This window comes from Peromyscus californicus, unplaced genomic scaffold (assembly GCF_007827085.1).
Source record: "Peromyscus californicus insignis strain IS unplaced genomic scaffold, ASM782708v3 Scaffold_4__1_contigs__length_199733344, whole genome shotgun sequence".
NCBI lineage: Eukaryota > Metazoa > Chordata > Mammalia > Rodentia > Cricetidae > Peromyscus > Peromyscus californicus.
This window is the reverse complement of record NW_026294562.1, coordinates 62,498,938-62,632,752: the sequence shown is the minus strand read 5'-3', so window position 1 is coordinate 62,632,752 and position 133,815 is coordinate 62,498,938. Positions and strand designations below refer to the sequence as shown.

At 46.2% G+C, this 133,815-nt stretch overlaps 9 protein-coding genes and 2 pseudogenes across 13 annotated transcripts; 6 read left to right on the top strand and 5 right to left on the bottom strand.

Moving 5' to 3' along the window:
- Positions 1-20,156: 20,156 nt before the first annotated feature.
- On the bottom strand, positions 20,157-32,381 carry LOC128125495 (zinc finger protein 665-like). Its single transcript, XM_052762948.1, has 4 exons — positions 32,218-32,381; positions 29,480-29,606; positions 24,599-24,726; positions 20,157-23,601 (listed from the first exon to the last, which is right to left on the bottom strand). The coding sequence occupies exons 1-4, from the start codon at positions 32,218-32,220 to the stop codon at positions 22,480-22,482; spliced, it is 1,380 nt and encodes a 459-aa protein (XP_052618908.1). The 5' UTR covers positions 32,221-32,381; the 3' UTR covers positions 20,157-22,479.
- Positions 32,382-35,718: 3,337 nt separating this feature from the next.
- On the top strand, positions 35,719-38,554 carry LOC128095388 (5-hydroxyisourate hydrolase). Its single transcript, XM_052714269.1, has 4 exons — positions 35,719-35,839; positions 36,223-36,362; positions 37,330-37,465; positions 38,278-38,554. The coding sequence occupies exons 1-4, from the start codon at positions 35,780-35,782 to the stop codon at positions 38,365-38,367; spliced, it is 426 nt and encodes a 141-aa protein (XP_052570229.1). The 5' UTR covers positions 35,719-35,779; the 3' UTR covers positions 38,368-38,554.
- A 12,807-nt stretch (positions 38,555-51,361) lies between these two features.
- On the bottom strand, positions 51,362-53,197 carry LOC128094210 (alcohol dehydrogenase class-3-like; annotated as a pseudogene).
- An 82-nt stretch (positions 53,198-53,279) lies between these two features.
- On the top strand, positions 53,280-54,877 carry Scgb1c1 (secretoglobin family 1C member 1). Its single transcript, XM_052713481.1, has 2 exons — positions 53,280-54,394; positions 54,768-54,877. The coding sequence occupies exons 1-2, from the start codon at positions 54,089-54,091 to the stop codon at positions 54,798-54,800; spliced, it is 339 nt and encodes a 112-aa protein (XP_052569441.1). The 5' UTR covers positions 53,280-54,088; the 3' UTR covers positions 54,801-54,877.
- A 1,685-nt stretch (positions 54,878-56,562) lies between these two features.
- Positions 56,563-59,033, top strand: Odf3 (outer dense fiber of sperm tails 3). The gene is made up of 6 exons (XM_052713487.1): positions 56,563-56,671; positions 56,820-57,020; positions 57,382-57,483; positions 57,638-57,765; positions 58,466-58,606; positions 58,944-59,033. Exons 1-6 carry the CDS (start codon positions 56,563-56,565, stop codon positions 59,031-59,033), a joined length of 771 nt encoding a protein of 256 aa, XP_052569447.1.
- A 2,436-nt stretch (positions 59,034-61,469) lies between these two features.
- Bet1l (Bet1 golgi vesicular membrane trafficking protein like) lies at positions 61,470-66,008 on the bottom strand. Of its 3 annotated transcripts, XM_052713483.1 has the most exons (6): positions 65,913-66,008; positions 64,582-64,655; positions 64,317-64,449; positions 63,187-63,278; positions 62,877-62,933; positions 61,470-62,733 (listed from the first exon to the last, which is right to left on the bottom strand). In XM_052713483.1, the coding sequence occupies exons 3-6, from the start codon at positions 64,333-64,335 to the stop codon at positions 62,566-62,568; spliced, it is 336 nt and encodes a 111-aa protein (XP_052569443.1). In that variant the 5' UTR covers positions 64,336-64,449; positions 64,582-64,655; positions 65,913-66,008; the 3' UTR covers positions 61,470-62,565. The 3 variants fall into 3 exon arrangements, with proteins under 3 accessions (XP_052569443.1, XP_052569444.1, XP_052569442.1); XM_052713484.1 differs by lacking the exons at positions 64,582-64,655; positions 65,913-66,008 and adding an exon at positions 65,512-65,616; XM_052713482.1 differs by lacking the exon at positions 65,913-66,008 and having other exon boundaries at positions 64,582-65,302.
- Ric8a (RIC8 guanine nucleotide exchange factor A) lies at positions 65,619-71,443 on the top strand. The gene is made up of 10 exons (XM_052713475.1): positions 65,619-65,727; positions 66,006-66,053; positions 66,142-66,732; positions 67,042-67,133; positions 67,610-67,760; positions 69,143-69,238; positions 69,339-69,483; positions 69,562-69,706; positions 70,112-70,231; positions 70,595-71,443. Exons 1-10 carry the CDS (start codon positions 65,644-65,646, stop codon positions 70,713-70,715), a joined length of 1,593 nt encoding a protein of 530 aa, XP_052569435.1. The 5' UTR covers positions 65,619-65,643; the 3' UTR covers positions 70,716-71,443.
- Positions 71,394-98,036, bottom strand: Sirt3 (sirtuin 3). Of its 3 annotated transcripts, none has more exons than XM_052713480.1 (7): positions 97,914-98,036; positions 87,413-87,604; positions 87,101-87,333; positions 85,835-85,935; positions 76,357-76,518; positions 73,308-73,517; positions 71,394-72,390 (listed from the first exon to the last, which is right to left on the bottom strand). In XM_052713480.1, exons 2-7 carry the CDS (start codon positions 87,457-87,459, stop codon positions 72,370-72,372), a joined length of 774 nt encoding a protein of 257 aa, XP_052569440.1. In that variant the 5' UTR covers positions 87,460-87,604; positions 97,914-98,036; the 3' UTR covers positions 71,394-72,369. The 3 variants fall into 3 exon arrangements, with proteins under 3 accessions (XP_052569440.1, XP_052569438.1, XP_052569439.1); XM_052713478.1 differs by lacking the exon at positions 97,914-98,036 and adding an exon at positions 96,705-96,835; XM_052713479.1 differs by lacking the exons at positions 85,835-85,935; positions 87,413-87,604; positions 97,914-98,036 and having other exon boundaries at positions 87,101-87,208.
- Positions 98,037-98,131: 95 nt separating this feature from the next.
- On the top strand, positions 98,132-113,669 carry Psmd13 (proteasome 26S subunit, non-ATPase 13). Its single transcript, XM_052713477.1, has 13 exons — positions 98,132-98,748; positions 99,884-99,962; positions 102,703-102,737; positions 102,823-102,878; positions 103,119-103,162; positions 103,336-103,422; positions 106,185-106,356; positions 107,455-107,534; positions 107,619-107,744; positions 110,296-110,358; positions 112,407-112,487; positions 112,597-112,713; positions 113,234-113,669. The coding sequence occupies exons 1-13, from the start codon at positions 98,654-98,656 to the stop codon at positions 113,327-113,329; spliced, it is 1,131 nt and encodes a 376-aa protein (XP_052569437.1). The 5' UTR covers positions 98,132-98,653; the 3' UTR covers positions 113,330-113,669.
- Positions 113,670-113,936: 267 nt separating this feature from the next.
- Positions 113,937-120,556, bottom strand: LOC128094888 (cytochrome c oxidase subunit 8B, mitochondrial). The gene is made up of 2 exons (XM_052713486.1): positions 115,183-120,556; positions 113,937-114,079 (listed from the first exon to the last, which is right to left on the bottom strand). The coding sequence occupies exons 1-2, from the start codon at positions 115,291-115,293 to the stop codon at positions 113,978-113,980; spliced, it is 213 nt and encodes a 70-aa protein (XP_052569446.1). The 5' UTR covers positions 115,294-120,556; the 3' UTR covers positions 113,937-113,977.
- Positions 120,557-131,849: 11,293 nt separating this feature from the next.
- LOC128123816 (60S acidic ribosomal protein P1-like) lies at positions 131,850-133,123 on the top strand (annotated as a pseudogene).
- Positions 133,124-133,815: the final 692 nt, after the last annotated feature.

The following is a 133,815-nucleotide window of genomic DNA, read 5'->3' as shown; positions in this document are numbered from 1 at the left end:
AAATGTTACCTTCAAAGAGCCTTCTTTTATTTTACATATAAAGAAATGTTGCTTCCCCCCTATATGGTCTATTAAATATATCATCACAAAGCCTTCAAAGTCAGACATTCAAACATATGCATGACATTTAATCACCATTTAAAACATGTATCTTGTCTAAGTTGTGGATCCTATTCTCTGAGGAGGTCATGGCAGAGGATGAAAAAGCCTACTGAAATGAGACACCCACATGAGAAATGTTTCTCACTGATGAGTTGTGAAGCTATTTCTCATATGGGAAAGATGGTGCACCAGAGACTTTAGTTTCTGTTTAGGTGTGAGTTAGCTTTTTATTCTGATAAGAGAAATTTTAAAACATCAACACCTGAGAAGAATTGAACTGAGTCTCTAATTTAGTTTATTTTCCATTCTCTGTGATAAAATACTATGATATAAGCATTTAATTTGATATTTGCTATCAGGTTGCTGTAAATTGCCTTTATTGTGTTTAGGTATGTCCCTTGTATCCCTAATCTCTCCAGGATTTTTATCATGAAGCGATGTTGGATTTTGTCAAAGACCTTTTCTGCATCTAATGAAATGATCATGTGGGGTTTTTTTCTTTCTGTTTGTTTATATGGTGGGTTACATTTACTGATTTTCATAAGTTGAACCATCCCTGCATCTATGGGATGAAGCCTACTTGATCACGGGGATGATCCTTTTGATGTGTTCTTGGATTCAGTTTGAAAGTATTTTATTGAGTATTTTTTCCAGTATGTTCATGAGGGAAATTGGTCTGTAATTCTTTCTTTGTTGAATCTTTATGTGGTTTGGGTATCAGGGTGACTGTGGTCTCATAAAATGAATTGCAATGTTCCTTTTGTTTCTATTTTTTATAATAATTTGAGGAGTATTGGTATTAACTCTCCTCTGAAAGTCTGGTAGAATCATGTGCTAAAACCGTCTGGCACTGGATAGTTTTTTGTTTGTTTGTTTGTTTGTTTGTTTGTTTGTTTATTCTGTTTTTTAGGGGGGAGAGACTTAACTTTCTATTTCACTAGGTGTTATCAGTCTATTTAAATTGTTTATCCGATCTGGACTTAACTTTGGTAAGTGGTACCAATTGAGAAAACTATCCATTTCTTTTAGATTTTTCCAAATTTGTGAAGTATAGGTTTTTAAAGTATGTCCTTATGATTCTTCGGATTTCCTCAGTGTCTGTTGTTATGTCCCCCTTTTTGTTTCTGGTTTTGTTAATTTGGATATTCTCTCTGTGTCTTTTAGTTCGGATAAGGGTTTGTGTATCTTATTGATTTTTTTTAAAGAACCAACTCTTTGTTTAATCGATTCTTTGTATCGTTCTCTTTGTTTCTATTTTATTGATTCAGCCCTGTTTGATTATTTCCTACAGTCTGCTCCTCTTGGGTGTGTTTGCTTCTTTCTGTTCTAGAGCTTTTAGGTGCACTATTTAGTTGCTAGTATGAGATCTCTCCAATTTCTTTATGTAGACACTTCATGCTATGAACTTTCCTCTTAGCACCACTTTCATTGTGTCCCATAAGTTTGGGTATGCTATGTATTCATTGTCACTGAATTCTAGAAAGTCTTTAACTCCTCTCTTTATTTCTGTCTTGACCCAGTTTTCATTGAATAGAGATTTGTTCAGTTTCCATGACTTTGTAAGCTTTCTAGTGTTTCTGATGTTGTTGATATCCAACTTTAACCCATGGTGGGCTGATGCAGAGAGTTATTTCAGTTTTCTCATATCTATTGAGACTTGCTTTGTGTCCAGGTGTGGGGTCATTTCAGAGAAAGTTCCAGGAGCTGCTGAAAAGAAGGTATATTCTTTTGTGTTTGGGTTAAGTGTTCTGTAGACATCTGTTACGTCATATTTGTTTTATAACATGTTAGCGCCAATATTTCTGTTTAATTTTTGTTCTGGATGACCTGTCCATTGGTGAAAGTAGGGATAGAAGTCTCCCACTGCCGGGCGGTGGTGGTGCATGCCTTTAATCCCAGCACTCGGGAGGCACAGGCAGGTGGATCTCTGTGAGTTCGAGGCCAGCCTGGGCTACAGAGCAAGTTCCAGGACAGGCTCCAAAGCTACACAGAGAAACCCTGTCTCGAAAAACAAAAAACAAACAAAAAAAAGTCTCCCACTATCAGTGTGTGATGTTTGATGTGTGGTTCAAGCTGTAGTGAGTTTCTTTTTACAAACTTGTGTGTCCTTGTGTTTGGGGCATAGATTTTAAGAATTGAAACGTCATCTTGGTGGATCTTTCCTTTGATGAGTATGTAGTGTTCTTCCCTACCTCTTTCAATTAATTTTGGTTTAAACTCTATTTTGTTAGATATTAAAATGGCTATACCAACTTGCTTCTTAGGTCCATTTGCTTGGAATATCTTTTTCCAACCTTTCACCCTGAGGTAATGTGCTATCCTTATTGTTGAGGTGTGTTTCTTAGATGCAACAGAAGGATGGGTCCTATTTTCACATCCATTCTGTTAGTCTATGCCTTTTTGATGCAGACTTGATAGATATCAATGACCAGTGATTGTTGATTCCTGTTATTTCGTTGTTTGTGTGTGTGTGTGTGTGTGTGTGTGTGTGTGTGTGTGTGTGTTTCCCTTCTATTTATTATGTACACAGTGTTCTGTGGGTGCTGGGAATTGAACTTAGGACCTCTGGAAGAACAGCCAGTGTTCTTAACCTCTGAGCCATATCTCCAGCCCTGTATTATGATTTCTTATATTTGGGTTTTGATTGGGTGGGCTGACTCTGCATGTGTATGTGTTTCTGTGATTTTTTTCTTTGTTTTTTGTTTTATTTTATTCTGGTTTTTTATTTGCCTGTTTGTTTTCTAAAGAGAGAGAGAAAGAAAGCACAGAGTTGAAAGGGTGGGGGAGTAGAAAGGATCTGGGAAGAGATGTTGGAGGAGAAACTATGAACTGAATATTACATGAAAAACCATTTATTTTCAATAAAAAAAAAGAACTTGGATTGGTTTTACTATTACACCAAATCATCCATGTTGCCTCTTAGACACAGCTGGTAAATTTGTTCTAGGGCCCAGATCTTTGTACGGTTTGGCTAATATTTATTCTAGTTGTTTATTCTGTTTGTTTGGCTAGCCTCCTATTTTGTTTGCAGGCCATTGGCATGGATGTTTCTTTTGGCCTGCTTTCAGAGCGTTGGTCAGGTCCCGCATGTACTTGTTAGCACTCAGCCTTATTCTCCAGGCGCTTTTTCCACTTTTCCACTGCCTCTCCTGCCAATTGTAGTGTCATTCTTTTTTTAGTTTAGAAGTTCTGTGAGTTCTGATCATAAAGATCCCAAAGTTCAGGGTCATTGTTACCTACAGCCAAATATGGGAGGTAATTGTCAACTTTGAAGAATCACCTGGAAGAAGGGCCTTCGGGCATTCCCATGGGAGATTCTCTTGATTATGTCAAATTTAATGAGAAGACCCATTTTACCTGTAGGCATGACTACTTCCTGGGCAAAGGATCACGGGCTGTTTAAAATGGAGAACATGAGGCAGCACCAGCACACATGCAATCATTACCCTCTCCTTTTGACTCCAGACATAATGTGACCAGCTGCTTCCAGCTCCTGCTGCCTTGGCATCAGAGACGTGATGGATTGTACCCTGCTGTGATGGCTGCTCTTGGCTGTCAACTTGACTATATCTGGTATAAACTACAATCCAGAAATGGAGGACACACTTGTGATCCAGATCTTGAGGCAAGAAGACAACATGCCTTTGATCTGAATCTTGAGGCTGGAAGACACACCTCTAATCTGGACCACACCTTCTGCTGGGAAGCCTATATAAGGACAATGGAAGAAGGAAGGGTTCCTTCTTCACCTGCTTACCCTCGCCTTGTCAGCACATCCATTCTTTCACTGGCATTGGAGCCTACTTCTTTGGAATTCAGCATGTACAGAAGACTAGCTGAGACACACAGTCTCGTGGGACTGAGCAGCAACTAGATTCTTGGACTTTCCATTCACAATTAGCCATTGTTGGACTGCAGCCTGTAAGTCATTCCAATAAATTTATATACACATGTACATATGACAGAGAATCATTCCATAAGTTCTATGACTCTAGAGAACCCTAACTAATACACCTGCATTGCAGACTACAATATACCTTTCCCTCCTTAAGTGTCTTTCATCAGAGTAGTTTGTCACAGCAACAGGAATAGAAAAATAAGACAGCATGCAACATTCTCAGAGGGAAGGCCAAGGGCTTGAAGGAATCTTAATGAATCAGCTGGGGAGACACACACATCGGAGTGATCCTGAGCTTTGTCATGTTCCTGAAAACATGCAGAATACATTTAAGACACACAACAAGCCAGGCGGTGGTGGTGCACGCCTTTAATCCCAGCACTCGGGAGGCAGAGGCAGGCAGATCTCTGTGAGTTCGAGGCCAGCCTGGTCTACAGAGCAAGATCCAAAGGCGCAAAGCTACACAGAGAAATCCTGTCTCGAAAAACCAAAAAAAAAAAAAAAAAAGACACACAGCAGTAAGAACTGACCTTAGAGTAGTAATCTGAGGATTTATTTTGGAGGGCAGGTATTCAAATCTATTTGTAAAAATTGGCTTACTATACAGAATTTTCATAATGGTAATGATCTTCACACTTCTAAATTGGTGATCCAAGTTAAAAAGGACATTTTTTATAAAAGAAAATGTCTTCCTGACTTCTTTATCAAAAATCAGGTGTCCATAGGTGTGTGGATTTACATCTGGGTCTTCAATTCAATTCCACTGATCAGCATGTCTGTTTTTCTGTCAATACCATGTTTTTATTACTCTAGCTCCATAGTACAGCTTGAAATCAGGGATGGTAATAGCTCCAGATGTTTTTTTACTGTACAGGATTGTCTTCGCTGTCCTGGGCTTTTTGTTTTTCCATATGAAATTCAGCATTGTCCTTTCAAGGTCTATAAAGAATTGTGTTGGAATTTTTATGGGGATTGTACTGAATCTGTATCTAGATTGCTTTTGGTAGGATGGCCATTTTTGCTATGTTAATCCTACTGATCCATGAGCATGGGAGATCTTTCCATCTTCCAATATCTCCTTCAACTACTTTCTTCAAAGACTTGAAGATTTGATCATACAAGTCTTTTATTTGCTTGGTTAGAGTTACTCCCAAGATATTTTATATTTGTGACTACTGTGAAAGGTGTTGTTTTCCTGTTGTGTGATATTTTGATTGTGTTCTGACAGATAAAGCTTGCTTAGAGTAAGAGGGCAGAGCTAGCCACTAGCTGACCTAAATTAACCATAGAGATTGGAGGATTGTAGACAGAGAGGAGACAGGAAGTAGTAAGGTGGGGCAGAGAGAGGATCTCGGCCTTTTGGGATGGAGGAATGGTAGAGGTAGGAGGTGACTGGTGGCTGCTTCCTGCTTCTCTGATCTTTCAGGTTCTTACCTCAATATCTGGCTCTTGGTTTTTTACTGATAAAGATTAATTAGATTAATGCTTCATTTCCCTGATTTCTTTCTCAGTCCATTTGTCATTTGTATATACAAGGGCTACTGATTTTTCTGAGTTAATCTTGTATCCAGCCACTTTGCAGAAAGTGTTTATCAGCTGTAGGAGTTTCCAGGTAAAATTCTCACAGTTCCCAGGCAGTCTATACTATTGCCCACACTGGGAATAGGCAACTTTACAGGCTCCTGTATCTTCTACCCACAAATGACTGTCATCGCTGCTTGCACCAGCAGCCAAACTCCCCAGTGGGAGTCAGCAGGGTATGCCTCAACAGTATGTACAACCCCAGGATGTTCCCGGAAGTGGAGAAACGGTACCCTTTGGTGGGATAATTGCCCAACCCTAGGGTAAGCTTAGTCTCTTTTTTTTCCTGTACTGTTTTGCACACATGTCTATCTACTCTTGCCTATTGCCCCTGGCGCTTTGGGGGTTGACAAGAATTAAGGTGCTCCCTGTCCCAGTATTCACAAAAGCCCAAATATGTAGTCCATTAATGACACACTACCCAGTGCATCTGTAATTCAACAGGATGCCTCTGGCCATGAATGGCCTTCATTTGCAAGCAATGTTGTCACCCAGTCAGAGGAGCAGCTTGAATAGTTACACACACACACACACACACACACACACACACACACACACACACACACCTGAACATCTTACTCTCACTCCATATCAGAGAACTTGAGCAGAGGACTGTGCACTTGAATCTCCCCATCTTTTGTTTACCTCACTCATTTGGTGAACTGCTGTTTGGAAACCTTTGAAACCTTCTCAAGACACACAAGCACAGCATTTGGTTCTCCCACCACCCCACCCAGGAATTCCACCTCAGCACAAATATCCACAACTCCAAAATGAAATCTGAAAATTTTCTAACTTCTAATTTTCCAAAGTGAGAGTAGAAAATATATATATAGAGAGAGGGGGGTTCTCTCTGTAGCCTCTTGGCTGTCCTGGAACTCACTCTGTAGACCAGGCTGACCAGGCTGGCCTCAAACTCAGAGATTTACCTCTGTCTTCCCCCAATTGCTGGGATTAAAGGCATGCACCACCACCACCCAGCTGCATATGTATAATTTGTAATAACCAATTTATGGTCTAACTTTCTCATCTGAAGGATGATAAAAACATGTGGCTCATAACTTTTTCAAATACTTTAATTATAAAGTCTCCTTAGATCAGTGACTGGTTCACCACACATACCATTAAAGAGTTAGATACTGACATTTTGAGATATCACTATGAAAATAAGACACAATAACTAAGCATTGATTGAGAGATGCCCTGCATCTTCCTCCCACAGACACATACTAGGCAGGCCCATGTAGGGATGTGGAACAGTGTCTCCATTTCTGTGGTGGTTTGAATGAGAATAGCCCCCATAGGCTCATATATTTGAATGCTTGGTCCCCGGTTGGTGGAACAGTTTGGGAAGGATTAGAAAGCATGGCCTTATTGGAAGAGGTATGGCACTGGCTTTTGGGCTATGGGGGTTTCAAAAGCCCACACCATTCCTGGTTAGCTCTCCTTTGCCTCCAATATACAGATCAGGGTGCAAGCTCTTAGCTATTGCTCCAGTGCCATGCCTGCCCATCTGCTTCCATGCTCCCCACCACTATGATCATGGATTCTAACCCTCTGGAACCATGAGTCCAAAATTAAATGATTTCTAAGCTGTCTTAGTCATGGTCTATCTATCTTCACAGCAACAGAAAAGTTTCTACCCCAGCCAGCACATACTTGGAAAAATTCACCTTCAGCAACAAATACTGCTTAAAAGTGGGAATACCACCTGGCGGCGGTGGCACACGCCTTTAATCCCAGCACTCGGGAGGCAGAGCCAGGCGGATCTCTGTGAGTTCGAGGCCAGCCTGGTCTACAGAATGAGATCCAGGACAGGCACCAAAACTACACAGAGAAACCCTGTCTTGAAAAAAAAAAGTGGGAAGACCTTCCCACCACCCACTCAGTGCAGTGAGCCTTGCAGCCCCTGACATCTTGCCTCCCATTCCTCCCTGGAGCTCATACACCAAGAAATATCTACCAATCCCAAAATGTACTTCTTGCCTCTTTCTGTGCTTGTTCAAATTAGAGGCTGCCTGGGCAGCAAGAGTTCTCAGGACCTGAAGGACTAAGGAGAGAAATCTCAGCTCTTAGAAGTGAGAGGATTGCCGGGCGGTGGTGGCACACGCCTTTAATCCCAGCACTCGGGAGGCAGAGCCAGGCGGATCTCTGTGAGTTCGAGGCCAGCCTGGTCTACCAAGTGAGTTCCAGGAAAGGCACCAAAACTACACAGAGAAAACCTGTCTCGAAAAATTTAAAAAAAAGAAGAAGTGAGAGGATTGTGCTGCAAAGGAAACGGGTTGTGCTGCCAGTTTTATGTCAACTTGACACATGCTGGAGTCATTTGAACAAGAAAAACCTCAATTGTGGAAATGGCCCCAATCAAACTGGCCTGTGGTATTCTCTAGATTGATGATTGATGGACTGGGGCCCAGCTCATTGTGGGTGGTATCACCCCCAAGGTGACGGTCCTTGTGCCACAAGAAGCAGGCCGAGCAAACCATGAGAAGCAAGCCAGTAATCAGCATTCCTCCATGGCCTCCATCAGTTCCTGCCTCCAAGTTCCTTCCCTTCTTGAGTTCCTGCCCTGACTTTCCTCATTGATGGACTGCTGCCTGGAAGTATACGTGAAATAAACCCTGTCCTTTCCGACTTGCTTTTGGTCATGATGTTTTATCACGGCAATAGACACCCTAAAGTAGACAAGGGCCTTCATTTCCTCCTACCCGAGGCCTACCTACACTTGGGGTGTGGACTGTCACAAGCCATTTTGTAGCAGCAGCCTTCTGCCCCAGCAACCTCCACACTCATCAGACTCTGCAGCCTCAACTCACATAGAGCACTCAGGGAAGATGTTTGGATGGGACCAGGTAGGATTAGAGTTAGTTTTTACATCTAGTATTAGAGATTGAATTAAAGTCAGAGGAATCTGTATAACATGACTTTCTTTCCCTGGACATATCTTGGATTAGAAATGGGTCTGGGATCCCAAGAAAATGACCACACAATCTACAGTATTTCTTCAAGGCAAAAAGTTTTGCTTCTGCAGAGGAGTGTATGGGCAAACCCTATCCAGCCTACAAGCACACCAAGCAGGAATCATGCTGGGTTTTTATTTCTATTGAAAAAGGTATCCTATACCTTGCCACACACTCTTACTCAATTGACAGAGATGTGTCAGTGGGAGAGGGCTTTGAGGTTTCAAAAGATTTGTGTCATGTCCAGTCCCCCGCTCCATGGTTGGAGATCAAGATGTGTGCACTCAGATGTTACGTCATTCCACCATCATGGACTCTAACCCTCTGAAACTGCAGGTCAAATTTAACACTTTCTTTGGTAAGTTGCCGTGTTTGTGGTATTTTATCACAGCAATAGAAAAGTAACTTAGTTGAATGTGTGCATGGGAGTACAGGTTCACACAGAGGCCAGGAGACGGTCTCACCCCATGGAAGCTACCACGTGAGCTGCATGATATAAACACTGGTAACTGAATTAGGTCCTGTGAAAGAGCATTGCATGTTTCTAACCAGTGAGCCATCTCTAGCCCTTAAATGAATGTTGTCTTATTTAACACTTTGAGACAGATCATTTCTTTTCCATGCCCTGCTTTTATGTGAATACATCTCCCATCCTCCTTCATTTAAGCTTCCGTTTTTAGATGCTTTTCTAAATCTGTGAAACGCTCAGAGGTTATCATTATGTCACCTATGTAATGTCCCACAGAATGCAGGCAGTACCACAACACAGCAAGTCTGCCGCAGCACAGAAAGACACCATAGCTTGTATCAGTTCTTCAGTCAAAAGAGCAATGTTAAGCACAGTGGTGTGGCTGTGGAAACCACTTTATCTAGCTCTCTATAATCCATGACCATTCTTCAGGAGTTATCTGGCTTCTTCACAGATCATACTGGGCTTTTGAAAACATGTTGATCTGGGCAAAAAGAAACATTACCTTTTCTGACTCCTTTCCTGTAATTCTATCATAGCCCCCAGGCAGTCTATACTGTGTGATATTAACCACCATACTTGCGGCAGACAACTTTACAAATTTTCACTCTGACCACCCTCACAGTTTGTATCTTTAGGACAAGCTCTCCAGTGGTGGCATGTCAGGTGTGCCCCAGCAATACAATCACCCCCAGAACATTCTCTTGCAGTAGAGAAGTGAGGTGGTTGGCCACTCCTAAATAAGCCTGGTCCTTTTTACCTGTCCTGTTTTCTTTCCATACCCACCTGCTGTGTCCCTTTTGCCTGGGGGGTCGCTGTGTGTTTATTTATACTTGGCCCCTGTATGCACCAGAACCAGGTATTTTGCACAGTAATCATTGCATAGCAATGATTCTGTCATTTGACATGAGGGCTCAGGTTGCAACTCATAGGTTGTCTTGGCCATCCTGCCAGGGGAGCAGTTTGGTTAGTCCTACCCAAGACCATCTCTTCGCTTCACAGGACACACGGGGAGTCACTCGACTTTCCCTATCCCTTTTCTTTCCATCACTCATTTGCTGAACTACTGGTCAGTTTTTCAATCTTTGAAGACCCACAAGTATAGCATTTGGTTCTTTATTTTCTCCCTGAAAAGTCCAGCTCAACACAGATCTTTTCACATTTCTTTTCCAGTGACTCCAATAGGGCCTATCGTCTGTTTTTCTCAGGTATTACCTTGGATTAGTCAGGCTCTAAAGCAACGGAACTGATAAAAATGAACATACATTAGAGTGGCTTGCAGGCCGTGGTCTAGCTAGACTTACAGTGGCTATCTCCTCATGGAAAGGCCAAGAATAGGGTAGTTGTTCAATCCACAAGACTGGATTCCTCAGCAATTTGCATCTGGTGCTGGAATCCTAGCAAATTCCTAGAGAGCTGCTGGTGTTCTGTCTACATTGGAATCCCAAATAAGTAGGTTCTAATACCAGCAAAGATGTTTCAGCAACAGGACAGATGAACCTTCCAGTGAGAGTGAGGGCAAGTAGGCAAAAAGCAAATACCTCCCTCTTCCATATCCTTTTCTATGGGCTGCTACCATAAGGGGTGATCCAGAATTAGGGTGGGCCTTCCCACCTCAAGTAATCCAATCAAGAAAAATCCCTCACAGGTATGCCCAGCTGATTGTGTTTTAGTTGATTCCAGATACAATCAAGTCAGTAAACAAGTTTAGCCATTACACACCTTAAGGGTTTGATTTATATGCCAGTTAGGCCACTTGGGTCCCACCATAGGACTCAGTTAAGCCAGTGAAGCTCCAATACTAATTTTTAGGTCACTGCTGAGTAAGTTGCTCTTTTAACTGCCCTGCAACCACAGTTATATTTGACCCAGTAAACAGGACATAAACAACACTTCTCTCATTTCCAGGTCTCTCCCAGATGCCTCTCCTTCCTCTGTTGTCCTCTGTCCCCTGGTATTCATGGGGATGTCAGTCCGTCATAGCCAAGAACTGCTAATGTCTTATATAGGCTAGTCCATCAGTGACTGATTTCCCCCATGTTCCCTTAGGATAATCAGCTTTTGACTGAAGAAGGGATGTGTAATTATAGTACTATTTTTCTATTTTTCTGCCTCCACAAAATCCAGACTGATCCAATCTGCCCCTGTGTCACAGCCTCAAGACCCAGTTCTGACAGGCTTTCTTACTGCTTGTTCCAAAGCTTTTGCCGGTTACAACAGATCAGATGATGAATATTCCTGTATTATTATCATAGTTCCTTCTACTTGACCATTATTAGTATCCCCATCTTCAGATTGAATCATGGATTTTCCATTTTGCTCTATTAAAGATCAGATCTGAGGAGTATCATTTTTATGATGTTCTTTTTCTCACTTTTGGATTCTTCCTCTGAATTCCAAGATTTTTTTGATCCTAGAAATACTCCTAGCACAGATATAAGTTGTACTCTCTTTGTATCTGCATCCATAACCATAATAAATATCAAGTCAGCACCTCCATCTCCACCTCTCTTTTATCTGATTTAGCCACTAAATGAGGCAAATGCAGCTCATGCCAAAAGCATGCCCTATTCCCACTGTAAGACCACCTTTATATAGAAAAGTTTGCTTTGAAATATCATCTGTTCTCACATGCATTTCTTACTATAGCACAGACCAGATAATCTCCATGGTCTTTTGCGAAAACCCATGATATTTGTTAGGTAAGGCCTAGGGTTGGGCTAGGGTTTAGAGTTTAAGGTTAGTGCTAGAGTTATAGAGATAGAGGGTTAGAGTTAAAAACCTAGGGATAGTTTATAGTTTAGGGTTACAGATAAGAGGTGGGGTTAGAATTTAGTGCTTACAGTTCAGCGTTATAGGGTTCAATTTTTCTAGGGTTAGGGTTGCAAATAGATTTGGGATAGGGTTCACAGTTAAGTTTAGTGATGTAGTTAGAATTACAGAATTAGGCATAGGGGATAAGGTTAAAGGATTGTGGTTCTAACTAATAGTAGAGTTAAGGGTGAGGAGGTGGGGTTATCTGTTAAGTTAAGGTTAGAAAACTCAGGGTTAAAGCCGGGCGGTGGTGGCGCACGCCTTTAATCCCAGCACTCGGGAGGCAGAGCCAGGCGGATCTCTGTGGGTTCGAGGCCAGCCTGGGCTACCAAATGAGTTCCAGGAAAGGCGCAAAGCTACACAGAGAAACCCTGTCTCGAAAAACCAAAAAAAAAAAAAAAAAAAAAAAAAAAAAAAAAAAAACTCAGGGTTAAAGTTATAGTCAGATGACTAGGAATGGGGTTTTGGATAGACAACTTAGGGTTAGAGGATTAAGGGTTAGGGTGAGAGGATTATAGAGTTTGGGGCTAGAGTTGTAGTTAGAGAAGTCCAGTTCAGGGTTAGAGGATTGGAAGATTAGAGATAGAAATAGTGGTTAGGATTAGAAGTTCAGTGTTAGGATTAGAGTTGAGTTTATTTTAGGTTTGTATTGAGGTTAGGAGTTAGGATTTAAAGTTGAAGGGTCATTATGATTTAGAATTAAGGTTTGTTTAGTGGTATAAGTCTTAGGGTGGTCTTGGATTTAGGAGATTTGAGATTTAGTATTAGAAATAGGGCTAGTCAAAGGATAGGTTAAAGGGTCAAAGTTGTTGTTAAGGTTAAGATAATTATTAGGCATTAGGATAAGGGTTAGACACTCAGTGATTTGGGTAGAGTTACACAAAACTAAACCTAATTCCTAACTGACCCATAGAAATAACCTTCTAACCCTAATCCTAAATCTAATCCTTAACTCTAACTTTATCCCTAATACTTTGTCTAACTCTTAACCTAACACTAACCCCAATCTCAACCCTAAACAGTGATTAACTCTAACCCCACCCCAACCCCAACTCCAACCCCAACTGACTCTAGTCTTTAACTATACCAACTAAACCTAGTGCTGTGTTGCATAAACCTAGTCTTGACCACCAAACCTAACTAAATCTAACCCTGAGTCTAACCCTAATAACAAATCTTTTTTTCTTTTTGTTGTTTATTAATTTTTTTTTGGTTTTTTTATTTCTAATTCCAAATCTTACCCTAACCCAGAGTCTGAGTTTGCTGAAGCTAACCTTAATCCTGAGTATACTAACCCTAACCCTGTAACCCTAGCCCTGTAACCTTAAGCATGTAACTCTAACCCTAACCCCTAACTGCAAACCTAATCCTAACCCTAACTCCAGTACCCTATCCTCAGCCCTAGTCCCACCACTGCAGGTGCCTCTGGAACAAGGCACTGCGTCCTCGTGCATGTATATGAGATCCAAGTAGCAGCAGTTGTGTGGTACCAGTTGCACCTGGTGCATGTGGTGACTGGCTGCATACCTGCAGCTGGAAGTGTGCCAACTGTCTGCCAATAATTCCAGCCTTAATGATCCCACTAAGCCAATCCTGCCAAGATTTTTAAATACGCGGCAGCACATTTTCACTGAATTTTACTTAACTCCTCACATTTCTTTATGTGACCTTTTCAAAGCACTCATTTTATCATTTTGCCAGCTTGGCAAATTAGGTTTGCTTATTTATGCTTAGTTCATGAACTAACCATGAACTAAGAATAGTTGGCTGTTCAACTTTAACATGTAAGATACAAACAAACACAGACTATTAGCTTTCAGGGTGAATAAGTTACTCATAGGGCTAAGCTTAAAATACTTACTGTGGTATATGGCCCTTTGCAAAAAAGGGTTTATCAACCCAGTGATCGTATGTTCCCTAGGCTATTTCCTATGCTCTAGTCTCCTGTGCACTGCTAGATGGACTGTACTTTCATAATATTTTGGTATCAGTAGCTAACTCTTAAGGAATGTGGACAATGAACCAATCACTGACCTAGAGAGACATTATAAACTATGGGACTGACCTAGGCCTTCTGCGTGTGTGTGACAGTTATGTAGTTTGGTCTGTTTGTAGAGCTCCTAGCAGTGAGATCAGGACCTGTCCCTGGCACTTAGCTGGCTTTTGGGAACCTGTTCCCCATGCTAGATTACCTGACCCAGCCTTTATATAGGGGGAGGAGTTCAGTCCTGCCTCAACTTGATGCGCCATGCTTTGTTCAAGCCCATGGGAGGCCTGCCCCTTTCTGAATGGAGATGGAGGAGTGGATGGGGAGTGGGGTAGATGGGAATGGGGAGGATTGGAGGGAGGGGAAACTGAAGTCAGTATGTAAAATAAATGAAAGAATGTTAATTAAATAAAATAAATTTTTAAAAAATTAAATTATATAAATTAACTTATTTATAAAAATATAGCGGTCAAAACTCACAAAAAAATAAAATTTTGAGTCATGTGCTTTTATCCTTCAGATGAGAAAACAGAACCATAAATTGGTTATTAAAAGATGGTAACTATTCCTATGACTACTAAACTATATATTATTTACCATCTTTAAAAATATTATAAGTTAGACATTTTTCAGATTTCATTGTGTAATAATATATAAAAGATATAATTCCTCCTAAGCACACCTGTGATTTTTCCACCCCATTCAACATCATCTATGTAGTGCCCCCTTTGTGCACAGTGTTTTACATATCCTAGCACTGTGTAGTATACAAAGAAGACTATGATATCTTCACTCTGCAAGAGTGTTCTCTTGAACTGGTGGGACAGATATGTGTCAGCTAATACCAAAGGATAAGGAATATTGATTCTCATCCTAGTTAACATCCAATGTCTCAATGGAACTATTAGTAGTAGGGTTACAGTTCTCCTGAGAGTGGTGATCTGCAGTAACCTTGGGGAAATTAGTCCTAACGGTGTGTGTGTGTGTGTGTGTGTGTGTGTGTGTGTGTGTGTGTGTGTGTGTGTGGTGTGTGTGTATATGTGTGTGTGTATATGTGTGTATGTGTGTATGTGTGTGTGTGCATGTGTGTGTGTATGTGTGTGTGTATGTGTATGTGTGTGAATGTGTGTATGTATGTGTGTGTGTATGTGTGTGTATGTGTGTGTATGTGTGTGTGTGTAAACACACATTGTGTATATAAACATCTTACTGAGGTTAAAGTTGATGTGCTGCTTGTGTTTATGCTTGGGTGAGTTAGAGGCCACTAAGTAATATCCTACCCAAAAAATAATTAATTAACTAATTAATTAATAATTAATGATAACCATAAAATAATCGTGTTACTTTCCTCCTGACAACACTTAGGAAGATGTCTGAGAGGACCATCACCTCTCCTTTTTCTTCATGACAACTATTAACTTGAATTCAATTTTTAGTTTCTGACTAAAAGTGAAACATTATGGCCTAAAAGAAAACTCTTGGAACGCTCGGGTTCCTTTTTCCTTGGCTTGGTTATCTGGAGAGCTGCCCGTGTTCCACTGGCTGCTCCATGGCTCTCAGCACACGGAGGGACAGCAGCATGGTGCAGGTTACAGTACGTGCTTGTCTCTTTGTAACAGAACTTCTGTGCAGGAGCTCCACACTCCTAACCTAAACCCCACCCCTCACTGTGATGGCTGGAAGGAGAAAGGGCCCCAGAGGCTCCGTGGACTGCCCGATTCCCAGCTGGTGGAACTGTTGGGAAGGATTAGAAGGAGTGGCCTTGTTGGAGGAGAGGTGTCATATGGGTGGTCTTTGAGGTTTCAAAAGCCCTTGCCATTCCCAATTAGCTCTCCCTTTTCCCCACCTCTCTCTGTCTCCCTGTGTCCCTCTCTCCCTTCCCCTCTGACTTTTGAATGTGGAAGGAGCTTTCAGCTACTGCTCAAGCACCATGATGGCCCGCAGCCATGCTTCCGGCCATGAGGGTCATAGACTCACCCTCTAAAACTGTAAACTACTGTACACTTCCTTCTATGAGCTGCCTTGGTCATGGTGTTTTGTTACAGCAACAGAAAACTAATTCTACCACTAGGCCTAACCCCATATAACCCTAATCCCTTCCTTGTCCCTAACACTTAGCCCTAACCATCATTAAATCTAATCCCCATAACCTTCAAACCTAAGCCTAAATAACTTCTAATCCTCCAAATCTAACTCCAACTCTAATCTTAAAAGCCAAGGTCTAGGAGTTAGAACCCTAACAGACTCGTTCTTCAGACACCATCCCCCCACTTAAATGTTTTCGTTTATAAGAGTTGCCATGGTCATGGTGTCTCTTTACAGCAATAAAACCCTAAGACAACATTTAATAACACTTTTTAACCTGTTGCTCCTGCCTGATGTTTCTGAAATTTTCACTGCTTCTACCTGCTATGCTCAAGATTTTTCCTGCCTTAATTCTTTAATTGGCAGAGAAAAAGAACCTGATCTAAAGCCCTAGGCAGTAACATTGTGGGAGACTCATAGTCAAAGATTTCTTCTAAGAACCACTGGCTCAGTATAAGCCAAGCTAAACCATGAAAGTGTTATGCCCAGATTGGGACCCCAAAGAATCCACCACAGACCTTAGGTACAGAATGCAATAGCATGGTTTATTTCTGTTTACAAGCCACGGGCAGGGAAGCTCAATCCAAAGCACTCACTCGTAGTAACCGTGAGGCCAGGAGGAACTTGCTTTTTCTTTGTGTGGCTAGCTTTTTAAAGGCAAAATCCACAAGCCCTTCAGGGGGGTTGGGGGAGTTTTGCACGGGTGCAACTCGGATTGGTTTATTTTTATCTCTGTTCTCTTTTAATTGGGTGAGGGTATGTAACCTTTGAATTTACTGGTTGGTGGTTACAATTTATTACTTTGGGGGCAGTCCAGCACAAGTCCCAGGCTTTGTCCTTGAGCCACCATGGGGGCTGGCTGGCCAAGCACGTACTGCACATAACTCTAAGTTGGTGAGGGGCCCCAGACAGTAAACATCTGGCTGAACTTCATGGCCCTCCCAGAAACTGCTTGCTCAAGTCTCAGGAAACTGAAATTGAGGCCTGATCTCTGAGAGAAGACTGAGCAGCCTGTTATGGCATCTGCTTGGTCCTTTCAAAAGGATGGGCGCAATCACTGAGCTTCCAGAATTCTTCCTCCTTCCTGGAATGGCGGAGAGGGTGTCTAGGGATGGTTGGTGGAAGCCCCAAGTTGATTTATTTCTCCCCTCTTTCAGGAAGGGATCCCCCTCAGACTTTAGCTTCAAGGTGTTTCAGAGAGTAAGAGAATGTTTTTCAGATAGTTCTGACCTCTGAAACTACCCCCTGGAGTGGGGCAAAGAGATCTTAGAGTTAATCAATGACAGTGACTTTTACCCCAAAGGAGATAAAGTTTTCACCTTTATTCTGTAACATCTTTTTCCTCATTAGTGGCAGGATTGCGACAATATATTTTCTTTGTGCTTATCTCATCTCTAAATCAAAATGAAAGGAGCTGTTAGCAAGGCCACTAAGACTATACTTTCTTTAAATCAAGCCATTGGCTAACCTAGGTGCCATTCACCACGCCTACCAGGGACAGAGGTTAGCTAGCTCCCCCTACTGGCCTAAATTCAGAATAGCTGGGAAAGAAAGAAAGAAGGGTAAATTAAAACTTGAGATACCCTCACTGGACTGACTGGGGCTGATCTTGAGATCACCTTCATACAGCATAAGGTGATCCTCAGTAACGCCACTGTGGGGCTTACACAGACTCACTGGTAGCCAAAAAAAGGTCCCTGTGATACTGTTTCACAACAAATCCTCCTGGGAGAGATGAGTGGCTGTCTCTTTGGTCACTGGTAGGGCAACTTCCTCTAAGGATATTTGGGCAGCCATTATCATTAAAAACAAACTGCACACTTTGGTTTCTTCTTAAGCCTTTAATTTATCCACCTTCTCCTTTTCCCTTCTGCAATCTCAAAAAGGTGAACAAACGAACAGGGAGATCCAGAGCGAGAAAAATTTCTCCTTTCTGCTCCACCTCACTTGCTCTACCTCCACTGGCTGACCAGAAGCTCCCAGAATACATGTTTAGCCAATTGGCCAGCACCTTCTTGCTGGCTAATCGTTTTTTCAGGCCATTGTTTGAGATGCACTGGGGTCCTACTCCACTCTGCATGAGATGAGAAGTGACTTTGGTTTACATCACTTCAGACAGTACCGAAATCATTATACTGCTTCCAAAGGAAGAGTGCTGCCTGAGGCTAAGGGCGCTTCTCGCCTTGATCTCTCCGTCTACAGATAAGGTTAGAAGGAATTGCCGTACATCCTGGAATGGAGAAAAACCAGAGGTAACTGAGAAAGAAGAGAAACTGGTGGGGACCAGAACAGCGGGTGTGGGTAAGCAGAACCAGTCCCTCACTGGGAAAGGATCATAGGGGTGCACTTTGGGGTCACACCAACTTTCCCCTTCACTGAGTTGACTCAAGATTAGATGACCTCCACTGGTCTCCCAGCCCTGGTGTCACTGTACAGAAGGGGACAGATGATTCCTTAGGAGTCCCTATTGGCCTGCAGGTTACACCTCCAAAGGTTTTAGTAGAAAATCTTTTTCCACACATGCAGGGCCTGAATAGCATTGGGGTGGGGAAGGGGTGGGGGTGGATAATGAAAAAGCGGCCCTAGAGTTTTTTGTTGTTGCTGTTATTGTTTGAGACAGGGTCTCTCCACATAGCCCTGACTGTCCTGGAACTCACTATGTAGACTAAACTGGCCTCATACTCACTGAGATTCATCTACCTCTGCCTCTCAAGTGCTGGGATTAAAGGCATGCACCACCATACTCAATCTAGGGGAAACTGAATTATACCATCCTTCAATTAGTTATTCTGTAAATAAGGGAAGTTACCTGAAATGCCCTACTCCCAACTCTTCTTTTTCTGTAAGATCACCATGAACTCGCTAGAAAATACAGGATGGACTCAAAAGACTGGATGCAGTGTGCTCTAGCCCAGGAAGAAATGATGTGCCGGGGGGGGGGGGGGGGGGGGGGGGGGGGGGGGCAATTAGGGGGTAAAAAGTCTCTCTCGAGAATCCTTCCACTAAAAAGTAAAAAGTCTCCGAAGCGCCGTCCTGATCTCTGGAACAAGGCTCCCAATGTCCTGCCTATCTGTGCCCACTCCCTCATCCAAGGAGAAACTAGAGTGCTCTTCTGCTGCCCCTCCCACACACTCCCAGACATCTTAAGTGTCAGGAGACAGTCAAAACCCATGTCCTTGCCTTCTACACCTTCACAGAACTGAGAGCTGGGAAATTAAACTGAGGACTAAGGCAAGTATGTTCAATCCTGTGAGCAATTAAATCAGATATATGGATTATCCTATTACTAAACTAACCCCTTTAGAAAGAAGGGGAGTAATTAGACTGGGCTGTTACAAGTGGAAAGTGATTTCTTCACTGCCCATGGGACTAAGATAAGAACTTCCCCACAGAAATCAAAATGACAATTATGAAGAATGGGCAGGCTATTTTCTTTATTGGAGAATATAGGGTTTAGGAAATCTAAAGTTAAGCCTCCTTGTTACACCCAGTTACCCTACACATACCTAAGGAAGACATGGAGGTCTCCAGTCTTCAGATTACAAGAAGCTCTGAGGAAAATCCACTAATACAGGACTGGAATCACAGTAGGAAGTAATCTGAACTGTCTTTCACACCAGTAATTACTATATCAAGATAGGAAAACACAAACACATCCACTCAGACACACACATGCTATTATTAGTTCCATGGATCTCTTAGTCTTAAAATTAATCATTATATTGTAATAATTATGTATTCCAATGTAACTCAAACCCTAAATTTGTGTGTTTCATAGACTAAAGTGTAACATATAAAAACATTATAGGTTAAAATTTTGTAATCACTGAAGGCTCAAAAATTGAGTTTATATACTTCTATACTATCTTTCCCATAATTGGCTTTCCAGCAATAAAAATGAAGTGAATAAAAATGTAATTTATGCGAATGTTCTCCAAATAATTTTAAACTTTAATGAAAATGAGAAAATGGTTACTAGAGATATTCTGCTAACCCAGTAGTCTAGTAGCTAAACACCTGGGCCAGAGCAATTAATTCCCACAATGCACAATTTTAGCATACCAGGAAAGTACTCATTAAGTACAACATACACACACACACACACACACACACACACACACACACACACACACAATGTAAATAAGCTATTATTTATATATTATGTATTATGTAATACATGTGTGTATATATATAATATACAATATTAAATTTTTATTATATATAACAAATAAGGTATTACAAAGTCTGGGAAACAAACAGGCTAAAAGCTCTGCAGAATTAGTCAAACAAGATACATTATTTTATGCACAAGTTATGAGTTCTTGTTTCCATGAAGTTTGAATTTATAAGAAATGTTATCTTTTCAAACAGGAGTTATCTTCACTATTCATAGCTCTGAGTACACTAATGATGTACAACTTAAGCAAATAAAAGGCTGCCATGCATCCTCTCTATATTGGATTTCTTCCCAACATGATTCTTTCACATTCACTAAAACCTGAAGTTTGAAAAGGTGTTACTATACTATACATTGGTGCACTGGAGTGAGAAGGCTATCTGGTAAGGCACCTGCCACCAAGCCTGATGACTTGAGTTTGATCCCTAGAACCCACATGGAGGAAGAAAAACTGACTCCCCCAAGCTGACCTCTAATACATACATATATACATACAATCACATATACATACACACAGAAGTAATTATATTTATTTAAAAATTGTTTTCTCCAATGTAAATATTTTGACTATTCTCTGAGATACATATTTTGGACCAAGGCCTTCCCACATTCATTACATCTATAATATTTGCATATAGCATGAATTATCTATTAAATATGTTTGACATTTCAATAAAAACTTTGCCACGGGGCAGGAGAGATGGCTAAACAGATGGTGGCCAGCAACCAAATGGCAGGTGATAAATGTCTGTAATTCAGTCCCAGGAGGTCTGACACCCTCTTCTGGCCTTCACAGTGTGTCTATCAGGCAAGCCTGTGATGTACAGACATGCATTCAGACAAAACACCCATACACATAAATAAATTGTGTTTAAAAAGAAAAAAAAACTGCCAGCAGGCTGAGGGGATGGCTCAATGGGGCAAGTGGATGCTCTTCAAGCATGAGGACCCAAATTCAGACCCCCATCATTCATATCAAAAACTGGGCATAAGCCAGGCATGGTGGGATATGCCTTTAATCCCAGAACTAGGGAAGCAGAGGCAAGTAGATCTCTGTGAGTTCAAAGCCAACCTGATCTACACAGTGAGTTCTAGAATAGCCAGAATTACAGACAGTCTGTCTCAAAAAAAAAAAAAAAACAAAATTTTTAATTAAATAAAAACAAGCAAAGGCTGGAGAGATGGCTCTGCAGCTAAGAGCACTTACTGCTCTTCCAGAGGACCCATGTTCAATTCCCAGCACCCACATGGCAGCTAATAACTGTCTGTAACTCCAAAACCTGATACCCTCACACAGAAACATGCAGGCAAAACCACCAATGCACATAAAATAAATTAAAAAAAAAAAAAAACTAGCTGGGTATGGCAGGACAACTTGAGTAACTCTAGCACTAGGAGACTTAGAAAATTAAAATTCTGAGGGCTTGCTGGTCCCAATCAATGAACTCCAGGCTCAGTAAGAAAGTCTGTCTCGGGACTTGGGAGATAACTCAGAATAAGGATACTTTCCACCATGCCTAACAACCTTTAAGTCCAATCCCTGGGACCCACTGGTAGAAAGAACTGACTCCTGCAAGTTGCCCTCTAACCTCTGAACATACATGTATGTGCACACACATATAAGCATATAAATAAATAAATTTAAAATTTTTAAAGACAGGGCTGGAGAGTTGGCTCACTGGTTAAGAGCACTTATTATTGCTCTTGTAGAAGACTGAGATTTGGTTCCCAGCACCCACATGACACTATGAATTGTCTGTAACTTCAATTCCAGGGGATCTGATGACCTCTTATGGCCTCTGTGGGCAGTGCATGTAATGTACAGACACTCATACAGGCAGAACACTTACATAGATAAAAATCCTTTAAAATCTTTTTAAAAATAAAAATTTAGTCAGGTGGTGGTGGCACACACCTTTAATTCCAGCACTTGGCAGGTGGATTTCTGTGAATTTGAGGCTAGCCTGGTCTACAGAGTGAGTTCCAGGACAGCCAGGGCTACACAGAGAAAACCTGTCTCGGTGGGGAGTGGGGAGAATCTTAAACCTTGTATCAAAAACTAAAGTGAGGTCAGCAAGATGGCTCAGCAGCTAAGGCATCTGCAACCAAGCCTGACCTCCTGAGTTAGCTCCCCAGGATCCACATGTTGGAAGGAGATAACCAACCCCCAAATTATCCTCTAACCTCCACACACAAACCATGTCACATGCACACCCACACATACACATTAACACACAAAACAAAATGTTTAATGTAATTTAAAAAAATAAAATGGCAGAGAGCAATAGAGACAACCAATATTGACCTCTGAATTCCACACATGCCATCATGCATGTGCACACATGTGCATATGCATACACATGTGAATGCATGCACACACGCACACAGCTTGCCATAATCTTTACATCAGGAACGCTTCCCTCTAGTATGAATTCTGTTATGATGCCTAAGGATTGAAGATCTGGAAAAGGCTTTGCCACATGCTTTACACGTGTAGGGCTTCTCTCCAGTATGAATTCTCTGATGTACAATGAGGTGTGAACAACGTCTAAAGGCTTTGTTGCACTGTCCACATTTGTAGGGCTTCTCTCCAGTATGAATTCTATGATGCTTTCTAAGACTTGAGCTTGTGGTAAAAGCTTTGCCACACTCTTTACATGTGTAGGGTTTCTCTCCACTATGAACTCTGTGATGTCTTCTGAGATCCGAGCCTTTGGTAAAAGCTTTACCACACTCTTTACATTCATAGGGTTTCTCTCCTGTATGAGTTCGATGGTGGTACATAAATGATGGCCATTTGTGAAAGGCTTTGCCACATTCTTCACATTTATAGGGCTTCTCACCAGTATGAACTCTCTGATGCTCACAAAGTTTTGAAATCTGAGTAAAGGCTTTCTCACACTCTTTACACTTGTAGGGCTTCTCTCCAGTATGAATTACATGATGTCGTTTCAGGCTTAAACCATTGCTGAAGGCTTTGCCACACTCTTTACATATGAATGGCTTCTCACCAGTGTGAATGTTTTGGTGTTCATTAAGATTTGAAATATGAACAAAGGTCTTACCACACTCCTTACACTTGTGGGGCTTTGCTCCGGTATGAATGGCATGATGTCGTCTAAGAGTGGAACACTTGATAAAGGACTTGCCACATTCTCCAACATAAACTCTCCGGTGTTGACTAAGATGCCAGCTTTGGTTAAAAACTCGGCCACAATCTTGACATTTGTAAGGTTTCTCTCCAGTATGAATTCTCTGATGTTGTCTGAGGTTTGAACGTTTGTTAAAGGTTTTGCCACACTCTTTACATTCGTAAGGTTTCTCCCCTGTATGAATTCTCTGGTGGTAAGTAAAGGCTGAACAATCAATAAAGGCTTTGTCGCATTCTTTGCATTCAAAGAGTTTCTCTCCAGTATGAATTCTCTGGTGCACATTAAGATATGAACAACTATCAAAGGCCTTACCACATTCTTTACATTTGTAAGCCTTGTCTTGAAGGTGGGAACTCAGATGAAGATCTTTTGAGTCCTGATGAAAGACACATCTGTTACCTTTGTAAACATTCTCTGGAAAAGGAATATGTTTACTATGATTTGAACCATGATTAATGTCTTTATGGGTTTCAATGCATTTATAAGTTTTCTCTCCAATATAAATATCGTGGTAATTATTATTATTTTTTTTTTTTTTTTTTTTTGGTTTTTCGAGACAGGGTTTCTCTGTGTAGCTTTGCGCCTTTCCTGGAACTCACTTGGTAGTCCAGGCTGGCCTCGAACTCACAGAGATCCGCCTGGCTCTGCCTCCCGAGTGCTGGGATTAAAGGCGTGCGCCACCACCGCCCGGCCTGCGCCACCACCGCCCGGCCTGCGCCACCACCGCCCGGCCGGTAATTATTTTTGATACAGCTCCGACTAACAGTCTGTATAGTTTCATTAAACATGCCCTCCCTTTCCCAAATAGTTGTATCTGTGTTTTGACTTAACAATGATGGGTAAGAATCTCTGTGAGTTTGAGGCCAGCCTGGGCTACAGAGTGAGTTCCAGGACAGGCTCCAAAGCTATGCAGAGAAACCTGTCTCAAAAAACCAAAAAACAATGATGGGTAAGAAAATTCTTTCCTACATTCACTAAAATTGTATATTTTGGCACAAGGCGTTGTTTGTTTACTGCAAAATAATGAATTTTTTGTAAAAAAAAAAAAAAACTCTCAAACTGATCACATTCAGAAATATGTTCATTTTCTAATCTATCTCCAGAAATGTTTGAATAAAAGTATAATCCAGTGCTACATTTTAAACTGTTCAGCTTACTAGTTATACCTTGACCTAGGCCCCTTTCAGATGTCCCCAGTTTCCTTGCAAAGGAAAAGTACATTTCAAATGTCGCTGGGAACATTTGCTTATTGAAAGGTAGGGCTCTTCATGAGTACCTGCCATAACCTGAGTCTTTTTGGCAGAGATGTTTGTACTATTGTTAGTCACACACTGTCCACTGTAACACACTTTCTGACCTTCATTCTCACTTACACTTTCCCACGTTTTCCTTAAATGTGAACTGTCAATGCCACACTGTTCATGTCTTCTTAGTACTTCTTGGAATGAACGCTTTATGTTCTCCTTCGATGAAAAGTATTGGGTATAATGAGAAGAGACCACTGAAAGAAATAAAAACAAATGACCAGACTCAGTGAGAATACTGTGCACACACAACATAAGAAATCAGAGCAAAGAGAGGACATTAGCAGAGAAGCGGATAGCAAAACCAAGGCACTCATTACCCACAGGTACCAGCATGCTGACCAAATCCATCTGTAGATGCTGCAAGCCAAAGATACATGAAGTAGGATTTCAGCCGATTATGGCAAGCTAACACCTGGAAGAAGCCAAGGGCCTTCCAGAGGTCAAGCTGAGGCTCAAGGAGTCTTGGGAATACTGGCTTTTGACTATTAGCCGTTTCCTACTATGAATTTCTCATGTGCTATTGTAACTTTTCCATCATTCATTGGGCACAATCTCCCCTCTACTAATGGAATATTTAGATAACCTTCTGTGCAGTAACAAAGCCGGGATCCCTAATTTCAGGCCTTTCTGTCATTACTGTCATTAGCAGCATCCGGCCAGGACCATCCCCAAAAGTATCTTATCAGAGGTACCTCTGTACTCTCTAAGAATAATTAAGCATCCAGACTATAGGTTTGAGAAGGCCTGGAAGATATGCTAATTAAGTTTAACTTTCCCCTTTCCAAAGTCTTATCTCTAGTTTTAGCTCCATCTTTAACTATTAACTCAGAACCTAAGGGTTTCTACTTACAGATATATCAAGCCGACTCAGGCTGGCCAGCCACCAAGAGCACTCCCCTGCCCTGCCAGAAAACCGCAGTAGCCAAAATAATTTTGACAGATAAGGGGCCAAAGGAAAATAAGGAAGTTTTATTTCCACTCGTCACTGACAGACTCCTAACACTTTAACTAACCACTTCTAAGAACAAAGTTGAGCACATAAAATCCCCCTTGCTCAGATATTGACCGAATTTAGAGCTCAGTTGATTCTATTCCCCATTAGTCACTTCCCTTTTGGGTTGCAGATGGTGGCTGGCAATTACTGCTCTTTTGTGTGGATCTTATTGCCCCTCCTTTTGACCCTGAGGAAATTCAAGCCTGGTGACCCTGCTTTAGCCAGAGCATTGCTATTGCATGGGTATATAACTGTAAACCTCAGAGACTTGGGAGGACTAGACTGAGAAAAGAGAATGGAAGAACTAGATGGGTAAGAACCAGAAAGGAATGAACTGAAATGGGGAAGAACTAGATTGAAGGGCTAGAAGAGAGTATTAGAGGAATGAGATGGAAGATGAGGAAGAGCCAGATGGGGAAGAACAAGATGAGGAAGAAGGAGATGGGAGAGAAGCCAAGATGGGAAAGAACTAGATGGATGAGAACCTAGATGAGGCAGAACTAGATGAAGGAATTAAGATAGAACTTAGAGGGAACAGTAGATAAATGTAGAGAGAAATTGGGCAAGAAAGGAGCTAAATAAGAGAGCAGAACAGAAACTGTGTAGAAAGAGAACCGACTCAGAAGAATAAAGCGAATGGAATAAAGAGTTTCATGTATGTAGATTCAATAGAGTACCCCTCAGATTACCCCACACCATCCTTAGCCTCCTCCCCCAGGACTCTGGAAGAAATTTCCTCAGGGCAGGTCCCCGAGGAAATTTCGATATTTAAACCTTCCAGATGAACATAGCACTTAGGGAGGTCATGCAGCCGGGATTGTTATTTAATAACCACAGCTTTCCAATGCCCACACAACACTGGGAAGTTAGGGAAACACTCTCCATCTCCCTTCCTCTTCCTAAGGAGAACACAGAAAGGGTAAAACACATGTACAAACTCCTGGCTTTCTTGGGGACTATCTAAAAACTGGTTTCTATCGACCATGACACAAAAGTCCTACCAATAAATTATATTTTAGACAGCAGTATGGGCCAAAAAAGACCAAAGGTATAATACCAAAGAAATGATAGTGTACATATATTCAACAGGGGCAGGAGAACGAGAAATACAAGTCAACTTTTTCAAAAAAAAAAAAAATGCAAGCACATATACAGAGAAGAAACCGTGAAGTATATTTGAGAGGCTTCAATAATTTGGTTATAACTGATTGTCGTATTACCTGGTAGAGTGCACATTACCTTGGAAAACTGTCACACATTGTTTAAGCACACTGAGAAGCAAGCTCTAGAAACATGGTTCCTCCCTGCCCCACTTCAGACCCAAGCATGCTGGTTGTCGCCAAGTGTCCTCCAAAGTCTGGGGATGGGTTGCACCACCCCCAACTCTATCATAGGGACAAAAAGAGCTGCAAAACAACCCACAAATAAAAACACAGGGCTTTGGTTTTTCTTTTTAAGACAAGGTCTCTCTGTGTAGCCCTCACTGTCCTAGAAATATATAGATCAGGCTGGCCTCAAACTCAGAGATCAGCCGTGTGTGTGTGTGTGTGTGTGTGTGTGTGTGTGTGTGTATGTGTGTGTGTGTGTGTTATGTGTGTATACATATATACATACACAATACACACACACACACACACACACACACACACATATATATATATGACTATTGTAGATCATTTCCAGACCATATATAACACATGGATGGAGACAACGCATAAATGTCAGACAGATGACTTTTTTAATTTCTTAAAATGTACTACTTCTTAGTTTATTTAATTAACAAGTTTAAAAATCTATGTATCTATCATATACACTGTGATATTTTACCATAAATACACACGGTGGACCTAACACATAAATTATTTCACACAACTATCATTTTGTGATTAGAAAAATTTCTATCCATTCTATTAACACTTATCAAGAAGACAAAATAATTACTCATCAAGCTGCACAGCAGCACTCCTGACGGTCTTAAATCTATTAAACGATGTCCTGTAGCCTTTAATACAATCTAGACCTCCCAATGGGCAAAGCCACTGAGGCTAACTTTTCCAGACTCCACATGAGCGAGTCTCTCTTTGGTTTATTTCATTTAATGTAAAACCCTGGGTGTTACTCATGTTGCCTTAGATTACTTTTCTATGGTTGAACAGTAATCTATTGTAATCTAACGTGCCTTTACTCATTTGTCCATGGAAAGCCACCTGGGTTGATTATTTATGCTGCTCTGGACATGGCAGTAAAGCTCCCTATTATGTGGAATGATTTATGTTCCTTACCTAACATCCAGCCACGGAACCGCTAGGTCATGAGGTCGTTCTAAGTTTTTCTTTTCTTTTCTTTTTTTTTTTTTTTTTTTTGGTTGTTGTTGTAACTTCTCTACTATTTTCCACAACAGCTTCACTAATCTACTGTTCACTGGTTTAAAAATGGACAAATCTCAGTGAAAATTAACAGTATACAAAGAGACAGGGAGATCTGGCTCAACTGAGAACCTAGAATTCTAGAAATTGACCCTAAAAAAACTCAGGTTTATGAATTAGCCAAAGAAATCCACCATTTAAAGGATGTTAAATGACCTAAATGAGAACAAAGAAAACTTGGTACCAACACACCGTGCTGAAAGAAAAAAATTTGTATTAAAAAATAAAAAAAATAAAAAAAGAACAAAGAAAACAACGGAAAGATGGAAATGAGAAGATGAGCAAAGAGGTAACACATACATGCAAGCAAAACCCCAGTGCACCTGAAGTAAAAATAAATAAAAAAAATACCGTCGTGCTTCTTAATAAACTCGCTTGGCATAAGACAGCCTGTGCAAGACCTCCCAACCCCGGCTTTCTATCTTCCCTAGCCTCTTCTTCCCTGGTCCATTCTCTCTCAGGAACCGGTCCCTGAAGAACGACCTGCTGGTCCAGGTCACCTGGGCATACAGTCACCGTCTCTTGTTTCTTCACACTCCAAGGCTCTTCCCTTCGCTCTAGAAAGGTGACCATGAAAGACTTACGATTCTTGAGACTCTCAAAAGGAACTAATGACATCTATTCCAGTTGTGTGATTAATACAAAAGAAGATTGAACAGGGCTGGAGAGATGGCTCAGCAGTTAAGAGTACTTACTGCTCTTGAAGCATACCTGGGTTCAGTTTCCAGTACCCACATGGAAGCTCACATATATGAAACTCCATTTCCAGGAGATCTACTGCCCTTTCTAACCTTCATGGGCTCCTGCACACATGGGTGCACAGATATTTACTCGGGCACACATACATACACATAAAATAAACAAATATTTATTTTTTTAAAAAGATATAACAAGATTCTAGAAGTCTGTTTCTCCAAACATTGGTTCTTGAGACTTACAGAAGAATTCTAACTTGTAAATCCTGGGATCTACTTCCAACTACCACCAAATCAAAGGCAAGGGGTAGAAACTATTTTATGATGTAGCAAGTTTTTATGCCAATGAGTTCCTAATAACTACCACAAATGAAGAATGTGTATTACCTCAAGAAATGGAGTGGGCAGTTGGGCAGTGGTGATGCACGCCTTTAATCCCAACACTTGGGAGGCAGAGGCAGGCAGATCTTAGTGAGTTTGAGTTCCAGGACAGCCAGGACTGTTACAAAGAGAAACCCTTCTCGGAAAAATAAAGGAAGGAAGGAAGGAAAGAAAGAAAGAAAGAAAGGAAGGAAGGAAGGAAGGAAGGAAGGAAGAAGGAAGGAAAGAAGGAAAGAAAGAAAGAAGGAAAGAAAAAAGGAAAGAAAGAAGGAAGGAAAGAAAGAAAGAGAGAGAGAGAAAAGAAATGGAGTGGGTTACAAGCATATCACAAAAATATTACCTATACAAATACCTCATTTTTACCTGAAAAGCAAGAATCTGGAATACACTCATGCAGTATAAAGGTATGCAGGAGATATTCCCCAGAGGAAGGAAATGAATGTTGGCAGACCCACAGAGAGCAGGTTTCTGTAATTCTCCACCATCACATCCCTGTATAAGTCCTGCTGAACACAGTCCAGACATTCCCATTCTTCTGGAGAGAAATGAATGGCCACATCACCAAATGTCATCAGGTCCTAAAAGAAATAGAAATAACATATTAACTATTATTAACATTGACAGAGTTCCTAATTTGGCCAAAGATGAAAAGAGCTAGAACTGATTCTGACAGTAGTCTTAATTAATCATTAAAATGTTTGATGCAATTATATTTGCTTCTATATTATCTAACTCTGCAAAAAAGATGATAAAAGAGCCACAAAACCAATGTAGGTAATATTCTTATGAAATAATCAACGTTTTTTTTGGGGGGGGACAGGGTTTCATTGTATAGCCCCAGCTTGCCTAGAACTCACTGCATGGACCAGGCTGGCTTCAAACTCACATAGATCCACTTGCCTCTGCCTCTCAGGAGCTGGCATTAAAGGGTGCACCATAACATCTGGTGAAATAATGAAATTTTAAAGACAGGCATCAAGAAAGGAATAAATATATTAAATACTATATTTATATTTTAAAAAATAATAAACTAATTGTATTCCTCAAATGAGAAATTCACAATGAGTTACAAGAGTATTTCCAAATTTTAATGTATACAAGCATAAATTAGAATATTAAGCCGGGCGGTGGTGGCGCACGCCTTTAATCCCAGCACTCGGGAGGCAGAGCCAGGCGGATCTCTGTGAGTTCGAGGCCAGCCTGGGCTACCAAGTGAGTCCCAGGAAAGGCGCAAAGCTACACAGAGAAACCCTGTCTCGGAAAAAAAAAAAAAAAAATGAAAAAAAATCAGAATATTAAAATGAAGATTCTGACTCGGTAGTTTTGAGTTGGAAACACCAATGATAATGGTGACAGATAATCTTGAACAACAGACCCTGGGTTAGAACACTAAGACTTGATTTGGGAATTTACACTGAAAAAGTTTTTTAAGGTATTCACATTTTATTATAAACAACAAAGATTACAAATGTTTCTTGATCTTTTAAAATATACTAGGTGTCACTAACATTTTTTTCAAATCTTTTAAAAGATTGTGTCTGTGTCTGTGTCTGTGTGTTGGGGCACGTACACACACACACACACACACACACACACACACACACACACACACAAAGGGTGCAGGCCAGAAGAGCACATCAGATTCCTTGGAGGTGGCAGTTGCAGGATGCCAGGCTTGTAATGTGGCTACTAGATGCAAACTCCAGTCTTCATTATTGGATAGCAAGCACTCTTAACTACTGAGCCATCTCTCCAGAGCCCAGGTGTTCAAATTTGAATGTCTAAATTGAGAGCAGTAACCAGTAAATGGTAAGGACCAGGTTTTACCCAAGGTTATCTGACCTTGAATTCATACAAAAGAAGCATAAAGGCCAAAATAAAGTCTAAGTGTTAAAAGAACGTTCAGAGCAATTTTCATAATGGAATAATGGAAATAAGAAAGCAGCAAGACCCAAAGTGGCAGAAGAAAGGCATTCAGTTAAGGACTACTTCGAGAAAATACTTGAGTCTTTAAAGGGGTGGGGGTAGCTAAAGAGATAGCTTAGGGCTGAAAAGCATTGCTGATGCAGGGAGAAAGACTAGACATTTTCACTTTGATAAAAGTAAGCAACATGCTGTCATACAAAACTCACTAATCTGTTTGAAATTATGCTTTGCTTCCTTTTCAGACACTATTAATATGCACACACTTAACAACAGAAAATAAGAGCAACATCTTGAGTCTTACATTTTCTTCCATTTTTTTCCTATTCTTCATTTACTATCTGTTTTACACTATATTTTAGATTTTTAAGACACTTGGAAATATATGGTTTTTTTTTTCTCAAAATACAAGGCAAAAAATATATCCATGACATGAAGATGTACTACAATGAAAACCTACACACTAAGATCAGCTTCAGGACCTCCGCAGTTCATTCCCCAAAGCAAAACACACAGAGAACTTTAAAAGTTTCTGTATCAACTATGACGGTTTATGCAAGACATTTAAGAAGTTCCCAAGCTAGAGAGATGGCTCCGTGGGATCACTTGCTGCTCTTGCAGAGGACCGGAGTTTGGTTCCCAGCACCCACGTCAGGTCGCTCACAACTGGCTATCACTTCTGTTCAGGGGATCCAATGCCCTCATCTGGCCTCCACGGGCATTCTATATGCACGTGCATATGTATACACACAAAAATAACAACAACAACAAAAATTTTAATTCCACAAGATAAAGATAAAAGCAACTAACTTTATAATGAAAAATCCGACAGGCAGCACATTAACCTGGTGAATGAAGTTTTAATCCGCTATGTAGAACAAACTGGCAGGGAGCAGCAACTATCTGGCTCCAGGACCTAGCCTGCCCCACAACCGCTAGCCTATATTATAGGGATCCTCTCCTGAGATCCCGGTGATGAACACACATCTGAAGTGATGCTAGGCTGCAGGCACACAGCTGCCCAGAAAAGTCTGGCTCAGCAGGATCTGAGATCACAACGCAGGCTGGACAACTAGCAGCTTTGCCAGAGATCCCACTGCCTGCCCTGCACCATCCCGGAACGGAACACGATGGGACCCAGAGTCCCCACTGTCTACACAGCCCCCACCCCGTATCGGAGGAGACCCGGACCCCATGACCCTAACAGCAGACTCCAGCGCCAACTGCGGAGCCCGTGTCCTATCAGGACTCCAGGCGGATACTCACCATCTCCTGGCTTCCGAGGTATCCGTGACTATCTGGGACCGCCACGCGGGGAACAGGTCACAGGGCGACAAGGAACCCAAAAACTTCTGCGCCTCTGCAGCACAGGACCAGAAGCTCCCAAAGGCGTTCAAGATGGCAGGCTCCAGAGAAAGCCCGCGAGGTTTTAAAACCCAGCCCTCCGCCCTGGCTACATTCCTGATTGGACACTCGTGAAACAATGTTGGGACCTGGCCTCCACCGACCCACTCCCACACCCTCCTTGTCCTCCTATACTGATTCCCTGCACGTTTCCTTCCTCCTGAACGCTCACTGCACCACTGCACCGGAGGTTCTTTGTTTCTGTATCCTGCATCTGGTGTAAACAGCTAGTATGCAAGAATGTAAAACTTCGGTGGCGAACTTCTGCCCTCTGCCCTTCCGGGTTCTCCCATTGTGCTGTAAGCCTGTATTTAAGGCCTCCTTCCTCCTTCAATAATGGCATTTGGCCCTCTGCTGAGACGAATGACTCGCTGTTCTTGTCTCTGTTTTTTGATCCACAGCCCCTCGCTTGGACATGGTGAACGGGTGGTGGTAGTGCGGGCGTTACCGCTACAAGACAACACCACTGATCTAATTTTTCTGGCTTTGGAAGGTCTCATATATATATACCACAATAAGTTATGGGAGAGGAATCGTCAACTCCAAGCATCTCTTTCTGTTTATAAGACCTATATCTGACAAAATTCTGTAACTAGATATATTACATCTATGCTGCAGCTATCTTTATAATTTTGAAATGTTTTCACATTTTATTATGCTTTGTTTGAATCTAAAGATAGGTCAAGTGTTTATTATGACAAATTTTTGGGAGCTAATTCCCTTCACAGTGAGACCTCGGAGTGGGAAGTGAAGCTCAGTGGTTGAGCCTTCGCTTTGCATGTACAAGACTGTGGGTTCAATACCCAGAATCACAAAAAAAGTAAATACATAATATGGACCCTTTTTCAAATTTGCCTAAAGGCACCATAGGGCCCTGACATGCAGAGCCTTCTTTGGGGAAGTATTGGAAGGTTTCGGTGTAATGAACCTGGTTCTTGAAAAGGGCAAGGTGCCTGAAGCGTTTAACTAATTATTCTTTATCAATAAAAAATCGGAAGTCAGATATGAGGTAAGAACCTGAAAGATCAGAGAAGCAGGGCAGCAGCCACCAGTGACTTCCTACCTCTTCTGCTCCTTCCTCCAAAAGGCCTGAGATCCTCTCTCAGCCCTGCCTTATTACTTCCTGCCTCCTATCTGTCCACAGTCCTCCATACCTGACCTTAATTTTGGTCAGCTAGCGGCTAGCTCCACCCTCTGACTCCAAGCAAGCTTTATCTTCAGAATGAAATCAAAATATCACACGACAGGTACCAGGAGGCCCGCACAACTGCAGCATCCTGACAACTCGTTCACACCCCCACCCTACGCCACCTAGTCCTCCCTCCAAGCAGACGGCACCCGGCCTCTTCTGGGGAGGGTTTAAAGAGAATTTTCAAAAAGGGTTGACTTCTGTTTGTCAGTTTATTTACACCTGAGACTTTCAAAGAAGTGATCTGAGTCCATGTTGCAAAAGTGCCCAGAGGGACTGGAGAAATGGCGCGGGTTAAAAGCACTGGCTGCTCTTCCAGAGAGAGCACCCATATGGCAGCTAACAGTAGTCTGTAACCCCAGATCCAGAGGCTCAGTCACCTGCTCTGGCCTCTGCTGGCACTGCAAACATGTGGTATTAAATCATTCCACTTGCCGTTTGGGTTAACAGTTATAAACCTGGTCTAGAAGTCACCATCATCTCTGAATGGTAGATAATAACACACAGGGTTATAGACCAAAACTTTCTTTTTAATGGAATAGTTTGCTAAATTGAGTCTTTTTTAACTCAACTCTGTGAAAGGGACATAACAGTGCAGGCAAAATACCTATATACATAAAATAAAAGTAATCTAAGAGAAAAGAAAAAAGTGCCTAGGCACCAAAATAAGAGTCCTCATCCACAAATTCTCATCTTGGGCAGTGGCCACCACTTCCAACTTTCTATGCATTCTTCTAGGGACTATTCTGAGGATGGTCTCTCTGCTTCTTCCTCTGGACAGCAAGGATGACCGGGACACAGGAGGACAACTCTGAGGAGTCCCTTCTTTCCTGTAGCCTTGGAGGATCCTGATCAAATCCTGTCATCAGGCCTGCCAGCGAAGGCCTCTACCTGCTAAGTGATGGCACCAGCCCACCTTTGTTTTTTATAGATCACATGATACCTTCAGGCTATGTTCTCTATATATACTATATAATCCTAACATATTGTGGACTATGGGGGTCCAGCCCCTCGATAGTCCCCTCCCAGGGTCTGGGAAGAATCTACAACCAGCTGATAATTAATCTTTGATGAGAAGAAATGAATCTATGTACACGAAATTCCTTAGTCCAATACATTTTATTATTCTGTCAGTTTTCTCTCTACAAGCTTATACTCTGCTGCCAATGATGATAACTACAGGGAGGCTTGAACTGGGGTTCTGGCTGAGCAGAGCTGTCAGCGCAGAAGGTTATCTAAATATTCCTTTAGTAGAGGGGAAATGGTGTCCAATAAATGATGGAAAAGCTACAATAGCACACAAGAAACTCAGCAGGAAACGGCTGATAATCAAAGCCAATATCACCAAGGCTCCTTGAGCCTCAGCTTGACCTCTGGAAGGCCCTTGGCTTCTTCCAGGTCTAGCTTTGTCAGAATCAGCTGAGATTCTGCTTTGTGTATTTTTGCGGTTGGCAGCACTAACACTGAGGAGTTAAGGTGAAGTCCCAGGGTACACACAGCTTCTCCCTACAGAGCCTTGCCCTCCCACTGGTAAGCACCAAAGGTGGAATGGTCGGAGGGCCTTGAGGAGTGGGGGTGCTTTGCTTGACGTCTCAACCATAGCTTACTGCTCCACTGTACCCAAGAGGAAACTGAAGCAAGGTCACATGACCTATCAGTAGTCAGGACCGCAATCTGTCCTGCCCTCTTCAGTGTGGCTTTATCAAAATGTTAGCGGGGAGGCTGGAGACCTGAGCCAACTAATGCCTCGATCTTTTCAAAAAATTAGTTTATTATTGTATGTGTGGTGGGGGCGAGGGTGCAACAGCACTCATGTGGAAGTCAAGGACAACTTTGTGGAATCATTTCTCAACTTTCACCCCTACATGGGTCCCAGGAATTGAACTCTTCGCATTAGGCCCCACTGGTCCCGCCTCTCTCAGGACCGGTCCTTCCCCAGCCACCCTTATTCCCCAATCGCCTACCGGCCCTCCCACCTCCTCCCCAAGGGACGCTATCCACGACATCTACTCTTTTCCCTTAAGTCACCGCCCCTTAGGCCCCAACCCCGTGGGTGGCCGCCAGGGCTCGTCTAGCGGGAGGCGGCTTCCCTAGACGTGTTGGAATAGGTGGCCCCAGGAGTGGGGGCGGGGCCTCGGGTCGAGCGTGCACGGGCTGACCGGAGGAGCTTGTTGCGGCTGGCTGGCAGGGTGACTGCCTGTGGGTGTTGCACAGCCCGGAGCTCCAGGGCAGGACATGAGCTCCAGGACCGCCCCGCGGCTGATGACGCTCCAGAGACACCTGGGCTGGCCACAGGTAAGGAGTTGGCCTGTACCCTCAGAATTCCTGTCTGGGGTGTAAGGAGACAGGGAGGGAGCCAGGTGTGGGAGGTTGGGGGTGGGGTTCCTCCTAGGAAACCCAATGAGCCAGGGCGCAGGAGAGCTGGGTTCTGGGAAGCTAAGGCCACTGAGCAGCAGAAACTAAAGGGCTCATGCAAAGGAGAGAGGGTAGTGCCCAGGTAGGGGCAATGGAGGGCACAGGTCAGCTTTGTTTAGCACTTGGCACCTCATCCTGCAACTCAGCAATCCAGCCTGCCCCCGGGCAATAGGGCTGTTTGTTCTCCTCACAAGTGAATCGAAGACCCAGTTGGGCCTGTCCATACAGGCTCCACGGTGATCACGCTGACTCTCTCCGCTCAGGCTGGTGCCATGGCTACGGAGAGCAGTCCCCTGACTACTCATGTACTAGACACTGCCTCGGGGCTCCCTGCCCAAGGCCTCTGCCTCCGATTGTCACGCCTGGAGGCCCCTGGCCAGCAGTGGATGGAGCTGAGGACAAGGTAGGAGGCAGTTTCTGGTCTGGGATCTGTGAGTACCAGCTCCAGCAGCAGGGTCCTTCCTGGGTCCCACTTGGGGAAGATCTTAGGCAGCGGTATTGAGGTGGAATGGTGTGACCAGGGGAACACCGAGTGGGACTGAGTCTGGTGTGGACACTGGGGCAGGAAGGCAGAACTGACCACTGCCCGATTGACCCCTGAGCTTCCTTTTCCTCATCTGAGATAACAGGATAAGGAGATAAGGATAGTGACAATAACTTTTTCACCAGATACGCATACCTGGGACAAGGTCATGGAAATGTCTGAGACAGCTTTGTAGGGTCCTTGCCTGTCAGATGCAGCCCAGTGGGCCTGCTGGGAGGAGAGCCAACTGGAAAGGACTGGGAGAAAATAAAGGCCTCAATCACCTTGTGCCAGATGAATGCCAAGCACTGTATTTCTCTTCTCTGTTCTCAATAGCTGTGAACTGGTAGTGTAATTAACCTTGTTTACAGAAGGGAGATGAGATAATAGGCATGAGGTAAAAGCGAAGACTCCACTCTGGTCTAGTACTCTGGTCCTCGGTGAGCCAGGCTCAGGTCCTGGCCCTGGCCATGCCCCTGGAACATGCTCTGCTGGGAGCCGGGATCTTCCTGTTTCAGGGTTAGCCAGCCAAAGCTTGCGGAGTTGTGGCCTTGAGAGCAGGTTCTATTTAAGGGAGACTGGTTCATCCATCTCCTCCCTTCTGACCTGCCTGTGGTAACAAGGTGTGCCTGGTCCGCTCCTAGTTCAGTCTTTCACAAAAGCTGGAGAGGTTTACCTTTTGTTTCTCTGCCTTAAGATTTCCTAAATAGACAGTGTGCCGAGATCCTTGGACATTGTCCCCATCTGCGCTCCATATGTGAAATGTGGGAATCATCTGAGGTTGGGAATCAGGAAAGCTAGGGGAAGGAGGTTTCTCAGCTCTTCTCTCCACCTTGTCTCTTCACAGCTACACAAACCTGGATGGTCGCTGTCCTGGGCTCCTGACACCAGGCCAGATAAAGCCAGGCACCTATAAGCTGTCCTTCGACACAGAGCGCTACTGGAAAGAGAGGGGTCAGGAGAGCTTTTACCCATATGTAGAGGTGAGGGCCACGGGTGGGCGGAGCAGCTGGGCCCTGACTCACTTTGACCACAACCAGGTCCTGCAGGCAGGCCTCCTCCAGGCCAGGGACAGACTGGGTGGCAGCAAGTGTGCTCTCAGAAGGTGTCCAGGGACCTGAGGCACCATTACACTTCATGATGACACACTGAGCTGCCCCTGGATCAGGTGCGTGAGAGGGAGAGGCCAGGCTGAAAGTATCTCATCTTGTCTCATCTTCCTGTGTAGACAGGTTCTCATCTGAGGCCAGACTCCAGAGCACTGGGTGTGTTACTTCGGCATCACTGATACAACTTAAGGGCAAATTATTTATTTGGGTTTGTAATTTCAGCCCATGATTGCTCGGCTCCATGCACTCACCATGGCGGTGGGAGCATGTGGAATAGGAGAGCTGTCACCTCATGGTAGACAAGAAGCAGAAACGAACACAAAGAAAGACACAGATCCCTAGGACACTACCCAAGGACCTTCCTCCAATGGGGCCCCCTCCAAGTTTCAGTACCTACTAATGATGTCATCCCATGATGAATCCAGTTCATCACAAGAGATTAACCAGTTGATTAGATCAGAGCCCTCGGGATCAAATCACTTCCCCAAAGCCCACCAAGCAGCAACCAAGACCACTACATCTCCTGTTGGAAACACTGTTCAAACCCTAACATCAGCTTTACCTAAGTGTCTCCCGTTTCTAGGCAGTCACCAAAGCACCTCCTGCTCATCTGGAAGGCCCGGGGGCTGTTGCAGGAAGGACTCGCCATCTACAGTGTCTTCACATGCCTTCTCTGATTCTCACAGGTTGTTTTCACTATTGCAAAGGAGACCCAGAAGTTCCATGTACCTCTGCTGCTGAGCCCATGGTCCTACACCACCTATCGGGGGAGTTAGAGGGATGCGTTACCTGAGGAAAGCCATCTATCCGCCTGTCCCTTTCCCTGACTTAGCCACCCACACAAGTCAACGGCACGGGCTTTGTCGCCATCAAGGGACATGAAGTTGCTGCTTGCTGAAGAGATTCTAGCTGCCCTGGAGTTTTCTAGTGGGCGGCTATGAGTTGGGTGTCAATAAAGTGAGTTCTAACACCTGTAAATCTGAACCTATCACTGGGACAAGGACAATCAGCCAGAGATCTGCTAGCACTGCCCCTACTCTTAGTTTCTTCTCCTGTTAATCTCCGTGATAAAATACTCTGACAGAAGCGATTTGAGAAAGGGTTTTATTCTGGCTCTGGTCAAGTTGCAGTTCCTTGAGGTAGGGAAGTCACAGTGAAGGAAGGCTGAGTGACAGAGCTGGTCACATTGTGGCTGCAGTCAAGAAGCACAGAGCAATGCTAGGCGGTGGTGGCAAATGCCATTAGTCCCAGGGCTTGGGAGGCAAAGGGAGTTCAAGGTCAACCTGGTCTTCAGAGCGAGTTTCAAGACAGCCAGGGCTACACAGAGAAACCCTGTCTGGGAAAACCAGAGGAGGAGGAGGAGGAGGAGAGCAATGCACTGCTGATACTCAACTGCTCTCCCCACTTCATACAATTCAGGATCCCCTGCCCAGGGAATGGTCCTTCCCACAATTAATATGTGTCTTTCCACATCAGTTAACATAAGCTAGCCCCCACAGGCATGCCCAGAGGCCCTTCTCTCAGGTCATTCTAAATTTTGTCAAGTTGACAACTCTAACCATCACACCAGAAGATGAAGGAGGCCTCTGAGAAGAGACCACTGAGGTCACAGTGTTTGATTCCACATTGTTCAGGGCCAACAGTTTTACCTCAGATGTTCAAGAAGTAGTAAGCCTGTAGGGACGGCAGTGTCAGGAAGGGAAGGAGTCCATCTGGGTCTGGGCACTGTGTCAGACATGCTGTGGCCCACGAAGATTCAGGTTCCACTCCTTTCGGGGGCAAGGAGAAAGGAATGAGCCCAGCCGTGTGTGCAAATAAATAAAGTTAAATGTTCCTTAACAGTTTACAGACCAGTGCTAACACCTTTGTATATGCTCATTCATGGAGCTCACAGAGGGGACGAACTTGGAGCAGAACTGGCCTGCATGTTACCAGACACTTCTCAGGGAGAATGACCAGGCTGCCCTCAAACTCAGAGACCCACCTGCTTCTGCCTCCCAAGTGCAGAGATCAAGGTGTATGCCACCACACCTGGCATCAAGCCACATCTCAACCACCACACCTACTAGCATCAAGCCACATCTCACCCCTTTTCCCTAGTGGGCACAGCCTCTCCTGACTCCTCAGTGACTTTGCATCTTCTCTAAGGCCTGCCTTGGGAAGGACCCAGGTCATCTTGATCTATCCCAAGAGCAAGATCTGAGGTGACAGTACTGGTGCTAACATTCAAGTGCCTTCCCGGCCCACACTAGGGTCTCTGATCCCTGTTCTAGAAAAAGCACTCTGTTTGCTTGCTTGCTTGCTTGCTTTTTGAGACAGAGTCTCACTGTGTAGCTCTGGCTGTCCTGGAACTCACTCTGTAGACCAGGCTGGCCTTGAACTCACAGAGAACTGCCTGCCTCTGCCTCCCGAGTGCTGGGATTAAATGCACCACCACACCCAGCCCTATGCACCTTTTTAAAGGGGTGAATTTCAATGGGTAGGAGAAAGGTTTGATGAATTGATATGTGTGGAGCACTTGGAGCCTGGCCAGACTCTGAGAAAATGCTGAAAATGCTCCTTTTTCTCAGGGATGGTTTGGAAGCCAACAATTAAAGGGTATGTAAGGATAGGCTTTAATAAAACTTGGAGGCTCAGCTCTGGTTCTCACCCTTCCTATGCCCAGACCCCCAAGAATCAGCTAAATGTCATGGACACCCCTAAAAAGCATATACACAGCAGATGGCCCTACTTCTTGTGGACAGGTACCAGCATCTGAGGGACAGGTACAGCGAGAGAACCAGGGCCCAAATTGGCATGTTGTGGGCTGAAAGGTTGCAGTTGTTTGGGCAGCATGGATCCTGGAAACCAATGGAAGAGATTGCCTGTATCTGGAACCCTTAAAAATGAGGGTGGCCGGGCGGTGGTGGCGCACGCCTTTAATCCCAGCACTTGGGAAGCAGAGCCAGGCGGATCTCTGTGAGTTCGAGGCCAGCCTGGGCTACCAAGTGAGTTCCAGGAAAGGCGCAAAGCTACACAGAGAAACCCTGTCTCGAAAAAAAAAAAAAAAAAAAACCAAAAACAAAAAAAATGAGGGTGATGGAATGTCCAGACATGGCCCCAAATGTGGGACTCCACTCCACAGAATTAAAGGTGCGTTTAAGCCATCCTTTGAGGTTGTTGCTCTTGGTAAATCCTTTGGCAGACATTGGGCAAAGCACAGACTGAGCAGCCACCTCAGGAAAAAGCTACTTCCCACTTTCTCTCCTATCAGGTTCAGTGTAACTGGATTTATGTTGAAGTCTTTGATCCACTTGGACTTGAGTTTTGTGCAGAACAATAAATATGGATCTATTTGCATTTTCCTACATGCCTCCATCCAGTTATGCCAGCACCATTTGTTGAAGATGCTTTCTTTTTTCCATTGTATGTTTTTGGCTTCTTTGTCATAGGTGTTCATAGGCATGTGGATTTGTGTCAGGGTCTTCAATTCCATTGATCCATGTGTCTGTTTTTATGCAATACCAAACAGGTTTTATTACTATAGCTCTATAATAGAGCTTGAAGTCAGGCATGGTGATGCCTCTGGAAGTTTCTTTATTGTATAGGATTGTTTTAGCTATCCTGGATTTTTTGTTTTTCCATATGAAGTTGAGTATTGTTCTTTCAAAGTCTGTGAAGAATTGTGTTGGGGTTTTGATAGGGGATTGCATTGAATCTGTAGATTGCCTTTGGTCAGATTGCCATTTTTGCTATGTTAATCCTGCCTATTCATGAACATGGGAGATCTTTCCATTTTTTGATAATTTCTTCAATTTCTTTCTTCAAAGATTTAAAGTTCTTGTCATACAGGTCTTTCACTTATTTGGTTAGAGTTACCCCAAGATATTTTATATTATTTGTGGCTGTTGTAAAGGGTATTCTTTCTCTGATTTCTTTCTCAGCCTGTTTATCATTTGTATATAGGAGAGCTACTGATTTTTTCTTTTAGTTAATCTTGTATCCTGCCACATTACTGAAGATGTTTATCAGCTGTAGTTCTCCAGTAGAATTTTTGAGGTCACTTATGTGTACTATCATATCATCTGCAAATAGTGAAAATCTGACTTCTTCCTTTCCAATTTGTATCCCCTTGGTCTCTTTTTTGTGTCTTATTGCTCTAGCTAGAACTTCCAGTACTATATTAAATAGATATGGAGAGAATGAATGGATAGCCTTAGTGGAATCACTTTGAGTTTCTCTCAATTTAATTTGATGTTGGCTGTTGGCTTGCTATATATTGCTTTTATTGTGTTTAGGTATGTTCCTTATATCCCTGATCTCTCCAAGGCTTTTATCACGAAGAAGTGTTGGATTTTGTCAAAGGCTTTTTCAGTATCTAATGAGATGATCATATGTTTTTTTTCTTTCAGTTTGTTTAATATGATAGATTACATTGACAGATTTTTTGTATGTTGAACCATCCATGCATCTCCGGGATGAGGCCTACTTGATCATGATGGATGATTTTCTTGATGTGTTCTTAGATTCAGTTTGCCAGTATGCTATTGAGTATTTTTACAACAATGTTCATAAGAGAGATTGGTCTGTAATTCTCTTTCTTTGTTGCATCTTTGTGTGGTTTGGGTATCAGGGTAACTGTAGCCTCATAAAAAGAGTTTGGCAATGTTCCTTCTGTTTGTATTGTGTGGAACAATTTGAGTATTGGTATTAGCTCTTCTTTGAAATTCTTGTGGAATTCTACACTGAAACCATCTGGCCCTGGGCTTTTTTTTGTTGTTGACACTTTTGATGACTGCTTCTATTTCCATAGGTGTTACAGGTCTACTTAAATTGTTTATCTGGTCTTGATTTAATTTGGGTACGTGGTACCTATCCAGAACATTGTCATTTCTTTTAGATTTTCCAATTTTATGGAGTACAGGTTTTTGAAGTATGACTTAATGATTCTCTGGATTTCCTCAGTGTCTGTTGTTATGTCCCCCTTTTCATTTCTAATATTATTAATTTGGAAATTCTCTGCCTTTTGGTTAGTTTGGATAAGGGTTTGTCTATCTTGTTGATTTTCTCAAAGAACCGACTCTTTGTTTCTTTGATTCTTTGTATTGTTCTCTTTGTTTCTATTTTGTTGATTTTAGCCCTGAGTTTGATTATTTCCTGCCATCTCCTCCTCCTGGGTGAGTTTACTTCTTTTTGTTTTCAAGCTTTCAGGTGTGAAAGCTTTCACTAGTGTGAGATTTCTCCAAATTCTTTAGGTAGGCATTTAGTGCTATGAACTTTCCTCTTAGCACTGCTTTCATAGTGTCCCATAAGTTTGGGCATGTTGTGCATTCATTTTCATTGAATTCTAGGAAGTCTTTAATTTCTTTATTTCTTCCTTGACCCAGTGGTGGTTCTGTTCAGCACTGTTCAGTTTCTGTGAGTTTGTAGGCTTTCTGTAATTTGTGTTATTGTTGAATTCTAACTTTAAGCCACAGTGATCCGATAAGATACAGGGGTTTATTTGCTTTGTGTCTAAGTATGTGGTCAATTTTAGAGAAAGTTCCATGAGGTGCTGAAAAGAAGGTGTATTCTTTTGTGTTTGGGTGAAATGTTCTGTAGATAGATGTCTGTTAAGTCCATTTGAATCATAAAATCTGTTAGATCCCTTGTTTCTCTGTTAAGTTTCTATCTGGCAGATCTGTCCCCTGGTGAGTGGGGTGTTGAAGTCTCCCACTATTAGTATGTGGGGTTTGATGTGACTTAAGCTTTAGTAATGTTTCTTTTACAAATGTGGATGCCATTGTATTTGGGGACATAAATGTTCAAAATTAAGACTTCATCTTGATGGATTTTTCCTGTGATGAATATGAAATGTCTGTAGCATGAATCTTTTTTGTTGTTTTTTGTTTTTGTTTTGATGTTGTTTTTGTTTGTTTTTTGTTTTTGTTTTTGTTTTTTGGAGACAGGGTTTCCCTAGCTTTGGAGCCTGTCCTGGACTAGCTCTGTAGACCAGGCTGGCCTCGAACTCACAGAGATCCACCTGCCTCTGCCTCCCAAGTGCTGGGATTATAGGCGTGCGCCACCACCGCCCGGCTGTAGCATGAGTCTTAACAGGTCTTTATTAATAAAATCAAACCTGAGGCCAGTTACTGGGGTGAATGCTGGAAGATCAGAGAAGCAGAACAAACCACAGCCACCTTACCTTGCCAATTCCTCAGCTGATCCTGTTTCCTCAGACTGGATGCCTTTGAGTCCTTATCCAGTATGAATCTCAGCTGAACTGCTGCTAGAAGCCTAAAAGCTTAACCAGGACAAAAGCTTAACCAGCTCTAGTTCCTGGTCCTCACACTTTATATACCTTTCTGCTTTCTGCCATCACTTCCTGGGATTAAAGGCTCGCTTCCTGGGATTAAAGGTGTGAGTCACATGCCTGGCTGTTTCCAGTGTGGCTTTAAACTCACAGAGATCCACATGGATCTCTGCCTCCCAAGTGATAGGATTAAAGGCGTGAGTGTCACCATTTTCTGGCCTCTATATCTAGTAGTTGTTCTGTTCTCTGACCCCAGATTAGTTTATTAATCTTTTCCCAACCCTTTAGTCTGAGGTAATGTCTGTCTTTGAAGTTGAGGTATGTTTCTTGTATGCGGCAGAAGGATGGATCCTATTTTCATATCCATTCCAAGCATGGCCTTTGTATAAACAAAAGGTTTACCAGGTTTGGGGGTAGGGGGTTAACCAGGTGGGAAAAATTTAAAATTTTTTTGTAAAAATCTTATAAAATAGAGATTTAAAATTTTCCTTACAAGTCTTACAAGCTGGGGGAGATTAAAAGATCTAAATTGCTAGTCATAAAAAGCTTTACAGTTTTTTAATAATATTTAATGTTTCTTTCAGAGTGAGGGAGGGACAGGCTGGGATACCGCAGGGAGCAGAACCATAAGCATACCACAACAGGCAAACCTGTAAGCCATGGCAGGAAAGAGGCCAGCATCAGGCACCAGACCATGCCAGGCTGAGTGATTCTGGGCAGGTGCAGGCCAAGGCCTCTGGGGTGCTCTGCCCTCCCCTTCAGCCATGCTGTGCCTGCCTCTCCATAGAGGAGTGCAAGGCCCTCAGAAACCACACCTTTAGCACATCACAGGCTGGAGCCTGGTAGGAGGAAGCAGAACCCTGAGGAAAAGAAGACCAGGTCCTAGGGAAGAAGCAAGGCCTGGGGAGGGATACCGGCCTGATAGCGGCAGGAGGAGGTGCTAAGGGGGTAAGTGGGGCCCATAGGAGAAGATGGGGTCTGAGGGAGAAGGTGAGGCTCCAAAGGAAGAGAAGGGGTAGGGGCTTGGAAGTGGACCCCTGAGGGAAAAGTCAGGCCCTAGAGGGAGGAAGCAAGATTCTGGAGATGGAAGATACTGGTGGAGGGATGTACTGTACATTATATTTATAAATCGTCACGTGTTGAGAAGCTGGCTCTGGAAGTGGGGTTGACTCCTTCTCCCATTTGAAGACCCATGTCTGTCTCAAAGTGTCCTCCAAGGTGTGCGGATGGGCTGGCTCCCCTGACTGACAGGAAGGGGAGAGAACAGCAAAGAGAGTTCAAGAGTTTAATAGAAAAGAGTGAAAACAACCCTGTGCCCCTGAGAACAGCTGGAAGATAACATCCAACAGATGTTACCATTGTTTATCAAAAGTTCCTGCTGTGGGAAGAAGCAGCTGGAAGCTCCCCCAGGGGAAGCTTGCCCTCCAAGCTCAGGGGGCAGCAGTTCAACTGTGACTTCCTTGATTGTCTCGTCCTCAATTATCTCCGTCCTCCTTTGTTCTTTTAATTGGAAACCTTTCCTGGGGGGGGGGGGGGGGGGCAGCATTCTGCTCTGCCCAGCGCTGCTCTGTTGGGGAACTCCAACTGTTTGCCTTCAAAGGACTTCTCTAGTCAGTTTCTTCTTGGTGCTTTGAGTATCCACTTTAATTCTCCCTCCCTCGTTCTCTCTCTCTCTCTCTCTCTCTCTCTCTCTCTCTCTCTCTCTCTCTCTCTCTCGCTCTCTCTCTCTCTCTCACACACACACACACACACACACACACACACACACTACTTATTGCTTAATAATCTTATTATTCAAAACTGGAAATTTTGTTTTCATTGATCATTCTCTGGATCATATAAAACGAGAGACAATGGCAAGCGTCCACTTGGGTGACATTTGCCGCCATGGTGTGGGGCCCACTGCAGCTCTAGCTGGACACACACATGTCAAAATAACTCTTATTTGCTTCCCCCACACTACATCTGGGGTTTGTCTGATGATTTTTAGTTATGACTGCGGATAAGTTACTTTACTTTACAAAATACCAGGCAAAGGAGGCAGAGGGGTCTGGCTCGATGTTCTTCCAGAAAGGTCTGTTGGATTTGGTGGGCTGAGGGCAGCCAGTCCACGTGAGTACTTTGAGAGAGTTGACGAGGGTCACATTATTGAGCTGGCTGTCATTGTAGTTTGTGATACAAGTAAGAATCTCCTTGTGACACTGCATCAGTGGATTGCCTACTCTTACTTTGTGGATCGTAGTCTTTCCCCACAGGTCAAGCCCACATCTCAGTATCTTCTTCTTCTTGCCGTGCCTGGCCTTAATTTCTGAAAGGCATCAGCACACACTACACCACAGGAGAGGAAGAACAGATACTCTGGGCTATGAGAATGTATGGACACTGCTCACAGTGCCTAGGAATGTGCACCAGGGGCAGAACAGAGGCTAGGCGGACAACCTTGCCGAAGGGCAGGATGGCTTCGGTGGAGTTTTCCCTGTTGGTACTCACAGATGGCATATTGCACACACTACAGTCAGAGTCAGTCAGTGCCTGTACTATGGCTCCCGACACTGATCCTAGTGGGCATTAGCATGGCCTGTGTGGCCATCCTGCAACAGAGTTCAGAGACTGTTGACCGGGAGACTAAGTGCTACCTGTTAACTGCCGGTTTTATACAGGAGAGGGGAAGTGTGTGCTAACTGTAGCTTCCAGAACTGTTCTTGAATTCTGAGTAGGGTCCATTGATTTCAGAAATGTCCCTGACCCCCCTACATGTGGTCCCAGAGTTACCAAATTCTAGAGGCAAATTCCTTCTAACGGAAACGGTTACTAACACTATCTTGCATGCTGTGAATGTGAGAAACTGGCCTCTAACCTGCTTCTCGAAGTTGTTCCTCACCTTAGCGATCTCTGTGGAGTGTTGAGACCTTGGCATCCCTGACAGCAAACAGAGAGGCCCACACCCCTTAGGCTGAGCCTGTTCCTTCTCCCCTGCGAAAACTCAGCTCAGTAAACCCTGTCTGCTGCTGGTGGCGGTTGCTGGGTTCCCCTCACCTCTTGCTCATGGAACATGCAGGGTAACATGGATTTTGGCAGCCACCACATTTCATAACTCACTTCTCTCAACAAGGTCACTTCGGAGCCTGAGAGACAGAAATAGACATGAGTAATAGACGTGAATGTGGCTTGATTTCCTCACCCAAATCCAGAAAACAGCAGCCAGCTCTCCACAGAGCAGCTTAGGGCAGCATTCAAATATTATCTTTGTGTCGATGTGTGTACTTGCATGTGTGCTATCTTCCCATTGTTCTGCATCTTATTTTTGACTTGCATCGGAGATGAAGTGTTATAATAATCTGAAAGCTAGCTTTAAACAACTGCCAATGGAGTTTTAGATGTGCTGGCTACCAGAGAAGTTCTGTTAGGACTTGTTACATGAACTTTTCCTACACCTACGCACCCAAGGAGGGTGCCAACGACAGACCAAAGTCCGATTCCACCCTTGTTCAACTTGGCAAACCAGTGAGTTTACTGGGCCTACGTACAGAGCATGGGCAAGGAATACTTACAGGAGTGTGGGTGACTCAAACAGCTGTTTCACCAACAAGGCACTGCCCACCATGGACCCTGACTTCCCTACAGCTGAATAGATGGAGTTCCCCGTTCGGTTAACCTTCTGCTTTCTGTATATTCTAGACTACAAGACCACATGTAATTGGGACAGTTACATAAAGCTGCAGGGAAGTACGGGAAGGAGTAGCTGAGACCTCGGGTGAGGGGTTGAGGACCCTCACCCCCTCCTTCTAGGAGGGAATGCCAACAGGACCAACCTTGAAGATCACTCGTGAATAGTCACAGCTGCTTCCCACGAAGGCGGTGATGACTCTTATGCTCACAGGACAGCATTCTACAAGATGACTAGGTAACTGTAGAGGGAGTGTTCCTGTGAACAAAGCCAGTTTCATCCCAGCTTATTAACAGCATAGAGCAACTTACTTGGTTCATATCCTCAGTATTTTAAAGGTGTTAAAATTTCCATAAGACACTGGGTATGGGGGCGCATGCCTTTAATCCCAGCACTCAGGAGGCAGAGGTAGGAGGATCTATGAGTTTGAGACCAGCTTGCCTACATAGCAAGTTTCCAGAACAGCCAGGACTACCTAGAGAGACCCTGTCCCTAAACAAACAAACAAAAAACTTTCCACAAGAGTTTTCAATACAACATTGTTTCATTCAGGCAGATAAAGTCGGAAGACACAAATAAATGTTAGAAAATTCATCAGAATTTGTGCAGATTGCTACAATGAATTCTATAATTTAACAAATATAGCATACTTGTACATCTTCAAAAATTATAATCAGATACAACACAGATCAATATGGAGCAATTTGCTTTTACTTACAATCAAAGATTCAAAGCTGGGCATAGTGGTAGACACCTTTAATCCCAGCACTTGGGAGAGGGAGCAGAGGCAGGCGGATCTCTGTGAGTTAGAGGCCAGCCTGGTCTACAAAGCAAGACCAGGAGAGCCAGGGCTACACAGAGAAACCCTCTCTCAAAAAAAAGAAAATTCAAGCATAAAAACTTAGAACTGGTGTTGGAGAGATTGCTCAGTAGTAAGAACATTTACTGCTCAATCATGAGGAACAGAATTTGGGTCCTAACACCCACATCAGGTGGCTCACAACCACCTGTAACTCCAGCTCCAAGGGATCAACTGCCTGTGGTGATATTGTGTTCCTCGAAATATTGTGCACTCTAATAAACTTATCTAGGGTCAGAGAACAGGACAGCCACAATATTAAACATAGAGAATAGGCAGTGGTAACACACGCCTTTAATCCTAGCATTCCAGAGGCAGAAATCCATCTGTTCAAGGATACAGCCAAGCATGGTGACTCAGTTATGACTGCGGATAATCCCAGAAAGCGAGCCTTTAATCCCAGGGAGTGATGGCTGAAAGCAGAAAGGTATATAAGGTGTGAGGGCCAGAAACTAGAAGCTATTGGCTGGTTAAGCTTGTAGGCTTCTAGCAGCAGTTCAGCTGAGATCCATTCAGATATGAGGACTCAGAGGCTTCCAGTCTGAGGAAACAGGATCAGCTGAGGAACTGGCAAGGTGAGGAAGTTGTGGCCTGTTCTGTCTCTCTGATTTTCCAGCATTTACCCCAATAACTGACCTCAGGCTTGATTTTATTAATAAGACCTTCTAAGATTCCTGCTACAACTGCCCTCTTATGGTCTGTGGTATGTTTGTGCACATGCATGTGCACATGCGTGTGTGTGTGTGTGTGTGTGTGTGTGTGTGCGCGCACACACTCACAGAGACATTGACAAAAATGCACTCATGCACACACATAATAAAAACTAAAAACTAAACTTAGATCCAAATCTATCTGTCTTGCCTCTGATCCGTTGGTGCTCAACAGACAAACGCAATTCACGGAGTTCAGATTCTCTCAAAAACAGCAAGGGTGGATGGTAGGGAGCGGATGGACACCCAGCCCAGGTTCTGCCTGAATGTGGATGTGTGGAAGCAAAAACCTGTGCTGGTTATAGAGACTCAGCACAGCCAAAGTTGCTGAGATTGCAGAAAGCTGTGGCAAAGGTCTCAGGGAGAAGTGATAAAATGTAGCTACGAAAGGATTGGCTGGAGCTCTGTACAAAGCCATGAGAGAACATGAAGCGGTAGAATCTTTAAATGAAGGCAGGGTAGTAGGTCAGGTGATTGGTTTGCAGGGTTTTGTTTTTGTTTGCTTGGGTTGTTGTTTCTGTCTGTGAAATAAGAGCCGAGGCACTGTGACTAGGAGGTAGTATGGCAGGAGCCATCTCCAGGGTGTGAGAACACACCACTGTAGCAATCCTCTGAAGCTGTTGGCACGTAGGACAAGGCTGTGGTCTTGTGAGGTACAAGGTAGTTTCCTAGCCACATTCTGCACAGTGGTATGAATTCATCCTGTGTTGGGGCTTTTTCAGAAGACACGTGTTCTGGTTAGCTTTCTATTGCTGAACTAAAACCCAGTGACCAGAAGCAACATGGGAAGGAAAGCTTTGGCTTACACTTCCATATCACAGTTCATCATTGAGGCAAGCCAGGGCAGGAACCGGAGGCAGGAACTGAAACAGAAGCCATGGAAAAATGTTATTTGCTGGCTTGCTCCTCGTGGCTACTCAACCTGTTTTCATATACCACCCAGGACCATTTAGCCAAGAGTTGCACAGCCCGCAGAGGACTGATTCTTCCCCAATCAATTACTAATCAAGAAAATACTCCACAGGCTTTTCCACAGGCCAATCTGATAGAGACAATTCTTCAGTTGAGATTCCTTCTTCCCAGATATGTCTGGGTTTGGGTCAAGTTGACAAAAATCAACCAGCACAAGACACTACCAGCGGTGAGGGGCACAGGCCAAGGAGTCACTGTAATGGCGATATACCAAATACAAATGTCTGGACATGATGTGGGCCAGGAAGTGCGATCCCAAACAACTTCAGAGCTTAGGTACTTGAGGGAGTGAGACTAGATGGTCAGAGGGTGCATGAAATGGAATGTGAAGAGGGACTACCTCTGCAAACAGTGTCCATGACAAGAGAACGACCTTGAAGTGGTACTGGAAGAAGTAGAGGACAAGTCCACAGGAGGGGAGAGGACAAGGGACAAGTGTTTAGGGTATGAGGTGACTGATAAGGGCAATGTTGTCACCTACAGTAAGACAAGAGGAGTAAACAGGGCCAGGCAGCTGGGAGACTCTCAAACGCTCAGCCCAAGCAAGCTAGCTTGCACGGTAATGTCACCCAGCGTGTGCTGCTGAGGGTCTAAGGTATGTGAGGGGAATAACTGCAAACCGGATACCACAAAGGGAGACCAGGGGACCACTTATTCCACTTGTAACCCCAGGGGAGGCCAATGTAAAATGACAGAGGCTGAGCCAGAGAGTCTTTAAAAGCACCAGTTGTGTGTCAGATCTGGGGGCAGGGACGGGGGGGGGGGGGGGGGGGGGGGGGGGGGGACGGGGGAAGGGAGCAGTCGGTCTCAAAACAGACATCCAGGTCAAGCCCCTGGAAATGCTACTTGCAGGAGTCAGTTCTCTTCTTCCATCATGTGAGTTCTGAGGGTCAAACTCGGGTTGCCAAGATTGGCATCAGCTCCCTCACTAAGCTATCTACAATTTAAAGACGACCCCCAGTGAGCTCCACAGCAAGGCAAGAGCCCAGTCAGCTCTCCCAGTAACTCCGCTGGCAGAGGCTGCGTGGAACAACCACTCCCACATTTGTTTCTCCAAAAGTATTTTTATTGTGTTAAAATACTCCTTAGCGAGCAGCAATTATTTATGTGGGGAGTTCAGAAAACCGACTTGTGACTATTTGCCTTGTCCTTGATTGGAGCCGTAATCACTTCCACACATTTCTTTTAGTAGTTTCTAAAGTCTAAGAGGCTGTTAGCTTGTAAATCTTGTCAGTGTGTTCCTATCTGATCACAGGAAAAAGTATGAGATGGACAGTGTTCTTGTCTCAATTTATATCTTTAGAAGAGTTCAAATGCTCCCCCCCGCCCAACCCAGTGCCTCAGGTCAAAGGCTTTGTCAATTTGGTCGAAGGACTCATTTCCAGTCACGAATTCAACGTTTCTCTTTTTGGACATATATTCAGACACCATCTTTGGGACACTCCACACTTACCTGTCCTTCAAAGGCAGTGCCTTTCCACATGTGTCCTGGCACCAGCTGGAATGGATGAGTGGCGATTTCCTCACCTGAAGCCACTATGCTAAACACCACCACACTCCCCAGCCTTTGTGGGCCCCTCAGGGGCCATTCACATGACCTTCATCTTGCCAGTACCTCAAATATCTTGTCAGCATCCCCCGCCTGTCATCTCAGTGAGTACTTCCTGGATGGGTTTGTTCATTCAAAGGCTCCAAATTCTTCGGCCTTTGCAAACTCATCTTTATTGATGTCAACACCACGATCCAGGATGCACTAGCCACTTTACAGCCCATGATCACTGCCAATCCAATGCCTCCCATACCAAAGACGGCACAGTAGAACCAGGTTCCACCTCGGCCGTGTTCACAGCAGCACCATAACCAGTTGAAATGCTACAGCCAAGGCAGATTCTATCCAAAGGCGCTGAAGGATCAATTTTAGCAACAGAGATGCCAGCCACAACTGTGTACATGGAAAATGTGCTGGTTCCCATGAAATGAAAAATAGACTTTCCAGGCTGGAGAGATGGCTCAGCAGTTAAGGCTGCTCTTCCAGAGGTCCTGAGTTCAATTCCCAGCAACCACATGGCGACTCATAACCATCTATAATGAGTGCCCTCTTCTGGCGTGCAGGGATACATGGAAGCAAAACACTGTGTACATAATAAATAAATGAGCTTTTAAAAAAAGCTGTGGAAATAGAATTTTAAAAAAAGAAAAATAGACTTTACTTTGTGGTTATTCTGCTAGTACCCTCTGGCATTAATCCTTTCCCCTGAATTACTCTTACCTTCTGGTAAAGGTTTGTTTTAGGATTCAGACAAAATTTGCATTCTCCACGCTAAAGGATGTAAATCAGGATGACAGTATCACCTGCTTTCAGCTTAGTAACCCCTTCACCAACGCTCTCCACAATACCAGCACCTTCCTGTCCCAAGATCACCAGGAAACACCCCTTAGGATCAGCTCCACTCAGGGTATAGGCATCACTCGGGGTATAGGCATCTGTGTGCAAACAGCAGTGGCAATGATCTTAATTTGAACTTCATGAGCCTTTGGAGGTACTGCTTCTCTCCTCTGTGCAGCCTTGCAGCTGATCATCTAGTTCGCCTTGTCTGCAAGTTCAGGTTCATGGGCTGAATGAACATCCAGAACAATCGTAGTGGACCCGGGTACAGGTGGGGTGTGCGTGAGGGAGGAGCTCACTCCCACATTTTTAGACTTATGCACATAAGTAGGTTCCATCGCTGTAGATTAATTTCATACTAGCAAAGGAGGTTAGCAAATATTCGTTATAAACAGAAGTCTAGGAAGGCGAGGACTACCGTCATTGGGACAGTGCTTGAGGGGCATAAAGCAATGCTCTGGGGGTTATGTCGGGCAAAGCATACACTACATAAGGCTAAGTATAAGCAAGTGACGGGGGGGGGTAATGAGGGACACCATGATACCCTGCTCAGACATGGGATAACAGGGCTCCTTCTGACAGTGCGTGGAGGGAGAATTCTGTGTCTGAGCAGGGTCTGCAACCAGCACCGTGTAGAAGAGACCATCAAGCCACCAGGTGGCAGCAGAGGATAGGAGAGAGGCAGGACACGCCCAACTGCAGCTCCTCTGGCCACCCTACCTCCCCTGGACACTGCCTCCACCTGCAGACCTCCTGTGGCCCTGGGTCCCCCCCCCCCCAAACCTAGGAAGCCCCCACCCCTCGGACCTCATGTGCCCAGGCTCCTCTCCTGCCTGTAGTTGTAGGGTGGCCTCAGCCTACTCCTCTCCAAGTGCAGACTAGGACCAGGCAGCTCATAAAGCAGAGGTGTGGATCCCAACCCCAAAGAAAGATCTGGACCTGTCCCAGAACCTGTCACTGCATCCTGGAGGCCACCCACGGCCTTTGGCACTCTCTCTGTTAACTAGCTGACACTTGGTTCACCCTGAGTGGGATTTATTCCACTCACCCCGACTTGTTTGCCAACAGCCCCCTTATGATCCACTCAAGTCTGGCACTTCTTGGCACCTGGTGGAGCACAGTGACATGCCTGGCCCAGTTGGTCTGCCAGGTCCTGATAGGTATGGCCCGCCCCTGGGCAAGGTGCCACCTGCTAAAGCATAAAAGCCTGGTGTCCCCCAAGCAGTTCTTGAGACTGTCGCCATGAAGGGGAGCAGCACTCTTCTGCTGGTGGCTCTAACCCTGCTCTGCATCTGTGGTAAGTCTGGGCCTTACTTCTGCTGGCACTTTTCAGGAGATGAGGGGCCCCAAGAGGCCGAAATCCTGGGATCGGGTAGACAGTGCCTACCTAAATCACAGACCCCATCCCCAAAGTGCAGGGAATCTGTTGACTCCAGTCCCAGCCCAACCCACCCTGACCGAACACCAACCACCAAGGACACTGCCACCTACCCTGGCTCAACCCAACTTGACCAGACCCCCTGAATCCAGCTAGCCTAGGGGAAGAAATGCCCCTATATCAGGGCATGACTTTTCTTCCCTGGTGAGATCAGGAACTCAGAGGGGACACCACAGCAGCTCCCACTAGTGGTAATGGGGAAGGGATCTGCAGGTGGTTGTCCTGGGAGTGAGAGGAAGATGTGGGACAGGGAAGGAGATCAAGTCTCTCCTGTGGCATTATATCCCCCTTGCAAAACAGGGCTGACTGCAGCAGAGGATGACAATGAGTTTTTCATGGAATTCCTGCAAACACTGTTGGTGGGAACCGCAGAAGAGCTCTATGAAGGGCCCCTGGGCAAGTACAATGTCAATGACATGGCCAAGTCGGCACTGGGGGAGCTCAAGTCCTGCATTGATGGCCTGCAGCCTGTGCATAAGGAGCAACTGGTCAAGCTGCTGGTAATTGGGCTGGGGCTCCCATCCCCAAATGTCTGCAGTTCTTCCAAGACCCACCCATGCATGGTACCTGATCACCAGTCTACTCCCCACCCTGCCCCCACCCCGCCCCCACCCTGGGAAGACCTACATCAACAAGCTGAGATGGGGACCTCACAGAGAAGCCTCCAGAATACCTTAGTCCTGCTTCCCCCAAGGACTATGTCCCACAAAGGCAGTGCACATGCACACAACTCCCCAAGGTGATAGGAGGGGTGGACCACGATGTGCAGAACCTGTCTACTCCGCCGGTATGCATAGACCTGTCTGCCTCTGGCCCTGGTGGCTCTGGTTGCTGGTTACCTGCCCTCCTGATCCCCACACATTTCTCTTTCAGGTGCAAGTGCTAGATGATAAAGAGGGCGCATAAGCAGGCCTGAGACATGGCTTGACTTCCATGAACGACAGGACCAGCCACACAAGCAGCCATGGATGAGCTAAGACCACTGCTTCCTCACGAGTAAATTCACCCTCGAACTGTTAAATCAATAAAGCCTCCTGCAGCCCAGGCACTGGCTCCTCTCTCTCCCTGCAACACAGGGATACACAAAAAAGTCCTATCAAGGGCACACTGAGGGATACACCAAAGACACAGACTCCTATGTGGGATCACTTTCCAGAAGCAATGTGTGAGTGCAGCCTCAGGACACATGAAACATGAGGATGGATGGGGTCTACAGTGGCAAGATGGAGGAGCCTAACCCAGAAAGGCAGGGCTGGGTTAGGCTGAGGGCTCTATGGGGCTGGGGGTTCCTCACAGGAGCTTTGCATTAAAAAAAAATCAGGCAATAGCACAGTCAGCTGACAGATAGGCACTGGAAGCTTTGAAAACAATCTCTCTTCCCCAAATCACCCCAGGAAAGAGAGCCCAACCTCAGCCAGAACCCTGAGAGGAGCCTTAGTGAGGTCAAGAAGGGAAGCCCTGATGGCTTCCAAGGACACCCAGGGCCCTGAGAGGTGGGCGCTGCCAGCTGGGAAGCTGGAAGGACAGCAGGGTCTAAGGAGGTGCAGGGAGAAAGCAGCCTCGCTAGGGAAGCCCACCACAGTCTCCAGCCCAACCCTGCACTCCCAGACGTCCAGCAGCCAGAGCCTGCCTGTCTCCCAGTTTCCCCAAATCACTGTATTCTAGTGGGGCCAAAGCTCAGGCAAAACCTGCAACCTCACTCTCTCTACATCTGTCCCAGCCACTTAAAGTTCCAGCCCAGAGTTAAAAAGTCTGGAAAGTAAGGGGGTCCCTGGAGAGGTGGGAGGTGTCTCTGGAAGGGGGTGTTCTCTAGAGAGGGTAAGGGCTCCTTGGAGAGACAGGAGTCCCTAAGGAGGTGGGGGTTCCTGGATAGGCATGTGGTCCCTAATAGGAGACCCCTGATAGGGGTCCTGATAGGAGATGTAGGTACCCCCAAGAGGGAAGGTCCCTGGAGAGGGTGGTGGTTCCCTGAAGACAGGGTCTCTGGAAAGGGTAAGCTCTGACGAGAGGTCTTGTGCAGAGGCCATTGTCTGCATCACACACACTGTGATCTAGAATTCCTTGTGGGACAAAGCCACATTCTAGAGCTTAGGGGCAGGGACCCCTCCCCAATTCTCAAAACTGGGGGAAAGAGAGAAGCTTTCTCTCCATGCTCCTTTTTAGGGAACTGCCTGGCACAGACGCCAGGGGGACAGGCCACCGGTGAGGAGGCCGGGTCCCAAGCTGCTCTAAGCCCATTCCTGCACGGAGGAGGTGAGGCCTCCCAATTGCTCCCCTCTCGCCCATGACACAGCTCAGCCAAGAAGTTCTCAACCCTTGCCATCCAGCTCTTTGCAAAGTCGCACCCAGGGTTCTCTGACCAGCCCGTGCTCCCCCAGAACCAAGAGAATAGTCAGTGCAGGGCCAATGTGGGCAGCTCCTCTAGGCCTATCCTGAAGGCATAACACCAACCCCTATCTTGGAGCTGGGTAGGGGTGAGTTCACCACACTGAATGGGGAGCTCCCTCTGCTTGAACTGCTAGAGCCCCCCATGTCTCCATGGGGCAAGGACTGGGGTCTGCAAGATGCAGTATTAGCAGAACCAGGAATGGGACACGAGGGCCAGGAATGAGATGGGACAGGGCATCCCAGCACCTGGTCACCCTCTTGTCCATGGACAGAGCCAACCATGGCAGAGGAGGTATGGGTGGGCGCCTGGAGGCCCCATCGCCCCAGGGGGCCCATCATGGCCCTCTACAGCAGTCCTGGACCCAAGTACCTGATTCCACCCACCACGGGTAAGATTGTCTAAGGGCCTGGGGCTTGGTGGGGACAAGGGAAGAAGCCAGGAATGGTGTGGCCTGGGATGGGTCTGGGCTCAGTCCTTGACTCCCAGTGGAGAGAAGGGTGCCTGGCTCCAGCAGCCCTGAGCCCCTGTGCCCACAGGCTTTGTGAAGCACACACCCACCAAACTTCGAGCACCAGCCTACAGCTTCCGTGGGGCCCCCATGCTCTTGGCGGAGAATTGCTCCCCAGGGCCCCGCTACAGTGTGAACCCCAAGATACTGAGGACTGGCAAGGACCTTGGCCCTGCCTACTCCATCCTGGGGCGCTACCGTACCAAGACCACGCTGACCCCTGGCCCGGGTGAGTGACCCCTGTCTTCTGCTCCAGACCCTAATATGCATGTTCTGATATGTGAAGGCCAGATAGCCTCATTTCTCCTGCTCCTGGGGACAACGTCAGGCCTGAACAGCAGAGCCTGAAACCCACCAGTCCTACTCTGCCCGGAGTCCAGGGACGAGGCCCACACCAGTGCTTGAAAACAGCCCTGATGCCAGTGTTTCTACTGTGGACATCCCTGACCAAATCTGTTCAACCACAATGTTGGGGCCCAGGGGCCCTGTGTCTTAACTGTTGGGACATCCTTTGTGGGCACCCAGGTGTTGGGGGTGGGGTGGGGAACTCCAGATGCTTGTTGTTCCTGCACACCCTCCCTCCTCTCCAGGCGATTACTTTCCAGAGAAATCTACCAGGCATGTGTTCGACTCAGCACCTAGTCATTCCATTTCTGCCCGGACCAAGACCTTCCGAGTGGACAGCACTCCAGGTCTGCTGCATCCCAGCCAACTGATGGGATGGAGCTGGGGTTCCAGCATGGGGTGGAGGAGGGGTAACCCAACATAGGATTCCAAAAGGTAGAGGGTATCCCAGATAAGAGGTAATGGGTCTGTCCCAGCCTGAGGTTCCCCCATCACCCACAGGTCCTGCCGCGTACATGTTGCCTATGGTGATGGGGCCACACACGGTGGGCAAGGTCTCCCAGCCCTCCTTCTCCATCAAGGGCCGCAGCAAGCTGGGCAGCTTCAGCGACGACCTGCACAAGGCAAGGGTCACCCCAGCTGAGTACAAAGCCTAGCCCCAATGACCTGTCTGATCCTCTCCCCCAGGACCCACAAATCCCCAGACAACTACTGCCCTATTGAAACTCCTGCATCCTCTCCACCTCTGGGTGCCTGCCACATGCTTGGGCTACATTCAGTGGTGGGGAGGGGCCGGGAGACCAACGTGGGTGATGGGATGATACTGAGAACAAGCTAAGGTGTTTGTGGGGTACTGCCTGGAGGGCAAACACTAATTTTAGATAGAGGACATGGAAACAAGGAAGAACGGGGGAAGTGGGGAGCCTTGAGCTACTTAGGGGAGGAAATGTCTACCTGTATTAACAGCTGGTGCAAAGGCCCTGGAGTAGACACACAACCTCAGTAGCACTACAGGAGTTTGTTGACCTCACTAGCCCCTGACCTCTGCCCTCACGACCAAGAGGATAGTGTCCCAACAGGAAAAAGGGCCCTGCATATACCTCCAGAGGAGTGGACACAAGATTGGCACATTGGGGAATGCCACTGCCAATCTCAGGGAGGCTGAGATTGATAGTAACACCCCACCCCATAAACAATGGGGTATTGTTCCCATGGCTGGCAGACAGCTTAAGAGTATCTTCGGTGAAGCAAGGTCCCACACCTAACCCTACCCTCTGGGGCCACATGCCCTGGGAAAGCCAAGCCTGTCTGAGCCCTTTCATCTTCCAGACTCCAGGCCCTGCAGCGTACCGTCAGACTGATGTTCAAGTGACCAAGTTCAAGGCTCCACAGTACACCATGGCTGCCCGGGTGGAGCCCCCAGGGGATAAGACCCTGAAGCCAGGACCAGGAGCTCACAGTCCTGAGAAGGTCCAGGAACTAGAGGGGTCAGATAGGGGTCAAGGGAGATGATCCAGAATGTGTAGGGAGGGCCTGCACCCTGCAAGGGTGAGTGGGGACCATGCACCCTTAGGATCTTGTGCATTTCCATCAGTGGCCCTGATGGTCACCTTTCAGTTACAGGAAACCTGGGTTCTAGCCTCATCCCCAGAGGCTAACCCACTGTCCCCAGTGACAGTTAAGGTTCCTGAGCACAGCATGGCCTTCACACTTGGCAACCATGGCCCCAAGTTCAGGAGGGACTGAGCCCCTCACTCTAGCCCCAAGCCGAGAATGCTCCTCCTCACAGTCCTCCCGCTCCTCCTAGGTGACCATGAACAAGCCGTGTGCCCCCATCGTCACCTTTGGCATCAAGCACTCTGACTACATGACGCCCCTGGTTGTCGATGTGGAATAGCTCCCACTATCCATGCCAGCAGCCTGTGACCACGCTCCTCCGACGGAAATGTGCTGGGCTGACGAACTGGGCACTTCACCAATGGGGCCGCTACCAGCCTGGCCCTGCACCACAGAGCACGATAGTTTGGACGGTTTTGACAAGTTATTTTTTTCTATACTATCTCATGTTTGTTAATCTTGTTTCCTGCCATGTCCAAATTATTTAATAAACCACAGATGGCATTTGTAAGGGTTTATCTTGGAGAAAAGACAAAGTTTGTCGGGGGGTGGGGGCTGTCTTGGCTTCCTGGCCTGGAGGTCCTACAGAGAAGGGCTGGGGGCTCAGAGTTCCGCCTGACACCTGAGCTATCCTTCACAGGTTCTCCTCCTTATGTCAGGCTCTCTGAGCACCAGGGATCCAGAACACCTTGACAGCAGAGTACAACGAAAGTGTGCTCTGTGTGTGTGTGTGTGTGTGTGTGTGTGTGTGTGTGTGTGCGCGCGCGCGCCCCTGTGCACACTGGGAAGAAGCTCCATACATGCAAGGTTATGCAACCACCCGACACAGGCATAGCAGCCAGAATCTCAGCTCACGTCAGCACTGGCCTGCAGGCTTTCAAGGTGACACACCCCCCAGCCTGCCTGCCAGGAAGGCCTGTGCATGGCTAACACACGGCCATTTTCACCAGGCCGCCTCAAGTGCTGACCATGGGAACAATGTAACAAGACATGTCCTCCTTATTCAGTACAAATCTTGGGGAGCTTGTTTCCTCCCACAGCCAGTAGGAGGATGTGTGCAAGAGCTGGCATCTCAGCTGGGCCTGAGGATAGTGTCTACAGAGGCTCTTGGGGTCCAAGGCCCAGCTTCAAGAAGCAGGGATGCAGTATCACCTCAACTTTAGGGCAGGTCGGTGCAGAGCAGGTGGCCCCTGGGGATCTTTTCCTGCACAAGCCTGTGTGTCCCAGCCAACTTGCCCTTACTCCCTCATCCCTTAGGATGTAACGATAACACACTACTCTCAGATTGGCAGAGGGGCCACACAGAAGGAAGTTGGTGGGTCTGTGGCTGTCCTGCCCAAGGGAGACTAGGTTTTTATTAGCAAGAGGCCTTGAACTGTAGGATGAACCTGGTATCTCATACTCATAGCCCCTCACACTGGGCACCAAAGGCTTCTTATGACTTGCTGGTGTGGAGGACCCACCCACACATTAGGGGAAGTGCCAGATGTTGACAGGCCTGAGTTGGAGGCTATGGTTACAACCTTCAGGAAGTTGGTCTGACCCAGGGGCTGTGGGGTTGGTATCCCCCACCCTTCACATGATTAATGCAAGAAAGAACAACATCTAAATGTCACAAGAGCTACAATCCTGATCCCCAAAGTAGCTGGAGAACTACAAATGGTCATGGAGGTTGGTGGAGGAGGGTGGAGACCTGAGGAGAAAACTAGCCATGTTGGGTGGGGGGATGCATCTCATAGAGAGATGGCAAGGACAATGCCCCAAAGGAAGTTACCCCCAAATGCAGATATTTAGACTTAGTTTGCACCAGCAAGATGAGCAGGTGCTGGCTGTTCCAAGTGTTTTAGGGAAGCCAGGTGTGAATGCACATGCCTGTAATGCCATCATTCAGGAGGCTAAGGCCCGAGGATCATGGGTTGGAGACCAGCCTAGGTTACCTGGTTTAAAAGCAGCCTGGGATACACAGCCAGCCACTGTCTTACAAAAAAACAAAAAACCAAGTACCCTGGGAGTAGAAGTCAGCAGTACATGGTTCCAGGGCGACAACGCTGGAGCATGCACTTTCCTGCTGTGGGTCCAGATAGAAGGATGCAGGCAGCTATTACCATGTTTGGTGACAAGCAGAGGACAGAGCTCAGCACCGGCCCACGGACGCCAGGAGACAAGGATGGAGTGTCTGCAGGGAGACCTAAGAATGTGGCACAAGCTAGATGAGCCCAGCGGGAAGTGTGCGGGGCAAACAGCAAAGCTACAGAGCAGCAGAGTGGAGTGAGCTGTACCTGGTCAGGAGAGTAGCCAAAACAAAGGATGCGCTAGGATGGGCCCTGCTCCGCCAGGCTTAGGGCTCAGGCAGACACAGTGGAAGGGCCAAATAAGCCTCAAGTCAATGTGTGCAGAGAAAAGCTGCTCGGTAAGGGGAGAAGGGGAGGGTGCCTAGTGTATCCTCAAAGCACCAACCGCAAGGCATTGCTACAGGCAAGAGGCCAGGCTGTGGCAGAATCTGGCTTAACCTGGAACCTACAGGCTGGTATCTCATACTCACAGCCCATGTGAGTTCTTAGGCAGATGGGCCTCATGGTGTGGCCACATGGGTAGGCAGTGAGCCAGTCCAGGGAGAGAGAGAGAGAGAGAGAGAGAGAGAGAGAGAGAGAGAGAGAGAGAGGAGGAGGAGGACAAAGACATGAGTAAGGTCAGAGAAGGGCACAGAACTTCATGGTTCATTTCTTAAAGACATTTTATGTGAAGACAAAAAGTGCTGGGCTCTCATAAACTGTTGGCCCTGTCAGCTCCACAGGTCAGTGAGTGTGCAAATGGGACTGGCCAAGGAGGAAGGGGGGGGGGGGACCGGGAGAGCAGGGAGATGCAAGTCTGTGGAGTTATGCAACGAGGAGGTGGCTCAAGCCCCCCCCCCCCACACACACCGAGGGAGACTGGCTGGACAGGGCAGGGCAAGGTTCGGTACAAGGTCAAATGTTCCTGTTACAAATTCTTTCATCAGTGGCCTTCAGCCCCATAAGGATCCCCAGCAGACAGACCACCCCAGTACTGCCTGCCTTGGAAAAGCCACACCACACTATTTCTCAGTCTGTTTGCGTGGGGATGGGCACATCTTTGGCACTGAGAAGATTCTCAATCCTGAGGACACACATCCCTGCTCCTGGACACATGGTCTCGTGGCCCAGAAGGACCTCAGTCCAATGCCGCCGATAACAAGGGCTGCAGTCCTCTCCTCTATCTACAGCTCTGCCCCTGCCCTGGGGTTTGACTTCCGCTAGCGGCGGGGGGTGCACCTGTGACTCTTGGCCCACACGGATCTGGTCCTGATTGGCAGCCTCAGCCTGGAGTTACTGCCATACGCATCATGATGATCATCATTTGAAGAGGGCTCACGGCCACATCTCCTTTCAGTGTCAGCTCCAGACTCCTCAAGAGCACAGACATGGTCTCACCCAGGCATAGACAGGTTAGAGCAAGACGAAGATATTGGCTTCTGAGGCCGTTGGCCACAGTGGGTACATTCAGGACTCACAGATGCTTTGCTTAGACCTGGTTCATTCTCATACGGTGTGTCTCTGGCTCTAACAGCGTCTCCAGCACCAGGGAGTAGGGTTGGGTTTTGCCTTTTTCTTCCTCCTTCATACCCAGGACAAGCCAACATGAGCTCCTTATGACAGAGGCAGCTGCAGTTGTCCCGACTTAGGAAGATGAATGACCCATGATGATAATTTCAAAGGAATCTATTTTGTAGCCAGGTCCTCGGGAAACCAGGATGCCAGGTGCAGGAGAGCTGGCTGCCTTTGGCTTCCACTGGTTCACGTCCTTGTCCTCGACAAGAGGTAGGAGAGGATGAAGAAGGCCACAATTAAGACTATGGCCATACCACACAGAAGCTTCCGGTTGTCTCGCCCAGACCGTGCCATTGTGGAAAAGCGCTTCACACTCCCTGTGAGTAGGCCAGTCACACTCGTGAAATCTGAGTCCTGCAGGAGGGACCCAACAAGATCACACAGAGGTGGGACTACCCCTGACTACCCAACCACACCACCATTGAAGGGTAGAGAGAGCAGAGCAGACAGCATGAGGGCAGAGCTGACTGGAATCTGCAGGGACTGTAGATGCTTACCATGCCATCTAGGTACCGGTTCTGGTCTTCTGTGTCCCTATCGATGTCTAAGGCCAGCTGGTTAGGATACAGAGAGGGCATAGTCAAGCAAGGACAAACAAGGAAGGCAGCACCCATCTTCCCTTCAGACCAGCCAGACTTTACCCACAACCCTGCCAGGTACCCATCACCAGAAAAAGCTACAAAGGTCAAGGTATTACCTGAAGCATCACTCAAGTCAGCATATCCACAGACAACACATGCTTCCTTCCTACCCTCTTAGCCCCACTCACCAAGGTACCACACAGAGGGGAAAGGGGCCATCACTGACCGATTTGAGCCTGGTAACCTTGGAGGCCAGGCTGTCGGCCATCCGCTTGTTCTCTCGGTCTAGAATCTCCTCCACAGCACCAGAGCTCTGAGCTGTAAGAAAAAGAGACTGAAGGGTAGTATTCAGTCATGAGTGTGGCGCCTGACTCGTCACTCCAGTGGCAGATGGCCTAGTAAGATAGCAAAGGAGATTTGGAGTGAGACATCGAAGCAGACATATGTCTGCTAATTTAGCAGGTCCCACCCTGAGCTCCAACAGGTGGACCACCTATACATCAGACATGTAGCATGGGTCATGTGAGCACATGTCCTGAGTGCATGCTCAAGCAAGGATAGACAGAGGGAACCAGCAGACTCAATCTGCACTACCCTGCTGTATACTGTTCCTGAACCTGAATGAACATTGCTTTAGCTGAAATCACCATCTGTGGGTGTGGGACTGGTCTCAAGGGAAAAGAGTAAATTCTCGTAGGGACATAGGAAAGACAGAACACCCAAACCAGTCACAGGAAGGCTGTGTGGGGATGACCTGAGGATCAGGTCCAGGAAAAGTGTAAGAAAGGTCTTTTACTGTAGAAACTACGGAACCCATTTCTGCAACCCCCGCAGGACCTTTTGCAACCCCCGAGCACTGTGCCTGTAGAGAGCTGACTCTGATGGACGGGGGCTACACATGAGGAATGCTGGTCAGAGTATGTAGGTGAGAATCACCTCCCTAAGTGAGACAGGCACCGGTCTGAAGCATAAAAATCAGCCTCAATGTGACCCACTATGGGGAAGGCCGGCAGCACCAGCAAACACATGAGATTAGACCTAAAAGAAAGGACTTCTGTGTCCTGCCAACCACTGCATAGTCACTAGTATGGCCCAGGCATTAGTATCACACAGGCACCGAGAGGTGAACCGAGGCACTCAGCCCCCTCATCAGGAAAACCTTATTTAGACCCTCTGCTTCCAGCTCCTGACACCAACCACACACATAACTGATGTCATGCCCAGGCTTGGGTTCCAAGGCAGCGCCTTTCCTGGAATACGTAAGCTCCATCCCACGCAGGTCCCTCCACCGAGAACTGAGCAAGGGCTCCGGCTCCGGACCTCTCCTTCTATCCCTACTACCCTCGATGCGCTCACCGCGAGTCCAATCAGCCATCGCGCCCTCCAGGGACCCACTCTGGGACTCCGCAACACAGCGACGGACGTGGCACCAGCACTTGGAAGGGGCTTCCGGTTCCGCTTCAGGTCCAATAACTTCCGGGAGAAGGGACTGGAGCGGAAGAAACAGAAATGAAGTTGTTCTGTGGAATGTAAATAAAGGGAAGGGCAGGCCACCAGCATTGGCCAGCAATATTAGTCCCGAGATGTGGGTGTTACCCGGAGCATGAGCTCAGGCACAAACCTGGAGCTGAGGCTAGGAACCGGCTCAGTAAAGCTGTCGGGTGCCTCGGGCGCTGCGAAGCCCAGGTGTGCGAACTACAGGATGGGAAGGACAGACAGAACTGAAGGAGACTGGCGAAGGAGACGCCAGGGCCAGACACCGAATAGGTGCGGGGCAAGCGCCGGGTAGCTCAGCGGGTGACAGGTCATCCACTGGAGCATTGCTTGTGTGTGTCACCGTGAGGTACACTTTCACGGACTCCGCCTTCAGCTCCGCGGCGTGCGGACCTGGCTCCCCACTCACTGCCCAGCGCCGGAACGCTCCTATCATCCGACAAGCCGCGGCCGGCCGCCCCTCCAATTGCTCCTCCCACGGGAGTGGCTTTCGCCGGGTGTTTTTCACTTCTCTTCGATCCTTCCTCACACACCCTGCAACTTTCTTTTTCCTTTGATAACCACATTATTTTGATGGTTTGGTCTTTCGTTTTGAGACCCGTCTCACTATGTATCCCTGTCTGGCCTAGAACTCACAGATCTGCCTGCTTCTGCCTGTGTTGGAATAAAGGCGTGCGCCACCTCGCCGAGCTAGCCACATTCTTTCGACCACTCGAGTCATTGTGCTTGTCTTTCCCTGTTCCCCGTGGAGCATGAGCTTCAGGGTCTGGACCTTGAGAATCGCCGTGCGACCCCAGCTGACTAAGCGGCCCCGAAGACAGCGCTCCCCCATCTCTCTCCCTGTTCCGCGACGAGTGCATAAGGAGGGCGGTCCACGCGCGGGCCGAATCCCCCACCTCCACGCCCCACGCCTGCCAGAAACTCCGGCTAGAGAGGAGGAGGAAAAGGAGGACGCTGCTTGGTTAGCTAGCATCCCCACTCCAGGACAAGCCGCTCGGCGACAGCGGCCAGGTGGGCTCCACCTTAAGCCAGAGGCCCGCCCCACGACTGTACACACCCTTTCGGCTCGGCTGCGCTCCCGGCATCCCTCACGCGTGGACGCTGGGCTTCCGGACCTGGGCGGAGCCCGCGGGTTTGGCCGATTGCGTCTTCCCGGCCCAAGCCTTCCAAGCACCCGGTGCCAGGGGCCATGGAGCCCCGGGCAGTTGTGGATGCTTTGGAGACGGGAGAGGAAGGCACAGTGGCAGAAGCTCTGCAGTCGTTCAACCGGGAGGTAAGAGGCACCCGGCTGCCCAGGAAATTTCATGGAGAGAGGAAGCAGCAGTGTGCGCGCAACGCGCGGCTGGGGTGTGCGTGGAGTGTGGCAGGGAGCACGGCGGTGGGTGGCGTGCTGGGCCACCGGTGTTTAAGTGGTGGGGCAGGTGTATGGGAGGCGAGGGTGGGCTTTGCCTTACTTACGTTCAGGGCGATGGCTGCTGCCTCAGATCTCTTGACTCGAGGAGCACAGGTCCTACCTGCGTGTGGACCTGAGCCTACTGGGTCTCCCTGCAGCACTCCCAGAGCTTCACCTTCGATGATGCCCAACAGGAGGACAGGAAGGTAGGTGTCGGCCCAAGGGGCTCCTAGGGCAGGCATGGGCTGCCCCAAGAAGAGGGCCTGGTGGAACCACTTTTGTCCCTCCCCACAGAGACTCGCAAAGCTGCTGGTCTCCGTACTAGAGCAGGGCTTGTCACCATCTCACCGTGTCACCTGGCTGCAGACCATCCGAATCCTATCCCGAGACCGCAGCTGCCTGGACTCATTTGCCAGCCGCCAGAGCCTACATGCACTAGCCTGCTATGCTGACATCACCATCTCAGAGGAGCCCATCCCACAGCCCCCAGACATGGATGTCCTACTCGAGTCTCTCAAATGCCTGTGCAATCTCGTGCTCAGCAGTCCTGCAGCACAGATGCTAGCAGCAGAGGCTCGCCTGGTGGTGAGGCTAGCAGAGCGTGTGGGACTGTACCGCAAAAGGAGCTATCCCCACGAAGTCCAGTTCTTTGACTTGAGGCTCCTTTTCCTGCTAACAGCCCTTCGCACCGATGTGCGCCAGCAGCTGTTTCAGGAGCTGCATGGTGTGCGCCTGCTGACTGATGCACTGGAACTGACACTGGGGGTGGCCCCCCAAGAAAAACCCCCGGCGGTACTTCCGGCCCAAGAGACAGAGCGGGCCATGGAGATTCTCAAAGTGCTCTTTAACATCACCTTTGACTCAGTCAAGAGGGAGGTGGATGAGGTGAGTTGGAGCCTGAAGTCATGGGTGGGGCTCAGCACAGCTGGGACATTTTGTGGTTTTGCTTCCTTTGTGCCTCAAGTTCCAGGGTGTCAGATATGGCAAGGACAGTAAGACAGTCTAGGCAGGGAATTCAAGGAAGGTTTCTGAGCTGTGTGGTGCATGGGGTGGGAGCGCGTTCTTCACAAGGCTTCAGGTGGCCAGAGGTCACCAGGTGTGCTGTGAACAAAGCCTAGTGCTCAGCTCCATGTGGCCCTGGAGCACAGGGACAGGGACTCCTTCTTACAGGAGCCCCTTTCTGTCTTTGGTTAGGAAGACGCTGCCCTTTACCGGTACCTGGGGACCCTTCTGCGACACTGTGTGATGGTTGCTGCTGCTGGAGACCGCACAGAGGAGTTCCATGGGTGAGGGCATGACTTACTATGTTGGTGGTGGGGAGAGTGCTTAGGCATGGGTACAGTAGTTCTCAACCCTAGCTGTGAATCAGAAACACCTGGGAGCCCAGGTCCCACCTAAGAGTATCACTTTGTCAGGGGAATGGGACACCAGAGAGCCCCAGGAGCTCAGGATCTGACTAGAAAAAGAGCTAAGGGGGAGGCAGTGGTGGCCATGGCGCTGTAAGGCAATGTGGTCTCCTGTTCCTGCTGATGGTGACCAATAAGTACCTCAGCTGACCTTTGTTTCCAGAGATTGCTTGGTATCTCAGCTCAGACAGGGGGAGTGTCTACTGTCTCCCCACCAAACTTGAGTGGGGGGTACCACCTGTCCATGCCTCTAGTCCTCAGTGCTGTCCTTCAGTCCTGCATGTGTACCCCAGGAGAGGAGCCAGGGATTACATCTGTGCTAGAGTTGTCCGGTCAAGGCCTCTGTCTGTCCCCAGCCACACTGTGAATCTCCTGGGGAACTTGCCCCTCAAATGTTTGGATGTCCTTCTCGCCTTGGAGCTACATGAAGGATCCTTAGAGTTTATGGGAGTCAATATGGAAGTGATCAGTGCCCTGCTTGCCTTCCTAGAGAAGCGTCTGCACCAGGTAGGTGGAGGACCTGCTATGTGGACACCCACGGGCTTTGACCCCAATTGTGGCTGTTTCTGCACCATTGGTACTGGCAGGTAGAGGTCAGCTTGGTGGTGTAACTTGGACAATTCCTCTGATTGCTGTGTGGCCCCACCAGCTGGTAGCCAGTCAGTCAGACCCTCTCAGAAGCTTGTGCATCCAGCATATGTGTGAGCCTCACTGCTGCTAATTACCGAAGACAAGCAAGCTTCAAGGGTCTGTCTACCAAGGTGAATGTTATCTTGGGTCTCTGTGGTTCCCTGTTCAGTGGTTCTCGGAAGCCTTTGGTTCCTACTTGTGACCCTCAGGCTCCTAATGACCCCATACATGGACAGCCATAGATGACAGCATCTGTTGTCCTTCTGCATCTTTTTGTTTTGTTTTTTTTATTTTGGTTTTTCGAGACAGGGTTTCTCTGTGTAGTCCTAGCTGTCCTGGAACTCGCTCTGTAGATTAGGCTGACCTCGAACTTAGAGATCCGCCTGTTTCTGCCTTCCAATTGCTCGAATTAAAGGAGTGACATCCCACTTCCTCACCCCGCCTCTGGCTGTCCCTCTGCATCTTAAGGAGACATAACCAAAGGGTACCTGACTCCTATGGCTATAGCATAGGACATCCAGATAGCTGGCAATCCAGGCCATCCTTGTGGCGCTCACGCAGAGGAAAGCCAGAGAGGTTCATGAGATCTCTGAGGAGCCATGCTACTGAGGAGCCATAGGGTACTCAGTACCTATGGGCTGGGTGAGGACAGAGGAGCTGGCCCTGAACATACTAGCTGGGACTGCCTCCCCTGTGGCTGTACCTGCTGGTATCGGGCTCCAGGGAGATAACGGGAAGGGCTGGGTACACTGCTTGTTGTCCATGAGGCACTCTGACTAAGGATTCTATTGTTTGTTTTTGCTGTTTCTCGAGGGTAGTGTGCATCTGAGGTGTGCAGACAGCTTCAGATGCTTTTTGTTTTGTTCATGGCCCTGCTTTATAGTTGCAGCAGCTAGTCTTAACGAAGTGAGTTGTTTGACCTAAGTCCTAAAGCTTTTCAGTCATTTCCAGAAGGAGGTCCTGTTTCCATTACTCTTTCTTTTTAAGGGTTTCATATACCCTGTGTAGCCAAGGATGACCTGGAACATCTCATCTTCCTGCCGCCCAAGTGCTGGGAATGTAGGCGTGTGCCACCATGGCTGGTTTAGTGTTTCCATATGTTTTAAGCTAGTAAATACCCACCACTACCTTTGGCCCTTAGCTGACTTACTGCAGCAAGGCCTCTTTACAAGAGTGTTGCCAGAACCGTCTGGTGAAGTGTGCAGTGTGCCCCCATCCTACATGGGGGGCATGTCACAGTGACAGAAGCCCTTCTGCAGACCCACAGGCTGAAGGAGTGTGTGGCACCTGTGCTGAGCGTGTTGACAGAATGCGCCCGCATGCACCGTCCTGCCAGGAAGTTCCTGAAGGCCCAGGTACTTGGAAAAGGAGACGGAGCTGGGGAACACAGGTTGGATCCTCTTTATAGGCCCCTGGCTGCTCCAAGCCAACACTTACAGACAGCTGCCTCCCCAGGTCCTGCCCCCTCTGAGGGATGTGAGGACTCGGCCTGAGGTGGGGGACCTGCTTCGAAACAAGCTTGTCCGCCTCATGACACACCTGGATACAGATGTGAAGAGGGTAGCTGCTGAGTTCCTCTTTGTCTTATGCTCTGAGAGTGGTGAGTTGGGGGAGCCCAAGCCCCAGGCCTTCCCTGCCTCAGCCATATTCACACATTGACCTCTGCCCTGGTCTTCAGTGCCCCGATTCATCAAGTACACAGGCTACGGAAATGCTGCTGGCCTCCTGGCTGCCAGGGGCCTCATGGCTGGGGGCCGGCCCGAGGGCCAGTACTCAGAGGATGAAGACACCGACACAGAGGAGTACAGAGAAGCTAAGGCCAGGTATGTGCCCCTCATATACACTTGGGTTCCCCCACAGCCCCCATTCCCCTATCCTTACCTCCAATCAGAACCAGTAGGACATAGGACAGGATGAGGACTAGGTAAGACCTAAAATCAGGCACTTGTGTTCTGATGACAAGTTGTGTCCTGAGTGTACTGAGGCCCAGCAAGTGGGCTCTCTGAGAACTAGGAGGTCCTGGGCAAGAGTTGTCTGGCTGGTGTCCCAGGGGGTCAGGGGGAGGGGGGAGGATCTCCCTTCTGAAGTCCTACTACCACGAAAACCAAGAAGGTGGGTTCTTGCTAACCCAGCCCTAAGCATGAAGATGGAGACTACCTGCCCCACGTAGTCCCGCTTTTCCTATAGCATCATTAACCCATTTCCCATGCTCTGTTCCTGGAAAGTAGCATCAACCCTGTGACCGGAAGGGTGGAGGAGAAGCCACCCAATCCTATGGAAGGCATGACAGAGGAGCAGAAGGAACATGAGGCCATGAAGCTAGTGAACATGTTTGACAAGCTCTCCAGGTATGTGTTATGAGGAAGGCTTGTAGCGAGGAGACATGGGAATGGTTCTGTTTTGTGAGCCCAGGAAGACTGGCTTAGCGGAGATTAGGATCCTGATGAGGCTGTATTAGACATTTAAGATAACTTGCCCTAGAGGTAGCCCTCCAGAAAAGAGGCTATGGTTAGCATTGAGTCCTGTTTATAGATGATGAAAATGAGGACAAGAAAGTAAAGGACTGCCTAATATCTCAAAGCTAATTAGGTGGCGGTTAGGATCTGGGCCTGATTAACAGTTACCCTAGTCCAAGTAGCAGCCAAGAATGAGCAAGACTCCCTGCCCTGCACACCAGGTCTCTTCCCCATCCACATGTGCTTTCCCTGCAGGCACAGAGTCATCCAACCCATGGGGATGAGTCCTCGGGGTCACCTCACCTCTCTGCAAGATGCGATGTGTGAGACCATGGAGGGGCAGCTCTCCTCAGACCCCGACTCAGACCCTGACTGAAGATGGCAGCGACTTTGCTCCCCTTCAGAACTGGTGCTGCTTCCAGACGTGTCCTTGGGGTGCTGCCTAGAGAAGCCACACTCCTCTCCAGCAGGGGAGCCTTTCTCTTTACTCCCCACACTATCCATGATTTGCCTTTGGTCCAGTTTCTTGTCTTTAGGACTGTGGTAGTCTTACTCTCTGTGAAGACTGGGAAACCACCCTTAATTTCCACAAGCGAAGTTGTTTCTTTGAATGTTTGCCAAGCATATGCCATGGCTGCAGACACATATGGCCTTGGCACATCAATGAACATGCATGTATGAGGGTGGTGACAGAGTAGGTGTACATTGTATAAGCATGTGTGGGCTGGCATGGGAGCCCAGAGCCCGTATGTGGGGCATATGCTGTGTTTCACACATGGAAGAATCTATTGGAACGGTTTAAATATGTCAAAAACACAGAGCATCACAATTCCTATTTGTGGCCCCACTGATCACAGGGCCAGTGGCCTCTTTTGAATTCTTCTTGGTCCTGGCTCATCCACCACTGCATTATCCACATACTCAAGCCTCACTGGTTGTGAAAGCTGAGTCAGTCACAACCACTGGTTTAGTAACTGTATGAAGGCAAAAGTTGTAAGACAAGGTAAAATCTGACATTTCTGAAGCACAGGATAAAGAAGAGTTTGGGACAAGATTGTATGTAAAGTAGCCAGCTGAGAGTTTATTAAATAGAAACTAATTTCATTCTTTGTGGAATTCAAGATATCCTAGATCACTGTGCATCTGCTGTCATTGGAGAACAAAATTAGGAGACCCCATTCCCTGGAATCTGTTGTCAGCCCTAGTCAGAATGGGTGCAGTATCAGGAGGTACTTCTACCTGGGCAACAGCCCAAACTGTATGTACCTGGGTAGCAGCCAAGGAGGAAGCGAAGCAGCCTGCATTTAATCATAACTGCACATAGGACAGGAAAAATAAGGGACCCATGGGATTTCCAGAGCAATGCCTGCCACTGGTTTTAGCATCGTAACTGGCCATGCCTGGGTGGAGCAGTGGGAAGTGGCGTAGGAAGGGCTGGGCAGATGGCATTCTGAAAGACATGGGTATTCCTAAGGGATTGCGGAAAAGGAGCTGAGTTAATACCAGGGTGAGTCAAGGGACAGATGGGCTCAGTCTAGTCATCCAAGAGGAGGACACCCACATAACCTGAAATATGTTAACCCTTACTGTCCTGGAGACAAATGAGAGGATACCAAGTTTTTATACTAAAATTTATTTCATGCGAGAAATGAAGATGTTTTTTAGTCAAAGATGCCTCTGTAGAGACCGACATGGTAGATTACCCTAGTGCATCACTTGGGTCTGGTGATGGTGGACGTGCTGTGCTGCCCTACAGATAACCGTAAGGACCACTGCCAGAAAGAAGCATTCTGCACTACAAGCTTCAGCAGTGATGGGACAGAGCACACATGGACTCTTTTGCATTCTGATGGCCCCAAGGGTAAACATCCCTGGTCAGTCTTTACAAAGGCAGCCTCAGAAGACCACTAACCAGGTCCCACGTGGTTTGGCCCAGATTTGTAAACCTGTCCGAGCTGTTTTCAGGCATGAGGTCTCCCTGGAAAGAGGATCTCCTGTGTGACTTTCCCACAGGTGACGAAGCCATAGTCTTATCTGTCCTGTCCATCCAGCTGGAACAGACAGGAGGTCAGTTAACTTCACACCCAGACAGGTTAACGTCCTAGACCAGATCAGTCATTGAAGTCAAGCAAAATATGGAACAAGCTTTTCTCTTTAAAGTGAACAAGAAAAGGGATCCCATAAGACCTAGCACAACATAGGTGGCTAAATAAAGACTTCCAAGAAATGGCACCAGCATACATTCAGCCCTAAGAGCCAAATTTTTGGAACAAAAAGATAAAAATAATACTGGTGGTTACATCTCATCTGTGGAAGCAGTAAATGCCAAGGCTCGTCCTTAATATACCTTGCTTCTCTTTGGTCCATTTCATTAAGAGCTCAGACTAAACACTAGAGGCTGGGAGCTTTTGCCAGTGAAGGTGAGGAGACTGCTGGTCATGGCCCAGAGCCACAAGGCAGATGAGGGGCTGGAATTTTCCTGAGATTCTATCTTGGCAACAACAGAACATCAATTGTGATATATTCTGGTGAAATCCTCTGGGCAGTTCTATACCTGTCTATAATCATAGAATTTGGATATGAATGCTAGTGCTCCACTATAGAAAATAAACACACATAACATCATTCTCCTAGGAAATTATGTTCTGTGAGTCACAGGTACTGTAAAGTCTCAAAAGCATAGTGTTCTCTGGCTTCCTATTACCACTGGCTGTAATGAATAATGGCATTGATTAATAAATCATCCCTGGTTAGCTCTGTCCCATGCAGGGTGCAGAGAATGTCAGCTTCTCAGCCCCCCCCCCCCCATAGGTCACAGAAACATGTCCCAGCAGTGAGTTGTGGAGTAGGAAGCAAAATCAAGTCTGTAGTAGCACCACCCTCCTAAATGCCAGCAATGCATTGAGGTCAGTGCCCAGAAGAGGATGTGTATGTACTCTTGGACTGGGCCAAAGATTAGTGTTTGTACCTTTCCAGTTTCCTGCTGGATGAGATCCTGCAGCTCTTGTGTCCAGCCCAGGAGGTCCACCAGTCTTTCCACACCCTGAACTACATCACCTAGCTGGGCCACATCCTTGCTACGAGGACTCCAAGCAAAGGACCCCACCAAGTCTCGATTGATGAGCAGTCGGGGCACTGACTTCTGTACTGCTTCAGACAAGCTAGCAAAAGGCTCCACCTGAAAGACAACCCAAAGCGAAACGCAGTATGTCCATGCACCATCAGGATATTGAGCACCACAGCTACTGGTACCTTGGGGCAGGAGACACGGCAGACACTGTGACACAAGAGCTTGCCACTTTGGTTTTTTGTTGTTTTTTTTTCCCCCCGAGACAGGGTTTCTCTGTGTAGCTTTGCGCCTTTCCTGGAACTCACTCGGTAGCCCAGGCTGGCCTCGAACTCACAGAGATCCGCCTGCCTCTGCCTCCCGAGTACTGTGATTAAAGGCGTGCGCCACCGCCGCCCGGCAAGCTTGCCACTTTGTTTAAGGCTTCTGTCCTCAGGTCTGGGTGACCTCTTTCCCATCTACAGCTTGCCTCTCTTCTGCTCAGTGTGCTAACACAAATCCTGACTTCTCCCCACACTCTATCCTTTCTCCCAGTCTGTGTGTTCTGCCTTCAAGCATCTTCCTTCTGCCTGCTCTGTCCATTCTATGACCTGGGCCCTGCTCTGAGCCTCTCCTATACACACTGATATCTACATAAAACTACTGTGGAACATTTATAGTGTGACACTTTATACACATTAATTATGTTGCCAATATAAAACACAAAAACGGGTGAGTGATAACAACTATGCAGAGAAAACTTGCCTGACATAGAGGAGCAAGCACCCTTTACCACTGTGCTACTGTCCCGCCTCCTGGGTCGCCCTCCGTCTCCAAAGGGCAATGCTGCCGTCATATTTCCGCACCCAGAATAACAGTATAGGAAATGTATCACTAAGGGGTAATATCAAGCCTGGCTCTTACCTAAGAGGAAAAAGATCAGTTCTCACCTTTTACTAAAGAAGTTTCAAATGTATTATGGATTTAAATGTAAACAAAACAGTTGTTGAGCAGGTATGGTAGTGGCAAACCTGCAATCCCAGCAGTCAGAGGTGGAGACAGGAGGGTCAGGTGTTCAAGGTCATCCTCAACTACACAGTATATTTAAGGTCACCTGGGGCCACATAAGACCCTCGCCTCAAAAAAGCAAAGTAAGGGACTAGAAAGCCAGCTCAGCAGCTAAGAGCATTTGCAGCTCTTGCAGAGGACTTGAGGACACGGCAGTTCACAACTGTGAATTTTTCTTATAGGTCCACAATTCCTTGTCGTACAACCCTTATGAATGGAAATGTTTCAGTTACTCTGTAACTTTCCAGGGTACCCTGTCCATGGATACCATGCACATGGGGTGTATATACATACATACAGGTGAACACTCATACACATAAAAATAATTTTTTTAAATAAGCAAAACAGGCCAAAAGGCCTCAATAACAAACAGTTCTTGAAGAAAATGTAAGGGAAGGCCATGATAGTTCAATGGGTTAGAAGCTTGCCACCAAACCTGACAACCTGAGTTTGATCCCCAGGACCCACTTGGTAGGAGGGGAGAACTGACTCCCACAAGTTGTCCTCTGGCGTACACATAAACAAATGTAAAACAAAAAAAATGGTTCTAAGAAGACATTAGGGTTTAGAGGTAAGGGTCGGGAAAGATGTTTTGGACCTGATAAGTGAGACAACGGAAAGAGAGTGGCCGTCAGCACTGCCGCCTGGTGTCCACATAAAACGACGGTGGGAAACATTTACAGTGACACTTCATACAACATTAACTATGCTGCTAATGTAAAACGCAAAGAAAAATCGGTGAGTGATACAACTATGCAAAGAAAACAAATGGTCAATAAACATGAGCAGAAATACAAGCTCTCACCCTATTTGTGGTGGGGAACTAGCCCAGGTTCTGTACAGCTAAGCTAGGAACCCACTGAGCCCCATCAGCAGCCCCATCGAACCTATTTCTCACTATTCACACTGGCAGCAAAGTAAAACAGGTCATTTGGTATTGGTGAAGACAGGAGAAAATGGGCCCTCGTGCACTAAATATCAGCATTGGTCCTGCAGAAGTATCTGTGTGAGTGTAAGCACACACAAGGATAGCCACCACAGGCAGACTTAATACGAAAATTACTGTTTGTCTCTACTGTCCATCAGTAAGAAACTGCCTACATAATTTTTCTTATAGGTCCACAGTTCCTTGTCTTACAACCCTTATGAATGGAAATGTTTCAGACCTCAGGATATTTCAGATTTTAGAAAAGATCATATGGTTTTATATACCATCATTACCAGATACAGTGGAGCTCCTGGGTGCTCCACAATCTAGCCCATTACTATTTTCTGCAGACATGGAATGCAGGACACTGCAGATTTGTCAGCTCACACTGGTAAGGAGTTGAGGCCTCTCCTGGCTGGGGCCTCACATTCACAGGGCACACCACTAGCACCATACTAGCAAGGCTGTTCTAAGTGGGTGTGCACACCATCCACTAACAACTATGAGATTATGGCTACATACAGTTGGGCCCCAGTCCATGGTCTAACCTCTTTACACCTTTTGGAAATTTCCTGGCATCCAGACTCAGGTGCAGACCAACTCCTTGTACACCTTGTACACCTCCAGTGGTCATCTCCCAGGAACCTCATACCCACATGCAGACCCCAACCCCACTGGTCCTCCGACCAGCTAAACTGATGATGCTGCAGCCAACCTTCTCCCACCAAAGGTCACTTCAGGACTGCCATCTGCTCTTCGTCCCGAAGTGCAGCTTTGTATCTGGATCAGTCCCTTCAGTCCTGCACCATAGCTAACCTTCTATACCCTTATGCCCTCCTACACAGCCACTGCTCCAAACCCTGAGATGTCACTGCCATTGACTCTGCTTACCTGAAAAGTTGACACTATCAACCAGGCCCTGCCCCCCCCATGGCCTCCACCCTCCCACCCATCCCCACATGCCTTGCAACAAACCTCCAGGGAGGTCCCAAGAATGAGGAGCAGGTCTGCCAAGGCGAAATCAGCCACGTGTAATAAGAACCTTGCAGGCAGCGGCTCCCCAAAGAACACAATGTCAGGTTTCACAATGCCAGTACAGACAGGGCAGCAGGGCAGCCTGTCTGCCATCACATCAGCCTAGGGAATCAGAGAGGAAGAACCAAGGAAAGTGACTTTAAAAGGGGGAAAAGGCAACAGCTTCTCGAGGAAACTGTAATGTCCAAAAGCTGAACTACGTAATAAACCCCAAGTGGCTTTAGCAATTTTTGTCAACTGTTTCTTATAACCCTCAACATTGGAGAGGGGTGAAATATTTCAAATCATGTCCTAGATGTCACCCAATTTTACCCACAATTCTCCTGTAGGTTCCCAGCCCTCAGACAGTGTTCTGTGGGCATCCCGCATACAGTGAGAAAGGCAGCATAAGCCGGTCCCCAGTTTGAGCTGAAGAGACCGGGGTACTGCTTCCACCCTAGGAGGCATTAAGGTCAGCTTCAGCTCACTGCTGGTATTGTCAGGAGTGACCACAGCTGCCAAACACTGCCTCCATGCAGGATGAGGTAAAGTAGATGGCAATTACTACCAATCACACCCACCCTGTCTCGCCCCAAACAGAAAAGGAGGCAATGTCACTTTCTGTTAAGGCACACAGAAGCATCCTTGTAAATAAATCTTTATAGCTAACTGAGTAGATTTTAGTGGAATAAATTCAGCAAGAATAAGTAGAAACAACAGCCCAAATAGGTCAGAAATTATCAGCTACAGATAATAAAACTATGGTGTTTAAATTAATAGGGGAAAAATTACCAGCTTGAAATATCTATTAAAAATATAAAAACTTTAAATGTCATGGATTTTTAAAAAATTACCAAATAGAACTTCTAGAAGTAAAAAGCAAAAGTAAAATCAACGAAAGGACTTTATCCTCTGTAACAGAACAGGGTGTTGAGTTTGAAACAGATCAGAAGAAATCACCCAGAATGCAACATGAGCAGTGACAGTGGCAGACACTGCGGAGTCACCACAACTGTCCCAAAGAAGGAGGGATACCCATCTCCTCAGAGTACCGTCCAGACCCGGAGGAAGAGGGCAGAAGTGATGAACATCTGGAGAGAGATTGGCTGGGGATTACCCTGCAATGCTAAAGACAGTCCTATGCTTTTCACGCAGAATAAATAAAAGGGGATCCATATGGAAACACAACACAGTGAAATTGCAAGTTCTTGAGGAAAACGTCAGAAAACATGATTAGCAAATGGATTCGGAACAGCCAGTACAGCATGGAAGGCGGAAGTGAAGCTGGAGACCTCCCAGATATTACGACTCTAAAGCCAAAGGTATCTAGACCGCTGAAGTGGTGAGAGAATAGAGGTGAGGGAAAGAGAAGAGAGCTCAGAACTGACACAAGCAACATCAACTGGTCTCTGACTAAAGAACATTTTCAACACACGTGCTGGAGCTCACATTCACATGCAACATGATGGACCTAGACAGACTTACATGCTTCATAAAAATCAAAGTCCATCAGAGACCTACATATAAAGAGAAAAACTAGAAGACGACATAGGAGAAAACCTACATGATCTCTAGTATGGCAATTAATTTTTAGATTCAACACCAAGGCAAACCCATGAAAGAAATAAGGATGATGTAATATCAAAATTAAGAGTTTCTAGTCTGAGAAAGACACAGTAGAAAGAATGAGGAGAAAAGCCATGGCCTGGGAAAAATACTAACAAACTATAATGAACTACTAACTAAAACATACAAAGAACTCTTTTATTACATTTTTTATTATTTGTGTATATGGGGCTGGGTGCCCATGTGCCAGCTGGTATGTGAAACTCAGGACAACCTGTAGGAAATGGTTTTCTCCCTCAGCATGTGAGTCCCAAGGATCGAACTCAGATTGTCAGGCTTGGCAGCAAACACCTTCACCTTCTGTGGTACTTTGAATAAGCAATGACCCCCATAGGGCATTTGAACAACTGATCCCTAGCTGGTGGTGCTCTTGGGGAAGCTTAGGAGGTGCAGGCTGGCTGGAGGAAGTAAGGCAGTGGAAATAGGCTTTGAGAGCTAGCTCCTCACCCTACTTCCACTTTGCTCTCTCTACTTCATGCTTGTCTTTGAAGACGTGAGCTTTCAGCTTCCTATTCCTGCAGCCATGCCTGCTGCTCGCTGCCATGTGTCCCCACCATGATGGACTCTTATCCCTCTGAAACCATAAGCAAAAACAAACTCCTCTTTTGTAATTTGCCTTGGTCATAGTAATTTATCACAGCAAAAGAAAAGTAATAATGTACCTGCTGAACCATCATCCTGCTAGCTCTACAATGAACTCTTAAAGCTCAGTGTTGTAGGATATTTGTACATTGTGTGAAAGTGTATTGCTGTGATTAGTGTAATAAAAATCTGAACAGTCAATAGCTAGGTAGGAGGTATAGGCAGGACTTCTGGGCAGACAAAGGAAGAGGAGGACATAAAATTTAAAAAAAAAAGAAAAGGATCAATTTTTGAAAAGAGCAAAATACAGCTGGGTGGTGGTGGCATCTACCTTTAATCCTAGCACTCAGAAGGCAGGTGGATCTCTGAGTTCGAGGCCAGCCTGGTCTACAGAGCAAGTTCCAGGACAGCCAGAGCTACACAGAAAGAACCTGTCTCGAAGAAACAAAAAACAAAACACACACAAAAAAAGAAAATAGCAAAATACATGGACACCTCCCCAAAGAATAAAAGTTGACAAATGACTTAAGATGTTCACCATTAAAGACTATTAAGGAAACACAAATTAAAGCAATGAGATATCACTGCACACCTGAACAGATATCTAACCCAGATCCTGAACATGGATAACAAAAGATACTGATAAGGACATGGAACAGTAGGGGTTCTGGCTGCTGATTGTAATGCACAATATCATAGCCACTTAAGACAGCTGGGGTGTGTGTGTGAGAGAGAGAGATGTTGGAAACTGAACCCAGGGCCTCACATGAGCTAGTTAAGCTCTCTAAGCTATAGCCACTACACATACCTATATATATATATGGTCCTAGTTCTTATAAAACTAAACACACTGTTACTATGATCCAAAAATTGTTTGATATTTACCCAAAGAACCTGAAAACTTACGTCCACACAAAACCTGCATAAAGCAATTCATATCCTTGAAATTAAGCATTCATATCACTAGCAGAGTGGATAAACCATGGTACATCTAGACAAATTGCACATTACTCAGAACAAATAAGAAGTCAGCTGCCAGGCCAGGAAAATACAAGGAAGAAACAAATACACACTGCTAAGTGAAAGAAGCCAGTATGAAAGGCTGCACACTGTATGATCCCAATTTTATGACACTCCAGAGAACTTACAGAACAGTAAGAAAGTAAGACCAAAATTGCTAGGGGTTGGGGTGGGTGAAGGATAAGCAGAACACAGAGGAGACTGACAGGAGTACTGTGTATGATGCCATAATGATGGATACTTGTCTCTACACATTTATCCAAACCCATAGAATAGACCACACTAAGGTTACTGTGGACTCTGGGAAGAGTGTTATCAATGTGGGTTCATCGGCTGCAGGTAACTGAGTTTGGTGTAATGTTGACAGTCATGGAAGCTGTATGTGTATGAGTACAGGTATCTGGTAACTATCTGTACTTTCTACTTAATTTTGCTAAAGCTCTAAAAAAACAAAACAAAACAAAACAAAAACTTATCTCCAAAGGCTATGTGTAGAGGATTGTGGGGCTATTGGGAGGGGGTAGACCTGTAGAAGGTAGGTCTAGCTAGAGTCTCAGGTCATATGTGAAGGGACCAGTATTCAGCACAAGACACCCCAAGACCAAGTTCTCAGCACAAAGGAGATTTATTTTCCCAGAAGGACAGAGGGCAGGGGATAAGAGAAAAAGACAAAAGATAGAGGAGGAGGGAGAAGGGGAAGGGAACAAGGGGGAGGGGGAAGGATATTGGACCCAGAGGGACAAAGGACTGCCTCTGGATAGAGAAGAGACAAATGTGGCACACAAAAAAAGTGACAATTTATAAAGGTAAAATGAGATACCCTGTGTTAGGATGAGTTGGTTTGTTTTAATTGGGCATATTAATTAGGACAACCAAAAGGGGGCTTTTGATTGTTGGACTTCAGTACTTTGATAGCTGGACCTTGGTAGTCAGCTTTGGGGGAGGAAGTGGCCAAATAAAGGAATAGATGTTGGTGGCTAGCTTTAGGAATGTAATCTAACAGTTTTTAGCAAGGCAGAGGGAATGGGGAAGGGCAAGGCCTGCCAGAGCCATGTCTAACATGCTCAAGCTGGCTGGAGTCCCTTCAATAGGAACATGCCCTCAAAGGGATAGTGGACTCCTTCCTCTTCCTTTTTCCTTTCCTTCCTAACCATGGGATGAGCAATTTTGTACCAGACACTCTCACACCAGGATTTGCCACCTTGCCACAGGCCCAAGACATGGACCAGTAGACATGGACCAGAATCTCTGAAACTGGGATCCAAGATAAACCTTTTCTGAGTTTATTATCTCAGGTATTTCTTGCAGTAACAGAAAGCTGACATGACCATCCTAAAACTTGTTAAAATTCCTATTTCATGGGCTGGAGAAATGGCCTAGTGCTTAAGAGCACTTGTTGCTCTTACAGGGGTGACTCATAACCATTTGGAACTCTAATTCCAGGGGATCCAATGTCCTCTTCTGATTTCTGTGGGCACAGGGCACACACATGGTACACATGCATGCATGCATACAAACACACACACACACACACACACACACACACACACACACACACACACGAAATAAAAAAAAATTCAATTCATATTTCCTTGCTACAAGCTACAGTAACCAAAAAGCAATGTGATACTGGCATTAAAAAAAAAAAAGACACAGATCAATAGATCAGAAAAGGCAGCCCCCAAACAAATCCTTACATACATAATCAATACTTTTTTTTAAAATGGCATCAAGCCTATTGTGGGGGTGGGGGGAATACGGTTTCATCCACTATGATAGCTGGGCATGGTGGTACACATCTTTAATCTCAGAATTTAGGAGGCAGAGGAAAGTGGATCTCTGTAAGTTCAAGGCCATCCTGGTCTATACAGAAAGTTCCAAGCCAGCCAGGGCAACATATTGAGACCCTGTCACAAAAGGGTTGAGGGAAGCTAGAGAGATAGAGAAATTAAAAGCATTGGCTGCTCTTCCAAAGGACCTTCGTTTGATTCCCAGCACCCAGGTGGTGGCTCACAACCTGTCTGTAACACCCTCTTCTAGCCTCCTTGGGCACCATGCACAGACATACATGTCGGTAAAACATCCATATGTATAAAATAAATAATAATATAAAATTTTAAGTGCTGAAAAAAGTGGATAGCCACATGGGAAAGAATGACTTTTGTCAAAGAAGAAAGTCACAGTTGAACAGCACTGATTGTGAGCCTTAAAGTAGAATATATGACTTGTAAAGCCAAGTGTCAGGCATGTGTGGAGATGAACTATAGGCTGAGGCTGCTTGCACTCACCAGCACATGCAGACCTCATGAACTATGCCAAACCATGGCTTCATCTTGAGACAGTTCAACTTCTGCACACCAGTCACAATCCCAAGTAAACCCCCTGAGAGTAAGCTATGAAAGCAGTCACCATTGTGGGACATTCTCGACCTTCTAAATTGTCTTTGAGACCACAATACTAATAAGTTCCATATAAATGTAATTCTTTGTTACAGACTGGATTGACTTTATCTCATCTGACAAGTTGGAACCATATATATATATGGTTTACACAAAATATATATAATATATTACACAAAATTAATCAAAATGGATCAAATTCATAAATATAAGAGCTAAACATTTAAACCCTTATAAGAAAACACAAAAAAGCTATGATAAATGCCAAAAACATAACCAACCAAAGGAAAAATACCCGACAACATTAAAGCCACAAAGCTCTGTGCAAGGTGGACAATGTCAGTAGAGGCACAGCAGTGCAGTAGACAATAGGTAGGATGTAAATGGTACAGCCTCTGTGAAAAAGTTCAATGAGACCTCCAAAAAATTAAGAGGTAGGTTTACCACAGGACACAATTTCACACCTAGGAATATAATGAAAAGAATTGTAAGCAGAGTCTCAGAGAGAGATCTGCACACCCACAGTCATACTCTCAATAACCAAAAAGTAGGAGCAACCCAAGTATACACCAACAAATGAATATAACTGTAAAACACACTCGGCTGCAGAATGGAATGTTATCAAACTTTTAGAAGGAAGGAAAGTCCAACACATGCTACGAGATGGTGAAATCTGAAGACATTACACTCTGAAACTAGCCAGTCACAAAAGGACAGGCACTGACTGACTCTATGATCCAGTTCCCAGGTGACAAGAGAAGGAACATTACCACAGGCTCAGGGGAAGCTGGCGTTTAACAGCTATAGAGTTTCTGGATGGTATGATAAAGATTATTCCAGGAATATATGGCAGTACTGGATGCAGAACATTAAGAATATACTTAATACCTTGGAATTACACTTAAAAATTACTAAAATGGGGACTGAAGAGATGGTTCATGGTTAAGACCACTTGTTGCTCTTGCAGAAGACCTGAATTCAATTCCCAGAACCCACATGGCAGCTCACAACTGTCTGTAACTCCAGTCTCAGGGCACCCAATGCCTTCTTCTGACTTCCACAGGCTCCTGCACCCATGTGGTGCACATGTATACACTCAGGCACACACACATATATACAAAATAAATATTTTTAAAATTATTTGAATAATGACTTTTGTGTTATATGTTTACCACAATGAAACATCTTAAAGAAGATTTTTATGAGGTTTTTTTTTTTTTGAGAGAAAGAGAGAGAGAGAGCTTCACTATGTAGTCTAGTTTACCCCTGAGCTCATAATCCCCCAGCTTCTAGCCCTTGAATGCTAGAATTACAAGTATATACCACAACTCAGGTAGGAAAAATATTTGAAATGTGAACCAAAGAAAGTATGTACATGTTCGTTATTACTAAGAACACAAAGAGATTCTATAGCTTTGGTCACAGCATTCTTCTCAGTACTATGACCAATGCCTGGCAGAGCAACTTAAGGGATAAAACTCACAGTCTGAACAGGATTTCAGTTCATCGTGGCACCAGGATTAGCTCTCTGGTAGTTTGAAAATGGCCCCATAGGCTCATAGGGAGTGGCACTATTGGGAGGTGTGGCCTTGTTGAAGTAGGTGTGACACTGTTAGAGGAAGCATGTCACTGGGGATAGGCTTTGAGGTTCCAGAAGCTCAAGCCAAGCCTAGTGTGTCTCAGTCTTTTCCTGCTGCCTGGTGATCCAGATGTAGAACTGTCAGCTACCTCTCCAGCACCATGTCTGCCTAAGTACCACCATTCTTCCTGCCATGATGACAATGGACTAAACCTCTGAACTGTAAGCCAGCCCCAATTAAATGCTTTCCTTTATAAGAGTTGCCGTGGTCACAGTGTCTCTTCACAGCAATAAAAACCCTAACTAAGACAGGCTTCATTTGTGAAGACAGGAATGTATGGCTGCTGCTTTTCATATTGTGGCCAACTAGGAAGCCAAAAGCAAAGGCCAGAACCTGAAGCTGGTATAGCCTTCAAAGGCCCACCCAAGCGACCTATGTCTGTCAGCCAGGCCTCATATCCCAAAGGCTCTACAACCTCCTCACACAGCGGCACTGACTGCAGACTGGGTGTTCAAACGTACAGCCCTGGGGGGACATTTGCTTTCAACTGTAACAGCTTCCAAACTGATGTCCTAGAAAGGAACGGAAGAATGGAGAAAGGAAAGGAAAGAAATGATAAACGCTTCAAACAAGTTGTCAGGCCTGGTGAAACAGAAAGCACAGCTACTGTAAATGACTCTTTGGACCTTACAGGAAAGTATTGTGCCTATGAACTCACATGGACGCATGCATGTGGAAGGCAGAGGGAGATGCCCAGCACCTTCTTCAGTCACTCTCCACCATACATATGTGTGCATGTGTGTTTTGAGACAGGGTCTCTCTCTAGTCCTGGCTGTCCTGGAGCTCAATAATGTAGACCAAACTGGCCTTGAACTCACAGAGATCTGCCTGCCTCTCTCTCTGCCTCAAGTGCTGGGATTAAAGGCGTGTGCCACCACTCCTGGCTCCACCTTATGTTTTGAGACAGAGTCTTATCAACTGCAGCTCACCAGTTAGGCTAGGCTGACTGGCTAATGAGCTCCACGGATACACCTGTCTCCACCCACTCAGCCCCGGGGTCACAACTTTTACAAGGGTGTTGGGGATCTGAACGCAGGTCCTTGGGCTTAGCAGAGCTAGTCTAGCTCTCAGCTTGTTCTAGGACTCTGAGATTACTGGTGGGCTGGCACACCTGCCCAGCGTTTATATGGCTAGCACGTTATCTACTCATCCCTCTCCCTATACCCTCCTGTATTGTTTTTAATAGCAAAAATTAGGAACATTAAAAGTGCCTTATATACGTAACGAAAGAGGACAGGCCCCAAAGCTGCACAGGAAAACTCTGTCTCAAAAAACAAAGATAAGTAACAAAAGGAGTAAACAGGGCTCAGATGTCAACACCAGACACCCACTAAACTGCACAGGAGTGTAGAGAACTTAGAAAACGTAAGAGGAGTCAATGAATAATTTTAATATTTGTAGGTGTGTATATATGTGCATGCATGTTTATATGTACATATAATATCTCACATTAGCCACCAAATCATGAAAGGTAAGCAATAGGTAAGTTAAAAGGAGATTCTTTTTTTTTTCTTTTTTTTGTGGGGGAGGGAGTTTGAGACAGAGTCTCACTATGTAGTTCTGGCTGTCCTGGAACTCACTGTGTAGACCAGACTGGGCTCGAACTCTCAGAGATCTGCCTATTTCTCCCTAAGTGCTGGGATTAAAGGTGTCCACCACCACACCTGACTTGGGAGTTTCATTTTCCCTGTATGTTTCTGACTTGCATTTTGGGGATAGAGGGAGTGCTGGCATTGGAACCCAGGGCCTTGTGTATGCTACGCAAGCATTCTACCATTGAGCTGCATCCTCATCCAGCCTTAGTTCTTCTACAAGTATGTATTTTTTTTAAATTAAAAATAAAAGAGCTAGGCATGGGAGAGCACATCCTTAATCCCAACAGAAGCAGGTAGATCTCTGAGTTCCAGGCCAGCCTTGTCTAAATAGTGAGTCCCTGTCTCAAACAAACAAACAAAAGCCAGGCTGGTGACATATAATCAGCACTGGGGAAGCAGAGACAAGTGGATCCCTAGGGTTCCCTGGCAGCCAGCCTAGATAACTTGTTGAGTTTCAGACCACTGTGAGCATCCTGTTTCAAAAACAAACAAATAAACAAGCATAAAATACCACTATTATAGATCTCCACCCCCCAAGGACTGCAGAAGGCAGAGACCACTTCATGAGGTAACTCACCCACATGTCCTCCCCCGGGAAGGACCTTCGACAGACCGTACATGTAGCTGATGCAAAGGACCCATGAGCTTCAACCAGCTTTGAGGCAGGGATACCAGATGCTGCAATTCAAACCAAAGCTCAGTGTTGCAGCCCCTGGGATGGCTAAGCAAGTACACAAGCACAACCTCTGGGCTTGACAAAACCAGGTTTCCAAAAACTGCATGGCTGGTAATCAAAGCAGCTTCTCAGTCGGGTGTGGTGGCTCCCGCCCGGAATCCTAGCTGATGCTAAAGAACTGAGAGTTAGGAAATGAGTAACCGAGCTAGTGAAGAAGTCAGGGCCAGCATGGGCAATAGCAGAACCTTCTCCTCAGCATAACTGAGCTAGTGAAGAAGTCAGGGCCAGCATGAGCAATAGCAGAACCTTCTCCTCAGCCAAAGATTCTCATCAAGTTCATTGCTATTTGCTAACTGCAGTGCTGAACCCCAAAGCCAGGAAATTCCTACCTTCCCCCCAAACCTGTCCTCTGTTTGGGGGAAAGGCAGCCTTGGTGGGATAGCCACCGCTCTCTCTGTGCTTCTGAGCTGTAGATTCCTCCTCAGAGGAAGCCTGTCCCTGGAGTAAGGTGCTGCATTCTTCAGAGCACATCATCCCTGCAGACAGCAGGGTGGCTGCTGTTCACCAGCTACTGTCATGGATGCAGAGTGCATCTTGGGAAAGCACCAGCAAGTTCTCCCTCATTGCTGCTGTCACTTCGTGACTGAAATGTTGGTGGTTCCTCAGCATAAGGGCACCAGAGCTAAGCTTTAACAAGGCTGTCTCTTCCAGAGCTAGCTAGACACTGTTTCTATGTCAACGCTACGATGTGAGGATCTGCCTGAAAGCAACCTGAGGATGAGAGAGGAGGTGGGGAGAACAGACGACAAGGCCTGGCCATGTGTCGGTAAGGGACACTGAGGGAAAGGACATAGGCGTCCTTAGGAGGGAGGGAGGCAGAGAGGGCAGGAAAAGGGGAGAGGGGAAAGGAAGAGGGGTAAAGAGAGAGAAAGAGATCCACACCAGATTCAAAATAATAGGAACTTTAGTTCCATCCAAAACTCAAACCCAGAAGGTGTGTGGGAGACAGGCCTATAGAGAGGTTTGGCTGTGGCCTCAAACACAGAAGCAGTAAAGGCATAACCAGCTGCCTGGCACCAGTCCCAGGGATGGCAGATAAACACTGGGCCACAGACAGTCCTCCTTAGAAGCACGCACAGACATGCAAGGAACAGAAGGCTCACTCACCTCTCTCAAGCCCATCGATGTTCTGTGTGTAGAGCCGCAGAAGCAGCTCCTTGTCGTGGAGCAGTCGAAGGAAGTAGTGAGTGACATTAGGCCTGTAGTGCCCAGGGTACAGCTCCTTGGCCAACGTGAAAAAGGGCTTGGGGTTATGAAAGAAAAAGCCAAGTTCGAAGATGGCCTCAGGATATGGGATGTTATACTGCTGGAGGTTGCTGTAGAGGCCACTCCCTGGGGATCTGTAGAGACAGAAGGGGAAGGCTGAGCCCTGCAGAAGAGAGGGGGGAAATGACATCAGAGGGAACTACGGCAGTGTACCTGAAGTCCGGGATGCCACTGGGTGTGCTGATGCCGGCCCCCACCATGACCACGACCCTCTGGCAGGCTCTGGTCCGAAGCAGCTCAGCTACATCCTGCAGAGACAGCTTCACCTTCTCATTGTTGCCCCCACATCCAAAGCCGACTGAGGCTCCCACAGAAAGGGATATGGGCCTTCTCCCACCTGTAACACTGACAGCAAGAGCACAGAAGACAGGCAGCAGGTGGCCATCAGTCTTATGCTAGCAAGAGTGAGTACAGCTGTACTCTTCCCACCATCCAAGGTGGAGGTGCACTTCTCTCTAGTGTCATCCAAATCTCTCGCCATGCATAACTACCAACTAAAGCAGAAGGTCGTCTTGTATCAGAAATTGAGATTTACTTGGGGGCAAAAAAAGAAAAAGAAAAAGAAAAAGAAAACCCTTCCGGTTTATAGACACTGCATGCACCAGGGAAGCAGCGCCACAGCCCCATCATCAGAGGTGTGAGCTGGGGTGCTCTGAAAAGGCCACAGCTTGGACGGTTCTGCAGACTGACAAGTTAGAACCTTAGAGTTGCAATGTTGCAGATCAAGAGCTAAACTTACCTTGGGCTATCTTTTTAGACCCTTGGATAGGATACCTAACATCCTTTTGATTATGAAGTAAGACCTTTGGAATGTATTGACTTCGAAGAACACAAGCTTCCACTATCCCAGGAGCTAAAGATGTCATTAGATAGTATCTGAAACCTATAGTAGAGACTTACTGGTTGGCTGTAACTCACCTACCTGATGTCCCCATCAATATATTCAGTAAATAAACTAATTTCTGACTGTCTTATGTTCTGTGATTAAAAGTTTGTATAACTCCTTCCATGAGAGAGATTTTACCTGGAGTAACCTGATTCTGTATTTCCACGGCATGGCCACTCATACTGGGCTCAGAATAAACTATGCCTTATTCCCTTTGAAGCAAGAGCTGTGCTTTGTGTAGACAGTATACGCACTCAATGTGAGACACCGCCCCCTCCTGGGATGATCCAGTCTCATCAGAGATCAGCACCAAGTGCCATATTGGGCCTTCTGTGCCCAACCATCTGTGTCACCTCCTCGGGTAGACGTGTGAGAGTGTCCAGAGTCTAGACCTGCTTTTGACTGACTGATGGTCCACTGGCCTGTCTGAGTACTGGACTGGGTAGCCTCTTGCTGACTGATGATGGTCCACTGGCCTGTCTGAGCACTGGACTGGGTAGTCTTGCTGACTGACTGATGGTCCACTGGCCTGTCTGAGCACTGGACTGGGTAGCCTCTTGCTTTTGACTGACTGATGGTCCACTGGCCTGTCTGAGCACTGGACTGGGTAGTCTTGCTGACTGACTGACTGATGGTCCACTGGCCTGGGTAGTCTCTTGCTGACTGATGATGGTCCACTGGCCTGTCTGAGCACTGGACTGGGTAGCCTCTTGCTTTTGACTGACTGATGGTCCACTGGCCTGTCTGAGCACTGGACTGGGTAGTCTTGCTGTTGCGGAGCATCTGTAATAGAGCATTCATCAGAATCTGTTTCCCAGCATTCACACTTTTTCTCCCAGAACTCCAACCCTTTTAAAATTTTTATCCTATTTATTTGTTTGTTTGTTTGTTTGTCTGTCTGTCTCTTTCTTATTACAACCTGGTCCCTCTCCTCCACCACAGCCTTCTCTCTCCTCTACCACTGTCTCCTCCCTCCTTCCTGACTTTGCCTCTTCTTTTTTGTTTGTTTGTTTGTGTTTTTCAAGACAAGGTTCTCCTGGCTTTACTGGATCTCGCTCTGTAGACCAGGCTGGCCTCAAACTCACAGAGATCCTCCTGCCTCTGCCTCCAGAGGGCTGGGATTAAAGGTGCGCAGCAGCACCACCGCCTGGCGTCTCTTCCTTCATTATCACCCTTTCCTGTCTTATCCAGTAACCTCCAAGAGGAAGAGAATTCTGTATCAGGGCCAGTGTGGCAGTACACCCCTTTAATCCCAGTGCTCGGGAGGCAGAGGCAGGCAGATCCTGTTATTTCCAGGACAACCAGGACTAAATAGAAAGACTCTGTCTCAGAAAGCAAAAAATTCCATATCAAAGGAAAAGATTGTTATAACCTCCATGGTGGTTTGAATAAAGATGGCCTCCATAGGCTCATATATTTGAAGGAGTGGCACTACTTGAGAAAGATTAGGAGATGTGGCCTTGTTGCAGGAAGTATGTCACTGGGGGTGGGCTTTGAAGTTTCAAAAGCCCATGCCAGGCCCAGTCTCTCTCTGTTTTCGGGTCAGGATGAAACTCTCAGCTTCTTCTCCAGCACCGTGTCTGCCTGCATGCCACCATGCTCCCTACCATGATGATAATGGACTAAACCTCTGAAACTGTAAGCCAGTCAGTCCCAATTAAATGTTTTCCTTTGTAAGAGTTGCCATGGTCATGCTGTCTCTTCACAGAAATAGAACAGTGACTAAGACAACTTCTTTTAGGATCATGCCTGTGTGCAAAGAACAATTGTGGAAAAAGTGGGTAGAGTTCTTGGACTCATACCACAAAACAGAATCCAGAATCCAGAAATAGACCCCACAAAGTGATTTGATTTGCAACAAAGTATCCAGTGCTTTTCAATGGGGAAAGGTCTGTTGTGTTGCTGTGGTTTTATATTTAAATGCTGGAATAATTAGATATCAATATGAGAAAAAAATCACATTTGACACCCTCCTTCACCATATACAAAAACTGATTTGAAATAAGCTAAGCACATTGGCATATCCTGTAATCATGGCTACTTAGGAGGCTGAGGCAGATGAGCCACTTAAGACTAGGAGTCCAGCCATCAGCCAGGTGGCGGTGGCTCACGACTTTGATCCCAGCACTCGGGAGGCAGAGCCAGGTGGATCTCTGTGAGTTCGAGGCCAGCCTGGTCTACAGAGCGAGATCCAGGATAGGCACCAAAACTACATGGAGAAACCCTGTCTCGGGGGGTGGGGTGGGGTGGGGGAGACTAGGAGTTCAAAGCCATCCTTAGCAATATGGCAAAATCTCATCTCAAAAGATAATGCATCATAGTGTAGAACAAAAAGATTTCTAAGAAAAATCACACAGGAATCTCTTTATGAACTTGGGATTGCAAAGAATTGCCAACTATATAAGAAAATAACAATAAAATACACCCCTCAAAAAAATAAAAAGATAAAGCCTAGAGGAAGAAAACCTGGAATGGAATTTTTGATTATGGGTTTCCTAATACATATCAGGACTCCCTGGGATTTGCTGAAGAATTTCAGATCATCATTGCCTAATTCAATTACTGACAAGGCAGATGGACAACTTCATTGGGCAGATGGGAGAAAGCCTCCTTTGAAGACTGTAGAAAGACAGATGCTGATGCTAAGGATGCCTGTTAACAGAGAGGAAGTCACTCTGTGCTGCATGCTGTAGTATCAAAGATATTCCTACAAGGATGTGATAGATACCATGAAGCTTAAAGAACATTAAAAAGCTCAGACTTTACACCATTATGTAACCAGGATAAAAATGAGGATCCAGGAGTCACCAGCCAGACACAGAGGAAGTAAGATGAGAATGCTGCACTGGGAAAAGAATTTTCTGGGCAGTGGTGGTGCACGCCTTTAATCCCAGCACTCGGGAGGCAGAGCCAGTTGGATCTCTGCAAGAAACAACACCAGTTCGACCAAGAACCTCTAGTGGACCAAGACTATCAATCAGAACAAGAGAGGCACCTTCAGACACAGACACCGCCTGCACCGAGCAGAGGAAGAGATGAGTAGACGCCAGTGCAAAAATACAGGCAACAACATAAAGACCTATATGACAACATCAGAACGTAGCAATTCTACACCTGCAAGACCTGAACATACCAAAGAGAAGAAGCAGAAGAAATCAATCAATCAATCAGAAAAATGACTTTAAGAAGATGATTGAGGGGCTGGAGAGACGGCTCAGTGATTAAGAGAACTGGCTGCTCTTCCAGAGGTCCCGAGTTCAATTCCCAGCACCCACATGGTGGCTCACAACCATCTGTAATAAGATCTTGTGCCCTCTTCTGGTGTACAGACATAATGCAGGCAAAATACTGTATACATAATAAATAAATAAATCTTTAAAAAAAAAAAAAAGATGACAGAGGCCCTTAAAGAGGAAATGAAAAACTCCCTTAAAGAGGAAATAAAAAATTCCCTTAAAGAAATGGAAGAAAAAATTGAGGATCCAGAGATGACTCCAGAAAGAAACATCCATACCATGAGAGCTAGGGGTACTGCTGCAGATAGCACATCAGGGCTGTGATGATATATTGTGCACCCTAATAAACTTGTCTGAGGATCAGAGGACAGAGCCAGCCACTAGGTTAGACAAAGAGGTCAGGCATGGTGCCACACACCTTTGATCCAAGCACTTGAGATCTCATGCCTTTGCTTGGGAAGCACACAGGCCTTTAATCCCAGGAAGTAATATGGCAGGGCAGAGAAAGGTATACAAGGTGTGAGGAAACAGGAACTCTCTCTTTAGGCCAGGATTTTGTAGAGGTAAGAACTAGTGGCTGGCTGTTTTGCTTCTCTGATCTTTCAGCTTTCACCCTGATATCTGGCTCTGGGTTTTGTTTTGTTTTTTGGGTTTTTTGTTTTGTTTTGTTTTTGTTTTTTCGAGACAGGGTTTCTCTGTGTAGTTTTGGTGCCTATCCTGGATCTCGCTCTGTAGAGCTGGCCTCGAACTCACAGAGATCCACCTGGCTCTGCCTCCCGAGTGCTCTGGGTTTTTTATTAAAAGACCATCTAAGCCAGGCAGTGGTGGCGCACACCTTTAATCTCAGCACTTGAGAGGCAGAGCCAGGAGGATCTCTGTGAGTTCAAGGCCAGTCTGTTTTACAGAGCAAGTTCCAGGACAGGCTCTAAAGCTACACAGAGAAACTCTGTCTCAAAAAACAAAACAACAACAAAAAAGGACCATCTAAGATTCAAACAACACAGGGCAGCTTCCATGACTCAGCAATCAAACCTATACAATCAAGCAAGACCATGGCATCCAGCAAATCAAGACTCTTCCCACACAGCTCTAAAAGGGCTCTAGGGTCACCTTCAAATGCCAGAATATAGTAAGAGGAGTATGAACTCATTTTTCAAAGGAAGAGTATACAGAAGGCAATGTACAAATGATGGGCTTCAATGATGCCTCAGGAGGTTTTTCATTCAGGAAAAATACGAGTTTAATAATCCCAGCACTCAGAAGGCAGAGCCAGGTAAATCTCTGTGAGTTAAAGACCAGCCTGGTCTACAAAGCAAGTTCCAGGACAGCTAAGGCTACACAGAGATACCCTGTCTTAAAAAACAAAACAAAACAAAACAAAAAAAGAATTAGTTGGATGTGCTGCCGAATGCCTTTAATCTCAGCACTCATGAGGTAAAGGCAGGAAGATCTCTGAGGGTTCAAGGCTAGCCTGGTCTACATAGTGAGTTCCAGGACAGCCAGGGCTATGTAAAGAGACCCTGTCTCAGAAAAAGCAAAAAACAAACAAGCAAAAAAGTTGTAAGAATCAAAACTCTAAAAAAAATTATTTTATCGCCTTGTTCTGCAACCAAAAAATGAGAAATTAATGAGGCAAAGAGGTGGATCTCTGTAAAAAAAATTGAAACATATCTTACATAAATAAGGGAAAACATTAGTTTATTAATGTATTGAGAGCTATTATAAATTGAATAGGACAAAGCACCAAAATCCCAATCAAGTATTAAAATGTATATAAGCTCTAAGTAAGGAATAAAGACCAAAAATATAGTCACTGAAAAGTCTTGGGTTTGTGGTTCAGAGGGGACATTTTGTAGGAGATTAAATCCTAGAGTTATTAACACCATGAAAAGACAAGATGATGGAAGAACTGTGAGAGAATTCTGGCCCATAAAGCATAGTGGGGGTACCTTCTTACAGGTTTTAGGGGAAGATGGAAGTCCCATGCCACGTGGTCAATGAATCAATAGTATGTGACTTATATTCAGGTTGAGTCTTATTCCCAAGCAGTAGGGGAGGATGAGAATGTCTTGCATTGTAAAGAAATGTGTGAGTCTGAGGATGTGGGAGAATTGGTTTAAGGGGCCCACTTAATTAATACATATTCATTGTACAGGATGTATCTTTGGTACTCTGGGATAGATTGGAATCTGGTAGTGTGCGGCCTGTACACAGAATCAATTATGAGAGCAGACAGACACAGCTACAAATGGGCATGACTTGAGCATTATGTAGCCCTGGTTTTAACAATTCCAGCTTTTTGTTTATACATAAAGAAACAGCAGGATAATTTATGAGGGAAGAGATAGAGAGGCTTTGGGGGGTACCAGGCACAGTATTCAATTTCTGGCCTCTTCCCATTGGCAACAAGAGTATATAAATGATGCGATGCCTAGAAATTTAACTGGAAGAAAAGCTAGAGCCCCTGGCATCCATGTAAAAACCAAGTGTGCCTTGGAACAGGGGAGACAAGATCCCTGGAGCTCGTTGACCAATCAACCTAGCCAAATTGGTAGGAGACCATGTCTCATAAAACAAGGTAGGGGGCTGGAGAGATGGCTCAAAAGTTAAGAGCACTGGCTGCTCTTCCTGAGGACCCAGTTTCAATTCCCAGCATCCACATGGCAGCTCACAATTATCTATAACTCCAGCTCTAAAGGATCTGATGCTTCTGTGACTTGCATCCATGTGAACACACCCATGTGCAGACACACACACAACCACATATAACTAAAAATAATAAAATTAAAAATTAAAGAAAGGTAGAGAGGCTGGAGAGCTGGCTCAGCAGTTAAGAGTATACACTGCTCTTCCAGAGGACCTAGTTTAAACTTCTAGTACCTACATGGTGATTCACAACCACCTGTAACTCCAGTCTCAGGGGATCCCATGCCCCCTTCTGGCCATGACAGGCACTGCATGCTTATGGTGCATAGACATACATGCAAGGAAAACACCCATACACATAAAATACATAAACTTTTTTAAATGATTTTTTAAAAGGCAGAAAGTGATTGAGAAAGACTTCCTACACCAATCTATGGCCTCCACAAACACACACATGTATCCACTCACATGAATACACACACACACACACACACACAAACATGCACGTACACATGCACGCACAAGAAAAGCAATATAAACAACACAGAACCTGCAACCTGGTCTGAAAATGCCCCCACTAAATTCTGCAGCCAGAGAAACACTGGGCACTGCACTGCAGCTTCACATAGCCCTGGAAGGTTCCTGAGTCTACAGCCTTGACTCAGGGCTTCCTTGGTATCTAACCAAGTTGCAATGTCTCCATCACCATGGCAATCTGCCCTGAATTCAGGACCACAGCCTCAGGCCACAGAAACTTCCTCACACCCTGAGAGCTGGGACATTGGGTCAATCCTGCCATCAGATGGCCCTAGTAACCAGTATAGAGACCTCCTCACACTGGTTGGAACAGATTAAACAGATCAAATTGACCTTCCTCAAATAAATGACTAGTCTAAAGTTAATACAGACACAAACAGGCAACTAAGAGTGTGTCTTTTACTCAGTACAAGAAATGAAGACGCTAGAAGTACATCTTCAGACAGGACATGTCTTCAGACAGAAGCTGTCTTCTAGCAGGATGACCTCAACAGTGTCTGCTCGTGTCACGCTCTTTGCCTGCTTTCCCAGAAGCTCTCCTCACACCATTGCCATTCTAGTGATAGCTTTAACCCCTCATTTTAGCCAAACAAAAGGCTTCTCTGTTTTCATGTCCTAAATCTTAGTGGTTCTAAGTAACCCTTTTCCCATCCAGCATATTCTGCCTAAGAAGCATGGTCTCCATTTCAGAGTACCATAATTCGATAATGTTAAATGCTTGCTTAATTCCAAGGACAATCTTTGGCCCTCCTCTTGAAGGCAACAGTGCTGGCTCCCTCTCCTGTTAGGGTGCCTGTGGGCTCTCCCCTCTATGCAGCTGCAGTACACAGCTGCCCTATCTATACAGGGCGTGTTCAGTTATCCAGCAAGCCAGGAGGAATCCTCCATCACCCTGAACCTCAGCCGACAAAGCTCAAAGCAAGGAGGCCAAAGATGACTGGGGTGTTTTGTTGTGCTGGGCATGAAGAGGCAAGAGCTTTATTCCAGAATTACATCCTCATCTCTAATTCTTAGTCTGATTTGGAGGAACTTATGTTTATAAACCTCTCACCAGAGAGTACAGGAAATACACAAGAAAACAAACAAAAACAAACAAACAAACAAAAACCGGGAGAAAGGCCTCATCTCCTCCCACACTGCAAAGATGGGCCAATGCTTCTGAAGGTCCTGCTGTATCAGAGTAGGGTATAAAAGCACTTTACCAAGATCCCTCTTCTGAGCTAAGTCAGTGAAACTCTCCAAGGGGGCTCCTGATGAAAACAATGAAGAATGGGAAAAAGAAAGTTCGGGTTCCAAAACCACCCCCTTCCCATCAAATACCCCATCTCACATGGCACCGAGAACAGTTCACTTACAGTTCTTGCTCTGACATTTCCTGAACTCTTCTTAAATACAAACCATATGAGAATATAGAAAGGTCAAGAGAAAAGTTGTGACCATTGCTGAGAACCTGCCAAACTGACAGATATCCATGTCAGGGCACATGAAGAACATTTCTTAGTCACCGAGTACAAAAAATGTTTGCAAGTCACTGACATACATGTGAACAAAATTTTGCCAAATAGCTACAACATACTTAAGGTATAACTTAAAGTACATCTACATGGTATGGAAAGCCCCTGGGATGAAAAGACCCAGAGGCTGGCATTGAGTGATGCCTGAGACACCACAAAGAGACAAAAGGATGAAGTCATCTACGAGTCCCAAAATCTAAAATCAAGAGAAGAAATGTTCTGTAAAGGCACTCCTCCTCATAGACATCCCCGGGGTTCCTGTGTTGGGTTTTAATGACAGATGACCTGATATAGAAATGCCTCCATGAATTTGAGTGTCTTTCCTGATCCCTACTCTATCCTTAGCACCCAAAAGTCTGCTCCAGAGAAAGCTCTGTAGCAGTAGCCTGAATGCACACCTCTTTATTAAAGTCTTCCACATAGCAAGTGGATAGACCATTGTTTACCCAAATATTCATCTGTTATTGGGCACTTAAATTAATTTGCTAACAACTGTGGGCCCTAAAAATGTAAGGACTCCAGACTGGGTATGTGGTTTGGAGGTATAGTGCTGGCCTACCAGAGAAGTGCAAGGCCTGAGTTTGATCCCCAGCACACACACACAAAAAATAAATACAAACTCTTACATCATATTGGCAAACTGTTGTGTGTTGTTTGAATTCACTGAGAAGCTGGCTTTGGAGGCAGGGTTGACAACTCCCATTTCAAACCCAAGTTTGTCTCAAAGTCCAAGTTCTGGATGGGCTGACTCCCCTAACTGTACCATAGAAGGAAAAAGAACAGCAAAACAACCCAAGAGTAAAAACACTGTGCCCAGGAGAACAGCTGGAAGGTGAACCATTTCCAACAAAGGTTACTATGTTTATCCCAGCATGTAAAAGCACCTGTAGTGGGAAGGAGAAGCTGGAAGCATGGCCAGAAAACATGCTCAGATACTGAGGGGAAAAAAAAAAAAGAAGCCCATCTGGGAACTCCAGCTGACTCTATCAACTTACTCTGTCAGTTTTTGTTGGATGCAGCAAGTGTCCAATTCCTTTACTGAAAAATCTCACCAATGGGGTCACTCTGTTCTGCCCGACACTCTCTTTACTGGAAGCTCCACCTGGCTGGCTACCTTAAAGGGATTTCCTCAGTAGATTTCTGCTGGATTTTTTTGAATATACAGTGTGATGATTTTTCTCTCTCTTAATAAACTCACTCATTTGAAACTGAAAATATGTCTATCCTAGATCATTCTCAGGGCTATACAAAACATGTTACTATTTTGCAGACACTAGGACTGTTAGTGAAATTTTAACCTCACAACCTTTATGGGGGACAATTAAAACATAAACAACAGCCGTATGTGGTGGCACATGACTGTAATCTCAGCAGCTGGAGGTGGGAGCAGCAGGAGCGGGGAGTTCAAGGTCATCCTTCTTCACACAGCCAGCTGGAGGCCAGTATGTCTCAAAACAACACAAACCATATAACTTTACACAAGCCAGTCTCTTGGGAATTCATCCTCAAAATGGGGTGCAAACAAGGTTATTCAACACGACGTTATTTGTAATAATATGAGATTAGAAAGTATTTCGATAAGGAAATGGTGACATAAATTATGAGACATCCATACAATGAACTTCCACAAGGCAGTTCAAAGACTGTGCTCCAATGGAAATAGCTGCATAAAAAAAAATCTTTAAAGAGATGTACAGATGAGGCCGATCAGTAGAGCCTTGTGGAAGAGCGCACCTGCCAGGTTCTCACTCCCGCAAATGCTTTTAGCTGCCCGCCCCTAAAACACCTCCTACAGCCTATCTGCGGGACCCCGTGGCTTCCCTGCCGTGGCTCACCTCCGGGGCCCCACACTCTGAGCGCGGCCAAGGCCAGACGACCGCTCAGCGCCATGATGCTCTGCAGGGAGACGGCGCCTAGAGGGTCGAGTGTCAGCCGAGTCCCCGCCCCCGTGCGCCAAGCCCCGCCCGACACTCTTATCCCCGCCCCCTCGCGTCAAGTCCCGCCCCGCCCCGCCCCCAGCACCAGCACTCCGCCTCCCACACGGTGCCCAGCCCTGCCAGCCCCCGGCAAGTTAACTCGACGTGCCGAAGGGGATGGTCTATGCCCGGTGCAGGCAGCTTCCCGCTCTGTGGGACTCTGGTTTCTTGGTTGGGAAGCCAAACTCGGAAGCCTCATCATTTTACCCTGCGCTCGACCTTCTTGTCCGGGCAGTTGATAACGAACGCTCTCTGAGCGCTTACTGCGGCCAGGAATTTCATCACACCTAGTCCTCGCCAGACGCCATCCCTATTTGAAAGGAGCCACGTTTGAAGGCTTGAGGCTACGTGACCACTCGGTGACCAGCTGTCCCCAGGCACCTCTACTGTTTAACGCCTCAAGGGCAGGGCCAAATACGCGGGAGAAGTGTGGCAGAAGCCAAGGACGCGGTTACCTTGACGACCGCGACAGGCGGGGGCTACTGGGACGCTCCCGGCATGCCCCGCGCGGCGCGGTGCCGGAAGTGAGCGAGCACTTCCGCCCGCCATCCCTGCCGGTTCCGATTGCTTGGTGTTTCTGTTCTCAGTTCTCTGCGATCATGAAGGATGTGCCGGCCTTCTTACAGCAGAGCCAGAGCTCCGGGCCGGGCCAGGCCGCCGTTTGGCACCGTTTGGAGGAGCTGTACACGAAGAAGTGAGCTCTGAGGCGTGGGCGGGAGGGAGAGGGCTCTGGGAGTGCCAGAAGACTCTGAGCAGTCCCGAGAGGGTCGGGGATATGGAAGAAAAGGGGCGACAGCCAGCGAAACAGAGCTGTTGCCGGGGTTCTGAATCTAGACTCCCTGCTTTCCAACTTTACCGGCTGTGACAGGCTGCTAAGCTTTGTCTTTCCGTATAGTCTTGATTAAAGGGGGGCCTGGGCTGGCCTGTGGTGCTAGCTCTTAATTCAAACAAGCAAATAGTTTTGAGGCTAGGATGCTACCCCATTTGAGGCACAGACCCTGGTCACTTGTACTAAGCCGTGGTGTGATTGTCTACAGCCTGTAATTTCTTCTTGATTCTACAACCGTTGATTCATTCCCCCACTGCCCCTATTTTCTGTATATTTCACATTGGCCTTTTTGCCACTCGAGAGATCTTAGTGTTTGAGTTTGATTGGAAACAGAGTGAACTTCAGTGCAGTTACAAATTGCTGACATTGATCTAGAGCTTTCTTACACATTCATGTGTTTTGATGGTTCAACAGTTTTCTATTAGTGTTTTCAAGAGAAAAATCTTCAGTGTTTAGTACATAACTGCCTGTGTGGGGTAACATTTTGTATTTTTCAAAGCACTTTATCTGCACTATTAGATATTAGCCTTTAGTCTTTGTGTGAAATGTACTATGTCAGTGTCCTCAAGATTTGTATATTGGCATATTTTAAATATTGGCTTATTTCATACTTCCTTCATCCCATCCACAGATGAGGAGACTGAAGATCATTTTTCTATCCCTCCATGAGATATTCAGCTCATAAGGAAGAGAGCATGGAGTTCAAAATATAGCTGTAGGATTGCAAAGTTCTTCCAGTTGACAGTCATAGTGAGGGTTGAAGCAGTCTCAAAAAAATGTTCTCCATTGTTACCTAAGAAAACTGAGTCTTAGGATAAGTGACCAAGAGGTATCAGAGTCAAGAAATGAACTTGAATTACTTGACAGTGGCTTTAACTACTGTACTGTGGAGTAGGACCTAAATAGAACTTGATGCTTGATGGGACCATCAAGGCTGAAGGTATCTGTTATTTCCTATTAGTTTATAGGTCTGAAGAGCTTTTTGTTTTTTATTTTTTAGGTTGTGGCATCAGCTCACACTTCAGGTGCTTGATTTCGTGCAGGACCCATGCTTTGCCCAAGGAGATGGTCTCATTAAGGTAATAACTTGTCATGCTATGTCAGATTATGTTGGGTATACTCACAGACTTTTATTTGTTTAATTTTTAATGTGTATGTGTGCATCAGAGAGAGAGAGAAAGTGTGTGTGTGTGTGTGTGTGTGTGTGTGTGTGTGTGTGTGTGTGTGCCAGTCACATGTGTGTTGATGCCTGAGGAGGCCAGAAGGAATCTCCTGGATCTGGAGTTGCAGGCAGTGTGAGCCAGCTGATAGAGGTACTAGGAGTCCAGTTTGAGTCCTCAAAACTCTCTTAACTATCATCTCTGAGCTGTCTCTCCAGCCCTTGCTTGTAGATTTCTATTTGTTTGGGGGTTGTTTGTTTGTTTGTGTGTGTGTTTGAGATAGGCTCTGACTGGCCTGGAACTTGCTGTGTGGACCAGGCTGGGATCAAATTCACAGTCTACTACACCTCCCAGGTGCTGGCATTAAAGGTGTGCTATCATGCCGAGCTCTGCTCATGAACTTTTAAAGAAAAAAGATGGCCTTTTGGTGGTCATGGTAAGCTGTATCTTTTCAGCAGTCACTTGGTGTCAAGGACTATGTTGTGAGCACTATGCTCTTTATGACAGCACTGGGGAAATACTTTTAATCTCTCTCCCTTTAATTTAATAGCAGACATAGATGAATCACCATAGGTCACAGCTAATAAATCACTGCATTGAAACAGACTTGGTTTCTAAAAATTTAGAAACCTGGAGCTGGGAACATAGCTCAATGGAAGTATGTGCTTAATATCCACAAGGCCTTCTGAGCCTTACATACACCACCAAAAACAAGCAAACAAAAACAAACCTGGACGGTGGCATACCTGTAATCCCAGCACTTAGAAACTTGAGGCGGGAAGATCATTAGTTCAAGACTAGCCTGGGTTATACAGCAAGGTTAGTAAGGAGAGGGACTATTTAAACAGCTTCTCTCACTTCCGGCTCTCCGAGCCCATACATGCATGCTGTTTCCACTTGCTCAGAGATTTCTGTCGAGAGTGGTATAGAAAAGAGAATGTCTCTTCAGTCAAAGGTGAGAGGATTGGAGGGGACTGCGTAATATGCTGTCTCTGTAATAGAGCACTTTTAGAATTTTGTTAGCGGAAAAGATAGAAATACACACTCTTTCTCATGCTTCATCAGATTCCCTGAGGAATACCCATGAATTTTCTCACCAGAAGTCTCTTTTCTGAAATCTTTCTGTCATCATCTGATTTTGAAAGTGATAGTTAGCATGTAATGGTAGCTTGAGTTATTTCTCCTAAATACACTGTAATGCACACAATGAAGCTTACCACCTACTACCTCACCTCCTGGGGTTTTAAGATTTTCTTAGGGTTTTTACTTCTCAGTTTGACATTTTGCCATTCTTAAGAATTTGCAGTCACTTGTAAACCTAGAGATTTTGCTGGGCATTCTGTCTTCCAGATCATATGGAAAAATGGTAAATCAGACACATTGCGTGTTCTGTATCATAGGGATACATAGTTTATATTTATTCCTTTCTTTCTTATCTTCAGCTGATATGCCCCCCTTCTTTGTTTCTTTTTGAGGAGGTTTTTATGTGTAAGAATGTTTTGTCTCCGTGTGTGTGTATGTGTACCATGGGCACGCTTGGTGCCCTCAGAGCTTAGAAGAGGACATCAGATCCTTGGAACAGGTGTTACAGATGGTTGTAAACCATCATGTGGGGGAGAACTTAACCTGGGTTCTCTGCAATAGCAACACGTACTCTTAACCACTGAGCCACCTCTCCGGCCCCTTTCTGTATTTCTTAAACTAAGAATATTGTCATTCATTTGTTCTGTCTTCTCCAGTAGTCCAGGAGCATCTGGGAAGCTCAGCATTTGCCACACATGTTGTGTCTGTGGTACTGGCCTCTGTGTCTGAGGGGGTACTTGTGTGCACTGAGTGGCTAAGAAATTTGGTAATGCAGGCCTCTAGAAGGCCTGTAGCCTTCTGAAATCTGAAGGAACTCTATTCTGTTTGATTAGGAACACTTCACTCTGCTCCAGCTGTTGTAATTGAAGCACCTTGGAGGGAGAACATAGGAATTGATATTTAGAAGTTTTTTTAAAGATTTATTTATTTATTTTATGTAAATGAGTGCTTTATCTACATGTATAACTTTATGCCAGAAAAGAGCATCAGATCCCACTATAGATAGTTGTGAGCCACCATGTAGTTGAATGGAATTGAACTCAGGACCCCTGGACAAGCAGCCAGTGCTCTTGACTGCTAAGCCATCTCTCCAGCCCCTGATTATTGTATTTTATTTTATTATTTTTTTTTATTGCTTGGTTTTTCAAGACAAGAGTCCCTCTATGTAGCACTGGGTGACCTGGAACTAGCTAGCTCTATAGACCAGGCTGGCTTCGAAATCACAGAGATCCACCTGCCTCTGCCTCCCAAGTGCAGAGATTGAAGGCGTGTGCCACTACCACCTGGCTATGTAGGAAACTCTTATAGACCAGTGTTGTGAGTCTCAAAGCTAGGAGCTCTGGTTTTCTTCAGTAATCCATTGGTGATAATTTATGTGGACTCAGATAAGCCCTGATATGGTTCTCCCATCATTCAGCAGAGGTTTAGGCGGTGCTTTCTATGTGATGGGCATTGTGGTTTGCACACTCGAACTTGACAGTCTTAGTGCTGCTCCTCTCTACAGAAGCAGCTTTCAGAGTCTGGTTTCACAGAGTGAAGTTCATTCTGTACTAATTCTTCGTCTTCGATTTTGCAGCTTTATGAAAACTTCATCAGTGAATTTGAACACAGGTAATCCCCTTTTTTCAGTTTTTTACTTTGAAAATTAATACATTAGTGCTTTTTAACACTCAAAAACTGATGGTTTTTATTTCAGGGTAAACCCTTTGTCCCTGGTAGAAATAATTCTTCATGTGGTTAGACAGATGACCGGTAAGCCTCTGTTCATTTCATAATAGAAAATACCAAATTGGCCAGGTTTAGTGATGCCCACCAATGTCCCAGCACTGGGTGAAGCAGTGATCACAGCCTGATCACATAGTCCCGGACCAGCATAGGGTATACTGTGAGATTTTTGTCACAGAGAGAAGTGTTACTGTTTATCCTAAAGATGTCTTAGCTGGTAAAAAGCTACTGGTGATGGGTCTGACTTTGTTCTTGTGTCTATTCTAGATCCTAATGTGGCTCTTACTTTTCTGGAAAAGACTCGTGAGAAGGTGAATATGAACTTTGAAAAGTGTTTTCTGGTGTGTGTGTGTGTGTCTATACTTGTAGACGTCATGTTCCTGGTTTTAGGGTCAAGTCAGTGCCCAAGGAGCAGCTCACTTTGCAAGTTTGCTGCCTAAATTTCTGAGGTCCCCTCTCCCCCTTTTTTTTTAAATCTCTTCAGGTAAAAAGTAGTGATGAAGCAGTGATCTTGTGTAAAACAGCTATCGGAGCTCTGAAATTAAACATCGGGGATCTGCAGGCTACAAAGGTGAGAGCACATATAGATGCTTCCTCTTTGACTGTCTCTTTAAAATAAAGTACAGGGGAGACCAAAGACCTCATTCCAACCCAGATGTCCCCGTTGTTTACTTGCTGCCACCTTGTGTTATATGTTCCACCCCTCTGTTTTGTTGGTTGCTTGTTTTGTTTTCCCATTTAAGGTTGAGTTGCTGATAAGAAGTTTACTCTTAAACAAAAAGTATTCCCTGTGTCCATTCAGTCAGGACTCCTTGTGGATTTTCATCATGCCAGGCAATATGTTTCCCTGTCCTCTTTCTTCCTCTTGAGTTGTTGAAGTTTCCTGTCTGTATTTATGCCTTTAAAAGAGAGAGATTTATTTTTTTTATTTTATATATTTTGGTGTGTGCCTGCATGTATGTCTGTGCACCACATGCATGCAGTGCCAGTGGAGGCCTGAAGAGAGCATTGCATCCTCTGAAACTGGAATTATAGCCAGATGGGAGCTGCCATGTGGGTGCCAAGAACTGAAGCTAGGTCCTCAGCAAGAGCAACGAGTACTCTGAATGGCTAGGCCATCTCTTCAGCCCCATTTATGCCTTTTTAAGTTTTTGTCCAGTTTGGGAGACAGGCATAAATAGAAGTAGCAGTGAGACCAACATATATTGTCAGTCCACCATGTTTATCTAGAGACTGCAAGTGCTTTTGTTTTGGTTGTCTTTTGGTTTGGAAGTGATGGTTGAAAGTGTTTATGTTTTCATTGGCCTAAAAAGTACTTATTGCTTTCTAGTTCCAGATCACATGCATCCTGATTACATTTTGTTTTGAGGTATTTAAGACACATTGAAAGCTATGTCACACTGAGGAGTGCTGTAATGGGCACCCTTAGACTTCAGCCAGTCCAGGAGTAGACTAGCACACAGGCAGACCATATGACGTCAGTCTGTGCTAGTCCCCCAGTGGGCCCATCTCACCCCATGTGCACTAGTTACTGTTCTTGTTGCCATCACCACATACCTGACAAGAAGAAACTTATGGGATGAAGTTTATTTTGTCTTATAATTTGAGGGGTACAGCCCATTGTAGCAGGGAAGACTTGGGAGCAGAGCAAAAAGTGGTTGGTTACATCAAGTCGAGAATCAGAAAACAGAGTTAAAGAAATGCTGGTGCTCAGCATTTTCTTCATGTTTTTCAGTCCAGGACCCCTGCTCTTGAGATGGTGCCCACATTTAGGGTGGGTCTTCCTACCTCATTTACCCCAATCTGGAAAGTCCCTCACAGACATGCTCAGAGGTTGTCTCCTAGGTGAGTCTAGGTCCTCTCAAATCAATAAGTTAACCATCACTGGAGATACATATAAATAAATATCTTAGGCTTCCTGGCCAGGTTTGTGAGTTGATATGTGTAGGCTATTCATTTTTACCCCTGTGTGTATCCCATTGTATATGTGTTTTACAGCATATATATCTGTTCTTTATAAAGAGATTTAGGCCATTTATTGTATTACAAGTGCTGTTCATATTAGCATTTCTTGCCCAGTCTCCTTGTGCTTGGGCAGTCCTCTGGGTGTGTGTCTGAAGGTAGTTGTGTGAGGTGGTCTACAAAACCTTACAGGCATCTCTGAAGCTCCCTGTTTGAAGTCTTGGATGTTTTCATGCTGTTTAATTCTTCGTGACCCAGTGGAGGTGTAGCTCAAACCAGCAGCTGCCGCTCATTTGAGAGAGACAATTAGGAACTGTTTTTAGCTCCGTTTTAGAATCTTTTTTCTCAGTTTTTAGGTGGAAACTCTTGCCACCACGTTGGACGCCATTTGTAGCTAGAGTTTTCCTGCCTGGCCCACAGTCAGGATGAATCTCTCTCACCCACCAGCCCCACAGCCGCTCAAACCCGACCAAGTAAACACAGAGACTTATATTGGTTATAAACTGTATGGCCGTGGCAGGCTTCTTGCTAACTGTTCTTACAGCTTAAATTAATCCATTTCTATTAATCTATACCTTGCCACATGGCTCGTGGCTTACCGGCATCTTCACATGCGGCTTGTCATGGTGGCGGCTGGCAGTGTCTCTCCCACCCAGCTTCCTGTTCTCTCAATTCTCCTCCTTGTCCCGCCTACAGTTTGTATGCAAAAAAAAAAAAAAAAAAAAAGGAGGAGAATTGAGAGAACAGGAAGCTGGGTGGGAGAGACACTGCCAGCCGCCACCATGACAAGCCGCATGTGAAGATGCCGGTAAGCCACGAGCCATGTGGCAAGGTATAGATTAATAGAAATGGATTAATTTAAGCTGTAAGAACAGTTAGCAAGAAGCCTGCCACGGCCATACAGTTTATAACCAATATAAGTCTCTGTGTTTACTTGGTCGGGTTTGAGCGGCTGTGGGGCTGGTGGGTGAGAGAGATTCATCCTGACTGTGGGCCAGGCAGGAAAACTCTAGCTACATGGAGGTCAAGTGGTAGTGGTTTAACTTTATATTTCTCAGTTGCAACCCCACTCCCATCTCTACTTCTGTTAATTGCCTGTTACTGTCTTTTGCTGTTTTTCTACTGTGTCCTTCATATTTTCTTGCTCATTGCCCCTGTAGGATGTGCAGTTACACATCCTATAAGCATCTTTTGTCAGTCTATAGCTTGTCTTCATATTTTCTTCTGCGTTTTGAATGAACCAGAGTTTTTCATTTTAGTGTAGTTGGTCTAACTAATGTTATTAATCTTCCCTGGTAGCTTAGACTTTTTATTTTTGTATTACTTTAAAGATCTTTTAAACCGGAAGGCAATTTTACTTCTTGTCTATAGGAAACCATTGAAGATGTTGAAGAGATGCTCAACAATCTCCCTGGTGTGACATCAGTTCACAGTCGTTTCTATGATCTCTCCAGTAAATACTATCAAACAATCGGAAACCACGCATCCTACTATAAAGATGCTCTACGGTTTCTGGGCTGTGTCGACATCAGGGACCTGCCAGGTAACACATTGCTGGCCCTCACACTTCTCGGCACTCAGGGAGTCCTTGGCTGAGCATAGCAGCTATGAGGTGCTGAAGGGAGGTCTTAGCTCTGTCAGGTGCTCATCACTTTTAAAATGAAAAGCGTTGTGTACATTTTAGATTTTACATCCTGTGTGTCTCTAGTGTTGATTCAAATCCCATGCAAGCTCAACTTTCCCAGCCCCTTCACTCTTCCGTAGGTCCATATTAGTAGCTAAGTCAGATCCTATAGGTATTGTAGTGATGTGCCTCTCCAACCCTCTATAGGATGAAGGGCATGTGAAATCCCCATAGCTGAGATCTTTGCTCTATAAGGAGTTCATACTGTGGGAGTAAATTACAGAGTCTTTTGAAAATCTGAAACGAGAAGGAAAAGTAGCCACAGAGGTTTTTTTTGTTTGTTTGTTTGTTTGTTTGTTTTGGTTTTTCGAGACAGGGTTTCTCTGTGTAGCTTTGCGCCTTTCCTGGGACTCACTTGGTAGCCCAGGCTGGCCTCGAACTCACAGAGATCCGCCTGCCTCTGCCTCCCGAGTGCTGAGATTAAAGGCGTGCGCCACCACCGCCCGGCGAGCCACAGAGTTTTGATGAAAATAAAAGGAGGGTGTGTTTGAAAGAAATTTTCAGCATTTTCTTGAATATGCTGTTGGTGGTAAGAAGATTGGCAACTCCTAAAACTGCTGGTAAAGCTTTGATTGCCGTATCTCAACAGAAATACTTAGAAAAGCCACTGCTGTGGCCAAGAGAAGAAAAAGCAGACTCATTCCAGTCTGAAGCGCTGCACACTGGTATAACAGTGAGGCAGCTGAGTGGCAGGGATTGGGGTAAAAAGTCTTAGTACTCCAGCAAGTACTGCAAGCTGAAGGGTAAATAGATCGCATGTCTCTATGGAGTAAATTTTAAACAAGTGGTATTTCCACCAAATTCATGTATACATGGTTCCTAGTATAGCCTGAATTCCAGCACTTTTGAAGAGGTAGCTTATACTGGGGTTGGTACTAGAACCATTCTGATAATGGTTATGTGAGGTTTATAAGGCCAAAACGAGACTGGGACATGACTGGCTGTGTCATTTTGTAGTGTCAGAGCAACAGGAGAGAGCCTTCACATTGGGGCTTGCTGGACTTCTTGGCGAGGGAGTTTTTAACTTCGGAGAACTTGTAAGTTGGCCTGGCACTGATTCCTTAACAGTGTGGGAAGAGAAAATTTGACTTTGTGCTAGCTTACTGTCTCTGTCCCCACAGCTCATGCACCCCGTGCTGGATTCACTGAGGGACACCGACAGGCAGTGGCTGATCGACACTCTATATGCTTTCAATAGTGGTGATGTAGATAGGTTCCAGACACTGAAGTCTGCCTGGGGCCAGCAGGTAGGTTTCATGTACACCTGTGTCTACTCTTCCAACAAGGATTCACTAAGCCTCACCAGATACCCAGGAGGATCTAGGCATAGATGGGACATTGGCAGGCCAGGCTGGATCTCCCATAAACAGGGCATTAGAGGTCTGGGTCACTCATGAAAGGCACAATGTGCTCCTCTGTGCTGAGTAAGGTACGTCATAGGCCTCCCAAGGGAAATGGTGTCTGTGTGATCTTGAATGAGTGAAGAGATATAGGGGGAACAGAGGAAAAGGAAACTCAACACACTTGTTGAACTGAAAAGTGTGTAGGACCAACATGAGTAGGCAGTCCCCAGGGGCACAGTGTAGCAAGGAGAGCAGAGCGGGGATAGACACTGAATAAAGAAGCCAAGATAAGTAGTAGTAGTTAGTCAAAGGTGCTTAACAGTAAGTCAAGCCTTTTTTATTTTGTTTCTTTATTTTGCATTTGTCTTATTCATGTATGTGTGTGTAGTATGAATTCATATGTGTTTGTGCATGTTCACATATTTGTGTAAATGCATGTGGGGCACAAAGTCGATATCAGGAATCTTTTTCAGTCACATTCTACCTTATTCATTGAGATAAGATGTGGTTGGAATTTTCTTTAGGCCGAAAACCAGCTCCCAAATAAAGACACAAAAACATATTATTAATTATGAATGGTCAGCCTTAACTTAAGCTTGTCCCACTAGCTCTTTTAACTTAATTTAACCTATTTCTTTTTTTTTTTTTTTAAATATTTATTTATTTTGTGTACAGTGTTCTGCCTGCATGTATGCGTGCAGGCCAGAAGAGGGCACCAGATCTCATGATAGATGGTTGTGAGCCATCATGTGGTTGCTGGGAATTGAACTCAGGACCTCTAGAAGAGCAGCCAGTGCCCTTAATCTCTGAACCATCTCTCCAACCCAGTTTAACCAGTTTCTATTCATCTACATTTTGCCTTGGGGCTTTTTGCCTTTCTTTTATTCTGTATGTGTTACTTTTCCTGCTTCCTCCATGTCTGGCTGACTGGCCCCTGGTGTCTCTTTCCTTCTTCCGAGCCTAAATTCCTCCTCTTACTTACCTTCCCTGCCTGGAAGTCCCGCCTATACCTCCTCCCTCACTGTTGACCATTCAGCTTTTTATTAGACCAATTAGGTGCCTTAGGCAGGCAAGGCAAAACAGCAACACATTTTTACATAGTAACACAAATGCAACACATCTTTGTATAGTTAAACAAATATTCCGCAGCAGTAGGGTCTGTCACTTGAGCCAGAACTTGCCTGTCTGGCTAGTCTTGCTAGCCAGTTTGTTCCGGAGAGCCCCTGCCTTTGCCTGTTCAGGTTGGATTACAGGTGAGCAGCCATGCCCCCTGGTGGCTCACCTGGCATTCACTTGGGTTCTGAGGATCTGAAGTCTGGTCCTCTTGTTCACATGACAGACACTCTAATCTCTGAGCCTTCTCGCAGCCTAGTCACATCTCTTTTAAAATGAAATTACTACAAGTAAATATTTCTAAAATATTAAGTGTGGTAGGAATTACAGTTACATTCTTCTTGTACTTTCCTGAAACGTTGGGCTTTCCTAATGTTTAAGAACAAATTTGTGAAATGTACATGTAATAGAGTGGGGTGGGTGTGAGTGAAGGGATTTTGAGAAGGTAGCACCAGATCTAGCAAGACTTCACTGTAGTCTGATTGTGGGTTGACATGGCAGCAAGACGTTCCCCCCACAAAGGAAGGAGGAGCCAGGGACTGTGGTTCATGCCTCTAGTCCCCGCTCAGATCAGAGGATTGCTTGAGACTAGGACTTGAAGACCAGCCTAGGCAACATAATGAATGAGACCCCTAACTCAAAAAAAGGAAAGACAGACAGACAGACTGGCTTGCTATAGCAATTTATAAGAAGAAAAGAGTCGGGCTGTCTACAGAAGTGTCCCTACTGAAACTTTCCTTGGCAGAAAGTGACCTGTTTTTGTTTTTATTCTGAAACATTGTCTCCCCATGTTGTTCGGGTTTGTCTTGAACTCCTAGGCTCAAGTAATCCTCCTGCCTCAGCTCCAAAGTGCTGGAACTATAGGTATGATGTCATGTCAGCTGCAGACTTGCAAAAGGATGTGTTTTAGTTCTCACGGCAGTAAGATTTTCTGTTGTGAGGTTGTCACTGGCTCTTTTGACTCAGCACAAGCCACTAGGCCTTGCCTACCTTTAGCAGACTCGGCTTGTATTGTGCCAACCAGCAAGCAGTGCCACTCAGAACCTTTTGAGACGCGAGACTTGATCTTTGCTGGTGGTGCCTCCACCAGGAGTCTGGAGGTTCCCGTCCATGGTGTTTGTAACAGCAGCGTAAATCCTGTTTCGGACACTCCTGTCTTAGGAGACAGCCTGTGAGTCAGTTACTTCTTCAAGTTCTCAGAGAAAAGGGACTTAGTATCAGTTGGAGCAGTCAGTGAGCCTCAGCTCCCCACACTGTAGAGTGCTTGGGCTTGCCTGGTTTCTTCGGTTTGACCCAGAGTGGAGTTTCAGAGCCCGTGTTTCTGTCTTTCTGTACTTCCCAGCCTGACTTAGCAGCCAACGAGGCCCAGCTTCTGAGGAAGATCCAGTTGTTGTGCCTTATGGAGGTAAGAAGCACCCAGGAATCCCTGTCCTAACACTCGACAGTGCTCATGGGCCAGCTGTGCATACTGCAAGCTTGCCTGCCTCTCCTGAGTACTTTCCTCCTCATGTTCCCGCTCTTAGCTTGTCTTCCCTTGGCCCCTGCTCATTTTGTCTGAATTTGGATCTTACGGGATTGTTGTTTGTTTGTTCTTTGTGGAGGCTGTCAGAGAATAACTCACAGGAGTCACTTCGCTCCTTCTGAGGATCGAATTGGGGATTGTCAGGTTGACAGCAAGTGCCTGTGCCCACTGAACCATCTCACTGCCTGTGAGACAGACTCCCTTACACACTTCACAAGTGCCTGTGCCCACTGAACCGTCTCACTGCCTGTGAGACAGACTCCTTACACATTTCACAAGTGCCTGTGCCCACTGAACCATCCCACTGCCTGTGAGACAGACTCCCTTACACACTTCACAAGTGCCTGTGCCCACTGAACCATCCCACTGCCTGTGAGACAGACTCCTTACACATTTCACAAGTGCCTGTGCCCACTGAACCATCTCACTGCCTGTGAGACAGACTCCTTACACACTTCACAAGTGCCTGTGCCCACTGAACCATCTCACTGCCTGTGAGACAGACTCCCTTACACACTTCACAAGTGCCTGTGCCCACTGAACCGTCTCACTGCCTGTGAGACAGACTCCCTTACACACTTCACAAGTGCCTGTGCCCACTGAACCATCCCACTGCCTGTGAGACAGACTCCCTTACACACTTCACAAGTGCCTGTGTCCACTGAACCATCTCACTGCCTGTGAGACAGACTCCCTTACACACTTCACAAGTGCCTGTGCCCACTGAACCATCTCACTGCCTGTGAGACAGACTCCCTTACACACTTCACAAGTGCCTGTGCCCACTGAACCATCCCACTGCCTGTGAGACAGACTCCCTTACACACTTCACAAGTGCCTGTGTCCACTGAACCATCTCACTGCCTGTGAGACAGACTCCTTACACACTTCACAAGTGCCTGTGCCCACTGAACCATCCCACTGCCTGTGAGACAGACTCCCTTACACACTTCACAAGTGCCTGTGCCCACTGAACCATCCCACTGCCTGTGAGACAGACTCCCTTACACACTTCACAAGTGCCTGTGCCCACTGAACCATCCCACTGCCTGTGAGACAGACTCCCTTACACACTTCACAAGTGCCTGTGCCCACTGAACCATCCCACTGCCTGTGAGACAGACTCCTTACACACTTCACAAGCCACCCTGCCCGTGGAGCCTGCAGCCACTGTCTCTTCCTGCCGCTAACCTTGGGACACACTCCCTCTGTCCGTGTAGTTTTCTGTTTTCTCCGATAGCACGTGAGCTTCTGGAAGAGTTGCAGCGTGCATTTCCAGTTTCCTAAAGTGTACAAGGCACTTGGTGGCCTCCACTGCCTGGTCAAGGAATGCGCATTTGTTCTTGTCAGACTCCTTCACAGTTTGTTTCGTCCTTTAACCCCCCCTGAGCATTTCAAACTTGTTAGTAGAGGACGCGAGGTTAGGAAAACATGAGTACTTAAGTATGGGGCTAATAAGATAATCTGCTGTATCTTCAGAGCTTTTTTGTTTGCTTGTTTTGGTTTTTGGTTTGGGTTTTGGTTTTTTCAAGACAGGGTTTCTCTGTGTTGTTTTGGTGCCTGTCCTGGATCTCGCTCTGTAGACCACGCTGGCCTGGAACTCACAGAAACCGCCTAGCTCCGCCTCCCAAGTGCTGGGATTAAAAACATGCTCCACCACCACCCGGCAGTTTTTTGCTTTTTTGTTTTTTTTTTTTTTTTTTTTTAAAGACAGCTCTCACTGTGTCACCCTGACCCCAACGTGGAATTTGCTATATAGACCAGACTGGTCTCAACTCCCAGAGGTCTGCCCATCTCTGCCTTCTGAGTACTGGGATTAAAGGCATGTGCAACCATGCCCACAGAACAACTTTCAACTTTTGACCAAAAAATTCTTTAAAAAAAAAAATCCTCTGACCACTTTTGCTTAGAAAAATGGTTTTGTTTTTCAGATGACTTTCACACGACCTGCCAACCACAGACAACTCACTTTTGAAGAAATTGCCAAAAGTGCCAAAATCACTGTGAACAAGGTATAGTTCTTGGACATAGTTGTCACGCAGCAGAGCTTCCCCACCCTGGCAGATGTCTGGCCTTGAGCACTGCGCTCCCAGCGTGTCTCATGCAAGCCCCTCTGCTCAGGTGGAGTTGCTGGTGATGAAGGCACTCTCAGTGGGGCTGGTGAGAGGCAGCATAGACGAAGTGGACAAGCGGGTTCATATGACCTGGGTGCAGCCTCGAGTGCTGGATCTGCAGCAGGTAAGAAGACTGAGCTCCTGCCCACCTGTGTGGACTTGGGTTATACCAGTGCTGTCCTGGTTTCCTGTGGACAGAAGCCATGTAGGAAGAAGACACTAGTCCACATGAGGTATTGCCGATGGGATTACTGCTGTAGAGACCTCGGTAATGCACACCCGAGGTCTGAACCCTGCATTTAGAGGTTTACTAGGACAACAGTGCTGGCAGTGCTGGTGATGCCCTCTAATCTTAAAATTGGTACTCTGATCAGACATGTTCCTGGTTTGTGACTTAATCCCATCTCCTTAATCATATTTTCTAGTCATTTAATCCTGTGATTTCCTCCATTCTTTTTCTTTCATGTGAGTTTTTAGAATGTCCTTGTGATAAGAATTGGCACGGTGATTCTATCACACACCTCCACCTTCAGCTCTGTTGCCCTTAGCATTTTCCCGAGAAAGAACTAGAGATTTAGCACTACCACATAGGGCCTGTGGCTCCCTTGCAGCCTGATACCCATGTGCTCCTGGTTTGTCTTTAGATCAGGGGGATGAAGGACCGTCTGGAGCTGTGGTGCACTGATGTGAAGAGCATGGAGATGCTGGTGGAACACCAGGCTCAAGACATCCTCACCTAGTGCCCCCGTGTCCTGCGGACCCTGCCTCTCCCCACCAGGCATTTCTGTGGCCCCTGAGACCATCAGCAGAGATCTGTATTGAATTGGAATGGAGTTTGGGGTCTTGCTAGGAGTGGGAACTGTTCTTGCTATAAAAGCAGAGATCTTTCATTGATGGGGATTGACTGCTTGGAGAAGGCTCCTGTGTGGGGTGGGCGGAGACTCCAGGTGATGAGGTGATAAGGAAGGGCAAGAATGGGAATAGGGACAGAGTAGTCTCCACCCAGTCCACTTGAGTGGACCTTTTCCAATGTGGTCTGAGACTGCTCCTATAATAAATGCCTTTGCTTTGTTCTGCTGACACTTCTGTTCTTGGGCAATCCTGCGCCTGAAGAAAAGAACACTTAAGCTGAAGCCAGCAGGTTGGTGGGGCTTAGCCTCACTCCTCCCCGCCCACCACACATGGGGTTGCCAGCAGGCAGAGCATCCTGACTTGCCGGACAAGGAGGCACTGGTTCCCTTTGCAGTCCTCTTCAGTGTTTTCTCAGGTGCAGGCACCCACGCTTACCTCCTGGCATCACTGCACACTGCGTGTTATAAGTAGCAAGCACCAGAGTCAACACAAGACTAGGTGGATGGAAGAGTTTAATCTTTCAGGGCTGTGCCAGTTTATGCTGTGGAGCTTTTTTTATAGCTCTCCAAGTGAGATAAGACCCATCCTGCAGGAACCATGAAGCCGACGAATATGGTCATGATCCCCACAGCCTGCTCCTGTGGAAAGACAAGCAAACATGAATCCATGGCCATTAGAAGGCTTGGGCCTGGCCACTGGGCAGGGAAACTTCCTGCAGCGTGGGGCTTCTGCTTCAGCTAGAAACGGTCCACGGCTACAGATGACTCCTTTGCTTTCCCTCTCTAGGATGGCCAGCCAGTCCCCATTGTCTTCTGCTTCTCTCGGAAGTCCTGTGAGCGAGCAGGCCTGCTGTGTCAGTGAGCTTGGCAGCGTCAAGTCCTTACGGGGAGAATGACCTCAGAAACCAGGAGAAACAGCCTTGGGCTTCAGAGCCCAAGATCCTGCCTAGCTACAGCAGCTGCCAGCAAGGCAAAGGTTCACTCGGCTCCTGTGATCACAGCCCTGTGTTCCAGGGTGCTGTGCTGAATAGTAGAACAATTAAGGTTTCCATTGTTAGGAGCAAGCACAGAGCCTTTCTCTAGAAGCAGTTCCACTCAGAAGCCAAGCTGGGTGAAGTCAGACCCTGCCCTGCATGGGGGTCTAGTGTGTGCAGTAGTGACCCCATTAGGAGCCCTCTGTCCTCAGTAACTGGACTTAGCAAAGCCGGTTCTGAGGCACCAACTGCATGGTACCAAGTTTCCCCATGAAACAAGCCTGGGCCCTGAATTTAAGCAAATTTGGCATAGAATAGGAATCTTAGTCTGTACTGTGTCATAGCTGTATGTCTGTGACCAGATGGCCTGATTCTTAGATTGAGTCATACTTAAGATAAACACACTTCATATGTGGACTCCACTGGGTATGCTGCTGTTCTAGTTCCACACTCAGAGCAACCCACCTTTCCCTGTAACAGTGGAATACACACCCTGACTTGAACCCTGCACCCCACTTGGACTCTGTGCCCCCTAGTTCTGTCACTGTTGACCTTGGCCCGAGGCGAGGCCTGAGGAAAATCCTCACCCCACCGTTTGTAGCCCTTTGAGAGCCTGGCCCCAAACGGTGGTGCCAGAACCCCTCTTGGCATTCAGACACTATCTTGGCATAAAACACTGATACCTAGCACTGCATTCACTTCTCCTTTATCACTTAATCTTCCCTGTTGCCCTGAAACCCAGGAAATGCTACCTTAGAAGTTACTCACCATAGCGGAAGTGGGGGTTTGGGCTGGCTTGGCAGAGATATGGGCTTTGGGAACCACTGTATACTTCACAGGAGCTTGGAGCAGCCGCAGGACAGGGCGAAGCCTTGGCATGATTCTCAGGTTGCGCTCCTTCCTTGGCCCCAAAGAGGTACCCTGGGTGCCCGCTACACGTCCTCTGCTCACTTGGGCAGTTAGGGCTTTTTATAGCTGGGCTGGGGAACTGCAGCTGTCTCCTGTCACAAGACTTGGCAGAAAGAGTGCCTGTTGGTAGCTGGGAGAGAACCAGTCTGCCCCGTGATCCTGCTGTGAGCCCCTCAAAATGTAGGTATATGACATGGGCCCTTCTGAACAAGATTCACTTCTTTGCAGAAAAAAGACCTTACTGGGATAGGCCCAGGAAAGTCAGGCTTAAAATGCAAGAGATGTGGCATACTTTAAAAGTAAACTTTAACTCTTGGCGTATCAGCTGGGTGTGGTGGTGCATGCCTTTAATCCCAGCACTCGGGAGGCAGAGGCAGGTGGATCTCTGTGAGTTCGAGGCCAGCCTGGTCTACAGAGAGAGTTCCAGGACAACTAGGGCTACAAAGAGAAACCCTGTCTCAAAACAAAGCTACAACAAAAAATCTTGGGGTATCAGCCAAACAGTAACATACAGAACCTGCATTGACGTTCTGTGACATGTTCCTGGGTGAACCACTGGCCTTCCCATTCCCACGTGGTACACTGAACCAATAGCCCTATTGTCTTGAGTCTATTCATTGTAGGTTGAGGCACCGCTGGGGAGTTCCTACGGGGAGCCATATACCTCTGCGTGGTGAATGGCCTCACAGCTGTGCTGCAAAGGAGCAGAAGTACAACAGAGCAGGCGCTTTCTGAGTGCCATCTGTGGGCAGGAGCCATGTCTGTCCGCAGTCAAGGCAGCAGGCTGGGTGAGCTCTCGGCACCCTGGCCTGTCTGCAGATAGTATGCTGCTCATTTCTGCCCAGACGTGCACTAGTGCTGTGTTATCCTGCTCCCTGTCGCCCTCTTCCCGGTGTAGACCCCCCTCCCCCTCCCATGTGCTTGTCTGTTCTGTCCCCAGGCAGCAGCTGCCTCCTCTCCCCCACCTGACTTGCCAAATGCAAAGGCCAGGTTTCCAGCACGGTCTCAGCCTTGATTTGCTTGGTTGCTGCTTTTCCTCCCAATCTCCTTCAGCCTCTTCCTGACCTCTGGTTAGCTCCAAGCTCTTCAGGTCTCCATCTGATCTTTTCAGACCTCCTGTGGCCCTGGACAAGGCTGTGTTAGCACTGCCAGCTTCTCGGTTGTGATCTGGGATGGATTAACCACTGCTGGCTCTCTGCACCTCAGGGCCAAGTTCTCTGGCCCTCAAGTGTTCCTTCCCCAGCAGCAGCCTCTTCCCTCTGGGGGGTTCACGTTCCGCTCCCAACCCACCCATAGTGCCACACCTCAGGGAGATAAACTCCCCATCTTCCCAAGATCTAACCTAAACCATCTCTACTTTGGCCTCTCTCTACATTATCTCAGACAATTCTTGGAAAGCAGTCATCATTACGACCTATGCTCTACATTCTGCACCAGGCTCCATGCACTACCTCTTCCACAGCCCCCAAGACCGAGTGATGTACCCAACATTGTCAACACACACTAGTCCCCTTTACTGGACACTTTCCCTTCTAGTCTCACGTATCTGTTCAGTCATGAGGCTTTGTTCAGATGACATCTGAAGTGTACCGTGCTCCACTGTGTGTTCCTCGGACTAAAGTGAAAGTGTCATGTCTGTTTTCTCTGTGAACTTCAGAACCTAGAGCAGTTTCTAGCTTAGCAGACTTGTTCAGCCAGTGTCAGCAATGGGGATGGACGAGTGAGTAGGTGGGTATCAGTTGGGCAAGGAGATGCAAGGATAGATGGTGTTTCTGGTGTATAGCTAGATCCACCAGGCTCTGAGCGAGATTTGGGGATACAAAGCTGAGTCACCTGCAGGGAAAATGTTACGTTATCAGAAGGTCCAGGGTATTGTCACAGCTGATAAAGGCCACAGCCCAGTGTGTTCCTTGGTTGCTTTCAGACAATATTAGTATGAGCCCAAGCCCAAGATGAGACGTGATCACTGAGCATTCAGCCTCATCCTTGGCTTTTGTCTGCGCCCCTAGAGTTGGCCATGGTCACAACCCTTGCTGGAAACAATTGTGCCCTTATTTGCTTAGAAATGACGATAATGTGAATCTGTTTCACTAGGAACTTTATTTTTATTCTTTTCCTGGAAACTACATTTGCTGTGTACATGGGACTCCTCCTTAAGCTCCCCCAGTCCAGTCTTCAGCAAGGAGCCAAGTCCAAGGAGGTCAGAGGGAGGGCTTTGGTAGGGAAGTGTCCTAAATATTATTTTCACCATCACTGAGCTCCAGATTCCAGCCTCAGGCTTTGTAGGGGGAGCTGCTTCCCTCCTCTGGAATAATCCCTTCCACCTAAACCTTTAATTATAGCCTTGGGGTCCAGTCATGGATAAGGTTGTGAACCTGAACAAATTGTTGAGAGGCTCGCACTACCAGTGATATTTCTTCTCTTACAAGTAAGACCTGTCCCTAACCTGTCACAGGCCGGCTTCTGGCATAGGTTCCCATCTCTGCTCTTTGGGGCCTGGGTCATTTTCTGCTGGCCATTGGCAGGACTGTCCTCAGCTCTCAAGACTGCCCTAGACCCGCATCATGCTTCCTTCTCAGAGTGACTCCAAGTTCTGTTAGCAATGTCGAGACAAGTGAATCTCTCCTGTTTCCGATCTGTCTGCTACTTTATTTTTTAAGGAGAAGTTTTAGGCTTACAGAAAAGTTGTAAAGATGGGACAGAGTGTTTCCATGTGACCCACCCTCTTCCCATTACTAACACAGTAGTAAGTGGAAGGTCCGGGCCTTGATGCCCAACACTACAAAAGCACCTCAAACAGGATATGGGGTAGAAAGACCTACCATCCTCCATAGCTTCAAGCTTCCCAGCATCTCTTAGCCTAGCCATGGTGGGTGAGGCCTCAGTGAGGGCTTGTTGGAATGGGTGGGCAATGCAAGGAATTATAGTCCAGAGAGTTCACAGGCCCTCTAGAGCCCAGGTGGCCACACCAGCTATACCCCTCCACTCCCTTCCCATACTCCCCCAGACTTTCTGACCTTCCAGAACTTTTCAGGCACAAGCCAACCCTCTTGATTCCTCCCCTGAAATGGTCTCTATCCTGCTACTCCAGCAGGGCAGTGGTTGCCCCTCCTTGGTCTGCCTTTTACTTCAAGGAAACAACATTGCCAAGTGCAGTATAGGATAGAGGTCAGGGCCCCGAGGAGCTGCCAAGAACACAGAGCCATTGAGAAGTCTCAGTACAGGCCAGCCTACCCTGGCTTGGCCTGAACATGTGTGTCTCTCGTGGGTGACTGGTGGACAGACTGAACATGAGTGTCTCTCTGGGTGACTGGTGGACAGACTGAACATGTATGTCTCTCTCGGGTGTCTGGTGGACAGACTGAACATGAGTGTCTCTCTGGGTGACTGGTGGACAGACTGAACATGAGTGTCTCTCGGGTGACTGGTGGACAGACTGAACATGAGTGTCTCTCTCGGGTGTCTGGTGGACAAGCTGAACATGAGTGTCTCTCGGGTGACTGGTGGACAAGCTGCCCTTCTGCTCAAGTCAGCATTCAAACACACAACTTATGCATGTGGCACGGCCCTGTCCCTGTCCTTATGCTCAGAAGTGTGAGAGGACCTACAGCCTGAACATCCTGTGAAACTGAAGGTCACCTCTCTCTGCAGGACCTCTGGCGATCTGAGTGGATAAGTGTGGACATAGGGCGCCACCCTGTGCCTGGACTTAGAAGTGCAGGTCCTGCTGGGGAGCTTAGTGAGCGGAGAATGGGGCGGGGTAGTGTTCCTTGAGACTCTAAAGGGATGCTTTACCTACCTAGAGGTAATGCCTAGAGGTCATTACTAGGACCCTAACCTTGTACTTACACTGGGCTTCTGTTTACATCTCAGAAACAGGTTCCCAGAGTGTGGTGTCTGCACCAGCAGCCCCTGGAAGCCAGCTAGAGGGAAATCTCACACTCTGGGACAGACCAGCCTCTGGCACAGCAGGTTCTCCTGGAGGCGTTTAGAGCAGATTGATTTATTATAGGCCTGAAGGTTTGTTGCCATTTTACATTACCATTTTCATGTCACAGAAGAAACTGTGGTGATTGGGCTGGAGAGATGGCCCCGTGGTTAGAAACACCTGCTGTGCAAGCACAAGTATTGGAGTTCAGATCCCAGGTAACAAGCCTGGGATTCCACAGTGGCCTGTAACTCCAGGTGAAGGGGGGCTGAAGCCCTCTTCTGGCCTCTGTGAATGCACAACGACCCACACTATGGGTGCCCACTCGTGTGCAGCAAAAAGTCACACATGCATACATTAAAGTACATAATTAAACCAAATAAAAACTGAGCGCTTCACACTTATTCACATCAGCCACTTTCAGAAATATTCAAGGCTTGCCCAGGTGAGACTCTTTCCCTTTATCTGAAAAGTCATGCTCCCACTGAATACTTGAAGTATTTGCTAGAATTACAGAAAACTAAGGGGAGCGCTCTTACAGAGGGTGTAGCTTTTGGTGGTGGTGGTTGTGGTGGTCGTGGTGGGGTGTGTGTGTGTGTGTGTGTGTGTGTGTGTGTGTGTGTGTGTGTGTTGGATGCTGCTCTAGAAGGGATGACTGCTGAGCTAACCTCAGAATGAGGGAAGCCATTTTGGCCTCAAAGAAGGTTGAGCTCAGAGCAGGGTCCCTGCTACAAGACCACAGAGAATCACTCTTACCAAGGCCTGGCTGCAGTCTCTCTTAGGGCATTGAGGCCACTGTTTCTACTCTTTCATGAACAGGCTCAGACCTTCACATGTCTGGCTCCTAGTAACCTGTGCTGCCTTGCATGGGCAGCAAGCCTCAGCATGAAAGTCCACTGTGTAAAAATGTATTCCTCGATGGGAAGGTTAGTCTTACTGATTGGATTTAAAATCACCATAGAAACATACTCTGGATTTGTCTATGTGGATTGCGGTAGTTTGAAAGAAAATACCCACCAAGGGGAGTGGCACTATCAGGAGGTGTGGCCTTGTTGCGGTGAGTGTAGCCTTGTCGGAGGAAGTGTGTCACTGTGGAGGTGGGATTTGAGGTCTCATATATGCTCAAGCCACGCTCAGTGTGACACTCAAACCGCTTCCTGTTGCCTGAAAGATTTAGGACTCTGCTCCTTCTCCAGCACCATGTCTGCCTGCATGCTGCCATGTCCCACCCACCATGATGATAATGGACTGAACCTTTGAACTGTAAGCGAACCACCCCAATTAAATGTTTTCCTTTATAAGAATTGCTGTGGTCACGGTGTCTCTTCACAGCAATAGAAACCCTAACTAAGACATGGATGTTTCTAAAAAGGTTTAAGTGAAGAAGAAGACCTGCCTTGAATATGGGCAGCACCATCCAGTGTGCTGGAGCCCCTGACTGAAGGAGGAGGAAGCCAGCTGAGTATCAGCGGTTTTATCTCTGCTTCCTAGTAATGTAAATGTAACGAGCCGCCTCGTTTTCTTGTTGCCATGCCTCTCCACCATGATGGACTGTACCGTCAAACTGGGAGCCAACATAAGCACTTCTTCCTAAAGTTGTTTTGGTAAGTATTTTGTCAAATCACCAAGAAAAGGAACTAATACATTCAGTGAAGATGTCCACCCAGCCATCCAGATACGAGCCCTACCTGATACAACCTGAACAGCCAAGGCACCGTGACATTGAAACACAGGCTGAAAGCTCCTACAGGACCCCCCCCCCCAAAATGAGCCTTTCCGGGGTGGGGGTGCAGCAACAATCGGTTGAGCACTTTCATGTTGGAAGCCCTGAGTTGCATCCCCAGCACGACATAAACCTGGCATGGTGATATATAGTTATCCCAGTACTGGGGAGATATCGGGAGGATCGTAGGTTCAAGGCCATCCTCAGTCACATAGAGAGCACAAGGCCAGCCTAGGGGGATGCATAAGATCCTGTTTCAAAAACAGCAAAACAGTAGCCAGCAAGATGGATCAGTCTAGTGACATGAGTTCAGTCCCTACAACCATGTGGTAGAAGAAGGACACAGACTCCCACAACTGCTCTCTGACCTCCACAGGCAGGCTAGGATTTGTGCACGCCCCCCAGTAAATAATTTTTAAAAATTAAAATCAAACACTAAAAAGTTAAAAAAAAAAAAAAAAAAAAGCCACATAGCCGGGCGGTGGTGGCGCACGCCTTTAATCCCAGCACACGGGAGGCAGAGGCAGGTGGATCTCTGTGAGTTCGAGGCCAGCCTGGTCTACAGAGCGAGATCCAGGAAAGGCGCAAAGCTACACAGAGAAACCCTGTCTCGGAAAAAAAAAAAACAAAAAACCAGGCAGTGGTGGTGCATGCCTTTAATCCCAGCACTCGGGAGGCGAGACAAGTGGATCTCTGGGTTTGAGACCAACCTGATCTGCAGTGAGTTGCAGGACAGCCAGGCCACACAGAGAAACCCTGTCTCAATAGATGGATGGGTGAGTGGATGGATAGACAGACAGACAGATAGATAAGAAAATTAAGCAGCTCTTAGACTCTAGTTTTCCTCTACTGCATTTAATAAACTACCTCTGCCGTCTGTCCTTGGGAAATTTATTCACAATCGATCACTGGCCTGTCAGTGTGATTTTCAGCCCAGCACTTCTAACCTTTGTACATCCATACTATGGTTTCCCTCCATGGAAGGCAAGCTAACTCAAGTTCTCTTCACAGGAATGTGCCCTATGGACCTAGCCACAGTTTCAAAACCCCCACAGTTTTATTAACATAGTGGTTAACTTTATGTGTCACTCTGACTGGACTCTGAAACCTAGCTATTTGGTCAACATTTTTCTAGATATCTCTTCGAGAATTTTTTGTGGTGACAATAGCAGTCAAGTTGGTGGACTTTGGTGAAGCAAATGACCTTACATAAATAATGTGAATGGGCCTCGTGGTCCCTTGAAGGCATTGATCAAAGTCTGACTTTCCTTGAGCAAGAGAGAGTTCTGCCTCCCCACAGCTTTGGGTGCGGGTGCAAAGTTGGCTCTGCCCTGGATCTGTACCTGCCAGCTTCCCCATCAAGCTCTGGGCACTCCAAGCCCCACAATCAAGGAATCCAATTCCTGAAATTCACCTGCCTCTCCTTTTTTCCTCCCTTCCTCCTGCTTTTCCTTCTGCTGGTCCCATGGCCCTGCAGACTTCCAACTGAACTGACGCAGTTGGGGAAACTGAGTCATAAAAAAGAGTAGCTTTTCTGTCCTTTCACTCTGCAGTGAAGTCATTGATCCTCCATTTCTGTCTGACATGTTAAATGGTGTCAAATGTAACCCGATCACCATGTACCACAGCCATGGGGCATTTCGTCTTCAAAGATCCTGTGCACCTGTCGTACCAGGGAGTATCAGTCCCCGTGTAACAAGTGGCCACCAACTTAGCAACTGGAAACAGCGTGCTTATCAAAATCTAGGCTTCTGTGGGTCAGAGCCATGTTCAGGTAAACTGGGTCCCTCCCTGGGTCTTTTTTTTTTTTTTTTTTTTTTTTAAGATTTATTTATTTATTATGTATACAGTGCTGTGTCTGCATGGCCAGAAGAGGGCATCAGATCTCATTACAGATGGTTGTGAGCCACCATGTGGTTGCTGGGAATTGAACTCAGAACCTCTGGAAGAAGAGCCAGTGCTCTTAACCTCTGAGCCATCTCTCCAGCCCCCCTCCCTGGGTATCAGCCAAACCATGTTCTTTTAAGCCTGAGGTCCTCTTCCCAGCTCTGCTTCCTGGCAGAGCCCTCCCTATTGAAGGACTAGTCTGAGCCCCATTTTCTAGCAGGCTGTTGACAGACCACCCTCACTGCTAAGGCTGTCTAGAGCCTCCTGGCAGAGCCCGTCCATGTGTGGCTCCATGTGCTGCTAGTTCAAGACAAACGAGTGAATCCCTCATGCTTCAGATCTCTCTGGGTTCTTAAAAAGTTTTTGGGTTTTGTTTTGCTTTGTTTTCTGAGAAAGGGTTTCTCTGTAGCCCTAGCTGTCCTGGAACTCACTCTGTAGGCTGTCCTCAAACTCAGAGATCCACCTACCTCTGCCTCCTGAGTGCTGGGATTAAAGGTGTCTACCACACCACCTGGCCTATTTTGTTGCTGTTGTTGTTTTGTTTTTTTAAAGAAGATTTTAGGTATACAGATAAGCTGTGAGTTAGGGTGGGGTTTTTCCTGCAGCCGACACCGTTCCCATTACTAACACCTGACCCCATTGTGTGCAGAGTCCCATCCTGAATGCCCAGCAATGCAAAAAGCAAGCAAGAAAAAAAAATGTGGTGTGATGATTCATTTTATGTGTCAGACATTCATTCAAACATTGTTATTCTAAGTCCTTGTCCTTGAGAGTATTTTTGGATAAGATAAATATCTAAACAGTAAACATTGACAGCTTACAAACATCAGAAATATCAGAAGTAAGATGTGACGACTGTAAATATATTCTGGAGAAAAGTTAATGAAACCATAAATATTTGCATTCATGAACTTTAAAAAGTGTGATTTCCCAATGCCAGTTTCTCCAAATTATTCCATGGTTTTAGTGAGTGCAATTCTAAGAAAATTCCAAGAGATTTTCCGTCACTGGGAGTATAGAAGTGGATTCTAAGACAAACAGGCAGAGGATATGGATGATTGAGGCAGGCTTTACATGGACAGAACAGACCAACAAGTATGTGTGTGTGTGGGGGGTTCATGTTAATTTTTCATATTAATTTCTTAAAATGCTTAAAACTCAATTTCCTATTTCATATGTCTTACTTAAAGCTGATACAGCCACTGCTTGTAAGATTTTAAATGTCTGCATTTTGGGCTGGAGATGGCTACATGGGTAAGAGCACTTGTTGCTCTTACAGAGGACCTGGGTTGCGTTCCCAGCACCCTCATGGTGGCTCACAACCTTCTGTCACTCCAGTTCCAGGAGATCTGCCCTTTGCTGACCTCTGATGGGCATCCGGCACACATGTGATACACATATGTACATATAGACCAAACAATCATACTCATAAATAAATCTTTTAAAAAATAGTTTTAATTTAAAATATCACTTTCAGCTCCGTGCTTGCTGTTCAAGATGTAAGCGCTCAGCGTCTTGGTCCTGCCACCATTCCAGCCAGTCTTGCCACTGCTTCCCAGCTGGAAGCCCAAATAAACTCTTCTATTAAACAACAACCGAAATTAAATGTCCCAAGGGCAAACCTATCCCTTGACTGTTGGAACCACGGGCTCACCTGTGCACAACCTGTCTACTTCTACCTACCAGGGACTGTGCCTGTAAGCAAAACAAAACAGGAGGAGCAGTGAAGGGAGAGCGGAGAGTCGCAGGACCTGAGGGTTTGCATGCCATCGCTCTTGGAGGGGGAGTGGGGGCTTGAGGAGAAAAGGTGTGTGGCGGGACAACCACTTTTACAAGCTCATTCTGCCTACGTGTTAGCTGAGGCATGAGCCGAGGCAGAGTCGGGAGGTGCTGAGAATCAGTTTTGAGAACAGAATCAATTAAGGTACTATCTAAGAGAGAGAGAAGAAATCCACAGCCGCCAAGAATTTAGGAGGACTCCTGCCTGCGACCTAAGCATTCTCCTTTGTGACCTGCAGGTGGAGCTGTCGGACTGTTATCTGAGCGTGGCCTCCTGGCGGGAACTGAGTCAGCGCTTCACCTTGGAGATCCCCAGTAGAGCGTCAGGGTGTGGGCAGGGTTGAGAGAACTCTCAGAGTGCAGAAGTGTGCACTCAAAGTGCCAGGATCTGCAGTGCACACGGTGTGCTGCAGGACGCGGCAAATTACAAGGTGCAGGATGCAGGCCTGAGAGCACTAAGGGCACGCTGCTATGTATCCTGTGAACCTGGGACTATGACAGCGACAGGTCCTTGCGGTGACGGTTGACAGAGACCAGGCTCTTTGTAGACAGATGCCGCAGGGAAGCTAGAGGAATTGATAGAGGTGCAGAAACACACATAATCCGAAAAGTGGAGGTCGCCAGGGCGCAAGGAGGGCGGGGCGGGGGCGGGGGCGGGGGTGGGGGAGTAGTTCGGGCGGGCGGGTGGAGCTAGGATGTGTGGGAAGGTGAGAGTGAAGGCGCAAGGCTTGTTTTTGTCATCCTAAGGACGGTTCAGTGGCGTTAACTGCACCCAAAATACTGTGCAATCATCACTACTATTTATAAAATTCTTATCACCTCAGAGACCCCTTACCCATCAAGCAGTGACTCCAGGTTCTCCCTACTTCCCATCATTTTGGAGGGTTGTTTGTTTGTTTTGATTGAATCTGTTGCTGCTGTGTTGTTCGTGGGTTTTTGTTGTTGCAGGTTGTTTTGGTGTTTGTTTGCTTGAGACAAGGTCTTACTATGTATCCCAGGCTGGCCTCTAAATCAAATCAATCCTCCTGCCTCAGCCTTTCACTACTTTATGTCTCTTTGAATTTGCCTGTTCTGTGAGTTTCAGTTATGCAGATTAAAGATTCCTACATTTGCTCCTTTGTGCTGGATCATCTAGCTCAAGGTTTGCCCACATCCAGGCACCTGTCAGAAATGTCTTCATTTTTGTGGGTGAACAACATCCCATTTTGGTCCTGAGCATTCGTTTGTGAAAGACGTTTGGCTCCAATGAGTAGTGGTGCCTCACTCAGCAACTACAAGTATTGAGTTCCTGTTTTCATTTCTCTCAACAACCACAAAACTTACCCACAGTGATTGCATTGTTTTCTGTGGGTTCAGCAGCATGGTTTTGTGTGTGTGTGTGTGTGTGTGTGTGTGTGTGTGTGTGTGTGTGTGTGTTTTGTTTTTGTCTTTTTTTTTCCTTTTCCTTTTTTTTCCCCCTATTTGTGCTTTATTTTATTTTATTTTATTTTATTTTGAAAACAGATCTCTCTATGTAGTCCTGTCTGTCCTGGAACTTTACTATGTAGACCAGGCTGGCCTCTAACTCAAATAGATCTCCCTCTGCCTCTCTGCCTCAATGCCCCTCTGCCTTTGCCTTGGCAAGTGCTAGGATTAATGGAGTGCACCACCATGCCCAGCTCTTTTACCTTTTTTTTTTTTAAAGATTTATTTATTTATTATATATACAGAGAAGGGTGCCAGATCTCATTACAGATGGTTGTGAGCCACCATGTGGTTGCTGGGAATTGAACTCAGGACCTCTGGAAGAGCAGTCGGTGCTCTAAACCTCTGAGCCATCTCTCCAGCCCCGCTCTTTTACTTTTTTAAAGTTAGCTTTCCCCAGTAGATATGTCCATTCAAGTCTGCTGCCTTTTTCTTTTTTCTCCATTAAAAAAAAAAAAAACTTAATTAGGGGCTGGAGAGATGGTTCAGCGGTTAAGAGCACTGGCTACTCTTCCAGAGGACCTGGGTTTGATTCCCAATACCTGCTTCACACCTCATAAATGTCTGTAACTCCATTTCCAGACGACTAGAAGTCCTCTTCTGGTTTCCAACGGCACCAGGAACATACATGGTACACAGATTTACATGCAGGCAAAACAATCAAAACATAAAATAATAATAATAGTAATTTCAACAGTTTAAGGAGCGCACACTGCTCAGAATGTTTATTTTTGTTTCATGTGTGCGTGCTGGCCAGTGTTTCATGTGTGCGTGCTGGCCAGTGTTTCATGTGTGTGTGCTGGCCAGTGTTTCATGTGTGTGTGCTGGCCAGTGTTTCATGTGTGCGTGCTGGCCAGTGTTTCATGTGTGTGTGCTGGCCAGTGTTTCATGTGTGTGTGCTGGCCAGTGTTTCATGTGTGTGTGCTGGCCAGTGTTTCATGTGTGTGTGCTGGCCAGTGTTTCATGGTATGTGCTGGCCAGTGTTTCATGGTATGTGCTGGCCAGTGTTTTGTTGACCTGACATGCTAGAGTCATTTGTGAAGAGGGAGCCGCAACTGAGAAAATGTTCCCACAGACTGGCCTGTGGGCAAGCCTGTGGGGTATTTTTTGATTGTCGATAGACGGAAGGCCGAGCCTTTTATGGATGGTGCCAACCCTGGGCAGATAGTCCTGAGTTGTAAAAGCAGGCTGAGTACGTCTCAGGGAGCAAGCCAGTAAGCAGCATTCCTTCATGGCTTCTACATTAGGTCCTGCTTTCAGGGTCCTGCTTTGAGCTCCTGCCCTGACTTCCCCCAGTGATAGGGAGAGTGCGGCCTGAGAGTGTTAAGATGAAATAAATTCTTCCCAAGTTGCTTCCCGTCATGGTGTTTTATCACAGTAGTGGAACCCCTGACTAAAACAACATAGGAGAGTTTTGTGTGTATGTGCACAAGTGTGCCATTGAGTGCCTGGTGCCCATGGAGGCCAGAAGAGGCAGTGTCACCCCTGGAACTGAAGTCACGGATGGTTATAAGCCTCCATGTGGGTGTGGGGAAACCGACATGCATTCTCTGCAAAAGGAGCAAGGGCTTTTAACTCCTAAGCCATCTGTCCAACCTCGTTTTCACACATTTTTAAATTGGGTTGTGTGGGGGTTTTTCTTACTGATTTGTGGGTGTTATTTGTGTAGTCTAGGTACTGATCCCATAACAGATTGGTCAATTCAAAGATTTCTTCCCTCCTCTGCTGTTGGTACCTTTCCAGTGTCCTTCTATGCACAAAGTGTTTTAATTCTGACTAAATACCATGTCTTAGTTACTTTTCTATTGTTAAAACACCATGACCAAGACAACTTATAAAATAAAGTATTTAACTGGGGGCTTGCTTACAGTTCAAAGAATTAGAGTCCATGAGCATCATGGCGGGGAGCATGGCAGCAGGCAGTCAGGCATGGCTCCAGAACAGTAGCTAAGACCTTACATCTGATCCACAAGCAGGAGGTGTTGGGAGGAGGGTGGGTGGGAAAGACACTAACTGGGAATGGTGTGGACTTGTGAAACCCAGAGCCCACCCTCCGTGACACACCTCCTCCAGCAAGGCCACACCTCCTAATCCTTTCCAAACAGTTATACCAACTGGGGGCCAAGCATTCACACTCAGACCATCACTCTTTATGTATGTATTTTGAGACAGGGTCTCATGTAGTCAAATTTAGCCTTGAACTTGCCATGTAGCTGAGGGTGGTCTTGAACTCTCAATCCTCCCTATTGCTTCCTCCCATTGAGAAGGTACACACAGTTCAGTGGCATTAATTACACCTAAAATATTGTTAAAAACCTATTCATAAAATTATTTTTGTTTTGTTTTTGAGACAAGGTTTTTCTGTGTAGCCCTGGCTGTCCTGGAACTCACTCTGTAGACCAGGCTGGCCTCAAACTCACAGAGATCCTCCTGCTTCTGCCTCCACAGTGCTGGAATCAAAGGCGTGCCCTATTTATAAAATTCTTATCACCACAAACAGTGACCTTTTACCCATCAAGCAATAACTTCAGTTCCAATAACTGTAGCTTCATCACCATGCCCAGTTTCAAATTATCTTTTATTCTCTTTCTTTGCTTATACTTTTAAACTTAGTTGTTGTTGTTGTTGTTATTATTTATACATGAATGTGCATGCCCATGCCACACACACATGTGGAAGTCAGAGAAAAACATACTGAGTTGATTCGCTCCTTCCACCTTTATGTGGCTTCGGGGGAGCCAGCTCAGGCTGTCAGGGTTGTGTGACTAGCGCTTCTACATACTGAGGTTCTTTTTTTTCAGGACTGAACCCAGGGCCTTGCGCTTGCTAGGCAAGCGCTCTACCACTGAGATAAATCCCCAACTCCCATACTGAGGTTCTTACGGGCTGTTCACTCACACTTTTAACACTGTCTGAGGATTCACTGTCAAATCCAGACAAGATTTTCCCGTGTTTTTTTTTTTATTTTATTTTTGGTTTTTCGAGACAGGGTTTCTCTGTGTAGCTTTGCGCCTTTCCTGGAACTCGCTTTGGAGACCAGGCTGGCCTCGAACTCACAGAGATCCTCCTGGCTCTGCCTCCCGAGTGCTGGGATTAAAGGCGTGTGCCACCACCGCCTGGCTTCCCGTGTTTTTATTAAGGGTTTTGTGGCTGTAGCTATTGAAATAGAGCATTGGTCTATGCTGAGCTGATTTATATGGTGTGGGATGAGTGACATTCTCACTCAGGAACGGGTCTTAGCTGCTTCATGATTACTTCTTTCAAATTCACAACCAAAGAGAGAAACTTTCATGACTCCAGCCCAGGCAGTCAAGAACATGTCACAGTGAGTCACAGATCAGCCAATGAGCAGCAGAGAGCCCCATGCCAGACCCAGCTGCCCACCCAGCAGTACAGGAGTGGGGACACGGATGTAGGGCCAGAGGCCTCTAGGGATGAGGTAAGCTGAAGAGGGAAGGAACAGAGCAGCTCGGTGAACGTGGGAAGACACAGGAGTCAGCCCTTTAAGGTGGGGGCTCCCACAAGACAGGTGTGCAAGGCTGGATGCCCGCCACCCTTCACTACAGTCAGAGTGCCAGCCTGGGATGGCGGGGCGGGGGGGGGGGGAGGCTGCTAGGCCAACAAGACCCCAAGGGTGGAAGACAAGGCAGAGGCCCTAAGCACCCCAGCTCTATGAGGAGGGGAGGCTGAAGTTTGCCCTAGGGGTGGTTTCCCGGTGTAACACGAAGGTCCCCAGAGTCTTAGCAGCTGGTAGATCCTCAGTCCTGCTATACAACATGGGGATTTGTTCCCTCACCTCAGGGAAAGAGTCTCTGTGCCCTGAGGGCATTCTGCCCTGAGGGCATTCTGCCCTGGCGCTACCAGGCTATTTGCTTCCACCCTTTGTCCTAAGACATGGAAGGACTGAGCCAGGGCACTTGGAAGGAAGCGCTCTTCCGTCTGCCTGCTAAGGCCAGCAAGGGATGTCTGTCTAGAAGCTTCAAGTCTGGCTCCCCATGACCCCCACCCACAGGAGTGCCAGTCTGATGGAGAGTGCTCTGTTAGCAATGGTGATTACTTCAGCCTTGAGGAGGGTTCAGGGTTCTTGCCAGCCTGGATTAAGAGGGAGGCAGACATGGACTTGTTCCTGCCTTCTGAGGGTGACAAGGGTTGACTTTATGGCCCTGTTCTCCCAGTGGGACAGCACAATTACTGTACGTAAGGTCTTGGTTTCAGCCTTTCCCATACATGCAACAAGGGCCCTGGGGAGAACACTGGAGCTAATAATTAGCCAGACTTTGGATGTAATGACTCCCTTTGTATTTTTTATTTATTCATTGGTGGTTCTTGGAACAGGATCCAGGGTCTTGAGCATCCTAAGCATGCAATCTACCAAAGAGCCACATCTAATTATAGTAAACCCACATAGCAGGAGTTTTACCCAGTCTTAAAGAAAAATCGAATCATGACATGTACAGGAAAATAGGTAGAAGGGGTAATTATTATCTGAGGTATCCTAGATTTAAAAAGACAAATGCGGTGTTTTCTCTTGTGTGGCTCCTGGTTCAGTGTGTGTGTGTGTGTGTGTGTGTGTGTGTGTGTGTGTCTGTCTGTCTGTCTGTCTGTCTGTCTGTCTGTCTGTCTTATGATGAGGAGGCAATGTAGAGTATAAGTCATCATACTGGAAGGGGGACCAGGAAAGGGGAAAAGAGATCCTAAGGGAGAGCTGAGTAAGGGAAAAGAAGGTTCAAATAAAGTACAGAACACTTGGCACAGGGGCAGAGGGAGCAGAGGGGGCAGAGGGAGCAGACAGGGCAGAGGGGGGCAGAGGGGGACCAGCAGAAGGGCCTGTGGTCGGGAGAGGGAGATCAGGGGAGAAGATCAACAAGAATGAAGCATATGAAAATCCTGTCGTGAAACCCATTACTTCTTACATATTTTTTTTATAGCTAATAAAAAGAAAAAATACCAAAGTTTTGGAGCCAGCAAAATGGCTCAGTGAGTAAAGGCCTTTGAGGCCAATCTGACGACCCGAATTCAGTCCCTAGAACCTACAGGGGAGATGGAGAGAACTGACTCCTGCAGGTTATCCTCTGACTTCTACACACACACTGTGGCACACGTGCCCATACACAACACTCACATGCACGCGCAAACACTCACACAAATAAATGTAAGGACAAATTTTTACAATAAAATAAAAGCACATTTTTTCCCATCTTGCCCACATCTGAGTGCACAGCTCGGTGTCGTGAAAGCACATTCACGGTGTTGTGCAGTTAGTTATTGCCACCATCCGGCTCCAGAACTTGCTATCTTCAAAAGCTGAACTCTGTCCTCATCAAGCACTGACACTCCGCTCCCCCTCCCCCTCCCCCCCCAACACACACGTGCGTGCACACACATCCTCCCAGCACCTGGCACCCAATCTCACTTTCTGTTTCTGGAGATCTGAGGACTCCAGGAAACTCCTAGAAGTAATTCTCCAGTACTTGTCCTACCTCTGGTTCATGCCTTCAAGGTACTATATCCTCAAGGGCCATCAGGGTTAAAATATGGATTCCTTCCTTTCCAATGCTGCCCTTTATTTTATTTTTACTAATTTACTTTTAGCCATGCTAAAAAGGGTTCAGGGGATCAAATCCAGACACATGCTAGGCCTGTGATTGCTCAAGGCTGTCTGAAGATATTTGGTCCTTCCATTGAGGCTACTTTTCAGCCCTTGTGGGGGTAGGAGAGGGGACAGAAGAAATGGTCTAAGGGGACATGGAAGTGAGCTCTGAGGACAAGGTTTCTCTTGGGGACATTCTCTGGCCTTGAAAGACACTTGGATGCAGGTGCCACTGTGCACTGAGGCTGAAGGCTGGACCAAGGGTTCTCAAGGAGGCCGTAGCCCTTAGCCTCGAGGCTGTTCAGCTTATGTGGGTCTCACCGGAGGGTCCTCCAGGATCTGGGACCTAAATTTGATCTTGGCTGCCTCTTGAACTGGCATCAGCTCTCTAGACCCGAGCCAGGGCATTATGTCTCCAGTACCACTCAGACTCAGGATCCTGTTGAATCCCCAGAGTGGAGCCCCGGGTTCATTAATACATCCAAGAATGAAAAGCCTGGAGGAGTCGGAAGTGTGACATTTTGAGAGACGGGTTTGTGATGGAGCTGGACCTGTGACCTTTATGCTGGCCTGTACATGTAACTCCCTTACAGCTGGTAGGGCCAGGAGTGATTCCGGTCTGAGGTAAGAAGAAACAACCTGTGTGAACGCCGATTGCACCCTACAGAGAAGGGTGTGCCATGCCCCTTGTCTCCCTACTCCCCCACTTGAGACCTGGTCACCCAGAAGAGGGAGGTGCCCCAGATGGAGACAGCTAGTACCTGACCTTATACTGCTCAGGACTGATTGTTGAGGTTAATGTCTGGCGACAGAGCTGTCACCAGAGCTGCGCTGACAGTCCAGCTGCCAAGTTGTCGGAATCCGCTGCATGGAGACGGAGGCTTCCTGGGGCTGCCATGGTCACTGGATTTCAGCTGCGGAACAGAAACCCCCAAGAAACTGCAGACTGGAAATGATCCTTTAAAAACACCCTGGGAGTTTTCCTCAGCTGCTGCCAAGGTGCTTAGTCCTTCCAAGGAAGCTGAGACCACACTGGGATGAGGCCCTGCTCCATCCAGACATGAGCACCATAGCCAGCAGGCCTCACCTCGGCCTCCATCTCCAAGCTCGCCTGTGTCTACTCCACCCTCATCCTGCACCGCAGTGATGAGCCTCAGCGGGTGGGATTGTGGCCCTCGTTAAAACCGCTGGTGTCAATGTTAAGCCATTTTAGTCTGGCTTGTTTGCAAAGGCCCTGGCCAGTGTCAACCCGGGGAGCCTCATCTGCACCATCAGAGCCGGCAAAGCAGCTCTGTCACTGGGGCCTCACCAGCAGTCAGTCCTGCCCTCTCCACCAACGCTGCCTCAGCTGAGGGGAAGAACATGGAGGCAAAGAGAGAAGAATCTGAGGAGTCTGAGTGATGACTTGGGTCCTAGGCTTTTTGACTAGATCTCTTTGTTAACACATTAAAAAGCAGACTGTGTTTTTTAAGATCTTCTGGGAAATGCCGAGCAGTGGTGGCGCACGCCTTTAATCCCAGCACTCAGGAAGCAGAGACAGGTGGATCTCCGTGGTTTTGAGGTCAGCCTGGTCTACAGAGTGAGTTTCAGGACAGCCAGGGCTCCATAGAGAAACTCTGTCTTGAAAAATCAAAAACAAAAGCAATCTTTCAAAAAACGGTGACTTGCAAACTGTAAACGCACCACTTTCTGTGACTAGCTCGGTGTGGGTTGGCTCGTTCGTTGGTTTGTTCTTGTGCATTCGTAGGAGCTGAGCCCCTGTCAGCTCAGCGGAGGCTCAGAACTCACTCCACCCCAGGACTCACGCTGCTCCCCCGCAAGTCGTCCTCTCCCACCCTGTGGACTTCCCTTTCTTTTAGGTAGGAGCCTCTGAGTTAATTACTGGATCATGTGGTGACGTAAGCAAAATTTTAACTTTATTTATTTCTTTATTTATTTGAGACATGGTCTCACTTTTGTAGCCCTGGCTGGCTTGGAACTCTTTAGACCAAGCTGACTTTGAACCCATAGAGATCCTCTTGCCTCTACCTCCTGAGTGCTAGGATTGAAGGCATGTACCACTATGTTCAACAACATTTTGACATTAAAAAAAAATTGTTTTCTAAGATGGCTGCACCATTT

Excerpts from the sequence above, each read along its gene's own strand:
- Sirt3 (XM_052713478.1), bottom strand. The coding sequence starts at position 96,781 with ATGGGAGTTGTCAACCCTGCCTCCAAAGCCAGCTTCTCAGTGAATTCA. Across the intron at positions 87,334-87,412 it reads AGTGGCATCCCGGACTTCAG|ATCCCCAGGGAGTGGCCTCT; the intron begins GTACACTGCCGT and ends CTGTCTCTACAG. Across the intron at positions 73,518-76,356 it reads TTCTTGGGACCTCCCTGGAG|GTGGAGCCTTTTGCTAGCTT; the intron begins GTTTGTTGCAAG and ends GTTGTCTTTCAG.
- Ric8a (XM_052713475.1), top strand. The coding sequence starts at position 65,644 with ATGGAGCCCCGGGCAGTTGTGGATGCTTTGGAGACGGGAGAGGAAGGC. Across the intron at positions 66,054-66,141 it reads CCCAACAGGAGGACAGGAAG|AGACTCGCAAAGCTGCTGGT; the intron begins GTAGGTGTCGGC and ends CCCTCCCCACAG. Across the intron at positions 70,232-70,594 it reads ATGTTTGACAAGCTCTCCAG|GCACAGAGTCATCCAACCCA; the intron begins GTATGTGTTATG and ends CTTTCCCTGCAG.
- Bet1l (XM_052713483.1), bottom strand. Across the intron at positions 62,934-63,186 it reads AGGTTACCAGGCTCAAATCG|CTGGCCTTAGACATCGATAG; the intron begins GTCAGTGATGGC and ends TATCCTAACCAG. Across the intron at positions 62,734-62,876 it reads ACCGGTACCTAGATGGCATG|GACTCAGATTTCACGAGTGT; the intron begins GTAAGCATCTAC and ends TCCCTCCTGCAG.
- Odf3 (XM_052713487.1), top strand. The coding sequence starts at position 56,563 with ATGGCAGAGGAGGTATGGGTGGGCGCCTGGAGGCCCCATCGCCCCAGG. Across the intron at positions 57,484-57,637 it reads CCGAGTGGACAGCACTCCAG|GTCCTGCCGCGTACATGTTG; the intron begins GTCTGCTGCATC and ends CATCACCCACAG. Across the intron at positions 57,766-58,465 it reads ACGACCTGCACAAGGCAAGG|ACTCCAGGCCCTGCAGCGTA; the intron begins GTCACCCCAGCT and ends TTCATCTTCCAG.
- LOC128125495 (XM_052762948.1), bottom strand. Across the intron at positions 24,727-29,479 it reads CAGAAACCTGCTCTCTGTGG|TGGTCTCTTCTCATTATACC; the intron begins GTCTGCCAACAT and ends TATTTCTTTCAG. Across the intron at positions 23,602-24,598 it reads TAAGGAAAACGTGGGAAAGT|GACTCAAAAGATCTTCATCT; the intron begins GTAAGTGAGAAT and ends GTCTTTCATCAG.
- LOC128095388 (XM_052714269.1), top strand. The coding sequence starts at position 35,780 with ATGAGCTCCAGGACCGCCCCGCGGCTGATGACGCTCCAGAGACACCTG. Across the intron at positions 35,840-36,222 it reads GACACCTGGGCTGGCCACAG|GCTGGTGCCATGGCTACGGA; the intron begins GTAAGGAGTTGG and ends CTCTCCGCTCAG. Across the intron at positions 37,466-38,277 it reads GCTTTTACCCATATGTAGAG|GTTGTTTTCACTATTGCAAA; the intron begins GTGAGGGCCACG and ends TGATTCTCACAG.
- Psmd13 (XM_052713477.1), top strand. The coding sequence starts at position 98,654 with ATGAAGGATGTGCCGGCCTTCTTACAGCAGAGCCAGAGCTCCGGGCCG. Across the intron at positions 102,879-103,118 it reads TGTGGTTAGACAGATGACCG|ATCCTAATGTGGCTCTTACT; the intron begins GTAAGCCTCTGT and ends TGTCTATTCTAG. Across the intron at positions 110,359-112,406 it reads AGTTGTTGTGCCTTATGGAG|ATGACTTTCACACGACCTGC; the intron begins GTAAGAAGCACC and ends TTTGTTTTTCAG.
- Scgb1c1 (XM_052713481.1), top strand. The coding sequence starts at position 54,089 with ATGGGGAAGGGATCTGCAGGTGGTTGTCCTGGGAGTGAGAGGAAGATG. Across the intron at positions 54,395-54,767 it reads AGCAACTGGTCAAGCTGCTG|GTGCAAGTGCTAGATGATAA; the intron begins GTAATTGGGCTG and ends TTTCTCTTTCAG.
- LOC128094888 (XM_052713486.1), bottom strand. The coding sequence starts at position 115,293 with ATGCCAAGGCTTCGCCCTGTCCTGCGGCTGCTCCAAGCTCCTGTGAAG. Across the intron at positions 114,080-115,182 it reads AAACCCCCACTTCCGCTATG|GAGCAGGCTGTGGGGATCAT; the intron begins GTGAGTAACTTC and ends GTCTTTCCACAG.